Raw genomic sequence first — 144179 nt, forward strand, 5'->3', positions numbered from 1 at the left:
TGAGGGAAATAACTATAATAATTTGATGATGATAAAATATTATAATATTAGGTCAAAATTTTAAAGTAGTGTAAATAATTTATTTAGCTTGTGTGCAAGTTAAATTCAAATGAAAAAAAATAATACACAAGATCCAATGGTAATTTAGGCTCACAAGCATTTAACTCACTTATTTATGGCTAAGAGAATAGTTACTTATCATTAACCATAATAACACGCTCCCATCTAAACTAAAGCAAATGTAATTGAACTCAAAATTTTTTTTAATCCACGTGATTACTTTTAAAAGTAAACAAAAAATAGCTCTGATTAAAACTCAAATCAAGAAGAAAAAATAATTACTAAAATTAAGAAATAAAAGGAAAAGAGAAAAAAATTTGAGACTAGGACAAAATGCAAAGATCAAATTAAAAGGGTGATTCAAGAAACTATTTTTATCTTTGTGTTTTATTTGTAGCTTGTTAAAGATATTTTTCCTCCTTCATGCACTAAACAGAAAATTTGAAAAAAAATAGAGATTATGAAGTTTTGCTACAAATTAAGGGTTAAAAACAAAATTTGGAGCCAAAACATTAATGAATGGCTTAAATCTTTGAAGAAATTTGAAAAAGGAAGAAAGAGAAGCAGTTAGGTAAAAATGTATATTTGCTTTATTCACTGCTGCTGTCCCATCTCTTCTCTGTGCTCCTGCTGTGTTAGTTGGGGAAGAAGAAGTCAAAGCAGTTCAAGTTAAGTTCAAGTTTTGGAAGCTTTACTCCTCTGTTAAAGGAGTAAACGACCAAAAGTTAAAGTAAAGAGTGAGCACATAAGTTTCGGTTTTCATAGTTTTCAATCAAACTATCCCTTCTTCTCCTTCATGAGTTTATATTAAATTTTTTATTGTTAGTGTTTATCTTTCTTTATTTTTTTCGATGAAAAAAAAGCATTAAGTGAGAAAACTATAAAAGCCATGAAGAGAAAAGGTAGAAAGAGTTATTCAAAAAAAGTCATAAAATTATGTCAAACTCTTTTGTATATTTTTTTGTTTTGTACACATGATCCTAAGAGGATTCCTGATGAGCGGATATTTTATACGCTTTTTGGGGGTAATTTCATGTAAATTTTAGTATGTTTTAATTAGTTTTTAATAGAATTTTATTAGTTTTTAAGCAATTTTCGTATTTCTGGACTTTACTATGAGTGTGTGTATTTTTCTGTGATTTCAGGTATTTTCTGGCTAAAATTGAGGAAGCTGAGCAAAAATCTGACTTAGGCTGAAAAAGGACTGCTGATGCTGTTGGATCATGACCTCCCTGCACTCGAAATGGATTTTCTGGAGCTACAGGAGTCCAATTGGCGCGCTCTCAACGGCGTTGGAAAGTAGACATCCAGGGCTTTTCAACAATATATAATAGTCCATACTTTGCGCGAAGATAGACGACGTAACTTGGCGTTGAACGCCAAGTACATGCTGCTGTCTGGAGTTAAACGCCAGAAAAACGTCATGATCCGGAGTTGAACGCCCAAAACACGTCATAACTTGGAGTTTAACTCCAAGAAAAGCCTCTACTCGTGGATAGCTTTAGTCTCAGCCCCAGCACACACCAAGTGGGCCCCAGAAGTGGATTTCTGCACCAATTATCTTAGTTTATTCATATTCTGTAAACCTAGGTTACTAGTTTACTATTTAAACAACTTTTAGAGACTTATCTTGTACCTCATGACATTTTCAGATCTGAATTACATACTTTTTGACGGCATGAGTCTCTAAACTCCATTGTTGGGGGTGAGGAGCTCTGCAGTGTCTCGATGAATTAATACAATTCCTTTGTTTTCCATTCAAACACGCTTGTTCTTATCTAAGATGTTCATTCACGCTTAATTATTGAGAAGGTGATGATCCGTGACACTCATCACCTTCCCCAATCCATGAACGTGTGCCTGACAACCACCTCCGTTCTACATCAGACTGAATGAGTATCTCTTAGATTCATCACTCAGAATCTTCGTGGTATAAGCCGGATTAATGGCGGCATTCATGAGAATCCGGAAAGTCTAAACCTTGTCTGTGGTATTCCGAGTAGGATTCTGGGATTGAATGACTGTGACGAGCTTCAAACTCCTGAAGGCTGGGCGTTAGTGACAGACGCAAAAGAATCAATGGATTCTATTCCAACCTGATTGAGAACCGACAGATGATTAGCCGTGCTGTGACAGAGCATAGGAATGTTTTCACTGAGAGGATGGGAAGTAGCCATTGACAACGGTGACACCCTACATAGAGCTTGCCATGGAAGGGACCTTGCGTGTGGGAAGAGGATTTCAAGGAAGAGTTGAAGTTCAGTAGACAAAGCATCTACAAAACTCCAACATTTTTCTCATTACTGCACAACAAGTAACGCTATTATTCTCTCTTATTTTTCCAATCTAATAATTCCAACTGATAATTTTAATTAATATCCTGACTAAGAATAATAAAATAAACATCGCTTGCTTCAAACCAATAATCTCCGTGGGATCGACCCTTACTCACGTAAGGTATTACTTGGACGACCCAGTGCACTTGCTGGTTAGTTGTGCGAATTGCCAAAGAGTTAGATTGCAAATTCGTGCACCAATTCCCTTGCTAAGTTGGGTGAGCACTTAGTGGTTGAAAGTCTAGGGAGTGAGCCTAGTCAAATCTAACTTTGGTAGAAGTTGGGTTTGTCCCATATAGGATTAGGTTGAATCCTAGAAAAATTGATGTTTCTAATATTTGAGAAAGATAGTGAAATTCTTCCACTGTTGTGGGAGAGACTAGATGTAGGTTACATTACATATGGTGGCTAAACCAGGATACTTGACTGTGTGATTCTTTTTTTCTCTATTCTTCTTCTGTTTTCTTTCAATAAGACAATAAAAGTGTCTGCTGCTTTATCAATTTTTCAGAAGTCACAACTATTCAAAAAATAAAGAATTGTTTTGTTCTAGATTTTATAGTGAAAAGAGAAAATAAAATTATTTTTTATAATTTTTAATTTGACAGACTCAACAACAAAAAGAATTCTTAATCTAGATAGAAACAAAAGTCAACAAATTTTAAAAGAAGGTAATAAATTCAACTTTATTGTACTAACTGTATATTAAAATGAGCTATTAAAATAAATTATTAAAATTAGTTATTATGTATTTGTGTATAAATATATATGTTATTTAATTTATTGTTAATATATATTTTATACTAATGATTAATTTTAGTAATTGATTTGAATATGTAGTTAAGATAGTTGAACATTATCTTAAAAAGAGAAGAAAATCATGCATATCTTACAAGTAGAAACTTGTTTATTATTTTGGTAGGGGTGGTTCAATGCTCCTCTCTCAATATATTTAAGATTATGATACTTTTTGCGTAGAGTGAGAAGCCACGGATAGCTCGTCACATATGAAAGTTAGGTTATCGATCGGTATAAGGAAGAAAAGACAGAAAGCAAAATCAAATAAAAATGTAGATCAAACGTTTTTTCTCCGTGATGTTATACTATAGGTATTTTTATGGTTTAATTAACTTCCTAATGAAAAGGATTTCCATTGTTTTAACTTTTAACAAAACGAATTATATGTTGAACGTGTTTATTGATTAGACAGTACAATCAAGTTGTAACAATAGCTAAGTCCTAATTGGTTCATTAGTTGCGTTATTATTATTATTTACGGACTTTAAGTTTTGAATTTTTACTTTAGAAGATAAAGTGTCATTTTCTATTCTTAAATGGTTTTTCTTTTATATTTACTCTTGGCCCTATTTATAAAATAAATGGTAAAAAATCACACTTTATTCTCTAAAACTTTAAAGGATTCAAATTCACTATTCACTGCTGTTTGATTGAGTCGCTTCTTTCGCTTTAAAAGTTACGACTTGAGACTAGGTCTTGCTATAGTGTGAATAGAAAAAAAAAAGTTTGGAAAGTATATGAGGAATGGAGCCTTGCACGAATCACGATATCCTCTTATGTTCAACTACTAAAGAGACGCACCCCAAATTATATAAATAACAATATACCGTAAAATTTTGGTGCTTTCTTTCTGGTAGTGGAGGATGCATATTTTTAAGTAAAAGAAAGATAAAGAAACGATGGGAGATGGGATAGGATTACGATCTTCTTGGATGGTATAAATTGGAAATATTATCTGATTAGAGAGGGTGAGTAGTGTGGGGCTAACTGCATCTGCAAATGCTGAATGCTGACATAAAAAATCCTAACTTCTCGAGGTCCCCACTAACGGTAATCAAATTTTGGTTTCACCCTTTTCCGCAACACCTTCATTCTTCATTTATTTCATTCATACATCTAGATTCTAGAGTATGCCCTTACAGTAATTGTTGACTCCTTTCAGCCACCTAGACATCATTTTATTTAAATATATAAGAATTAGTTACCATCATCACAATATAAGATAAATAAAATTAGTCACTTATATATGTTTATACACTTTAAATTTGGTCCCAGTCATATTCAAACTCTACAAAATTTGGCGGGAAATGATAGTGGATTGCTGGATTTGGTAGACTTCCTGAGTTGGCTCTGTTAAAGATTGGAGCGACATAAGCAATCCACTCGTTTTTATTTAATTAAACTAAAAAAGAATTGGTCCTGAAAGTAAGTTTTTTAACGCGATAAATTGCAGAAAGCAAGGTGCTTGTTCAAGGTTACTATAGTAATTAGTAGTTACTACTTACTAGCAAGTTGCAAGAAAGGAAGAATAGAAGGAGCAGTAAGAATGTCCATCCGCAATTAACGTTTGAAGGCGGGGTGGGCCCATGGAGAAAAGGTATGATCGCGATCAACGGTGATTTCATGGGCGCAATTTGAGGGAACATGATATGTGTGGTCCCTATCATGAACAGCCAAGCCAAGTGCATGTGAGTGCTCGTGCGCTCCTGGGCCCCACCACGTGACGCTCAATAACTGTCTCGCCATGCACGTGCTCCCTCCTTCCTCCACGCGACACGTCCCTTCCATTCTACTTCTACAGTTCTACCTAAGCTACTAGCCTACTACCCCCTCTAACTATTCGCTCATTTCGTTCTCCTGCCCAAAAACTAGGGAGAAAATCGTACACTCCATGCAACCCGCGTTTTTCTTTGTCAAATCTATGTAAATATTAAATAAGTTTGTTACGTTACATTACACTACATGGGCAAAATGATATTGTTACCAACTTCTCCATAACGCAGTAAAGGAGGACCTTGTGTTGCTATCAAGTTGTGGATGGAAGTGTTATCCAAACTGTGTCCCCTGTCTTTGTTAAGGATCGGGTGGAAAGAAAACGTTGGGTATAAAATTAAACAAAAGTGATACAAATATATTATATTTATTATTTATCAGTTTATCATCTAATTATAATATTGTATTTACAAAACTTTTAATATACAAGAATAAAAAAATCAAACACTTTTGCTAAATGTGAAAGACATGATTTTTATGTTAAAAGAAATCAAAGGATAATATCTGTAAAAATCAAATTAGACATCCCTTATGGGACAATTAAATTAATTTCTTTTACGTCACTAAACATAAATTTAATGGGTAGATGACCAATATGAATTAGCACTCTTATGTTTTGTTTTTTTCTTTTAGGTACGTTTTAATTGAAAAAAAAAAGTAATATTAAGCAACTAACTATTTTCATTCAATATTAGTTAACCTTTTTAAAAATATTTGTTTATTTTTAAATGTAAATGGTAAATTATAAACTTTTAATCATTAATCTTAAATTATAAATTTAAACACTAAAGTTGGCTATTTTCTTATATTAAAAAAAATGGCACTCTTCTTTTGTATCGGTTAGACTAAGAGAAAATAAATTATAGAAGCCACACTCAACCATTTTTTTCAAAATACAGCTGAAGTCTAGAAAAAAAAAAGGCAGATTTAGTCCTCTTAAAAAGATGCTATATGTACATTAAAATTAGTAATTAAAGTCATTTATCGGTATAAAATATATGTTAGAATAGAAAAATATATTAAAAATAAATTAAATTATATATATATTTATACATAAATATATTGGTGATTGATTTTAGTAGTTAACTTTAGTGTACAAATAGTATTTTTGTAAAATGATGCACCGGATTGGCAGATTTAGTTTCCAGCTAAGACTGGGATCTGCTTTAAGAACTTTATAATGTGGAATTGTGGATGGATGCGTGTGTGTGTGAATATTAATGTAATGAAAAAAAGGTTATTAAATAAATAATTTATAATCAGCAAACAAAAAAGCAACGAAAGCTCATTTGTTTCTTACATATATTGGGCCGTAATGCTGCAATTGACTTTAAATACATAATTACCCAAATTGACTTAGCTTATCTAATTTTGGTGGATGCTAGTGATATATAGCCCAAACCATGCCACAAAAGTATACTTACAAAATGCACTGGGTCCTCTGATAGAATTCAGAGACTCAACCACCAACGTTGAAAAAGACAAAAAAACTTCAAAATATTTGCCCAAATAAGTTCAGTTACTTGTTTTAAAAGATTCAAACAATCATGAATCACTCTGACCAAAAACATGACTCAGCAACAAAGAACTAAAGATTCAAACATAAAGTCCAAAATAAAGAGAACTCCCCCCAAAAAAAAAAAAAAAATGAAAACATGAAGACCCAAAAGTTGAACATAAAAAAATACAAAATAATAATAATAATAATAATGACAAAAAAAAAAAACAAAAAATAAATAAAATAAAATATTCAAACATACATGGCTCCGGCATCCAAGGTGATAGTCTAATACTTGTCTCTTTAATTATATATAGACATGTTTTATTTTTTAATATATTTAATATATTTAATTTTTACATGATTATTTATTTATTTTGCTAGTTTTATCTTTTAAAATTATCAAAATTTTTAATAAGTTTTAGATTAGGTCAAGTTTTATAATAGACCAAACTTAATATTCATTAAACTAAAACTTGACCTAACCTTAATTGTTTTTAACTCTTATGTTACTAAAAGAGTAGGAAATAAAAAATACTTATTATTAGAGGTAGTAAATAAATTAATACGTTTTGAGTTTTCTTTTTATAATCTTATGAAAAAAGTAATTAACATTAACATGTTACTCATTTAAATTTGAAAATAGATTAAAAACATTTGTTCGGTAGTTCGTGTGCCAAATGGATCGGGTTGGTAAGGTGAGCGAGTTGGGTTGGAGCCTCGCCATCTCCCGAGTTGTTGTGGTGTAAAGGGGGAGCCACCTGCAAAAAAAAACTCCGACGTCCAAGTCAGAATCCGTACAGATGCCAGTAAAGGTGAGTGGATAGTGACGTTCTGTATGGGAGGGGCAGGGCCCTCCCCTGATATACTCTGTGTCCTAGGACGGGTCTCGCAGGATAACCGTACTTTTTAGGAAATTTCCCCCTCCCAGCTGTCATGAGCCCTGTTGGAGGAGAGGGAATGTCCGGGCGTTCCCCTCGGGTCGGTTGTCAGCAATTCGCCGGGTCGATTTCTCGGGCCGGGCAGGAACAGTGCCCTAACGCGCCAGCAAGGGTTGTGAGCACCGTGGGTAGCGCGTTTTGTTGCCTTCGGTTATCTCGTCGCTTGGTCGGATTGCCGCCAATCGTGGTAGGGGAGTGCCCCCTACGCGTGAGTGAGGCTCGTCGCTTCGAAGGAACGTCCTATGTCGCCTCGTTCTTCGCATCGAGCATTTAATGCTCTTAATGGTTGATTCAAATCCTGCGCGAAATGTCCATCTTGCCCCTGCCTTTCCCGCTTTTAGGCGTCAGTTACCATTTTAGTTTTCTCTCGCCTTTTGCGTTTCAGTTTCCAACTCCCCCACTATTACAACATTTTCCTCATTTCCTCCTCGCATTCTCTGAAGCTCTTCGCTCTGAGTCGCTGGTGCACGAAATTGTGATCATCAATAGCGCCATCAACATGGTACGCTCAATTGCAATCTCAACTCTTTATCACAACTTCGCACAACTAACCAGCAAGTGCACTGGGTCGTCCAAGTAATAAACCTTACGCGAGTAAGGGTCGATCCCACGGAGATTGTTGGTATGAAGCAAGCTATGGTCACCTTGTAAATCTCAGTCAGGCAGATTCAAATGGTTATGGATGATATATGAATAAAGCATAAAACAAAGATAGAGATACTTATGTAATTCATTGGTGAAAATTTCAGATAAGCGTATAGAGATGCTTTGTCCCTTCCGTCTCTCTGCTTTCCTACTGTCTTTATCCAATCCTTCTTACTCCTTTCCATGGCAAGCTGTATGTTGGGCATCACCGTTGTCAGTGGCTACAGTCCCGTCCTCTCCGTGAAAATGGTCCAAATGCTCTGTCACAGCATGGCTAATCATCTGTCGGTTCTCAATCAGGTTGGAATAGAATCCATTGATTCTTTTGCGTCTGTCACTAACGCCCAGCCTTCAGGAGTTTGAAGCTCATCACAGGTCATTCAATCATTGAATCCTACTCAGAATACCACAGACAAGGTTTAGACCTTCCGGATTCTCTTGAATGCCGCCATCAATTCTAGCTTATACCACGAAGATTCCGATTAAGGAATCCAAGAGATATCCACTCAATCTAAGGTAGAACGGAGGTGGTTGTCAGGCACACGTTCATAGGTGAGAATGATGATGAGTGTCACGAATCATCACATTCATCAAGTTGAAGAACAAGTGATATCTTAGAACAAGAACAAGCTGAATTGAATAGAAGAATAATAGTAATTGCATTAATACTCGAGGTACAGCAGAGCTCCACACCTTAATCTATGGTGTGTAGAAACTCCACCGTTGAAAATACATAAGAACAAGGTCTAGGCATGGCCGAATGGCCAGCCCCCATGATCTAAGAACTAGATGTCCAAAGATGAAAATACAATAGTAAAAGGTCCTATTTGTAGAGAACTAGTAGCCTAGGGTTTACAGAAATGAGTAAATGACATAAAAATCCACTTTTGGGTCCACTTGGTGTGTGCTTGGGCTGAGCATTGAAGCTTTCACGTGTAGAGACTTTTCTTGGAGTTAAACGCCAGCTTTTATGCCAGTTTGGGCGTTTAACTCCCATTCTTGTGCCAGTTCCGGCGTTTAACGTCGGGCAGTTTTGAGCTGATTTGGAATGCCGGTTTGGGCCATCAAATCTCGGGCAAAGTATGGACTATTATCTATTGTTGGAAAGCCCAGGATGTCTACTTTCCAACGCAATTGAGAGCGCGCCAATTGGGCTTCTGTAGCTCCAGAAAATCCACTTCGAGTGCAGGGAGGTCAGAATCCAACAGCATCTGCAGTCCTTTTCAGCCTCTGAATCAGATTTTTGCTCAAGTCCCTCAATTTCAGCCAGAAAATACCTGAGATCACAGAAAAAACACACAAACTCATAGTAAAGTCCAGAAAAGTGAATTTTAACTAAAAACTAATAAAAATATAATAAAAACTAACTAAAACATACTAAAAACATACTAAAAATAATGCCAAAAAGTGTATAAATTATCCGCTCATCACAACACCAAACTTAAATTGTTGCTTGTCCCCAAGCAACTGAAAATCAAATAAGATAAAGAGAATAGAATATGCAATGAATTCCAAAAACATCTATGAAGATCAGTATTAATTAGATGAGCAGGGCCTTTAGCTTTTTGCCTCTGAACAGTTTTGGCATCTCACTCTATCCTTTGAAATTCAGAATGATTGGCTTCTATAGAAACTCAGAATCCAGATAGTGTTATTGATTCTCCTAGTTAAGTATGATGATTCTTGAACACAGCTACTTTATGAGTCTTGGCCGTGGCCCGAAGCACTCTGTCTTCCAGTATTACCACCGGATACATACATGCCACAGACACATAATTGGGTGAACCTTTTCAGATTGTGACTCAGCTTTGCTAGAGTCCCCAATTAGAGGTGTCCAGGGTTTTTAAGCACACTCTTTTTACCTTGGATCACAACTTTATTATTATTATTTTTTTTCGTTTTTCTCTCTTTTCTCTTTTTTTTTTTGTATTCACTGCTTTTTCTTGCTTCAAAAATCATTTTTATGATTTTTCAGATCCTCAGTAACATGTCTCCTTTTTCATCATTCTTTCAAGAGCCAACATTCATGAACAACAAATTCAAAAGGCATATGCACTGTTCAAGCATACATTCAAAAACCAAAATATTGCCACCACATCAAAATAATTAATCTGTTATAAAATTCAAAATTCATGCAATTCTTCTCTTTTTCAATTAAGAACATTTTTTATTTAAGAAAGGTGATGGATTAATAGGACATTCATAACTTTAAGGCATAGACACTAAGACACTAATGATCATAAGACACAAACATAGATAAACATAAGCATGAAAATTCGAAAAATAGGAAAATAAAGAACAAGGAAATTAAAGAACGGGTCCACCTTAGTGATGGCGGCTTGTTCTTCCTCTTGAAGATCTTATGGAGTGCTTGAGCTCCTCAATGTCTCTTCCTTGCCTTTGTTTCTCATCTCTCATGATTCTTTGATCTTCTCTAATTTCATGGACGAGGATGGAATGTTCTTGGTGCTCCACCCTTAGTTGTCCCATGTTGGAACTCAATTCCCCTAGGGAGGTGTTGATTTGCTCCCGATAGTTTTGTGGAGGAAAGTGCATCCCTTGAGGCATCTCAGGGATTTCATGATGAGTGGGATCTCTTGTTTGCTCCATCCTTTTCTTAGTGATGGGCTTGTCCTCATCAATGGGGATGTCTCCCTCTACGTCAATTCCAACTGAATAACAGAGGTGACAAATGAGATGAGGAAAGGCTAACCTTGCCAAGGTAGAGGACTTGTCCGCCACCTTATAAAGTTCTTGGGCTATAACCTCATGAACTTCTACTTCCTCTCCAATCATGATGGCCCGGTCTATAGTGACTTCGGACCGGTTGCTAGTGGGAATGATTGAGCGTTGGATAAAGTCCAACCATCCCCTAGCCACGGGCTTGAGGTCATGCCTTCTTAGTTGAACCGGCTTCCCTCTTGAATCTCTCTTCCATTGGGCGCCCTCTTCACAAATGTCTATGAGGACTTGGTCCAACCTTTGATCAAAGTTGACCCTTCTAGTGTAAGGGTGTTCATCTCCTTGCATCATGGGCAAGTTGAAGGCCAACCTTACATTTTTCGGACTAAAATCTAAGCATTTCCCCCGAACCATTGTAAGCCAATTCTTTGGGTTTGGGTTCACACTTTGATCATGGCTCTTGGTGATCCATGCATTGGCATAGAACTCTTGAACCATTAAGATTTCGACTTGTTGAATGGGGTTGGTAAGAACTTCCCAACCTCTTCTTCGAATCTCATGTCGGATCTCCGGATATTCACTCTTTTTGAGTTTGAAAGGGACCTCAGGGATCACCTTCTTCAAGGCCACAACTTCATAGAAGTGGTCTTGATGCACTCTTGAGATGAATCTCTCCATCTCCCATGACTCGGAGGTGGAAGCTTTTGCCTTCCCTTTCCTCTTTCTAGAGGTTTCTCCAGCCTTAGGTGCCATAAATGGTTATGGAAAAACAAAAAGCAATGCTTTTACCACACCAAACTTAAAAGGTTTGCTCGTCCTCGAGCAAAAAAAGAAAGAAGAGAGTAGAAGAAGAAGAAATAGAGGAGATGGAGATGGCTTTGTGGTTCGGACAAAGGGGGAGAAGTGTTTAGGTTGTGTGAAAATGAAGGAGTGAAGATGGGTTTATATAGGCGTGGAGAGAGGGGTAGGGTTCGGTTTTGAATGGGTGGGTTTGGGAGGGAAAGTGGTTTGAATTTGAATGGTAGGGTAGGTGGGGTTTTATGAAGGATGGATGTGAGTGGTGAAGAGAAAGATGGGATTTGATAGGTGAGGGGTTTTTTGGGGAAGAGTGGTTGAGGTGATTGGTGAATGGGTGAAGAAGAAGAGAGAGGGTGGTGGGGTAGGTGGGGATCCTGTGGGGCCCACAGATCTTGAGGTGTCAAGAAAAATTCATCCCTGCACCAAGTGGCGAGCAAAAATGCTCTTTATGCCAATTCTGGCGTTAAACGCCGGGCTGGTGCCCATTTCTGGCGTTTAACACCAGCTTCTTGCCCTTTCCTGGCGTTTAATGCCAGTCTGGTGCCCCTTTCTGGCGTTAAACGCCCAGAATGGTGCCAGACTGGGCGTTAAACGCCCATTTGCTGCCCTTACTGGCGTTTAAACCCCAGCAGGATCTTCCTCTAGGGTGTGCTGTTTTTATTTCTGTTTTTCATTCTGTTTTTTCTTTTTCAACTGATTTTGTGACTTCCCATGATCATCAACCTACAGAAAACATGAAATAACAAAGGAAAATAGATAAATATAACATTGGGTTGCCTCCCAACAAGCGCTTCTTTAATGTTAGTAGCTTGACAGAGGGCTCTCATAGAGCCTCACAGATACTCAGAGCAATGTTGGAACCTCCCAACACCAAACTTAGAGTTTGAATGTGGGGGTTCAACACCAAACTTAGAAGTTGGTTGTGGCCTCCCAACACCAAACTTAGAGTTTGACTGTGGGGGCTCTGTTTGACTCTGTTTTGAGAGAAGCTCTTCATGCTTCCTCTCCATGGTGACAGAGGGATATCCTTGAGCCTTAAACACAAAGGATTCTTCATTCACTTGAATGATCAATTCTCCTCTGTCCACATCAATCACAGTCTTTGCTGTGGCTAGGAAGGGTCTGCCAAGGATGATGGATTCATCCATGCACTTCCCAGTCTCTAGGACTATAAAATCAGCAGGGATGTAATAGTCTTCAATCTTTACCAGAACATCCTCTACAAGCCCATAAGCTTGTTTTCTTGAATTCTCTGCCATCTCTAGTGAGATTCTTGCAGCTTGTACCTCAAAGATCCCTAGCTTCTCCATTACAGAGAGAGGCATGAGGTTTACACTTGACCCTAAGTCACACAGAGCCTTCTCAAAGGTCATGGTGCCTATGGTACAAGGTATTGAAAACTTCCCAGGATCTTGTCTCTTTTAAGGTAATTTCTGCCTAGACAAGTCATCCAGTTCTTTGGTGAGTAAAGGGGGTTCATCCTCCCAAGTCTCATTAACAAATAACTTATCATTTAGCTTCATGATTGCTCCAAAGTATTTAGTAACTTGCTCTTCAGTGACATATTCATCCTCTTCAGAGGAAGAATACTCATCAGAGCTCATGAATGGCAGAAGTAAATCCAATGGAATCTCTATGGTCTCAGTGTGAGCTTCAGATTCCCATGGTTCCTCATTAGGGAACTCATTAGTGGCCAGTGGACGTCCATTGAGGTCTTCCTCAGTGGCGTTCACTGCCTCTTCCTCCTCTCCTAGTTCGGCCATGTGGATCATGTTAATGGCCTTGCATTCTCCTTTTGGATTCTCTTCTGTATTGCTTGGAAGAGTACTATGAGGAAGTTCAGTAACTGTCTTACTCAGCTGTCCCACTTGTGCCTCCAAATTCCTATTGGAGGACCTTGTTTCAATCATAAAACTTTGAGTGGTTTTGATTAGATCAGAGACCATGGTTGCTAAGTCAGAGTGGTTCTGCTTAGAATTCTCTGTCTGTTGCTAAGAAGATGATGGAAAAGGCTTGCCATTGCTAAACCTGTTTCTTCCACCATTATTATTGTTGAAACCTTCTTGAGGTCTCTGTTGATCCTTCCATGAGAGATTTGGATGATTTCTCCATGAAAAATGATAGGTGTTTCCATAGGGTTCTCCCATGTAATTCACCTCTTCCATTGAAGGGTTCTTAGGATCATAAGCTTCTTCTTCAGATGAAGCGTCCTTAGTACTGCCTGGTGCAGCTTGCATTCCAGACAGACTTTTGAGAAATCAAATTGACTTGCTGAGTCAATATTTTGTGCTGAGCCAATATGGCATTCAGAGTATCAATCTCAAGAACTCCTTTCTTCTGATTCGTCCCATTGTTCACAGGATTCCTTTCAGAAGTGTACATGAATTGGTTATTTGCAACCATTTTAATGAGCTCTTGAGCTTTTGTAGGCGTCTTCTTCAGATGAAGAGATCCTATAGCAGAGCTGTCCAATGACATCTTGGACAATTCAGATAGACCATCATAGAAGATACCTATGATGCTCCATTCAGAAAGCATGTCAGAAGGACACTTTCTGATTAATTGTTTGTATCTTTCCCAAGCTTCATAGAGGGATTCTCCTTCCTTCTGTCTGAAGGTTTGGACTTCCACTCTAAGCTTACTCAATTTTTGAGGTGGAAAGAATTTTGCCAAGAAGGCATTGACTAGCTTTTCCCAAGAGTTCAGGCTTTCTTTAGGTTGTGAGTCCAACCAAATCCTAGCTCTGTCTCTTACAGCAAAATGGAATAGCATAAGTCTGTAGACCTCAGGGTCAACCCCATTAGTCTTGACAGTGTCACAGATTTGCAAGAATTCAGCTAAAAACTGATGAGGATCTTCCAATTGAAGTCCATGGAACTTGCAATTCTGTTGCATTAGAGAAACTAATTGAGGCTTAAGCTCAAAGTTGTTTGCTCCAATGGCAAGGATAGAGATGCTTCTCCCATAGAAGTTGGGAGTAGGTGCAGTAAAGTCACCCAGCACCTTCCTTGCATTGTTGGCATTGTTGTTGTTTTTGGCTGCCATGGGTTCTTCTTATTTGAAGATTTCTGTTAGGTCCTCTACAGAGAGTTGTGCCTTAGCTTCTCTTAGCTTTCGCTTCAAGGTCCTTTCAGGTTCAGGGTCAGCCTCAACAAGAATGCTTTTGTCTTTGTTCCTGCTCATATGAAAGAGAAGAAAACAAGAAAATATGGAATCCTCTATGTCACAATATAGAGATTCCTTGAGGTGTCAGAGGAAAAGAAAAATAGAAGGAGGAGGTAGAAGAATTCGAACTTATCAAGTATGATGGAGTTCGAATTGTGCATTGAGGAGGAGTATTAGTCCATAAATAGAAGGATGTGAGAAGAGGGGAAGAAATTTTCGAAAATTAAGTAAAAGATTTTAAAATCATTTTGAAAATTCCTAATTGATTTTTGAAAACTAAGAGTGGAAAAGAAAAAATCAAGTGATTTTTGAAAAAGATTTTGAAATTAGAAATTAAAAAGACATGATTGAAAACTATTTTGAAAAAGATGTGATTAAAAAGATATGATTGAAAAGTTATGGTTTTAAAAAGATGTGATTGAGAAGATATGATTTGAAAAACAATTTAAAAAGATTTAATTTTGAAAATCAACGACTTGACTAACAAGAAAAGATATGATTCAGACATTAAACCTTTCTCAACAGAAAAGGCAGCATACTTGAAATGTTGGATCAAATCATTAATTGTTAGCAAGTATTTTTGAAAAAGGAAAGAAATTGATTTTGAAAACATATTATTGAAAAGATATGATTTGAAAAAGATTTGATTTTGAAAAATTTTGAAAACTTGAAAAAAATTTGAGTTAAAAACAAAATCTTCCCTCTTGTGCCATCCTGGCGTTAAACGCCCAGAATGGTATCCATTCTGGCGTTTAACGCCCAAAACACTACCCTTTTGGGCGTTAAACGCCCAACCAGGCGCCCTGGCTGGCGTTTAAACGCCAGTTTTCCTTCTTCATTGGGCGTTTTGAATGCCCAGCTTTTTCTGTATAATTCCTCTGCTGTATGTTCTGAATCTTCAATTCTCTGTATTATTGACTTGAAAAGACAAATTAAAAATATTTTTTTTTGGATTTTTAATAATGAGGAATAATCAAAATGCAACTAAAATCAAATAACAATGCATGCAAGACACCAAACTTAGCAGTTTGTATACTACTGACACTAACAAGATGAGAATGCACATGAGAAACAACAAAACACTCAAGTCAAGAGAATTTAAGATCAGAGCAATGAAATCATGAAGAACATCTTGAAGATCACTTAAGACACATGAATGAATGCAAGAAGAACAGAAACATGCAATTGACACCAAACCTAAAATGAGACATTAGACTCAACAAGAAACATAAAATATTTTTGGTTTTTATGATTTTGTAATTTTTTTTTGGAATTTTCGAAAATTAAGTGGAAAAGAAAATAAAGATATCAAAATTCTTAATGAGAATTCCAGGAATCATGCAATGTTAGTCTAAAGCTTCAGTCTAAAGAAATTAGACATGGCTAGCCAAGCTTCAGCAGGACATTGCGTTCAAGAGCTAAATTGATGCGAATCAATCAGCTTTGGTGATGATAAGAACATCACCTTGAAACACTAGAATTCATTCTTAAGAACTCTGAAGAAAAATACCTAATCTAAGCAACAAGATGAACCGTCAGTTGTCCAAACTCAACAATCCCCAGCAACGGCGCCAAAAACTTGGTGCACGAAATTGTGATCATCAATGGCGCCATCAACATGGTACGCTCAATTGCAATCTCAACTCTTTATCACAACTTCGCACAACTAACCAGCAAGTGCACTGGGTCGTCCAAGTAATAAACCTTACGCGAGTAAGGGTCGATCCCACGGAGATTGTTGGTATGAAGCAAGCTATGGTCACCTTGTAAATCTCAGTCAGGCAGATTCAAATGGTTATAGATGATATATGAATAAAGCATAAAACAAGGATAGAGATACTTATGTAATTCATTGGTGAGAATTTCAGATAAGCGTATGGAGATGCTTTGTCCCTTCCGTCTCTCTGCTTTCCTACTGTCTTCATCCAATCCTTCTTACTCCTTTCCATGGCAAGCTGTATGTTGGGCATCACCGTTGTCAGTGGCTACAGTCCCGTCCTCTCAGTGAAAATGGTCCAAATGCTCTGTCACAGCATGGCTAATCATCTGTCGGTTCTCAATCAGGTTGAAATAGAATCCATTAATTCTTTTGCGTCTGTCACTAATGCCCAGCCTTTAGGAGTTTGAAGCTCGTCACAGTCATTCAATTATTGAATCCTACTCAGAATACCACAGACAAGGTTTAGACCTTCCGGATTCTCTTGAATGCCGCCATCAATTCTAGCTTATACCACGAAGATTCCGATTAAGGAATCCAAGAGATATCCACTCAATCTAAGGTAGAACGGTGGTGGTTGTCAGGCACACGTTCATAGGTGAGAATGATGATGAGTGTCACAGATCATCACATTCATCAAGTTGAAGAACAAGTGATATCTTAGAACAAGAACAAGCTGAATTGAATAGAAGAATAATAGTAATTGCATTAATACTCGAGGTACAGCAGAGTTCCACACCTTAATCTATGGTGTGTAGAAACTCCACCGTTGAAAATACATAAGAACAAGGTCTAGGCATGGCCGAATGGCCAGCCCCCATGATCTAAGAACTAGATGTCCAAAGATGAAAATACAATAGTAAAAGGTCCTATTTGTAGAGAACTAGTAGCCTAGGGTTTACAGAAATGAGTAAATGACATAAAAATCCACTTTCGGGCCCACTTGGTGTGTGCTTGGGCTGAGCATTGAAGCTTTCATGTGTAGAGACTTTTCTTGGAGTTAAACGCCAGCTTTTATGCCAGTTTGGGCGTTTAACTCCCATTCTTGTGCCAGTTCCGGCGTTTAACGCCGGGCAGTTTTGAGCTGATTTGGAACGCCGGTTTAGGCCATCAAATCTCGGGCAAAGTATAGACTATTATATATTGCTGGAAAGCCCAGGATGTCTACTTTCTAATGCAATTGAGAGCACGCCAATTGGGCTTCTGTAGCTCTAGAAAATCCACTTCGAGTGCAAGGAGGTCAGAATCCAACAGCATCTGCAGTCCTTTTCAGCCTCTGAATCAGATTTTTGCTCAAGTCCCTCAATTTCAGCCAGAAAATACCTGAAATCACAAAAAAACACACAATATCATAGTAAAGTCCAGAAAAGTAAATTTTAACTAAAAGATAATAAAAATATAATAAAAACTAACTAAAACATACTAAAAACATACTAAAAACAATGCCAAAAAGTGTATAAATTATCCGCTCATCAGTCGCTCTTGTATTGCCTACTTTTCTCGAGGTTTTCCCAGTTCCTTTCGATCATCACCCTTTTGGTAAGTTTCTTCTTTCCTTCTTACTTCTTAGTTTTATTTCACTTTTATATTGTTTTTCTGAGTTTTGCTTCATGCATGTACTGTGTATTTGGGCTGCATGTTTGGATTGTGCCAATGTTAGGTAGACATTAGGGGGGTAACCATTTCAGGTTTTTGGTTTTTTAGGCTTTTAGCCTTTGCTTGACTGTAGATTTAGCCTTTGTTTAGCTGTAAATAGGCAAACTGTAGCTTCTGATATTAGTCCTGATCTCCCGACTTCATAGACTGACTCTGAGTAGTACCCCTACTGTAGGTATGGCCCAACGTCCCGTTGTGAGGGTTCTTGTCGCGAGAGAACCTGTGGACCGATATGCCTGGGTGACCTCGGATGTGAAGGACACCCCTTCCCAAATAACCTTGGAGGAACTAACGGAGTTTCGTCAAGCAGAGTACCTATGCAAGGGGGGTCCCGAGGAGGAAAACTATGAGGTGTTTGTTCCTGCTAATCGGGAGCGCATATGCCATTTAAACCTGCACACCCCGCGAGTTGCCGACTGGATCTGGATGTACAAGGCGATGTTCACCAACTTGGGGATTTGCATTCCCTTTTCCCCTTTTAAATGGCGCTGCTTAACCGATGTGACGTGGTGCCGTCTCAACTGCATCCGAACACCTGGGCCTCTATCCGCTGTTTTGAGATGGTTTGTGAGTTTTTAAAGCTACCGGCCTCAGCGGAGATTTTCTTATTTCTTTTTGTCCTGACGAACCCTTCTAAAGAGGGGAGAGCCAAGAAGGGATTCATGTCGTTTTGTTCGGCCCAGGGTCGAAGGATCTTTGGTCTGTTCGAGGACTCCTACCATGGCTTTAAAGATAAGTATTTCAAGGTTCGCCCCGCCGTAGGTCGGCACCCCTTCTGGCTAACTCTGGAGGGGGAACGCCGCATCCCGACCTACTGGAGTTTTGGGGCGGGGGCTAACGCGTTCACGAAGGTGACGTACAAAGGATTGTCTCCAGAAAACAAAAATATTGCCGACATGTTGTTGGTCGTGTTCAGGAAGAACCACGTCAATCCCCAACTCTTGATGGGGGGATCCTGAGATGGGCAAAGCCTACATTTGTGAGTTACCGGGTGGTCGTCGACCCCCACCTTCTCTTGTTTATCTTTGTTTTATCATGATTTTAACTGGTATTTTTGTTTTGGCTTTGCAGTGTCCATGGTTGCTGACCAAGTTGGCCTTGACAATTTGATGTCTAAATTTCTCCTCGAAGACGACGAGGACAGCTCCACCACTCCGCCCGTCGATCCTTCTTTTGCTCTTGGTTCTGAGGTTCAATCCCGTCCTCCCCAGGGGGAAGTTACTGGGACTAGCTCTAACCTGGTTCCTCCGTCGGATGGGGCCTCGGGAGAAGGGATGGGCCCAGAGGTCGCCATCGTTGAAAACCCTCGAACGAGGAAGCCGACTTCTTCCCCAGAAGGAGCTCTTACTGTCATGGAGAAGAACTTTGATGCCGGCTTCTTCATTGATGCTCAACTTCTCCCGGGAACCGAGGAGTTTTTTGATGGTGGGGACCTTGCTTGTCAGGCCAAGTTGGTATACCGCACTTTGCTCCGGGCTACCGCGATTGGGAGGAACGCGAAGCTTGTTCTAGCAGTTCCCGGAACCTAGAAGTTAAGCTTCAAGGAGCTGTTAAGTCAGTGGAGAAGATGAAGGCAATAGTGACCACGTTGAAGGCCTAGCTGGCCACTTCGAAGGAGAAGCTGACGACTTCTGATGGGGCGGTTGCCCGGCTTTCTGAGCATGAGCTCTCCTTGGAAGGCCAGGTTTCTGCTACGCAGGCTCGGGTGGTTGAGTTGGAGAAGGAACTAGCTGCTTCGGTGGCCTCGGCTGACACAGCCAAGGCCGCGGTTGCTGCCCTAAAAAAGAAGAATAAGGAGACTGTGAAGGAGGCCAGGGATGCCATCATGGCCACCGACAAAGCGATTAAGGCCCAGGTGAAGCTCCTAGCTCGCGAGTTCGATGTGTCTGTCGTGGGTGCCTTCAAGACCATCAAGAATGGGAAGATTGTCAACCTCTCTAAGAAATGAGTTATTTGTACTTTAACTCTTTGTTTTTTGTTTGGTAGTTTGTAAGACAACTTTTGCCGTTCTACCGTTCTGACTTTTTGAAGCCGTCTTGGGGCTTTTATGTGTAACTATTTAACTTTGAAACAATGTTATGACAAAAATGAAGCCGAGTCGTGGCTTTTTCGCTTAAGCGTCTGAAATCTGGCCTTATTTAGTAGCCGTTTGTTGTAGCGTTCGCGACTTCGATGGTTCCCGGGGTGATTAGTCCCGGGATGCCGTGTTGTTATTGAATTGGTTAATTTACAAGGCAAAGTAATTTACACAATTTGAATAGTGGATTAAAATATGAAACGAGAAAGGAACAATTAGTGGAAATTGAACACAATTATATCATGCTAAATTGTAATTCATGTAAACAACCAATGGAAGATAATGTGGACATAAAATAAAATGGGCCTTACTAAACCAGGACACCGCCTGTCCACTGGGTGTGTTTTGACTTCTAGGAGTAGAATCTTCTTTGGTTTCTTATGTTCCATGTTCTGGGAACTTCCATGCTAATGAGCAGATATTTTATACGCTTTTTGACATCATTTTCATATAGTTTTTAGTAGTTTTTATTTAGTTTTTATTAAGTTTTTATAGGTTTTAGTATTAAAATCACATTTTTTGATTCCACTATGAGTTTTTATGTTTTTGTACAATTTCAGGTATTTTCTGGCTGGAATTGGGGAGCTGGAGTAGAAGTCTGATTCAGAGATAGAGAAAGCACTGCAGATGCTGTCCAAATCTGACCTGCATGAATTTGGAAGAGCTTTTCAGGAGCTACAGAAGTCCAAATGGAGCGCTCTTAGCCGCTATAGAAAGCTGACTTTCAGAGCTTTCCAGCAATATATAATAATTCATACTTTTTTTTTCAGATTTGAAGGCTCAAAACTGGCATCCAACGCCAGCTTCCTGCCCCCTTCCAGGCGTCCAGCGCCCAAAGAGCAGAGCCCAGCGTCCAAAGGCCAAGAGAGGACCCCCTAGCTGGCATTCCATGCCCAAGAGACCTCAATACACGTGGATCTCATCAAAGCTCAGCCCAAATACTCACCAAGTGGGCCCCAAAAGTAAATTTTAGCACTAACTAGACTGTTTTGCCCTTACTAGTCATCTGTTTAGTATTTAAGGGCTTATGTTTATGTAATTCGGATCATCTTCAGCCATATTTTCGTTTATTCCATTGTATTTTCTTATGATTATAAGTTTCTAAACCTCCTAAGTTGAGGAGAGGAGCCCTGCTGAGTCCTATGAATTAACAAAAGTATTACTGTTTCTCTTCGATCCGTGTTTGATTAACTCAAAGATGTATATTCGTTCTTCATCACTATGAATGCGTTGAACTGGCATAAGGTTATCACATTCTACATGAGTTTAGAGTACGTCTTTCATCGGACAATGATGAACTGCCAGCTTGAATATATGTCTCTCAGACGGCTAATCCGCGACTTCGTTTGGGGACTTCTCGAGACATCAGTTCAGCCAATTTCTGGGGAGATTTGGGTCTCTATGGTAGAGGATAGAATCAGTATGAGCTTCACCCTCAATCAGAATGGATCTACACTAAACCTGGGGTTCAGATCTGGAGGAGTATTGGCAGCTGCTCAAACCAGTGTCAATCACATACAACCTGCCATTGAAGAAATCACTCACAAGCAAAGAAAACACTACTACTAGATTTAATTCAGAAAGACCAAGAAACTCCAAGCCTTCAACATATCCCTATTGCTGATTCCAAAAGTCCTAATACAATTCCGTATCCAATAGTGCCTTCTACCCTTTTCTCATATTCCTATTGATGTTTTCAAGGTGTAAATTACTCTTACAACTCCAAACAATCTTATGATCTGCCTGACTAAGACCTGCAAGACAACACAAGCTTGCTTCAAGCCACAATCCTCGTGGGATCGACCCTGACTCGCTTAGGTATTACTTGAATGACCCAGTGCACTTGCTGGTTCAGTTGTACGAAGTGTGGGGATTCATGCACCAAGTTTTTGGCGCTGTTGCAGGGGATTGTTGAATTTGGACAAACTACCGGATTGTTTTGCTCCTTAGATCAGGTAAGTTTATTTTACATTATTTTAATTGAGTATTTTAATTTTTTGTTTTCTTCTAATTTTTCAAAAATCATTAAAAAGGTTTTCAAAAATAGTTTTCTTTTCTTTATTCAATTTATGTTCTTGTTGAATCTTTGATTTTTGCAAGATTATAACTTTGATTAAAGTGTTTTATTTTATTTTTATTTTCTTCTTCCTCAAACTTTTGAAAAATTCAAAAACCTTTTTCTAAAAATATTTTATTTTCTTTGTTTAATTTTTGTGTTCTTTGTTTGAGTCACAATGTTGTTGATGTTCTTGGTTTGAGTCATGCCTATTCACGCTCTTCAATTTTAAAATTTTTTAAAGCTTTTTCAAAAACCTTTTTATATAGTTTATTGTGGCATCCTCTGAATTGTCTTTGAGTCCTCCTTTCAAAAAAATTTTCAAAAATAATTTTTCTTTGCTTAAATGTTATGTCAAGTGTTTAAGTTTGGTGTTCTTATTATGTTTTTTGTGTTCTTGTGAGTCTTCAAGGTGTTCTTGAGTCTTGCATGTGTTTTGATCTTAAAATTTTTAAGTTTGGTGTCCCTTTGTGTTTCCCTCCAAATTTTCGAAAATAAAGGGGTGCTAGATATAAAAATTTTAAGTCTTGTGTTTTTTTTTGTGTTTTTCTCTTTCATCATAAAATTCAAAAAATAAAAAATATCTTTTCCAACTAATTTCCCCCCCATAATTTTCGAATTTTTCCAAAAAATTCAGATTTTCAATTTTAAAATTTCATCTTATCTTATCTTAGTTGTCAAGTTTTCAAAAAATTAAATTTTTCAAAAAATAAAAATCATATCTTTTTCAAAAAAAAATCTTATCTTTTTCAAAATCTTATCATATATTTTTCAAAATTTAAAAATCTTATCTTATCTTTTTCAAATTTCAAACTTTAAAATTAAATCTTTTTCAAAATCAAATTTTAAAATCTTATAATTTTAAAATATTTTTCAATTTTTTTAATTTCTTATCTTATCTTTTTCTAATTTCAAATTTTAGTTTTTAAATCTTGTGTTATCTTATCTTCTATCTTATTTTAAAATTCAAAATCTTTTTAATTAATTGCTTATCTTCTCTCTCATCTTTTTCAAAACCACCTAACTAACTCTCTTCTCCTCCTAATTTTTGAAAATTCTTTTCTTCTTCTCTCTCTTCAATTTTTGAATTTTAATTATAAAATTTTAAATTTCTTTTCATTAATTAATTGTAATTTTGATTTAATAAAATAAATAAAATAAAAACAAAAAATATTTAATTCTTATTCGATTCTTCTACTTCTCTTTCTTCTCCTACTCTTTCTATCTTCTCCCTTCTTCATCTTCTACCTTTCTTAATCATGAACCCAAGAGAGAATGAAGAGTTCAAGAGAACTCTGGGATCTTACACAAGTCCCAATGCTGACTTCTATGGCAGAAGTATCAGCATACCACAAATCAGAGCTAGTAGCTGTGAATTAAACCCTCAACGTATTATTCTGTTGCTGCAAAATTGCCAGTATTCTGGGCTTCCTCAGAAAAAGCCTATAGAATTCTTGGCAGATTTCTTAAGAATTACTAACATAGTACACAGTGAGGGAGTAGACCAAGTGGTCTACAGGTTATTACTCTTCCCTTTTGCTTTAAAGGATCAAGCAAAAAGGTGGTTGGATAACCAGCCTAAAGATAGGTTAAAAACTTGAAAATAGTTATTGGACAAGTTTTTAAACCAGTACTTCCCCCCAAAAAAGGTGACCCAGCTGAGACTGGACATCCAAGGCTTCAAACAAGGAGAAGGTAAATCTCTTTATGATGCCTGGGAGAGGCATAAGAGGATGCTAAGAAAATGTCCCACTGAAATGTTTCCAAAATGGATACAATTGGACATCTTCTACTATGGGATTTTAGACATGGACAGAATGTCTTTGCACCACTCTACTGGTGGTTCTATACACATGAGAAAGACCATAGGAGAGGCTCAAGAGCTTATTGAGACAGTTGCCACTAATCATCATCTGTACTCATCGCCTGAGACCTCAATAAAAGGAGAGGTTAAGGCAGTAGTTGCTGAACCTAACCCTCTAGAGCAGGATGGACCATTGACTCAGCAACTGCATGCCCTTGCCTAACAAATGCTGGAACTGCAAGAGGCTCTGAGAGAAACTCAGGCTTCCAACAAAAATGTAGAAGACCAGTTGAGTCAAACAAGGCAACAGTTATCTAAGCAGATAACAGATGAGTGCCAGGCTATCCAACTGAGGAGTGGAAAAACTTAAAAAAACCATCTTCAGTATAATAAAAACGAAAAGCCCATGGAGGACAACCAGAAAGGTATTGTTCCTGGCATTGAACATCAGAAACGGGCAGAGACTGGGCATTCAAACACCCAAGAAGGTAACTCTAATGGCATTGAACGCAAAGAAAAGGGAAAGATTGGGCGTCCAAACGCCCAAGGGGATAGCAGCATGGGTGTTGAATGCCCATGCAAGGGAGGTTAGTCATTCATTGATAACAACCCTCCTAAGCTAGCTAATAACCCCCCTTCCAACTCACATGGCACTCGGTCTTCATCAACCAAAGTTGATGAATATAAGGCTAAGATGCCATATCCTCAGAAACTCTGTCAAGAGGAAAGGGATAAACAGTTTGCCTACTTTGCGGAGTATCTCAGAACACTAGAGATAAAGATCCCTTTTGCAGAAGCTCTTGAACAGATACTTTCTTATGAAAAGTTCATGAAGGACATTTTAAGTCATAAGAAGGATCGGAGAGAGACACAAACCGTCATTCTCACTGAGGAATGTAGTGCAATCATTCAGAACAGCTTACCAGAGAAGCTTAAAGACCCTGGGAGCTTTATGATACCATGCACTCTAGGTGATGCCTGTACAAGGACAGCTCTATGTGACCTTGGAGCAAGCATCAACCTAATACATGCTTCTTTAATAAAGAAGCTCTGCTTGACCGAGGAAGTTAAACCAACCTGCATGTGCCTTCAACTTGCTGATGGGTCTATTAAGATACCATCAGGAGTAATAGAGGACATGATTGTCAAGGTTGGACCTTTTGCCTTTCCCACTGACTTTGTGGTATTGGACATAGAGGAACATAAGAGTGCATCTCTCATCCTAGGAAGACCTTTTCTAGTCACAGGACGAACCCTCATCGATGTTGAAAAAGGGAAAGCAACCCTAAGAGTCAATGAGAAAAAGTTCGTACTGAATGCTGTGAAGGCTATGCAGCATCCAGACATTCCTGAGGAATGCCTAAGTATTGACTTCATTGATTTCCTGGTGGAAGAAGTCAATATGGCCAAAAGCTCCAAGGACAGGCTTGATGATATCCTTGATGATACTCTGCCTAACTCAGAGGAACTTCTGGAAACCTATGAGAAAAAGGAGAAGCCTCCTAAGCTTGAGCTTAAGCCATTACCCCCTTCATTGAAATATGCATTTCTGGGAGAGGGAGACACCTATCATGTGATCATAAGCTTTACACTAGAGCCACAGAAAGAAAAAGCATTAATCAAAGTGCTTAAAACACATAGAACCGCCGTTGGGTGGACTATCAGTGACCTCAAGGGCATTAGTCCTGCCCGATGCATGCATAAAATCCTGCTGGAGGATAATGCCAAACCAGTGGTACAATCACAGAGGCGATTTAATCCAGCCATGAAGGAAGTAGTGCAGAAGGAGGTCACTAAACTCTATAAGGCTGGGATTATTTATCCCATTTTTGACAGCCAATGGGTGAGTCCTGTCCAGGTTGTTCCTAAGAAGGGAGGAATAACAATGGTTCACAATGAAAAAAATGAACTGATCCCGAAAAGGATAGTTATAGGGTGGCGTATGTGCATTGATTACAGAAAACTCAATGACGCCACCGTGAAAGATCACTTTCCCTTACCCTTCATTGACCAAATGTTAGAAAGACTAGCAGGTCACGCTTTTTATTGTTTCCTGGATGGATATTCTAGATACATTCAAATAGCAGTAGATCCACAAGATCAAGAAAAGACGGCATTCACATGTCCTTCAGGCGTATTCGACTATAGACGAATGCCATTTGGCCTGTGCAATGCACCTGCCACATTTCAGAGATGCATGTTATCCATCTTCTCTGACATGGTAGAGAAGTTCCTTGAAGTATTCATGGATGACTTCTTTGTCTATGGAGACTAATTTGACTTCTGTCTTGATAATCTGACCCTGGTCCTAAAAATATGCCAAGAAACAAACCTAGTTTTAAACTAGGAGAAATGCCACTTCATGGTAACGGAAGACATTATTCTTGGGCTTCAGATCTCAAACAAAGGAATAGAAGTGGATCAAGCTAAGGTAGAAGTGATCGAACGCTTACCTCCACCTACTTTAAGGCTATCAGAAGCTTCCTAGGACATGCAGGCTTCTACAGGCGGTTCATAAAAGATTTTTCTAAAATCGCCAAACTCTTGTGCAATCTCTTGGCCACTGATGTTCCATTCATCTTTGACCAAGAATGCCTGCATGCCTTTAAAACTCTGAAGGCCAATCTTGTCAACGCTCCTATTATCTCTGCACCCAACTTGGATTTGCCATTCGAGCTTATGTGTGATGCAAGTGATCATGCAATTGGCACAGTCCTAGGTCAGAGACATGACAAGATTCTGCATGTTATTTACTATGCTAGTCGTGTATTAAATGATGCGCAGAAAAATTACACTACTACAGAAAAGGAGCTACTTGCAGTGGTTTATGCCATTAACAAGTTTAGATCCTAACTAGTAGGATCTAAGGTCATTATTTATACTAACCATGCTGCTCTAAAATATCTACTCACTAAGCAGGATTCTAAACCCAGACTTAAAAGATGGATTTTACTCTTGAAAGAGTTTGATATAGAAATTAGAGACAGAAAAGGGGCAGAAAATCAGGTAGCTGATCACTTGTCCCGGATTGAGCCAGTAGCAAGGACTTATTCTTCCTCCACTGACATATCCAAATCTTTTCTAGATGAGCAACTCTATGCCATCCGAATAGTACCTTAGTTTGCAGACATTGCAAACTACAAGGCTATACGGTTCATTCCCAAAGAGTTTTCTAGGCAGCAAGCCCGGAAACTCATTCATGATGCAAAATATTACCTATGGGATGAGCCATATCTCTTTAAGAGATGCTCGGATGAAATAATCCGATGCTGCGTGTCTGAAGAAGAGGCACAAAAAATTCTATGGCATTGCCATAGCTCTGACTATGGAGGAGACTTCGGAGGTGAGTGGACAGCCACTAAGGTACTCCAAAGTGGCTTTTACTGGCCTACTCTCTTTAAAGATTCTAGAGAGTTCGTCCGTAACTGTGATAGTTGCCAGAGGGCTGGCAACCTTCCTCATGGTCACAGAATGCCTCAACAAAGAATTTTAGAGATTGAGTTGTTTGACGTATGGGGGATAGATTTTATGGGACCATTTTCGCCCTCATACTCAAAACCTACATCCTTGTGGCAGAGGCAGTAGATTACTTATGACCGGAATTTACTCCCTATATAAAACGAATCCGTTCTTTGGCAAACACACCAAATTATCGTCCAGTAATAACCCACAGTGGAGTGGGGTTGAATCCACAGAGATTGATTGATTGAGCAATTTTAGTTAATGAGTGAATTTAGTTAAGCTAATCAATGTAGAGAATATGAGTGCTGAAAATTAAATAGCAAAAATGTAAATGACTTGAAAGTAAAGAAAGGCAATAAAGTGTAGAAAAGTAAATAGTATGAATGTAAAGAACTGAATCATAAATGACTGAATTGTAAATGGGAAATGGGCAATAGTAGAAATTAAAGCAAAGCTATAAAGAATAGGAAAGATAAGAATAGGGAAAATTCATTGGGATTAAGAGATGTTGCTCTCTTTGAAGAATTCAGCTCATCTCATCTTCAATTATGCAACTCATTGACCTCTTGGCAATTATTGAACCCCAATTCCTTGGTGATTCAATCTCTCAAATCTTGATAATCAGCCAATTTCTTGGTCTAATTGCTCATGAAGAGAGATATGCTTGGTCCCTGATTATACCGCACATCCTCATAGATCCAAATAGTGGGTGGATTATATGTCACCATATCTAATCCCAAAATCCTGATCTACTCAAGTGTGAGAAGAGATTTCAAGCATGATTTTATGTTTCCTTTTCCAAGGTTCTCATAAAAACCATTTTGCATTCAACCTCTTTTCGAAGATGATTGAACACTAGCATGAAGAACGAAGTTCCTTCTAGCAAATCAAAAAGAAGATGAAGAGAATAAGAAATTCACTATCATTAATCGATCAAGTACAATAGAGCTCCCTCTCCCAATGAGAGGGAGTTTAGCTACTCATAGCTTAGAGAAAAGTACAAGAGATGGAAGAGATGAAGTGAAGTGTAAAAGTAAAACTAAAACTAACTTGCCAATCTAACCCTATTTTTAGTACTTTTAGGGATTGTTTATACTACTCCTATCACTAGAATTAAGAAAATAAAAAAGAGAAAAGAAAATTACAGTTGGAAGAAAAAGGAAAAACTCATAAAATGTGGCCCATATGCTTGGCGTGTGGCTGGTGCTTGAGTGGCGTGCCACGCCTAGCTTCTCAGCTTGGCTTGGCGTTCCACGCCTGGCTTGCAAGTGGCATGCCTTCTCCATCAACCACCCTAGCATGCCACGCCTTCGAACCCAAGTGGCACGCCCAGGGTTTTTTTCCTTTGCATAGTTAGCCTAGCGTGCCACGCCTTCGAGCTCAAGTGGCACGCCCATGCTCTTCCCTTTTGCTCTTGTTCTTTGGAACCTTGAACCAGCGTTGCACGCCCAGGTTTGGTGTGCCACGCCCAGGTTTGGCGTGCCACGCCCATAGTATACACTCCATCCATCCTCTCTGGAAAATAATACTGGCATGCCACGCCCAATAGGTGGCGTGCCACGCCCTTGATAATGCTTCAATCTTCCTTTCTGAAAAACAACACTGGCATGCCACGCCCTTTGATAGTGCATGAATGAGAAGTGATAGGCGTGCCATGCCCAGCATTCAAGTGGCACGCCCATAGTTATCTTGCCCTGGCGTGCCACGCCTTAAGTCTCAAGTGGCACGCTTAGTCTTCTTCTCCCTTGGGTGCTAGAGCTAGCGTGCTACGCCTTCGATATCAAGTGGCATGCCCAAGTCATGAGCAAGGCTTGGGACCCAAGTGGCACGCCCAAGTCATGAGTAGGGCTGGCGTACCATGCCTTCGATATCAAGTGGCACGCCCAATGCTGAGCTTTCAAGTCCCCCTTCTGGACCAATGAATTGGTGTGCCACGGCCCCTTTGTGGTCTTCAAACTTGATCTCTGGAAAGTATGGTTGGCGTGTCACGCCTGGCCCTAGCGTGCCACACCCATGTTAAAGCCCTTTTTGTCCCTTTGCTGGAGTTTATAACTGGCGTGCCATGCCTGGCCTTGGCGTGCCACGCCCTTTGTACTTCCTCTCCCTGGTGTGCCACGCCCATAGTGAGATCTATGGACTTCTTCTCTGGAAAAGGATGCTGGCGTGCCACGCCTTTGATATCAAGTGCCACACCCCCTTATAGTTTTTTCACTTTGCCTTTTGGAATTGTCAACTGGCGTGCCACGCCCCATTGCTGGCGTGCCACACCCATACTATTTGGTGGCGTTTGTACCAAGTGGCACGCCCAGCTTCACATGCCCAACTTCTTTTTCTTGATTCCTCTTTCCTTTGTCGCTATTTTCACCTGAAATTCAACACAAACCCATTTCAAAGCAATGTACCATAATATTCACTAATTACTTCATGAAATTGCATTGATTGAATTAGATTATGCTCTTTTTATGGTCTTTTTAGATAAGAGAAAGAGGTAGATGATGCATGTCATCACAACACCAAACTTAAGTTTTGCTTGTCCCCAAGAAAATCAATGTGAGTTATTCTTTAATGGATTGAGACTTGACCTTAAAGAAATGCATTTATAACCAAGGATAGAGGCTAAGTATTAACTCATGTATGAACTTTATTGTTTTCATATCATAATGAATTCCTAGACTCTTGAGGATTCTTTTAAGTGCTTGCTTTAGGAGCCCTTTCTATTGATTGTTACCTTGAAGTAGCAAGAATTGTTCTTTTTCTTTTGATTGTTCTTTTCTTTTCACTTTTCTTTTATTTCTATTTGATTGACCATGACTTTAGGTGTTTTGTCTCAAGACAACCTTTTAAATTAGGCTTTCAATTAGTGATGACATGTCATCATGTCATGTTTTTCTATGCTTTTTCATATAAGAAATTGATTATTTGTGCTTAAATATTGAATGCTTTTGTGCTTAATTGGTATATTTCTTTGATCTTTTGATTTCATAATTTTGTAAGAAATAAGAAAAAAAAAGAAACAAAAAAGCATAAAATAAACTAAAAAGAAGAAAAGAGGAATTTTGTGACACATTTTAAAGTTAAAGCACACTTTGAAACCTTAGGCCACGCTTTTAAAAACGTGACCCATGACCATGGAGCCGTGGCATTTAATGATGCCTCATTGATAATTAAAGCATGCATGCATGAAAGTTTCATTACTAATGCCCATTTGGCAAATCAAGTTACGTTAATGCATAAAGTAAACATATGCATGCATTTGATTATTAATTGGCCGAAATGAATGCATGCACGAAGATTATTAAAGCCAATGAATTAAATGAATGAATGCTTTAACGTTACTTGCATTAGCATTATTAAAACCATACATTTCTAATGCAATTGGCTTTATTAATTAAAATGTAATGAAAGCATGCATGAAGCTTTAATTAATTATGCCAATTGGCAATTGATAATGCATTACATGCTTGCATTAGTTTCTACGATTAATGCATTAGCACTTTCAATAAAAGCATGCAATATAAAGCAATGAAGCGCTACGCTAAGTTTTCAAATTGAGCGTGTAACGAGTATAATATAGGCCAAGGCCCAATTAGAATAGTTTTATTAGTATTTGAATTACTATAAATAGATAAAGAAATATGTAATGAAGAGCGTGAAGAGAGTAATGTATATAGTCTCTTTTCTGGAATTCCTTTCATGGAATTATCTCTCTCCCTCTTAATTCTCTCTAAATTCCCTCTGATTGATTAATTCTTCTCTATTCTTAGATTTTACACCTTACAATGGTGCTCTACAAGGATGCTAAATTCACATGGCATCAGCGCTCAATGCTGAGGAGCGCTAAGTTAACTAAGTTAGCTTTATCGAGCTCTCACCAAAACAAAAACAAGGCATGACACTCACAAATTGGCTTCAGCAAAGTTCGAATCCATGAAGAAAAGAGAAGCGCGCTACACCAAGGCAAACAACTAAAGGGCGCTGCGTTGGCTTTAATAACCGAGCGCTATTAGAGTGAACAAGGGAGCTCCCAAAATGGCCTCACTAAGGCTCGAAATAGAGGCATAAGGAAAGCAAAAAGGGCGCTGCGTTATAATTGTTCACTGAGCGCTATACTTGCAAGGAAATTGCACACAAAGAAGCCAGGGATGAGCTAAAATTGAGTGCTACGCTGCCTTAGTTAACTGAGCACTCTTTTGGAAGGTTTCCACACACTAAACCAATTGAACCAAGGCCATTTGGATCCACTTTTTCTCAAATTCAAAGCAAGTAAAGCCCATCAACATAACCCAATGGCACAAGAAATAGTTAGATTAGGAATTTTAGTTTGTAATTTATTTTTAATTTCATTTCATTTTTCATTTTGTAAAAAGCCTATAAAAAGGCATCTGTTTTATTTTGAAAAGGAGGTTGGCTTCACTAGGGAGCAGTAGGAGTAGAGAGCTCTCTCTTTTAGTTTTTCTTTTTGAATTTGAAGAATTGAAGATAAAATCTAAGTTTTGCTTTCTGTTTTATTTCCACTCTTCTGCAATTTCAACTTCTTCTTCTGCAATTTCTTCTTTTCTGTTTTGCTAAGAGAACAATTGAGATTTAAGCTTTCATTCCATTTTGGTTCTTCTGCAATTCTACTCTTCTGTTTTGGTATTAAATTGATCTGTTGCTGAATTTTCTCATCTGAGAGTTCTTTAATTCACTGCACTTCACATTTTCAATTCTGTTTTAATTCTCAGCATCCAATTTCCTTTATTCTTCCTGCAATTTAAATTTCCAGTTACTTGATATATTACTTTCTTTAATTTCCAGCACCCTCTCCTCTTTAAATTCATTGCAATTTACATTTCTTGTCATTTAAGTTTCTGCAATTTACATTTTTTGCTCTTTAAGTTTCTGTCCAATTTACTTTCTGCACTTTAAATTTTCTTGTCATTTACTTTCTGCTGCATCAATTATCACTCACCAATGTTAGCTTGACTAAACTAATCACCCACTAAAGTTGCTTGATCCATCAATCCCTGTGGGATTGACCTCACTCTAAGTGAGTTATTACTACTTGATGCGACCCGGTACACTTGCCGGTGAGTTTAGGTGTGGAATCTGATTTCCACCCATCAATTAACACTCCCAAACCAGTTGATTTTAGGGTACTAAGTGTTGAAACACCCTTAAGAATGTACTTGCCCAGGTCTCTCTTCTTGAAACATCTCCACCACAAGCATCTACTAGGATCTTGGCTCTTTGAGCTATTTGTTTCTTTCTTTTTGTCCTAGTAGTTGATGCTCAGAGCCTTGGATCTTTTGCTTACTACTTTTTGGTTCTATGGATATTCAAGGGTTATCCTTAGCTTCTACTTGTTATATCCTCTAAGTCCAATTATTTATTATGACGTATTTTCTTCCAAATTCATTCAAGGTTCTATACTTGGTTCCTCATCTCTTAGTCTTGAATATCTCACTTGGTCTTAGCCTCTTTACTCTTGTTTTTGCACAAACTCACTATTGATTCTTATGAAAACAAACTACTTTTATTGATGGTTATGAAACTTAAACAACATTTTCTTTCTCAAACATAAAGGACTCATAAAGAAATTTCTAAGACATAAGAAAACTAAACAATAACTAGATAACAATGCAAACTATTAAGAAGAAAATTTTAAAAGATCAGATGCAACCATGGACTCAACAACCTTTGAGCAGCTTCAATTCATTGGCCCTTTTCCTTTATCTTTCTTCTTTGAGGAGGACCATCACCATCCTTCTTTTCGGATGCCCTTTCTTGTGCAGAAGTGTCTTTTAGCTTCCAAAAGCCCAACCTCCTCATGTAAGTCCTCTCATCTTTCTTGTGTTTGGCCAATATTTCTTCTTACCTTGCACTCAACTCCTCCATACCTTGCATGAATTTTGGATATCCAGGGTTCAAGGCGGCCACAGCATTGCACAAATGATTCAGCTTCGCTTGTGTATATCATACTGCCTCCTTGAAGTAGTCTTGGCCTCATAAATATTCCTAAATTCTAAAAGGTTCCTCTGCTTCCATTGGTTTTGCTCCATGATTTTGTTGAGGCTGCCTTGCATCTCACTCTAGTGGAATTGGCCTTGTTGCTCCTTCATATACTCCATGCTTTCTTGGGGTTGCTGAATGCTTTTTTGCATTTGGTCCCATTGCTTTTGCTGCTCTCTTAGTTGGCTCACATCATCTCTTAAATGGTGTATGTTTCCTTGCATCTGATGAATATCTCCTTGTATTTGCTCTCAATTGAAACCTTCAAGAAATTGTTGCATTGGTGGTGGAAGTGGAAGATATGCCGTTTGGACAAAGGCCTCTTCATGTTGTGGTGGCCTTTGTGGCTCTTCAACATGAGCTCTATGCTCCCTTGCTCTTTGCAGTGGGTTGACTGCCACTACTTTAGCCATCTTCTTGGCAGTTATAGGCTTTTCTTTATCCACCAAAAATTCATCAATTATTTTTTCCACCCCAGCCTCATCACATAGCCTTTGAATAATGCTAGGAAATGCAAGTTTGGTGCATCTTTGGTGCTTTCCATCACCCTATTGATATTGTTGGTAATCATCTCCTCAATGTTGAGATTCTCCCCTCTCATGATGCTGTATATGAGCACAGCTCTTTCCAAAGCGACCTCCGAGATGTTGGAGGTGGGGTTGAGGGATCTTCTCACAAAATCTAACCACCCTCTAGCTTGGGGGCTCAAGTCTCTTCTCCTTAGTTGATTGGACCTTCCATCCTTGTCATTGATCCATTGCACATTAAGGACATAGATTTCATTCAAAATTTCTTTAAATCCAGGGTCTTGTTGCTTCACCCCCTCTTCATGGCTTTGGGTGAAATTTGTGTGCTTCACCATCAGCATTCTATCTATGTTGGAGGGGCTGTAGTCAATAGTCTTCCCCCTCATATAGCTTAGATAGCCATTGGGTTGCCCAGGCTGTGGCATAGCATTGGCATAAAATTCCCTATCTAAGCTTTCCACCACCTTCTTTGGTAGGTTGCACAAGAGTACCCATCCTCTGTTGTTGATCTCTCTATTGATCTCTATTCATTCCTTCCAAGTTGGAACCCTACCTCCGGAATAATTTGCCTCTCACTCACCCACCCATAGAATTGGTTTTGGTTGAATGATGAGAGGAACTTGTACTCGTTGAAGCTTGATGATCCAGAGCTAGTTTCCTTGGTCTTTCTTTTCTTTGATGAGGAGGCTCTTGGTGGTGCCATTGAGGTGAGAAAAGAGGGTTTGAAAGGTTGGTGAAAGGTTAAAGAAAGAAGCAAAGAAAGAGAGCAAATCAAAGATTTGCTACAACACCAAACTTACGACTTGATTATCCCAATCAAGATAATGAGAATGAGGAGATAAAGAAAGAAAGGAAGCAAGAATGACAAGGGGTTGGTTCGGTTGTGATGGATTAACTTGTAGTGGGGAAAGGGATGGAAGGTGGAGTGGGATTTATAGGGGTGGGAAGAGGGATCTGGAAGGTGAAAATAGTGAAAGAATTGAATGTTTTCCCACTTGGGAGTGGCGCCCAGCGTGGGAAGAGGTGCCAACCCCTGTCCCTTTAGCTTTCTTCAGATGTTTGAATTCCAAAGTGTTAGTACACTTTGACTCCTTGACTAAATGAGCTATCAATTATGTGGGCTCCACCTTTTCCTAAAAATTTAATCCGAAAAACCCCATCAGTAAAAAAATGCTTCATACTTTCCCAATTAAAAGACAATTAATGGGTGTCTCTTGGACACCAAACTTAAATTCACTACATATGGTAAATTGGGTTTCGTGATTAGACTTTATTATGTACATTATGATTGGAATAATTTTAATTTTTCCACACCCTTTTACTTCCAATTCACACGTACACAATAAAGTAGATATTTATGCACCCACCAATTTACTAATTGTTTTCAAACTTAAACCAAAATGGGCTTTTTGTGTGAATTTCCTATGGTGGTGGCCACACCAAACTTAATTTTTGGGCTTACTTCCAGGATTAATTCAATTGTTTTGATGTAAGCTCAAATTAAGTGGGTAAGTGGCTACACCAAACTTAGCTCTTTGGCTACTTTCTCAGCCCAATTAGTCAACCTCAATTGGTGTAACATGCATGTTGCACCTCCAACAAACTAGCAATAAATCAAAGAACTATGAACTAATTAACTAACACATAGGACTGAAAATCAAACTACCTAAGTTAGCAAACATAAACTACTTCTATAAAGCATGAAATTGAAAGGATATGAATGTTGGGGTGCCTCCCAACTAGCGCTTCTTTTATGTTGCTAGCTTGACGATTCTTCCTCCTTAGCTGAGGTTATAACTCATTCTTTGTTCATCCAATGAGTCTCCCAAGTAGTGCTTAAGTCTGTGGCCATTGACAGTGAAAGTTCTTTGTGTCTTGTCCTCTATAAGCTCTACATGACCATAGGGAGAAGCCTTAAGAATTGTGAAGGGTCCAGACCATCTTGACTTGAGCTTCCCTGGGAAGAACTTGAGCCTTGAGTTATATAGCAACACTTTTTGACCTTCCACAAACTCCCTTTTAACTAGATTTTGATCATGCCACTTCTTTGCTTTTTTCTTGTAAATTTTGGCATTTTCATAAGCTTGGGATCTGAATTCATCTAACTCATTGAGTTGTAACATTCTTCTTTCCCCAATAGCTTGATTATCAAAGTTCAACATCTTTAGAGCCCAAAATGCTCTATGTTCAAGCTCCATTGGTAGATGACAAGCCTTTCCAAACAATAATGGTATGGAGACATACCAGTAGGTGTCTTGAAGGCTGTTCTATAAGCCCATAGTGCATCATCTAGCTTCTTGGACCCATCTTTTCTTGAGTTTTCAACAGTCTTCTCAAGAATTCTCTTGAGCTCTCTATTTGAAATTTTAGCTTGACCGTTGGTTTGTGGATGGTATGGGGTTGCTACCTTGTGCTTGACACCATATTTTAGGAGAAGTGCCTCAAGCTGCTTGTTGCAAAAATGAGTTCCCCCATCACTTATAAAGGCTCTTGGAACTCCAAACCGGCTGAATATATTCTTTCTCAAGAAATTAATCACCACTTTATTATCATTTGTTGGAGTAGCTATAGTTTCTACCCATTTTGACACATAATCCACAGCCACCAATATGTAGTTGTTTGAGTATGAAGGTGGGAATGGTCCCATGAAATCAATCCCCCAAACATCAAACAACTCCAACTCCGTGATGAATCTCTGTGGCATCTCATTTTTCTTGGGTAGGTTGCCAGCTCTTTGACATTCATTGCACCTTGTCATAAACTCTTTTGCATCTTTGAATATTATTGGCCAAAAGAACCCACACTGTAGCACCTTTGCTGCAGTCATTTCTCCACTAAAGTGTCCTCCATATGTGGATTCATGGCAATGCCAAAGGACCTCTTGTTCTTCCTCATGAGAAATACACTTATACACCTTCTTAAAATCCCACCATCACACCTTTTGAACAGATAGGGCTCATCCCAGAAATAGTACTTGGCATCATTGATGAGCTTTCTTCTCATATGCTTGTTGATATTGGAAGGTAACTCCCCAATACCTTTGAAATTGGCTATATCAATAAACCAGATAGCTTCTTGGATCATCATCAACTGTTTGTCTGGAAAGCTCTCATTCACTGCAAGGTTGTGTGCTTCATCTTCCTCAGTTGGGATTCTAGATAGGTGGTTAGCCACTTTGTTCTCTGCTCTGCTTCTATCCTTAATTTCAATGTTAAACTCTTGAAGTAGTAAGATCCATCTTATCAGTCTAGGCTTAGATTCTTGCTTGGTCAGTAAATATTTAAGAGCTGCATGGTCAGTGAATACAATGACTTTAGAATCAATTAGATATGATCTAAACTTATCAAATGCAAAGACTATAGCAAGGAGTTCCTTCTCTGTAATGGTGTAGTTCCTTTGATTTTCATTAAGAATTTTGCTAGCATAGTATATGACATGCACTAGCTTATCTCTCCTCTTTCCTAAAACAGCACCAACAGCAAAATCTGATGTATCACACATCAATTCAAAAGGTAAATCCCAGCTAGGTGGTGCTATAATAGGTGCAGAGAAAAGTCTATTTTTAAGCTCATCAAAGGCTTGCATGCATTCTCTATCAAAGATAAAAGGTACATTAGAGACAAGCAAGTTACTTAGAGGTTTGGCAATCTTTGAAAAATCTCGAATAAACCTTCTATAAAACCCAGCATGCCCCAAGAAACTTCTAATTGCTTTGACATTGCAAGGTGGAAGTAATTTCTCAATCACTTCCACCTTAGCTTTGTCCACCTCTATGCCTCTTTTGGAGATCTTGTGACCAAGAACCACCCCTTTATTGACCATAAAATGGCATTTTGCCCAGTTTAAAACGAGGTTGGTTTCTTGACATCTCCTCAGCACCAAAGCCAGGTGGTGCAAGCACTTAGAAAATGAATCACCAAATACAGAAAAGTCATCCATAAACACTTTAATAAACCTTTCAATCATGTCAGAGAATATGGAGAGCATGCACATTTGGAATGTTGCAGGTGCATTGCACAATCCAAAGGGCATTCTCCTATAAGCAAAGACACCATAAGGACAAGTAAAGGAAGTCTTCTCTTGGTCTTTAGGGTCTACTACAATCTGATTGTAGCCTGAGTATCCATCCAAGAAACAGTAGTATTCATGTCCAACAAGCCTCTCCAACATTTGGTCCATGAAAGGTAGAGGGAAGTGGTCCTTCCTTGTGGCCTCATTGAGCTTCCTATAATATATGCACATGTGCCATCCAGTCACTGTTCTTGTTGGTATCAACTCATTTCTTTCATTTGGTACAACAGTGACTCCTCCCTTCTTAGGAATCACTTGAACAGGGCTCACCCAAGGGCTGCCTGAGATGGGGTAAATCACCCCTGCTTGCCACAACTTCAGCATTTCTTTTTGGACCACTTCATTCATTGTTGGGTTAGCCTTCTTGTGGCTGTCTTTAAGGCTTGGCACCCTCCTCAAGGAGGAATTTATGCATGCATATTAACTGGCTAATCCCCTTCAGATCTAAAAGTGTCCATCCTATAGCATCCTTGTGTTGTCTCAGCACATTGATAAGCTCCTCTTCTTGCTCTTTACTCAAGCTTGAATTGATGATTGCTGGGTATGTGTTGTCGTCACCCAAGTAAGCATACTTCAAGCTTGGAGTCAGAGTCTTCAACTCCAACTTTGGTGCCTCCACTTCCTTTTTGCTTGTCTTGTCCAACATGATTGAGTCGTGTATGATTTCTTGTGGTAGTTCACCACATGAATGTTGATCTTGCTCCAAAACTTCTTCACATTGTTCTTCTTCTAGGACTCCTTAGACTAACGTTTCCATTGTGTCCACCATCATGCACTCACCAATGGACTCCTTTGGGTAGCTCATTGCTTTGAAGACATTGAACACCATCTTCTCTTCATGCAGTCTCTAGACTAACTATCCCTTTTGTACATCAATTATAGCTCTAGCAGTGGCTAAGAATGGTCTTTCTAAGATAATTGATATGTTAGCCTCTTCCTCCATATCAAGCACTACAAAATCAGCTAGGAAGATAAACTCTCCCACTTTCACCAACAAATCTTCCACCACTCCATGAGGGAACTTGAATGTTCTATTAGCGAATTGAAGTGCCATTCTTGTTGGTTTGGCCTCTTCAATCCTCATTCTCTTTATCATGGCCAAGGACATGAGGTTGATGCTAGCTCCCAGATCACATAATGCCTTCTCAATGCTTATATCCCCTATGATGCAAGGAATTCGGAAGCTCCCAGGATCTTTCATTTTTTGGGGAATCTTCTTTTGTATGATGGCACTACATTCCTCAATGAGCAACACAGTTTCCTTTTCTCCCCAGTTTCTTTTCCTTGTCATGAGCTCCTTTAGAAACTTGGCATAGAGTGGCATTTGTTCTAGTGCCTCAGCAAAAGGTATGTTGATTTGAAGCTTCTTAAAGATCTCAAGAACCTAGAAAACTGGCTGTTCTTTCCATCCTTTCTCAACCTTTGTGGATAGGGTGCTTTTGGTACATATGACTTCAGGACTTGCTTTGGCGGGGGTGGTTCAGGTGTCTATTCCTTCTTCTTGGTTTCTGGGTCACTTGCAGCTTCTTCTTCGTGCTTGTTGTGACTTGAGGATGTCTCCTCCACAATCTTCCCACTCCTTAGTGTGATGGCCTTGCATTTCCCTCTGGGGTTGGTCATGGTATCATTAGGGAACATATATATAGGCATTGGTATCTGTTTAGACAAGCTCCCTAGTTGTGCTTCCAGTTTTGAAATTGCTATCCCTTGGTTCCTCATGTTGGATCTGGCCTCCTCTTGGATTGCATCTATCTTCTTTTCAGCTTGCACTTGTCTCTCTACAACAGTGATAATACTCCCTGTCAATTGTGCTATAGCAGTCTCCAATCTTGCAAAATTGTTGCTAATATCACATGGTTGTAAGGTTGAGGATGATGCATCTTGGGGGTGGTTATTGTATGGTTGTTGATTGGAGTGGTAGGGTGCATTTTATAAGTTGTGGTAGGGTTTATTGTTGCTTGATTGATGGTTGGGATTGTGGTTATTGTATTGGTTAGAGTGGTATGGTTTGTGATCTTAGTTGTGGTTTTGTTGGTTTCTCCACCCAAAATTTGGGTGGTTCTTCCAACCTGGGTTGTATGTTTTGGCATTGTGATCATATGGTGGTCTGGAAGAATTATTCACATAGTTGGCTTGCTCCCATTCACATTCAACTTCTGGAGTATCTTCTTCTTGTGGAGGTGCTTGAGCTTGAACAGCTGAGACTTGGTTATTCTCCATCTGCTTAGTTAGGGCCACTAATTGAGCTATCATCACCTTGTTTTGAGCCAGCAGAACATCCATGGAATTGAGCTCCATCATTCCTCTTTTTTTAGTTCTATCAGAGGCATAGAAATACTCGTTGTTGGCAACAGTTTCTATGATGTCTATGGCCTCCTCAATTGTCTTTTTCTTGTTGAGAGAGCCTCTAGAAGAGTGATCTAAGGCCTTCTTTGACTTATATGATAGCCCCTCATAGAAGATGTGCAGCTGTACCCATTCGTTGAACATATTTGGAGGGCACTTTCTTGTCAAGTCCTTGTATCTCTCCCATGCTTCATAGAGAGTCTCCCTATCTTGTTGTCTAAAGGTTTGAACCTCAGCTCTCAGCCTATTGTTTCTTTGTGGAGAGTAGAACCTTGCTAAGAACTTGTTAACAACATCCTCCCAAGTGGTAAGGCTTTCTTTAGGGAATGATTCCAGCCACTTTGATGCCTTGTCCCAAAGAGAGAAGGGAAATAAGAGAAGTTTGTAAGTGTCCGGATGAACCCCATTTGATTTCACAGTGTCACAAATCCTCAAGAATGTGGTTAGATGTTGAATGGGATCTTCTTGAGCATTTCTGTTGAAGGAACAATTATTCTGAACAAGAGTGATTAGTTGTGGCTTGAGCTTAAAATTGTTGGCATGTATGTTGAGTCTCAAAATGCTACTCCCATAATTCCCAGGATTAGGATTTATGTAAGATCCTAGTGATGAGCGGATAATTTATACGCTTTTTGGCACTGTTTTTAGTATGGTTTTAGTACATTTTAGTTAGTTTTTATTATATTTTTCTTAGTTTTTAATTAAAATTCACTTTTTTGGACTTTACTATGAGTTTGTGTGTTTTTATGTGATTTCAGGTATTTTCTGGCTGAAATTGAGGGACCTGAGCAAAAATCTGATTCAGAGGCTGAAAAAGGACTGCAGATTCTATTGGATTCTGACCTCCCTGCACTCGAAGTGGATTTTCTGGAGCTACAGAAGCCCAATTAGCACGCTCTCAATTGCGTTGGAAAGTAGACATCCTGGGCTTTTCAGCAATATATAATAGTCCATACTTTGCCCAAGAATTGATGGCCCAAACCAGCGTTCCAAATCAGCTTCTGAATTACCGGCGTTTAACGCCGGAACTGGCACAAAAGTTGGAGTTAAATGCCCAAACTGGCACAAAAGCTGGCGTTTAACTCCAGGAAAAGTCTCTACACATGAAAGCTTCAATGCTCAGCCCAAGCACACACCAAGTGGACCCCAGAAGTAGATTTTTACGTCATTTACTCATTCTTGTAAACCCTAGGTCACTAGTTCACTATAAATAGGACTTTTTGCTATTGTATCTTCATCTCATGACACATTACATGTTTCATATTGTATCTTCTATGGCATGAGTCTCTAAACCCCATGGTTGGGGGTGAGGAGCTCTGCTGTGTCTTGATGGATCAATGCAATTACTACTGTTTTTCATTCAATCACGCTTGCTTCTATTCTAAGATACCACTTGTTCTTCAACCTGATGAATGTGATGATCTGTGACACTCATCACCATTCTCACCTATGAACGTGTGTCTGACAACCACCTCAGTTCTACCTTCGTTTGAGTGTGTATCTCTTGGAGTTCTTAAGCAGAATCTTCATGGTATAAGCTAGAACCCATTGGCGGCCATTCTTGAGAATCTGGAAAGTCTAAACCTTGTCTGTGGTATTCCGAGTAGGATTCGAGGATTGAATGACTATGACGAGCTTCAAACTCGCGAGTGTTGGGCGTTAGTGGTGCACGAAATTGTGATCAATACTTTTCAAAACACAAACAATCCCTAGTAATGGCTCCAAAGACTTGGTGCTCAATACCATGGCATAAACACAACTTCGCACAACTAACCAGCAAGTGCACTGGGTCGTCCAAGTAATAAACCTTACGCGAGTAAGGGTCGATCCCACGGAGATTGGTGGTATGAAGCAAGCTATGGTCATCTTGTAAATCTCAGTCAGGCAGACTCAATTGGGTATAGTGATAAACGAAAATAACATAAAAGATAAAGATAGAGATACTTATGTATATCATTGGTGTAAGAGCTTCAGACAAGCGTATGAAGATGCCTTCCCTTCTGTCTCTCTGCTTTCCTACTATCTTCATCCAATCCTTCTTACTCCTTTCCATGGCAAGCTCGTGTAGGGTTTCACCGTTGTCAGTGGCTACCTCCCATCCTCTCAGTGAAAGCTAATGCTCACGCACTCTGTCACAGTACGGCCAATCACCGGTTGGTTCCCTCCCCTACTGGAATAGAATCCCTCTTTTGCGTCTGTCACTAACGCCCAGCAGGTTATAAGTTTGAAGCACGTCACAGTCATTCAATCATTGAATCCTACTCAGAATACCACAGACAAGGTTAGACCTTCTGGATTCTCTTGAATGCCGCCATCAGTTCTTGCCTATACCACGAAGACTCTGATCTCACGGAATGGCTGGCTCGTTTGTCAGGCGAGCACTCGGTTGTCAGGCGATCAACCATGCATCATGCAATCAGAAATCCAAGAGATATTCACTAAGCCTCAGATGCTTGTAGAACAAGAGTGGTTGTCAGTCACCTTGTTCATAGGTGAGAATGATGATGAGTGTCACGGATCATCACATTCATCAAGTTGAAGAACAAGTGATATCTTGGACAAAGAACAAGCGGAATTGAATAGAAGAACAATAGTAATTGCATTAATACTCGAGGTACAGCAGAGCTCCACACCTTAATCTATGGTGTGTAGAAACTCCACCGTTGAAAATACATAAGAACAAGGTCTAGGCATGGCCGAATGGCCAGCCTCCCAAATGATCTAAGATAGCATAAAATTAGAAGATAGCTACCCAGATTGTCAAATACAATAGTAAAAGGTCCTACTTATAGAAAACTAGTAGCCTAAGGTGTACAAAGATGAGTAAATGACATAAAAATCCACTTCCGGGCCCACTTGGTGTGTGCTTGGGCTGAGCAATGAAGCATTTTCGTGTAGAGACTTGTCTTGGAGTTAAACGCCAGCTTTTATGCCAGTTTGGGCGTTTAACTCCCATTTAGGTGCCAGTTCCGGCGTTTAACGCTGGAATTTCTTGAGGTGACTTTGAACGCCGATTTGGGCCATCAAATCTTGGGCAAAGTATGGACTATCATATATTGCTGGAAAGCCCAGGATGTCTACTTTCCAACGCCGTTGAGAGCGCGCCAATTGGGCTTCTGTAGCTCCATAAAATCCACTTCGAGTGTAGGGAGGTCAGAATCCAACAGCATCTGCAGTCCTTTTCAGTCTCTGGATCAGATTTTTGCTCAGGTCCTTCAATTTCAGCCAGAAAATACCTGAAATCACAGAAAAACACACAAACTCATAGTGAAATCCAGAAAAGTGAATTTTAATTAAAAACTAATAAAAATATACTAAAAACTATCTAGATCATACTAAAAACATACTAAAAACAATGCCAAAAAGTGTACAAATTATCCGCTCATCACAACACCAAACTTAAATTGTTGCTTGTCCCCAAGCAACTGAAGATCAAATAAGATAAAAAGAAGAGAATATGCAATGAACTCCAAAAACATCTATGAAGATCAGTTTTAATTAGATGAGCGGGGCTTTTAGCTTTTTGCCTCTGAATAGTTTTGGCATCTCACTTTATCCTTTGGAACTCAGAATGATTGGCTTCTTTAGGAACTCAGAATCCAGATAGTGTTATTGATTCTCCTAGTTAAGTATGATGATTCTTGAACACAGCTACTTTATTGAGTCTTGGCTGTGGCCCAAAGCACTCTGTCTTCCAGTATTACCACCGGATACATACATGTTACAGACACATAATTGGGTGAACCTTTTCAGATTGTGACTCAGCTTTGCTAAAGTCCCCAATTAGAGGTGTCCAGGGTTCTTAAGCACACTCTTATTGCCTTGGATCACAACTTTATTTCTTTCTTTTTCATCAATTTTTTCGTTTTCTCCCCTTTTTTTTTTTTCGTTTGCTTCTTTTTTTTTTTTTGTATTCACTGCTTTTTCTTGCTTCAAGAATCATTTTTATGATTTTTCAGATCCTCAGTAACATGTCTCCTTTTTCATCATTCTTTCAAGAGCCAACATTCATGAACCACAAATTCAAAAGACATATGCACTGTTCAAGCATACATTCAGAGAACAAAAGTGTTGCCACCACATCAAAATAATTAAACTGTTATAAAATTCAAAATTCATGCAATTCTTTTCCTTTTCAATTAAGCACGTTTTTATTTAAGAAAGGTGATGGATTCATAGGACATTCATAACTTTAAGGCATAGACACTAAGACACTAATGATCACAAGACACAAACATGGATAAACATAAGCATAAAAATTCGAAAAACAGAAGAATAAAGAACAAGGAAATCAAAGAACGGGTCCACCTTAGTGATGGCGGCTCTTCCTTCCTCTTGAAGGTCCTATGGAGTGCTTGAGCTCCTCAATGTCTCTTCCTTGCCTTTGTTGCTCCTCTCTCATGATTCTTTGATCTTCTCTAATTTCATGGAGGAGAATGGAGTGTTCTTGATGCTCCACCCTTAGTTGTCCCATGTTGGAACTTAATTCTCCTAGGGAGGTGTTTAGTTGCTCCCAATAGTTTTGTGGAGGAAAGTGCATCCCTTGAGGCATCTCAGGGATCTCATGATGAGAGGGGTCTCTTGTGTGCTCCATCCTTTTCTTGGTAATGGGCTTATCCTCATCAATGGTGATGTCTCCCTCTATGTCAACTCCAACTGAATAACAGAGGTGACAAATGAGGTGAGGAAAGGCTAACCATGCCAAGGTAGAGGACTTATCCGCCACCTTGTAGAGTTCTTGGGCTATGACCTCATGAACTTCCACTTCTTCTCTAATCATGATGCTATGGATCATGATGGCCCGGTCTAAAGTAACTTCGGACCGGTTGCTAGTGGGAATGATTGAGCGTTGGATAAACTCCAACCATCCTCTAGCCACGGGTTTGAGGTCATGCCTTCTCAATTGAACCGGCTTGCCTCTTGAATCTCTCTTCCATTGTGCGCCCTCTTCACATATGGTTGTGAGGACTTGGTCCAACCTTTGATCAAAGTTGACCCTTCTTGTGTAAGGATGTTCATCTCCTTGCATCATAGGCAAGTTGAACGCCACCCTCACACTTTCTGGACTAAAATCCAAGTATTTCCCCCGAACCATAGTAAGATAATTCTTTGGATCCGGGTTCACACTTTGATCATGGTTCTTGGTGATCCATGCATTGGCATAGAACTCTTGAACCATCAAGATTCCAACTTGTTGAATGGGGTTGGTAAGTACTTCCCAACCTCTTCTTTGGATCTCATGGCGGATCTACGGATATTCACCCTTTTTGAGTGAAAAGGGGACCTCGGGGATCACCTTCTTCAAGGCCACAACTTCATAAAAGTGGTCTTGATGCACCCTTGAGATGAACCTATCCATCTCCCATGACTCGGAGGTGGAAGCTTTTGTCTTCCCTTTCCTCTTTCTAGAGGTTTCTCCGGCCTTGGATGCCATAAATGGTTATGGAAAAATGAAAAAGCAACGCTTTTACCACACCAAACTTAAAGGTTTGCTCGTCCTCGAGCAAAAGAAGAAAGAAGAGAGGAGAAGAAGAAGAAATGAAGAAGGAGGGAATGGCTTAGTGTATTCGGCCAAGGAGGGGGAGAAGTGGTTTTTTGGTTGTGTGAAAATGAAGGAGTGAAGAAGGGTATTTATAGGAGAGAGGGGAGATGGGGTTCGGCCATATTGGGTGGGTTTGGGAGGGAAAGTGGTTTGAATTTGAAGGGTGAGGTTGGTGGGGTTTATGAAGGATGGATGTGAGTGGTGAAGAGAAAGATGGGATTTGATAGGTGAAGGGTTTTTGGGGAAGAGGTGTTGAGGTGATTGGTGAATGGGGGAAGAAGAGAGAGAGTGGTGGTGGGGTCCTGTGGGGTCCACAGATCCTGTGGTGTCAAGGAAAAGTCATCCATGCACCAAATGTTGCTCAAAATCACGTTTTGAGCCATTTCTGGCGTTAAACGCCGGGCTGGTGCCCATTCCTGGCGTTTAACGCCAGGTTCTTGCCCTTTTCTGGCGTTTAACGCCAGTCTGGTGCCCCTTTCTGGCGTTAAACGCCCAGAATGGTGCCAGACTGGGCGTTAAACGCCCAACTGCTAGGTTTACTGGCGTTTGAATGCCAGCAACATCTTCCTCCAGGGTGTGCTGTTTTTCTTCCTGTTTTTCATTTTGTTTTTGCTTTTTCAATGGATTTTGTGACTTCTTATGATCATCAACCTACAAAAAACATAAAATAATAAAAGAAACTATATAAATTATAATCATTGGGTTGCCTCCCAACAAGCGCTTCTTTAATGTCAGTAGCTTGACAGAGGGCTCTCATGGAGCCTCACAGATGCTCAGAGCAATGTTGGAACCTCCCAACACCAAACTTAGAGTTTGAATGTGGGGGTTCAACACCAAACTTAGAGTTTGGTTGTGGCCTCCCAACACCAAAATTAGAGTTTGACTGTGGGGGCTCTGTTTGACTCTGAATTGAGAGAAGCTCTTCATGCTTCCTCTCCATGGTGACAGAGGGATATCCTTGAGCCTTAAACACAAAGGATTCTTCATTCACTTGAATGATCAATTCACCTCTATCAACATCAATCACAGCCTTTGCTGTGGCTAGGAAGGGTCTGCCAAGGATGATGGATTCATCCATGCACTTCCCAGTCTCTAGGACTATAAAATCAGCAGGGATGTAATAGTCTTCAATCTTTACCAGAACATCCTCTACAAGCCCATAAGCTTGTTTTCTTGAATTCTCTGCCATCTCTAGTGAGATTCTTGCAGCTTGTACCTCAAAGATCCCTAGCTTCTCCATTACAGAGAGAGGCATGAGGTTTACACTTGACCCTAAGTCACACAGAGCCTTCTCAAAGGTCATGGTGCCTATGGTACAAGGTATTGAAAACTTCCCAGGATCTTGTCTCTTTTGAGGTAGTTTCTGCCTAGACAAGTCATCCAGTTCTTTGGTGAGCAAAGGGGGTTCATCCTCCCAAGTCTCATTTCCAAATAACTTGTCATTTAGCTTCATGATTGCCCCAAGGTATTTAGCAACTTGCTCTTCAGTGACATACTCATCCTCTTCAGAGGAAGAATACTCATCAGAGCTCATGAATGGCAGAAGTAAGTCCAATGGAATCTCTATGGTCTCATTTTGAGCCTCAGATTCCCATGGTTCCTCATTGGGGAACTCATTGGAAGTTGGTGCACGCCCATTGAGGCCTTCCTCAGTGGCGTCCACTTCCTTTCCATCCTCTCCAAATTCGGCCATGTTTATGGCTTTGCACTCTCCTTTTGGATTTTCTTCTGTGTTGCTTGGGAGAGTACTTGGAGGGAGTTCAGTAACTTTCTTGCTCAGCTGTCCCACTTGTGCCTCCAAATTTCTAATGGAGGACCTTGTTTCATTCATGAAACTTTGAGTGGTTTTAATTAGATCAGAGACCATGGTTGCTAAGTCAGAGGGGTTCTGCTTAGGATTCTCTGTCTGTTGCTGAGAAGATGATGGAAAAGGTTTGCCATTGTTAAACCTGTTTCTTCCACCATTATTATTGAAACCTTGTTGAGGTCTCTCTTGATTCTTCCATGAGAGATTTGGGTGATTTCTCCATGAAGAATTATAGGTGTTACCATAGGGTTCTCCTAGGTAATTCACCTCTTCCATTGAAGGGTTCTCAGGATCATAAGCTTCTTCCTCAGATGAAGCATCCTTAGTATTGCCAGGTGCATTTTGCATTCCAGACAGACTTTGAGAAATCAAATTGACTTGTTGAGTCAATATTTTATTCTGAGCCAAAATGGCGTTCAGAGTGTCAATCTCAAGAACTCCTTTCTTCTGACTTGTCCCATTGTTCACAGGATTTCTCTCAGAAGTGTACATGAATTGGTTATTTGCAACCATTTCAATGAGCTCTTGAGCTTCTGTAGGCGTCTTCTTCAGATGAAGAGATCCTCCAGCAGAGCTATCCAAGGACATCTTAGATAGTTCAGAGAGACCATCATAGAAAATACCTATGATGCTCCATTCAGAAAGCATGTCAGAAGGACATTTTCTGATTAATTGTTTATATCTTTCCCAAGCTTCATAGAGGGATTCTCCATCCTTCTGTCTGAAGGTTTGGACTTCCACTCTAAGCTTACTCTATCTTTGTGGTGGAAAGAACTTTGCCAAGAAGGCATTGACTAGCTTTTCCCAAGAGTCCAGGCTTTCTTTAGGTTGAGAGTCCAACCATATTCTAGCTCTATCTCTTACAGCAAAAGGGAATAGCATCAGTCTATAGACCTCAGGGTCAACCCCATTAGTCTTGACTGTGTCACAGATTTGCAAGAATTCAGCTAAGAACTGATGAGGATCTTCCATTGGAAGTCCATGGAACTTGCAATTCTGTTGCATTAGAGAAACTAATTGAGGCTTAAGCTCAAAGTTGTTTGCTCCAATGGCAGGGATAGAGATGCTTCTCCCATAGAAGTCGGGAGTAGGTGCAGTGAAGTCACCCAGCACCTTCCTTGCATTGTTTGCATTATTGTTGTTTTCGGCTGCCATGTTTTCTTCTTCTTTGAAGAATTCGGTCAGGTCCTCTAAAGAGAGTTGTGCTTTGGCTTCTCTTAGCTTTCTCTTCAAGGTCCTTTCGGGTTCAGGGTCAGCTTCAACAAGAATGCCTTTGTCTCTGCTCCTGCTCATATGAAAGAGAAGAGAACAAGAAAATGTGGAATCCTCTATGTCACAGTATAGAGATTCCTTGAGGTGTCAGAGGAAAAGAGAAATAGAAAGAAGAAGGAGAAGAAGAATTCGAACTTTAATTAGATAAGGTTCGAATTGTGCATTGAGAAGGAGTGGTACTCCATAAATAGAAGGATGTGAGAAGGAGGGAAGTAATTTTTCGAAAATTAATAAAAATATTTTGAAAACATTTTTGGAAAAACACTAATTGATTTTCGAAAATAAAAGTGGAAAAGAAATCAAGTGATTTTTGAAAAAGATTTTTGAATTAGAAATCAAAGAGATTTGATTGAAAACTATTTTGAAAAAGATGTGGTTAAGAAGATATGATTGGTTTTAAAAAGATGTGATTGAGAAGATATGATTTGAAAACAATTTTAAAAGATATGTTTTGAAAACAATTTTAAAAAGATTTGATTTTAAAAATAAGGACTTGCCTAACAAGAAAAGATATGATTCAAACATTAAACCTTTCTCAACAGAAAAGGCAACAAATTTGAGATGTCCAATCAAATCATTAATTGTTAGTAAGTATCTTTGAAAAAGGAAAGAAATTGATTTTGAAAGCATTTGATTGAAAAGATATGATTTGAAAAAGATTTGATTTTGAAAAACTTTGAAAACTTGAAAAAAATTTGATTTGAAAAACAAAATCTTCCCCCTAGCACCATCCTGGCGTTAAACGCCCAGAATGGTATCCATTCTGGCGTTTAACGCCCAAAATGCACCCTTTTTGGGCGTTAAACGCCCAACCAGGTACCCTGGCAGGCGTTTAAACGCCAGTCTACCTTCTTCACTGGGCATTTTTGAATGCCCAGCTTTTTCTGTATAATTCCTCTGCAGTATGTTCTGAGTCTTCAATTCTCTGTATTATTGACTTGAAAAGACACAAGTAAAAAAATATTTTTGGATTTTTAATAATCAAAATGCAACAAGAATCAAATAACAATGCATGCAAGACACCAAACTTAGCAGTTTGTATACTATTGACACTATATGAGACACATAAACACTCAAGTCAAAAGAATTCAAAGATCAGAGTAAGAAATCATCAAGAATTACTTGGCGTTCTTAAGCAGAATCTTCATGGTATAAGCTAGAACCCATTGGCGGCCATTCTTGAGAATCTGGAAAGTCTAAACCTTGTCTGTGGTATTCCGAGTAGGATTCGAGGATTGAATGACTATGACAAGCTTCAAACTCGCGAGTGTTGGGCGTTAGTGGTGCACGAAATTGTGATCAATACTTTTCAAAACACAAACAATCCCTAGTAATGGCTCCAAAGACTTGGTGCTCAATACCATGGCATAAACACAACTTCGCACAACTAACCAGCAAGTGCACTGGGTCGTCCAAGTAATAAACCTTACGCGAGTAAGGGTCGATCCCACGGAGATTGGTGGTATGAAGCAAGCTATGGTCATCTTGTAAATCTCAGTCAGGCAGACTCAATTGGGTATAGTGATAAACGAAAATAACATAAAAGATAAAGATAGAGATACTTATGTATATCATTGGTGTAAGAGCTTCAGACAAGCGTATGAAGATGCCTTCCCTTCTGTCTCTCTGCTTTCCTACTGTCTTCATCCAATCCTTCTTACTCCTTTCCATGGCAAGCTCGTGTAGGGTTTCACCGTTGTCAGTGGCTACCTCCCATCCTCTCAGTGAAAGCTAATGCTCACGCACTCTGTCACAGTACGGCCAATCACCGGTTGGTTCCCTCCCCTACTGGAATAGAATCCCTCTTTTGCGTCTGTCACTAACGCCCAGCAGGTTATAAGTTTGAAGCACGTCACAGTCATTCAATTATTGAATCCTACTCAGAATACCACAGACAAGGTTAGACCTTCTGGATTCTCTTGAATGCCGCCATCAGTTCTTGCCTATACCACGAAGACTCTGATCTCACGGAATGGCTGGCTCGTTTGTCAGGCGAGCACTCGGTTGTCAGGCGATCAACCATGCATCATGCAATCAGAAATCCAAGAGATATTCACTAAGCCTCAGATGCTTGTAGAACAAGAGTGGTTGTCAGTCACCTTGTTCATAGGTGAGAATGATGATGAGTGTCACGGATCATCACATTCATCAAGTTGAAGAACAAGTGATATCTTGGACAAAGAACAAGCGGAATTGAATAGAAGAACAATAGTAATTGCATTAATACTCGAGGTACAGCAGAACTCCACACCTTAATCTATGGTGTGTAGAAACTCCACCGTTGAAAATACATAAGAACAAGATCTAGGCATGGCCGAATGGCCAGCCTTCCAAATGATCTAAGATAGCATAAAATTAGAGGATAGCTACCCAGATTGTCAAATACAATAGTAAAAGGTCCTACTTATAGAAAACTAGTAGCCTAAGGTGTACAAAGATGAGTAAATGACATAAAAATCCACTTCCGGGCCCACTTGGTGTGTGCTTGGGCTGAGCAATGAAGCATTTTCGTGTAGAGACTTGTCTTGGAGTTAAATGCCAGCTCTTATGCCAGTTTGGGCGTTTAACTCCCATTTAGGTGCCAGTTCCGGCGTTTAACGCTGGAATTTCTTGAGGTGACTTTGAACGCCGGTTTGGGCCATCAAATCTTGGGCAAAGTATGGACTATCATATATTGCTGGAAAGCCCAGGATGTCTACTTTCCAACGCCGTTGAGAGCGCGCCAATTGGGCTTCTGTAGCTCCAGAAAATCCACTTCGAGTGCAGGGAGGTCAGAATCCAACAGCATCTGCAGTCCTTTTCAGTCTCTGGATCAGATTTTTGCTCAGGTCCCTCAATTTCAGCCAGAAAATACCTGAAATCACAGAAAAACACACAAACTCATAGTGAAATCCAGAAAAGTGAATTTTAATTAAAAACTAATAAAAATATACTAAAAACTATCTAGATCATACTAAAAACTATCTAGATCATACTAAAAACATACTAAAAACAATGCCAAAAAGTGTACAAATTATCCGCTCATCAGTTAGTGACAGATGCAAAAGAATCACTGGATTCTATTCCGACATGATCGAGAATCGACAGATGATTAGCCGTGCGGTGACAGCGTGCGTTGAACATTTTCACTGAAAGGATGGGAGGTAGCCATTGACAACGGCGAAACCCAACATACAGCTTGCCATGGAAGGAGCCTTGCGTGCATGAAGAAGAAGACAGTAGGAAAGTAGAGATTCAAAAGATATAACATCTCCAAAACCTCAATCTGTTCTCCCGTTCTCCATCATGGTCCTAAGTGGAATTGAGCAGTCCAGAAGGACTCTGGGGTCATATGATAACCCCATTACAACTGCATATGGGAGTAGCATCTGTATACCTCCCATTAAAGCAAGCAGCTTTGAGCTAAATCCTCAACTCATTATCATGGTGCAGCAAAATTGCCAGTATTCCGGTCTTCCACAGGAAGAACCTACTGAGTTTCTGGCACAGTTCTTACAAATTGCTGACACAGTACGTGATAAAGAAGTGGATCAGAATGTCTACAGATTGTTACTGTTTCTGTTCATACCCTGACCGGGCTCCTCCAACTCGGCAAATCCATGAAAAGGTCCGACCTCGCCCTAAGGCCCACGCCTAAAGGTCGGACCTCGGACAAATCAAGCAAAGGAAGGCCCATCAAAAGGAACGCAGCCCAAAATCTAAAGGCCGAAAGGGCCTAGAAGAGGCGGTTCCACAAAGATAGGGATAAAACTCCCAAAGATAAGATAAGATAAAGAATATCTTATCCAGGGAAGATCACGGCCAACTACTATAAATACACTGGAGCACCCAGGTATTTCATTCATCCCATATTCTACACTTATCTGCTTGGACCCATGCTAACTTAAGCATCGGAGTGTCATTGCAGGTACAACCACCAACCACCCACCATATCAAGCTCGGGTCCCTGACCCCCACCTCGGGCCTCTCCAGACGACCGAGCTACACGTTTCAGGTAACCCTCGGAACATTGGCGCCGTTGCCGGGGACCTGGAAGTCATCCCTCTACCATGGCGGACGACCCTCACAACAATGACCGCGCTGCATCTGAACAAGAGGAAGAAATTGACACCGGAGAACGTCCGGACAGCCCTCTATCACCACGCACTCCAGGAGGAAACAAACAGAATCACCCCAAGACATCACTCCCAAACAAAGATCCACAAAATCCCGAAAAGGAAAAGAGCTCGGAAATTCTAGAAGCAGTCCAGGCACAACAAAACCGACTGAAACGACTCGAAGAGGACATAAAGAAACAGAAAGAAACTGAAAAAGATCTGAGGAGGGAGACTCGAAAGCGCAGAGAATTAGAAGAAAAACTGCGGAAAATAGAGGCCAACCTGAAAAGCCGGACAGAACGCGGCACCACCCCCGAAGGCAACCATGATCCCTTCACGCAAGAGATCATGAAGGAGAAAGTACCGCGAAACTTCAAACCACCCGATATGGATCTCTACGACGGCACCACCGATCCAAGTCACCACCTCAGCAATTTCAGAAGTAGAATGTACCTAGTCGACGCCTCCGACGCGATCCGGTGCAAAGCCTTCCCCACCACCCTCACCAAGTCAGCCATGAAGTGGTTCGACAACCTGCCACCAAGATCAATCACCAGCTTCGAAGACCTGACCAAAAAATTCCTAACAAGGTTCTCTATTCAAAGGGACAAGACGAAACATGCCCCCAGTCTACTCGGGATCAAACAAGGTAACCAAGAAACCCTCCGAGAATACATGGAGCGATTCAACAAAGCCTGCCTGGACATACAACACTTACCCACTGAAGCAGCCATCATGGGACTAGCAAACGGCCTAAAAGAGGGACCGTTTAGCCAATCCCTATCCAAACGATACCCGACCTCCCTATACGAAGTGCAGGAGCGGGCAGAAAAATATATCAACATGGAGGAAACCTCCCAGCTGAGAGACTCTTCTAGGAAGGAATCAACCTACCCACTCCGAGATCGAGATCGAGAACAGAAGAAGAAAGAAGAACCCAACTCGGACAAGCCACGGAAGTACCACAACTACACCCCCCTCCGAGTCTCCCTGGTAGACGTCTACAGAGAAGTATGCCACACCGAAAAGATCCCCCCACCCCGACCTCTAAAACACAAGAGAGCGGGGGGAGATCGGTCCGAGTACTGTGAATATCACAAACTCTACGGTCATCCTACTAACGACTGCTACGACCTAAAAAATGTTATAGAAAAGCTAGCCAGAGAAGGAAAACTCGACAGATACATAGCAGAGAAAGGAGAAGAGACCAGGAAGAGAAGGCGGGGAGATAACGAAGGTCGGGCCGAACAAACCCTGCGAACCCCCGAAAGGCACGTACATATGATAAATGGAGGATTTGCAGGCGGAGGAACATCCAGATCCTCACGAAAAAGACACCTCAAAGAAGTCTATCATGTCCGAGAAGACAGTCCCCTGCCCGAATTACCTACTATCTCATTTACCCGAGAAGATGCCCAAGGGATAATACCCGGGCACGACGATCCAATGGTAATCACCATTATCCTAGCAAACGCCAACTTACATCGAACCCTGATTGACCAGGGAAGCTCAGCAGATATCCTGTTTAAAACAGCCTTCGACAAGCTCGGACTTGAAGAAAAAGAGCTAAAAGCCTATCCCACCGACCTATTTGGGCTAGGGGACACCCCGATCCGTCCCTTAGGATACATCTCGCTACACACTACCTTTGGAAGAGGCGAGCAATCTAAGACGTTGAGCATCGACTACATTGTAGTCGACGTCACTTCAGCATACAATGCCCTCATCGGGCGACCAACCCTAAACAGACTGGCAGCTATAGTCTCAACCCCACACCTCTGTATGAAATTCCCTACCACAAAAGGAATAGCTACCCTAAAAGGCGATCAAAAACTAGCACGGCGATGCTACAACGAAAGCCTGAGCCTAAAAGGGAAGGAGATCAACACAATAGAACTCAGACGAGTTCAAGCCCGAGAAGATCTTCGGCCGCAACCAGAGGGAGAAACCGAAAAAGTCCAGATTGGGAACACACCTGAAAAAATAACAAACATAGGAGCAAACCTCGAAGCAGGCCTAAAAGAGGGACTCATAACCCTCTTAAAGGAGAACTCCGACCTCTTCGCCTGGAAAGCCTCCGACATGCCAGGCATAAGCCCCGACCTGATGTGCCATAAGCTATCAGTATACCCGGGATCCAGACCGGTCCAACAAAGACGCCGGAAGCTCGGACCCGAGCGCATGCAAGCGATAGAAGAACAGGTACAAGCACTGCTAGATGCAGGGTTCATTAGGGAAGTGGAATACCCCCTATGGCTCGCAAACATGGTCCTGGTAAAAAAGCCTAACGGAAAATGGAGGATGTGCGTCGATTACACGGATCTCAACAAAGCCTGCCCCAAAGACCCATACCCACTACCAAACATCGACACCTTAGTAGACGCAGCCTCAGGCTACAGATATCTCTCCTTCATGGACGCATACTCGGGATACAATCAAATCCCGATGTACGAACCCGACCAAGAAAAGACCTCGTTCATAACCCCAAGAGCAAACTACTGCTATGTAGTAATGCCCTTTGGGCTGAAGAACGCAGGGGCAACCTACCAGAGGCTAATGAACAAAGTGTTCTCAGAGCACATCGGGCTACAGCTGGAGGTGTACGTCGACGACATGCTGGTAAAGACACAAGAAGACGGAAACTTGCTAACCGACCTCACCAGTATCTTCGGCACCCTCAGAAAACACAACATGAGACTTAACCCGACAAAGTGCACCTTCGCCGCAGAAGCCGGAAAGTTCTTAGGCTTCATGCTGACTCAAAGGGGCTTCGAAGCAAACCCGGACAAATGCCAAGCGATACTCAATATGAAGAGTCCGACGTGTGTCAAAGAAGTACAACAACTGAACGGAAGGCTAGCCGCCCTATCAAGATTCTTGGCAGGATCAGCAATAAAATCACTACCTCTCTACTCACTCCTGAAGAAAGGGAAACCCTTCTCATGGACCCCGGAGTGCGAAAAAGCCTTTCAAGAATTCAAGGAATTCCTCGGACAACCACCAATCCTAACCCGACCTCTAAAAGGAGAAGAACTCGTACTATACCTCTCGGTTGGAAATCGAGCAGTCGCTTCAGCGTTAATACGAGAAAATGACCAAGGACAACGCCCCATATACTTTGTAAGCAAAGCACTACAAGGGGCCGAATTAAACTATCAGAAGATAGAAAAATTCGCCTACGCCCTAGTGTTCACAGCTCGGAGGCTCCGTCCCTACTTTCAAGCCCACACCATCAAAATCCGGACAAACCAACCCATGAGACACATCCTGCAAAAAACAGACCTGGCAGGACGAATACTACAATGGGCGGTGGAACTGTCCGAGTTCGACCTCCACTATGAAGCCCGGACTGCCATAAAATCTCAGTATCTAGCCGACTTCATCGCAGAATACACTGAAACCCCTGGAACCCCACTCTCATGGAACCTGTATGTCGACGGGTCCTCAAACAAAACAGGAAGCGGAGCCGGGGTTATACTCGAAAGCGACCAAGGAACGCGGATAGAACTATCCCTAAAATTCGAGTTCCAAGCTTCAAACAACCAAGCCGAATACGAGGCCCTACTAGCAGGTCTAAAGCTAGCCGAAGAGGTCGGAGCCCAGAAAATCACGATCTTCAGTGACTCCCAGGTCGTCACATCACAAGTAAATGGAAGCTACCAGGCCAAAGACCCAACTATGAAGAAATACCTAGACCAAACACAGGCACAATTACGCCACTTTTCAGAAATACAGATCCAACACATACCTCGGGAACAAAACGCCCGGGCAGACGCCCTCTCAAAGCTCGCCAGCACCAAGCCCGGAGGTAACAACAGAAGTCTCCTCCAGGAAACCTTACAATCTCCCTCCGTGCTAAGAGGGGAAGAAACGCTAAATATATCCAGCCAACAGCAAGGATGGATGACCCCCATACTCAACTACCTGAAGTCAGGAACTCTTCCCGCCGAAAGAAAGGAAGCTAAAAGACTCACGAAAGACGCCCAGAATTATATGCTAATTCACGACGTATTATACAGAAGAGGATTCTCAAATCCCCTCCTTAGGTGCGTCCCGACCTCAGAAACAAAGAACGTCCTCGAAGAAGTCCACGGAGGCATGTGTGGGAACCATCTCGGAGCTCGGGCATTATCCAAAAAAGTAGTCCGAGCCGGGTTCTACTGGCCGACCTTGCAAAGAGACGCAACGGAATTTGTGAAAATATGCCCCCCTGCCAAAAACACGCCAATTTTCACAAGGCACCACCCGAAGACCTTATCAGCATCACCGCACCATGGCCCTTCGCAAAATGGGGACTTGACCTACTCGGCCCATTCCCCCAAGGACCGGGGCAAGTCAAATACCTCATAGTAGGGGTTGACTACTTCACAAAGTGGATCGAAGCTGAACCCTTAGCCACCATTACGGCTCAGAAAAGTCGCAAATTCCTATACAAAAACATTGTCACAAGGTTCGGAGTCCCCTACTCCATCACAACAGACAATGAAACACAGTTCACAGACACAAGTTTTCAGAACTTGGTGGCCGAACTAAACATCAAACAGCAATTCACCTCAGTCGAGCACCCACAAGCCAATGGACAAGCAGAGGCTGCAAATAAGGTTATCTTGGCCGGGTTAAAACGGAGACTCCAAGAAGCCAAAGGGGCATGGGCCGAAGAGCTTCCCCAGGTGCTATGGGCATATCGGACAACTCCACACTCTACAACGGGAGAATCACCATTCCGACTAGCCTACGGGATGGAGGCAATGATTCCTATCGAAATAGAGGAAGGGTCACCTAGAACCATCTTCTACAACGAAAAAGGTAACCCGCAGGCACAAAGGGAAGAACTCGACCTCCTTCCCGAGGTCCGAGAAAGAGCCCGAATCCAAGAAGAAGCCTTAAAGCGGCGAACGGCACTCAGATACAATCAGAAAGTAATAAAGCGAAGCTTCTCCATTCACGACCTAATTCTAATCCGAAATGACATCGGAACACAAAAGTCAGGAGAAGGAAAGCTAGCTGCAAATTGGAAAGGACCCTACAAAGTAACAGAAGTCTTAGGGACAGGCTACTACAAAATATCCGACCTAGAAGGCAATGAGCTGCCCAGGGCCTGGCACGCCTGCAATCTAAGACGGTACTACAGCTAGAAAAATTTAACCCGAGGTGTACTCTTTTTCCCTACAAGGGTTTTTTAATGAGACACCCGGTTAAATAAAGACACCCGACCTAGTCAAGGGTAAACACTCTGTAAATATTCCTTCTTTTTTAAATACTAATCAAATTTTTCTATTTTCTTTTCTCCTTCCTCATAAATGAAACAAGTCCTGGAAAGTACCCTGCCAAGGCGCATTAATTTATGCTCGGCAAAACGCAAAAAATCATTTGCCAAGAGACCACACGAGGTCGGCAAAGATAAAGCGACGAGGTTCAAATTAATGTGAGAAGTTATAAAGCAACTCTGAAAAGGCTCAAAAAAGCCAAATAAAAAGAGATTACAAAAATAACTTAAAAGGCCGACCAAACAAGGTCGGACCCAACAAAGGGAGGTACTCGAACGCCCGAGGTCCGAGAAAAAGCCCGGATCCAAGAAAGAAGCCTTAAAAACGGCAAAAGCCAAGATTTCGAAATCGCTTACTAAAAAGTTGTTATCCAAAAACAACTTAAAAAGTACAAGCGAAGAAACAAAATCGAAGGAAAGGATAAAACGAAGTTTCGAAAATGCTTACTAAAAAAGTTGTTATCCAAAAACAACTAAAAAAGTACAAGCGAAGAAACGAAATCGAAGGAAAGGATAAAACGAAGTTTCGAAAACGCTTACTAAAAAAGTTGTTATCCAAAAAACAACTAAAAAAGTACAAGCGAAGAAACAAAATCGAAGGAAAGGATAAGAACGAAGTTTCAAGCGCTAGCTAAAAAGTTGTTATCCAAAAAACAACTAAAAAGCATAAAAGCGGAACAAAAAGTCAAAGCAAAAACACCGCATAATAAGCTAAAAAGTTACTACAAGTAGCTAAATGGCAGAAAAGCGTCCAAAGCGTTCACAGAAACCATCCAAAAACAAAAGAGCCCACAGGTCGGGCAAAAAACCAAAAATAAAAAGATTACAGAGAATCAGGGTCCTTTCCGGATTCAACATCGGTAGAAGGCTGCGGAGGAAGAACCATAGAAATCGGGACAGCCTTGACAGCACCATCATCTCGGTTTGAAACCTCCACACCAGATCCATCCCCGGCCAAAGGTGAAGTCGGGTTCGCAACCGGAACATTAAGGTCGGACACCGGAACCTCATCCTCGTTGGGAGCAGGAACAATCTTTCCCTCCACAACAACGTTATCCGTGCTAAACAAACTCAGATCCAGGTCAGGAGCAAGAACCCGGACCTGATCCTTCAAATTTCCAAACATAGCATCCATACCCTTGGCCACATGACCCTCTAGCTCGTAAAAATCATCTCGAGCAGATTGCAACTTCTCCTTTGTCTCCACAAGCTCGGCGTATACCCGAGTATAATTCTCCGTCGCCGCCTTCGCCATCTCCTCAGATGCTTTCGCCGCCGCCACAGCCGCGGTAACTTTAGCTTTCTCTTTCTCCAGAGAGGCCTCCAGCTCAGTAATCCTAGCAGCCTTCAGCTCACTAATCCTCTCAAACTCAGACTGAGCCTTCTCAAGTCGGGAGCTGGTCGCACCAATGGGGGATTTCTTGAACTCCCGGGCAATAGCAGCATGAAGACTGGCCATCCGAACACAACTCCGCGCCATATATTGAAAATGGTGCTCCATAGACACGTCATCAGTAGAAATAAAAGTCTGAGGGAGAATATGCTGTTCAATCCAACCAAGAGCATCGAAATCCTTATCATTAAAACCCGCAAGCTCTTGAGAGGTCTTCTGCTTCTTGGGAGGAGGACCCGAGAACGGGGGAGGAGAAGAGGTAGCAGGCCCGGAGGTCGGAGGGTCTTGATTTATAGCTCTAAACTGGGGAGTCGGAATAGTCTTCGACCGAGTCTGAACACCCACGGTAGTCTTCTGCGGAGAAGATTGGGCAGAAGCCCCCCCAGCCTCGATATTTCGAGCAGCCACAGACTTCTTCGTCCGACGGAGGAACTTCATGGAATCCGCCTGAGAAGACATCTCTGCAGAAATAAAAAGAAAAGGATTACCACAACAGAAATTCCACCAAAAACAAGCAAAACCAAAATACTGAAAAAGAAGAATCTCGGAGAGGTCGGAAAACTACCTAACTCGGAACGGAGAAGGCTTGGATCTCCCAACATTTTCTTCGTATCCAAGTGAGGTGCCCGACCCCATAACTGCTCACCACACCCACAAAAGCCTGCTCAACCTCATCTAGACTCTCAAAAGTATACTTAGCAGACACTACATTCTCCTGCCAACAAAGAGGAAAAGAAGGCTCCCCACTCTCATCCAGAAAGAAAGATCGGACGTCACCAGTAGCCCGGACCTTGAAATAAAAGTTCTTGAAATCGTGAAAGGACTCATCATAAAGGGTACAAAATTTCCTTCCCTGGTTAGCCCTAAAAGAGACCCAAGACACCTTTCCTCCACCCGACCCCGGCTTCGTCAACACAAACAAGTAGGAAAAAAGAGAAATAGAGGGAGCGACGCCCAAAAACTGACACAAGAGTTGAAACAGCTTTAAAAACGCCCAAGAATTTGGATGGAGCTGCGTAGGGGCAAGGTTACAAGACCACAACACCTCGGACTCCAGGTCGGTAAAAGGAAGTCGGACACTCAGCTTAGAGAAAAAATAATCATAAGCATAAAAGAAGAGCTTCTCGGAACTATCTAAAGGCGGGAAACAAACTCTCTCCTCGGAATCCGGGGCTACTAGTTCATAATCCCTCTCAGACTCTCTATTCTCACATATACTACAGTGCCTATGGAACCTAGCCAAATATTCAGAATCTACCACAGAAGGGACTTTTAGAGGAAGAGGGTCTACCCAACCAAGACCACTTGGAATCTTGGTCGACATCGCCTGAAGAACCTTTCGAGACATAAAACTCTTACCTACAAAGAAGAAATACAACAGCAAGCAAAAATCACATAAAGCAGACAGCGAAAAACCCGTTCAGCCAAGCAAGAAACAAAAACCCAGCAAAGAAAATGCGGCAACCCGGAACAAAGTACCGGAAAAACAAAAGAGCCCCCCCATATACAAACAAAGCAAATGGCGGCGCCTCTTTTCGGGGCAACCCAGGCATAAAGAAAAAGAAACAAACAAAGAGCCACACGAAGAACAGAAGCACATGATCACAAGAAAATAGAAACAGGAGAACAAACCTGGAAGAAAGAAAACGAAGGCAAAGAGCTCCGAAGCAAGGAGAACGAAGCGGCGGCGCAGAGGAAACCCCGGAAAGACACACGGAAAGATTCGGGGAAGAAGAAACAAAGAATGAGAAGCGGTGCTCGAAAAAGGAGATGGCAAAACTTAGAAAAACAGGAAAGGAACAGAATAAACGAAGAAAAAGGAAGGGAGCAAATAAATAATGCCTTCACAGAGCACGAACGGAAATCGAGGAGAAACGGTAAAATGCAATAAATGCAGAAACGGCCATTTTTTGAATTTTGAAAAACTACTATGCCCGAGCTCGACCTCCCAAAAAGGACGAACTCGGGCAGGGGCACTGTTCATACCCTGACCGGGCTCCTCCAACTCGGCAAATCCATGAAAAGGTCCGACCTCGCCCTAAGGCCCACGCCTAAAGGTCGGACCTCGGACAAATCAAGCAAAGGAAGGCCCATCAAAAGGAACGCAGCCCAAAATCTAAAGGCCGAAAGGGCCTAGAAGAGGCGGTTCCACAAAGATAGGGATAAAACTCCCAAAGATAAGATAAGATAAAGAATATCTTATCCAGGGAAGATCACGGCCAACTACTATAAATACACTGGAGCACCCAGGTATTTCATTCATCCCACATTCTACACTTATCTGCTTGGACCCATGCTAACTTAAGCATCGGAGTGTCATTGCAGGTACAACCACCAACCACCCACCATATCAAGCTCGGGTCCCTGACCCCCACCTCGGGCCTCTCCAGACGACCGAGCTACACGTTTCAGGTAACCCTCGGAACAGTTTCCATTTGCTGTAAAAGATCAAGCTAAGAGGTGGTTGAATAACCAACCCACAGCAAGCATAAAAACATGGAGACAATTATCAGACAAATTCCTGAATCAATTTTACCCTCCAAAAAGGATGACACAGCTAAGGCTGGACATCCAAGGCTTTAAACAAAAGGATAATAAATCCCTTTATAATGCTTGGGAGAGGTATAGAGGTATGCTAAGGAAATGCCCCTCTGAAATGTTTTTAGATTGGGTATAGTTAGACATTTTCTACTATGGGCTTACAAAAAAAGCTCAGATGTCTTTAGACCACTCAGCTGGTGGATCTATACACATGAGGAAGACGATTGAAGAGGCTCAAGAGCTCATAGATACGGTTGCTAGAAATCAACATCTATACTCAAGCAGTGAGTCCTCTATAAAAGAAAAAGCTATGGCAGTAACTACTGATCATAATCCTCAAGAACAGATTGTTGAACTTAATCAACAATTACTCCTGATGACAAAACAATTAGCAGAGTTTAAAGAGATGCTCCAAGAAACTAAAAATGCTAACCAGAATATGGAAGCACAATTGAATCAGACAAGACAGCAGCTATCTAAACAGATAACAGAAGAATGCCAAGCTGTTAAATTAAGGAGTGGGAAGACATTGAATGTATCAACTCAAAGCAGCAGAAAGCCAAGAAAAGAACAACTGACAGAGGATAACCAAACCACTGCCCAAAATCCCTCTGAGGACAGTAAGAGCCCAGAGAGGAATACTTCTGGCATTCAAACGCCAGAAAAGGGGGAAAAGTTGGCGTTAAACGCCCATTCCTTGCCCAGTTCTGGCGTTCAAACGCCAGAAAAGGGTGGAAAGCTGGCGTTAAACGCCCATCCTGCACCCAGTCCTGGCGTTCAAACGCAAATGAGGAATCAGACACCTGAGAGTGCTGATAGTAACCCCTCTAAGAAGGCTTCTCCAACCACCTCTGTAGGGAATAAACCTGCAGCAACTAAGGTTGAAGAATATAAAGCCAAGATGCCTTATCCTCAGAAACTTCGCCAAGCGGAACATGATAAACAATTTGCCCGCTTTGTACACTATCTCAGGACTCTTGAAATAAAGATTCCATTTGCAGAGGCACTTGAGCAAATACCCTCTTATGCTAAGTTCATAAAAGAGATCTTAAGTCATAAGAAGGATTGGAGAGAAACTGAAAAGGTGTTTCTCACTGAAGATTGCAGTGTAGTCATTCTGAAAAGCTTACCAGAGAAGCTTCAAGATCCAGGAAGCTTTATGATACCATGCACATTAGAAGGTGCTTGTACCAAGATAGCCCTATGTGACCTTGGAGCAAGTATCAACCTGATACCTGCAACCACTATCAGAAAGCTTGGGTTGACTGAAGAAGTCAAACTAATGCATTTGCGTATTTGCTATATTAGCTAGTTAGTTTAGTTGGTTTTAGCTTAGTTTCACTCATTTTCTCTAAATAAACAAGTATTTTTATGAGTTTTGTCTTCATGCATGAGAATACTAAGGACCATGTCGATTGTAGCCAAATTCATGCAAATGATTTAAGGAATACATAAATGAATGAGTATGAATGAATCTTATGAAATTGATTGCATGGATTGGTAAGACTTTGAAGTAATTTTCCTTGTTAATGATAGGTGATGAAACAAGAAAGCATTGAAGCAAGAATGAAGCAAGCAAGTGGCTAACAACTCTTTCAAGAATAACAATATGCACGTTGCTAACTTGGGATTCAAGTTGGCAACGCCATTGAAACCTTACTTCAGGAAGAGAACAAACAACCTTGCAAGAAAGTGGTCTCCTGTGAGAACTATGCACGTTGCTAACTTGGAGCTACATTGGAGTGCTTGGCAGCAACGCCAAGAAGGAAACTGGGCAAGAAGAAGAGGAGTTGTTGGCGTTGCCAATGCCAGGAAAAAGAGCGTGCTTCTAGGCAACGCCAAGCAACCCTGGAGAGCACATTTGGGCGTTGTTCAAGCCAACGCTGAGCTAGAAGAACTTGGGCCAGGAAGGAGCTTCGAGGGCGTTGCCAATGTGGGAAGTATAGGCGTTGTTCAAGGCAACGCTGAGCTAGAAGAATTTGCCCAGGGAAGAAGCTCGAGCACGTTGCCAACGTGCTACTTCATTGGAGTGTTTAGAGGCAACGCCAGGGAGGAAAGCTTGGAAGGCACCAAGCTTTGGATCTCCACCCACGTTGCCAATGCAAGGAAACATAGGCGTGTTCAAGGACAACGCCAAGCAACAAGCATGGAGCCTTGAGGAAGGCTCGAGCACGTTGCCAACGCCAGCTTCCAAAGGCGTGTTTGGGGGCAACGTAGCAACCAAAGCCAAGCTAGGATGCAGCCCTGGAGAAGCTCACTCGAGCACGTTGCCAACTTGAGGATGTATTGGCGTGTCCAATGCCAATGCTAGGCAAGAAAGCTTGCCCTGGGGAAGAAGCATGCACGTTGCCAACGCCAGCCTCCAAAGGCGTGTCCCAAGGCAACGTGACAAGCTATTTTGAGAAGCAATCCATTCACTCGAGCACGTTGCCAACGCCAGCTTCTAGAGGCGTGTTCCAAGGCAACGTGACAAGCAAAGTTGAAGGCTAGAAAGCAGCCCTGGAGGGGAGCATGAGCACGTTGCCAACGTGCCAACAAGGGGGCGTGTTTGAGGACAACGCCAGCCCCATGTTTAAGCCTTGGGAGGCTTGGCACGTTGCCAACTTGAGAAGAAAGAGGCGTGTTCGGCAATAACTTGGCAGCCTGACCTTACCTTCTTGGAGGAAGCATAACTTGAGCTACAAAGCTTCAATTAAGATGATTCCAAGTGCATTAGAAAGAAGACACTCTGAGCTTTCCAATGATGTATGATAGTCTATATTGAAGCAGAGGATTGATACTCAAATTTTGGGCAACATTAAGCATGAATGTAGAGTCAAGAAGAAGGAAAACAAGTTGTTAGCAACAACTTGGGCTAGCAACGCCCAAGTCTCAAAGCTCACTCCCAGGAAAACACAATGCACGTTGCCAACGTGCATTAAGGCTAGCGTTATTGGCAAAAATGCCAAGCCATTGGGCCAGAAGCATCATTAATGAACTCCTCCTTCCATGTCTAGCAACACTTCTTCCATTGAGCCAAGAATTCAACAAAGAGGAAGCCCATATTGCTAGCCCAATTGAAGATCTTTGAAGGAGTTTTAGGATTAATATAAATAGAGAAGGAGTTTGTACTTTGAGGGGACTTTTTGACACTTAGATTTATAGACTTTTAGGGACTTTTACTTATTAGCACTTTTACTTGGAGAACTCTCTTGCATTTTCCGGGAGGATACCGGAAAGCTATTTTGGTTCTTCTTGGAACTTTTCATTTTTGAGTTTTTAAGCATTTTCTTCTTCTTCTTCATCCTTCTTGACACTTAGTTTAATTTTCATTTATGGAAATTGTTGTTGAAATTAGAGCTATGATTCACTAAACCCCACTTTCATTAGGGGGAAGAGCTCTGCTTGTTTGAATGCATTGATAAATCATCTTCTCCTTCTCAATTCAAGTGGTTAATCCAAGAGGAAACTCTTGTTCTTCAAAGATTCAATCACCATCAAGAGAGGGGTTAATCTATATGAATTGTGTGGTGAATTTGAGAAATGAACCACATAGTTCAGTTTAGAGTTCATCCTTTCATAATCTCCTTAATCAATACACTTTGGTTGGTATGTGAGATGTAACCTCCCTAAGTTGAGATTCTGGAAATTGTGTGGCTTGGATTAGAAATTGAGCTTCATCTCTTCTCATGAACAATTAGATCACGAGAGTGGCAATTGGTTATGTTGAGAGAAATTGGATCACCAAGAGATTGGGATTCAATTACCCACTTGCCATGGATCTATACCCATGATTGAGAAGGAATTGATCAACATCAATTCATGAGAATTTGCATCTCTGATCCCTAATGATTCTTTCCATCATTAATTCTCAGTTCTTTTGCTCTTAGTTGTTTGAACACCCATTACCCCATTTCCCTTCTACATTCTTGCAATTTATTATTCTTGTCATCTACATTCTGTCTCTTTATTTCTTGCTCTTTGCTCTTATGCTCTTTAAATTTCTGCAACCTTTAATTCCTTGCAATTTATCTTTGATGTCATTTAAGTTTCTTGCATTTTAAGTTTCAGTTATTTACTTTCATTTTATTTCTATATTCCAGTTCTTCAAATTCCTTGCCATTTAAATTCCTGCAATTGTGTTCAAAAATCATAATGCTCATAAAGTCAAAACCATGTTTGCTTGACTAAATCCATCATTAAACTAAAGTTGCTTAATCTACCAATCTCCGTGGGATCGACCTCACTCTTAGTGAGTTTTATTACTTGATACGACCCGGTATACTTACCGGTTATACGTGAAATCAAATTTTTACTTATCAAGTTTTTGGTGCCGTTGCCGGGGATTGGAAAAGATTGACAATGATTAAGTTAATGGTGGTTTAGATTAAGCATTTTTTTTAGTATTTTTGTTAAGCCCACTAACTGTTTGATACTTTGTTTCACTAACTCCAATTCCACTCTAGAACTTGAGTGTTTCACTGTGATTTTGGTTTTATTTGTGTATGTCAGGAGCTAATAGACTTAATACTGAGAACAAGAGAACCCTCCGAAGGATAAGGAGAGCAGAAAGAGGAAAGGGGATAGTTGGTGAAGAGGAATCAGAGGGAGAAGACCAAGTCATGGAGGACGGCATGCACAATCCTCCTGGAGGGGTCAACAACAATGATGGACCACCTAGAAGGGTGTTATCTTCTTATACCATCCCTGATTCAAGACATTGTGGGAGCAGTATTGCCACTCCAAATGTTCATGCCCACAATTTTGAGTTGAAACCTCAGCTCATCACCTTGGTACAAAACAACTGCTCCTATGAAGGGGGACCTCTTGAAGACCCAAATCAACATCGGTCTGTTTTTCTGAGGATATACAATACAGTGAAGACAAATGGAGTGCATCCAGATGTCTACAAACTGCTGTTATTCCCATTCTCTTTAAGGGACAAGGCCACTCAATGGCTAGAGTCATTCCCCAAGGAAAGCCTCAACAATTGGAATGACGTGATGGGCAGATTTCTAGCAAAGTTCTACCCACCTCAAAGAACCATCAAGTTGAAGACAGAGGTTCAAACTTTTAGGCAAATGGAAGGGGAATCATTGTATGAAGCCTGGGAAAGATATAAGGCACTAATGAGAAGATGTCCACCTGACATGTTTAGTGATTGGGTCAAACTCCAAAACTTCTATGAAGGCTTAAACTTAGAAGCAAGGAAGGGACTAGACTACTCATCAGGAGGATCACTCAACATGATGAAAACTACTGAGAAGGCTCAAGACTTCATTGAGATTGTGGCAAACAATCAGTATTATTACTCATCAGAGAGGCAATATAACCCGGCCCCAAAGAAAGGCGTAATGGAGCTTGAAGGTGTTGACGTTATCTTGGCACAAAATAAGTTAATGCACCAACAAATCCAACAACAAATGAAAATGATAACAAAGAGAATGGATGGTCTCCAACTAGCATCAGTGAACACAACAAATCAATCATCACTTGAATGGGGCCAAGGTAAAGGGACCACTGTTGAACAACCACAAGAACAAGTTCAGTACATGCAGAACACTTCAAATTCTCAGGATAAATTTCATGGTGATACATACAACCCATCCTGGAAAAATCATCCCAATCTTAAGTGGGGTGAAAACCATTGGCAAAAGAACAACAACCACAACCACACCCGTAACACAAATAACCAAAATCACCATGCCACCAACACTAACCAATATAGAAAAACACAAAACAATATCAACCACCTCATAATAATTCACAAACTCACCAAAACAACTTTCCTGCACCAACATCTAACTCACAAAATTACCACACTAATCCACCCAACAACTTCCAACAACAATCAACCCCCATCATATCCCCAATTGACCATCATGAGACTAGAATCTCAAATCTTGAAGCAACCATGCAAGCACTTGCTCAAACCACTCAAGCCTTAATCAAGGGACAAAAGGAACATGAAGCCACCATGAAGAGTATTGAGCGACAAGTGGGACAATTAGCCAAACAAGCTGAACGACCAACCAATGTTCTCCCAAGTGATACAATACCCAACCCGAGAGAGGAATGTAAAGCTCTACAGTTGAGGAGTGGCAAGGTAGTTGGAGAAAGTTCGAATAAAGAAGCAATAAAACCCAAAGAGCAAGACACAGTGGAAAAACAAGTGGAAAGGCAAGATGAAGAAAAGGCTTCAACATCTAAAAAAAGCAAAGAGGCTGTCAAACCACAAGGCAAACCACCCAATCAAGAAAGCAACCATGATAACAAGGAGAATGTGAAGCTATAACAAGAAAACAAAAATGAAGGAGTAAAAGCTTATGTACCCAAGCTTCCATACCCAACTAGGATACATAAAGGAGCAAAGGACCAACAATTCCCAAGGTTCTTAGAAATCTTCAAGAAACTCGAAATCAACATCCCATTGGCAGAAGCTCTGGAAAAAATGCCATTATATGCAAATTTCCTTAAGGAATTGATCACCAAGAAGAGAAGTTGGCAAGAAAAAGAAACAGTGATTCTCACTCAAGAGTGCAGTGCCATCATTCAAAAAGGGCTACCACCAAAACTCAAAGATCCTGGCAGCTTCCTCATACCCTGCACGATTGGGAGCATGGCCATTGACAAATCACTTTGTGACCTGGGAGCAAGCATTAACTTAATGCCCCTTACCATGATGAAGAAAATGATGATTGAAGAGCTTAAACCTACAAGGATGTCACTCCAACTTGCTGACAGATCCATCAAAATACCAAATGGAGTAATTGAGAACCTCTTGGTGAAAGTGGGAAACTTTATATTCCCAGCTGATTTTGTAGTCCTAGATATGGATGAAGAGGGGAACAACTCAGTCATTCTTGGTAGACCCTTTTTGGCTACAGCTAGAACAATCATTGATGTGGAGAAGGGAGAGATGATTTTCAGAGTACATGATGAGCAAATGACCATAAATGTCTTCAAGACAATGCAACACCCCGTTGAGAAAGAGAGTTGCATGAAGATTGATGTGGTGGATTCTTTGGTTGAAGAAGTACTTGAAACAAACCATCAAGTGAAACAGGAGGAAGTCCAGGACATCCAAGAACAAGAAGAGAACAAATTGGAAGCATCAGAGGAACCAAGTGAAGCTAAGAAAGAAAAGGCACCACAACAAGAGTTGAAACCACTACCCCCTCATCTTAAGTATGCATTCCTTGGTGAAAAGGACAGCTTCCCAGTGATCATTAATTCTACATTGAGTGCAGAGGAAGAAGAAAAGCTCCTTGTAGTATTGAAAGCTCACAAAGAGGCGTTGGGATGGACCATTGATTACTTGAAAAGCATAAGCCCTGCCATATGCATGCACAAGATACTCTTGGAGGATAATTTCAAACCAGTGGTACAACCTCAAAGAAGATTGAATCCCACAATGAAGGAGGTTGTTCAAAAGGAAGTCCTGAAGTTGTGTAAAGCTGGGATCATCTACCCTATATCTGACAGCCCATGGGTCAGTCCAGTGCAAGTAGTACCTAAGAAAGGGGGAATGACTGTCATTGTTAATGAGAAGAATGAGCTTATTCCAACACGAACGGTGACTGGGTGGAGGATGTGCATAGATTATAGGAGGCTGAATGATGCCACACGAAAGGATCACTTTCCTCTCCCTTTTATTGACCAGATGCTTGAAAGGTTGGCTGGCCATGCTTATTACTGTTTTCTTGATGGGTATTCTGGGTATAACCAGATAGTAGTTGACCCCATGGATCAAGAGAAGTCCTCCTTTACCTGTCCCTTTGGAGTCTTTGCATACAGGAAAATGCCATTTGGACTGTGTAATGCCCTAGCTACCTTTCAAAGATGCATGCTATCAATCTTCTCAGACATGGTAGAAAAATTTATTGAAGTCTTTATGGATGATTTCTCTGTCTTTGGTGATTCTTTCAATGCTTGCTTGCACCATCTTACCCTAGTCTTGAAAAGGTGCCAAGAAACCAATTTGGTTTTAAATTGGGAGAAATGCCATTTCATGGTACCCGAAGGCATTGTTCTTGGTCACAAAATTTCAAGAAAGGGTATAGAATTTGACAAGGCAAAAGTAGAAATTATAGAAAAACTTCCTTTGCCAACTAGTGTGAAAGCCGTTAGAAGCTTCTTAGGGCATGCTGGATTCTATAGGAGATTCATCAAAGATTTTTCCAAAATAGCAAAACCACTAAGCAATTTGCTAGTGGTAAACAATCCTTTTCTCTTTGATGATGAATGTAAACATGCTTTTGAAACTCTAAAGGCTAAACTCACCACAGCACCAATCATCACACCCCCAAGTTGGGGACTGCCTTTTGAACTCATGTGTGATGCAAGTAACCTTGCAATTGGTGCTGTGTTGGGGCAGAGGAAAGAAAAGAAGCTTCATGTTATCTACTATGCAAGTAAGGTATTGAATGAAGCTCAAAAAAGCTACACCACAACAGAAAAAGAGCTACTAGCTGTGGTATATGCTTTTGATAAGTTTAGACAATATTTGATTGGATCTAAAGTTTTAGTGTATACTGACCATGCTGCTCTTAAGTATCTTATGTCAAAACAGGATGCCAAACCAAGGCTAATCAGATGGGTACTACTCCTACAAGAGTTTGACATTGAGATAAAAGATAGGAAGGGCAATGAAAATCAAGTTGCTGACCACTTATCAAGGCTACCATAAGATGCATGCCAAGACAACCTTTAATCAATAAATGAAGAATTTCCAGATGAGAACCTCTTGCAAATTCAACACGTCCCTTGGTTTGCAGACATGGCCAACTACAAGGCAGGAAGGATCATTCCACAAGAGTACACAAAACAACAAGTTAAGAAGCTACTGCATGAGGCTAAGTTCTTCTTCTGGGATGAACCATTTCTGTTCAAAATATGCCCAGATGGAATGATAAGAAGATGTGCGTCAGAGGGTGAGATGAAGAACATACTATGGCATTGTCACAACTCAAGTTATGGTGGTCATTTTGGGGCTGAAAGAACGGCTACAAAGGTACTTCAAAGTGGTTTCTACTGGCCTTCAATCTTTAAGGATGCTAGAGATTTTGTGAGCCATTGCAATGAATGTCAAAGAACAGGGGGTTTGTCAAAGAAAAATGAGATGCCTCAGAAGTTCATTTTGGAAGTGAAACTCTTTGATCTGTGGGGAATAGACTTCATGGGACCTTTCTCTCCATCCTACACATTCAAATACATTTTGGTAGCAGTGGAGTATGTCTCAAAATGGGTAGAAGCAATAGCCACCACCACATATGATACCAACGTGGTCTTGCAATTCCTAAAGAAGAACATCTTCACTAGATTTGGAGTGCCCAAAGGACTTATAAGTGATGGGGGAAGCCACTTCTGCAACAAGCAACTGAATTCTCTACTCCACAAATATGGTGTTACTCACAAAGTGGCCACACCGTATCACCCATAAACCAATGGACAAGCTGAACTTGCCAACAGAGAGCTAAAGAGGATTTTGGAGAAAACTGTGGGGGCAACAAGAAAGGATTGGGTTAGGAAGCTGGATGATGCACTTTGGGCATACAGGACAGCCTTCAAGACACCCATAGGAAAATCTCCATTTCAGCTGGTGTATGGAAATGCATGCCACCTCCCTGTAGAGCTTGAACATAAGGCCTTTTGGGCTACCAAACTTCTGAATTTAGATGCTCAAGCAGCAGGAGAAAAGAGGTTGCTACAACTCAATGAATTGGAGGAGTTCAGATTGGAGGCATATGAAAATGCCAGAATATACAAAGAAAGAGCGAAAAAGTGGCATGACAAGAGGATCTCCCAAAAAACATTCGAACCAGGCCAAAAGGTGTTGCTATTCAACTCGAGATTGAAGATTTTTCCTGGGAAGCTGAGGTCTAGATGGACTGGTCCATACACCATCACCAAAGTATCCCCTCATGGCTATGTAGAATTATTTGATGAAGCCTCAAAACAAACCTTTACAGCCAATGGACATAGGGTGAAGCATTATCTTGGTGGCCCCTGGAGCAAGGAAGAGAGTGTGCAAATGCTAACATGAGCAAGGAAGTTACATTGTCAAGCTAAGGACAATAAACAAGCGCTTCATGGAAGGCAACCCATGCACAGGAGTTCTCTTTTATTTTTATGCTTTAGTAGTTAATAATAGGAGATTTCATTTTATACTTAAAAAAAAAAAAGAGAAAAAGAGATTGAAATAGCATACAATGTAGGTAAGACACTAAGTTTGGTGTGGCCATCTTTGGAGTAGATGAAAAATGTTAACTCCATAGAACACTTAGTCATAAACTAAGTTTGGTGTCTTCACATACATAAATAATGCTAGAAAAAGTAAGAGAGTGTAGTCGTTGGTGTAGAATAGGGAATCAATTCATAAATTTTAATTTTTGCCTAGTCAACTTTACATAAGAATATCATCATAAGTTGCTAGCTAGTAAGGTCACTTTAAGAATCTCAAGATTTTGGAATTTTGTTGCAGGGAAGTGAAATAAAGAAGTGATGGGGAATCTTAGAAGAGAAGTCACGGATACACAAGGAAGAGGAAGTCACATGAGTCTTGAACTTTGTGCATTGGAAAAAAGCAACTCAACATGCATTGGGCACGAAGAAGCATGCTCCCCATGCTATGACCGAACCATCACTTAACCATGCCCCCACCACAAACATCACTTTAAATACTTCAACCATATTCATCAAACCTCACTTTATCTTCACTCATATTTACACCTCTCCATCACCTCATTTCATCAGCCGAATCCACACTCAACTTCCAAATCATTCTTGCTTTACAAATTTTAGCTTTGGACCTATGTTTTGCTCAATAAAACTCATGATGCACTACTTCTCCCAACATACCCGAACCACCCCCTTCCCTCTCACCATCATTTTCTAGCTTGTATAATTTACCTTGTCATCATATCTCTCTACACCCCCTTCATAAACATTTTCTTTATGCTTGAGGACAAGCATTCATCTAAGTTTGGTGTGGGAGATTCGACCCTTGCAAGTGAATCTCAATGGCCTCATCATCAAGAGATAGGAGGGACAAGCAACCCATAGAAGATGAAGGACAAAACACCTTTGATCGAAGAAGATTCAAATCCAAACACAATGAGCGCATCTTTAGTTGGATGGGCAGGCAAAGATGTTGTTCCGGAGTTACCTTTCAAGCTAAGAAAAGAGGAATACTCTGAGATACAAAAAATAATCAGGAAGAGGGGATGGGAGCTTCTTTGTAACCAACCTCAAGAAGTGAGCATGCTTCTCATTCATGAGTTCTACACTGATGTGATAAGAGAATTTGAGGATGAAGAGCCGTACATGAGCTATGTAAGAGGGGTGACTGTTGACTTTAGTCTAAACGCCATCAACAGGGTGCTAAAGGTCAAACCAAAATGGTTCAAACAAGCTAGCTATGAGGAAAGGGTTGAAAATGATCTAAGATATATGGATGTGTTAAGTGACTTATGCAGAGTAGGCATGGATTGGGTGTTGGATTCACATGGACAACCACTCAAACTTCGGAGAGGTGATCTCATACCTCAAGCAAAAGGATGGCATGACATAGTGAGGAGATCATTGATCTCTACTTCAAATAATTCCGAAGTAACAGTGAATAGAGCAATAATGATCAACTACATAATGAAGGGAGGGGAGATCAATGTTGGAGAAATTATAGCCAAGAACATCATTGACATAGCTCAAAAGGTCAAACAGGACAGCTGGCTAGGATATCCTAGTACTATTCTGCGCTTATGTGAAGAAGCTAGAGTGCCTCTGGAAGAATTTGAAGAAACTGACGTGGTCTCTATTGGAAAACCTCTCACCAGGGAAAGGTTGGAATTTGTCACCACAACCCAATTGGAAAGGCAACCTTTAGCAAGAAGAAAGAAAAGGAAAGAAGCAAGAGGAACCAGCTCAGCAACAAAGGGACCTTTGGCAGTTGATGGATCAACAAAAAGGGGTTCAAGTTCAATGGATGAGCCAACAAAATGAATACCAAACACACATGATGGAACTACAACAAGAACAATATGCCAAGATGCATGAAGCCATCAACAATTCAACTGCTGAATATGAAAAAGCCATGGAGAAAGTAATACAAGAACAAGCTCAACTAAGGAAAGAGCAAGCTCAGCAAAGGGAGCTTCTCCATAGGTTGGATGCTAGACATGATATATTTCACAGAGAATTCAATGAAAGCAGAATGTTCAGGGAAGCCAGGCATAAGAACAGACTCGACTATGATATATGCACCCAAGAAAAGCTCAGTTACCTTTGTGGAGCACCCCCATTACTCAACCCACAAATCAAAAGTTTTAATGAAGCTCGCAAGATATTTGAAGAGCAGGAACTTGCAAGGGTGAGATTCAATGCTTAGAGGCTAAAGGAAACAATGATAAGCTCAGGAGTATGGCAAAGAGAAGAGGGGGACTCAACAACAAAACAACAAGGAGAACTGAGAAAGAAAAAGAAAGAAGATCCAAAGGGGGACTCAACAACAAAACAACAAGGAGAACTGAGAAAGAAAATGAAAGAAGATCCAAAGGGCAAAGGAAAGCAAGGAGAATCGAGCAAAGAAAAAGGGACATGAAGACTAAAGGTGGTGAAAAAGAAAGAAGATCCAAAGGGCAAAGGAAAGCAAGGAGAATCAAGCAAAGAAAAAGGGACATGAAGACTAAAGGTGGTGAAGTTCCTTTGTTTTTCTTTATGCTTTATTAAATAAAGAAGATGTATGTCTGAAATATGGTATACCTTCTAGGTCGCTCTCTTGTATGCATTTTCTTTTATGTTTCCTATTCCATGCATCACCACTCACAGGTTTGGAATAGTTGCTTGTCTTAAGTACTTTCACTTGTCAATGGAATAAAAGATGTAGTTTGAGCAAGAACAGAGAGAAATCTAGCTTAAAAAGAATCATGTTATCCCATAGAAAAGTACTAGTATATATACATTCATTGTGGACGAATTAGAGCTCAAGAAATTCAAAAGGATGCTTGCTTATACAAGACTAGTCGGTTAAGGGCTACAAGACTTTAGAAGTTAAAAGCACAAATAACCTTGACAGCAAAGAAAACAAAGAACAAAGAATGAAAGGCTAGGCATCAATGACAAAACTTGGATATGTGTCTGTGGTGATTGGTGTTAAGAGACATACTTGGGCTAGTAAATCCGAGGGGTGCTTCATCACCCGATAACTTGAGTTAACTAACTCGGGATTATCGATTGAAAACTCACAATCAAGAGTAGCTCTATAACAGAACATTTAGCAACCCAAAGAGGTGCTGGACACCACTATCCGAATAAAATTTCAATGTTATATGCCTGTGATTGAATGTGTTAAGGAGAGAGGCTTGAGTTAGTAAATCTTTAAGAGTGTCTCAACACTTAACAACTTAAACCAACTGGTTTGGGATTGTTGATTGAAAGCTTATGCTAAAGAGCCGCCTTAAGACAAGATTTCGAGCTCAATTGAAATAAAAGAAATATGAAAAAAAAGAGAAGCAAAGAAAAGAAAGGTTCAAGGATCATGTGCTAAGGTATAGAAAAAGAATTCTAGTGAAGTTAACCAATTTAGTATTGAAGCAAGCATTTTAATTGAAAAAGTTGATTAGCCGTGTTCGTTTGCAATAAATTGATGGCTATACAAATGAGGATGACATGTTCAATGAAAGAATTCTTCTCTGGTAAAACATTCAAGTCTTGCATCTTAGATTCTTGTGACAAAGTCTTTTATCTTTTGCTTGATGACAAGCAACACTTTAAGTTTGGTGTTGTGATGCATTTGTATATTTGCTATATTAGCTAGTTAGTTTAGTTGGTTTTAGCTTAGTTTCACTCATTTTCTCTAAATAAATAAGTATTTTTATGAGTTTTGTCTTCATGCATGAGAATACTAAGGACCATGTCGATTGTAGCCAAATTCATGCAAATGATTTAAGGAATACATAAATGAATGAGTATGAATGAATCTTATGAAATTGATTGCATGGATTGGTAAGACTTTGAAGCAATTTCCCTTGTTAATGATAGGTGATGAAACAAGAAAGCATTGAAGCAAGAATGAAGCAAGCAAGTGGCTAACAACTCTTTCAAGAATAACAATATGCACATTGCTAACTTGGGATTCAAGTTGGCAACGCCATTGAAACCTTACTTCAGGAAGAGAACAAACAACCTTGCAAGAAAGTGGTCTCCTGTGAGAACTATGCACGTTGCTAACTTGGAGCTACATTGGAGTGCTTGGCAGAAACGCCAAGAAGCAAACTGGGCAAGAAGAAGAGGAGTTGTTGGCGTTGCCAACACCAGGAACAAGAGCGTGCTTCTAGGCAACGCCAAGCAGCCCTGGAGAGAACATTTGGGTGTTGCCAACTTGGAGAAAGGGTGAGTGTTTGAAGGCAACGCCAAGCAACCCTGGAGTGCACATTTGGGCATTGCCAACTTGGGCTAGGAAGGACCTTAAGGCAACGCTGAGCTAGAAGAATTTGCCCAGGGAAGAAGCTCGAGCACGTTGCCAACGTGCTACTTCATTAGAGTGTTTAGAGGCAACGCCAGGGAGGAAAGCTTGGAAGGCACCAAGCCTTGGATCTCTACCCACGTTGCCAACGCCAGGAAACATAGGCGTGTTCAAGGACAACGCCAAGCAACAAGCATGGAGCCTTGAGGAAGGCTCGAGCACGTTGCCAACGCCAGCTTCCAAAGGCGTGTTTGGGGGCAACGTAGCAACCAAAGCCAAGCTAGGATGCAGCCCTGGAGAAGCTCACTCGAGCACGTTGCCAACTTGAGGATGTATTGGCGTGTCTAATGCCAACGCTAGGCAAGAAAGCTTGCCCAGGGGAAGAAGCATGCACGTTGCCAATGCCAGCCTCCAAAGGCGTGTCCCAAGGCAACGTGACAAGCTATTTTGAGAAGCAATCCATTCACTCGAGCACGTTGCCAACGCCAGCTTCTAGAGGCGTGTTCCAAGGCAACGTGACAAGCAAAGTTGAAGGCTAGAAAGCAGCCCTGGAGGGGAGCATGAGCATGTGGCCAACGTGCCAACAAGGGGGCGTGTTTGAGGACAACGCCAGCCATATGTTTCAGCCTTGGGAGGCTTGGCACGTTGCCAACTTGAGAAGAAAGAGGCGCGTTTGGCAACAACTTGGCAGCCTGACCTTACCTTCTTGGAGGAAGCATAACTTGAGCTACAAAGCTCCAATTAAGATGATTCCAAGTGCATTAGAAAGAAGACACTCTGAGCTTTCCAATGATGTATGATAGTCTATATTGAAGCAGAGGATTGATACTCAAATTTTGGGCAACATTAAGCATGAATGTAGAGTCAAGAAGAAGGAAAACAAGTTGTTAGCAACAACTTGGGCTAGCAACGCCCAAGCCTCAAAGCTCACTCCCAGGAAAACACAATGCACATTGCCAACATGCATTAAGGCTAGTGTTATTGGCAAAAATGCCAAGCCATTGGGCCAGAAGCATTATGAATGAACTCCTCCTTCCATTTCTAGCAACACTTCTTCCATTGAGCCAAGAATTCAACAAAGAGGAAGCCCACATTGCTAGCCCAATTGAAGATCTTTGAAGGAGTTTTAGGACTAATATAAATAGAGAAGGAGTTTGTACTTTGAGGGGACTTTTTGACACTTAGATTTATAGACTTTTAGGGACTTTTACTTATTAGCACTTTTACTTGGAGAACTCTCTTGCATTTTCCGGGAGGATACCAGAAAGCTATTTTGGTTCTTCTTGGAACTTTTTATTTTTGAGTTTTTAAGAATTTTCTTCTTGTTCTTCATCCTTCTTGACACTTATTTTAATTTTCATTTATGGCAATTGTTGTTGAAATTGGAGCTATGATTCACTAAACCCCACTTTCATTAGGGGGAAGAGCTCTGCTTGTTTGAATGCATTGATAAATCATCTTCTCCTTCTCAATTCAAGTGGTTAATCCAAGAGGAAACTCTTGTTCTTCAAAGATTCAATCACCATCGAGAGAGGGGTTAATCTATATGAATTGTGTAGTAAATTTGAGAAATGAACCACATAGTTCAGTTTAGAGTTCATCCTTTCATAATCTCCATAATCAATACACTTTGGTTGGTATGTGAGATGTAACCTCCCTAAGTTGAGATTCTGGAAATTGTGTGGCTTGGATTAGAAATTGAGCTTCATCTCTTCTCATGAACAATTAGATCACGAGAGTGGAAATTGGTTATGTTGAGAGAAATTGGATCACCAAGAGATTGGGATTCAATTACCCACTTGCCATGGATCTATACCCATGATTGAGAAGGAATTGATCAACATCAATTCATGAGAATTTGCATCTCTGATCCCTAATGATTCTTTCCATCATTAATTCTCAGTTCTTTTGCTCTTAGTTGTTTGAACACCCATTACCCCATTTTCCTTCTACATTCTTGCAATTTATTATTCTTGTCATCTACATTCTGTCTCTTTATTTCTTGCTCTTTGCTCTTATGCTCTTTAAATTTCTGCAACCTTTAATTCCTTGCAATTTATCTTTGATGTCATTTAAGTTTCTTGCATTTTAAGTTTCAGTTATTTACTTTCATTTTATTTCTATATTCCAGTTCTTTAAATTCCTTGCCATTTAAATTCCTGCAATTGTGTTCAAAAATCACAATGCTCATAAAGTCAAAACCATGTTTGCTTGACTAAATCCATCATTAAAATAAAGTTGCTTAATCTACCAATCTCCGTGGGATCGACCTCACTCTTAGTGAGTTTTATTACTTGATACGACCCGGTATACTTGCCGGTTATACGTGAAATCAAATTTTTACTTATCACAAACCAACCCGGATATGTCTCCAACTTGCTGATGGCTCCATTAAATATCCATCAGGCATAATTGAAGACATGATTGTCAAGGTTGGGCTATTTGCCTTTCCCACTGACTTTGTAGTGCTGGAAATGGAGGAGCACAAGAGTGCAACTTTCATCCTAGGAAGACCTTTCCTAGCAACTGGACGCACTCTTATTGATGTACAAAATGGGGAAGTGACCCTAAGAGTCAATGAGGATGAGTTCAAGTTGAATGCTGTCAAAGCTATGCAGCATCCAGACACATCAAATGACTGTATGAGCGCTGATATTATTGACTCTTGGGTGGAAGAGATCAATATGACTGAGAGTCTCGAATCAGAGCTAGAGGACATCTTTAAAGATGTTCAGCCTGATCAGGAGGAACCAAAGGAAATAAAAGAAGCTCTGAAAATTCCTCAGGAAGGGGATAAGCCTCCCAAACCTGAGCTCAAACCACTACCACCATCCTTGAAGTATGTATTTCTGGGAGAAGGTGACACTTTTCCAGTGATCATAAGCTCTGCTTTAAATTCACAGGAAGAGGAAGCACTAATTCAAGTGCTAAGGACACACAAGACAGCTCTTGGATAGTCCATAAGTGATCTTAAGGGCATTAGCCCAGCAAGATGCATGCACAAGATCCTATTGGAGGATAATGCCAAGCCAGTGGTTCAACCATAAAGGCGGCTAAATCCAGCCATGAAGGAGGTGGTGCAGAAAGAGGTCACTAAGTTACTAGAGGCTGGGATTATTTATCCTATTTCTGATAGCCCCTGGGTGAGCCCTGTTCAAGTTATCCCCAAGAAGGGAGGCATGACAGTGGTTCATAATGAAAAGAATGAATTGGTTTCTACAAGAACAGTTACAGGGTGGCGTATGTGTATTGATTACAGAAGGCTCAATACAGCCACCAGAAAGGATCATTTTCCTTTACCATTCATAGACCAGATGCTAGAAAGACTAGCGGGTCATGATTATTACTGCTTTTTGGATGGCTACTCAGGCTACAATCAAATTGCAATGGACCCTCAAGATCAAGAGAAAACAGCATTCACCTGTCCTTCTGGCGTATTTGCTTACAGAAGAATACCTTTTGGTCTATACAATGCACCTGCAACTTTTCAGAGGTGCATGCTGTCAATCTTCTCTGATATGGTAGAGAAGTTACTGGAAGTCTTTATGGATGACTTCTCAGTATTTGGAGACTCATTCAGCTCCTGTCTTGATCATCTAGCACTTGTCTTGAAAAGGTGCCAAGAGACTAACCTGGTTTTAAACTGGGAGAAATGTCACTTTATGGTGACTGAAGGAATTGTCCTTGGGCACAAAATTTCAAGCAAGGGAATAGAGGTGGATCAAGCAAAGGTAGAAGTAATTGAAAAATTACCACCACCTGCCAATGTTAAGGCAATCAGAAGCTTTCTGGGGCATGCAGGATTCTACAGAAGGTTTATAAAGGATTTTTCAAAAATTACAAAACCTCTAAGCAACCTGCTAGCTGCTGACACACCATTTGTGTTTGACACAGAGTGTCTGTAGGCATTTGAGACCCTGAAAGCCAAGCTGGTCACAACACCAGTCATCTCTGCACCAGACTGGACATTACCATTCGAACTAATGTGTGATGCCAGTGACCATGCTATTGGTGCAGTGTTGGGACAGAGGCACAACAAACCTCTGCATGTCATTTATTATGCTAGCCGTGTTCTAAATGACGCACAGAAGAATTACACAACCACAGAAAAAGAGTTACTTGTAATGGTTTATGCCATTGACAAGTTTAGATCCTATTTAGTAGGATCAAAAGTGATTGTGTACACTGACCATGCTGCTCTTAAATACTTACTCACAAAGCAAGATTCAAAACCCAAGCTCATAAGATGGGTGTTGCTTCTGCAAGAGTTTGATATAGAAATAAGAGACAGAAAAGGGACAGAGAATCAGGTAGCTAATCACTTGTCCCGAATAGAACCAGTAGCTGGGGCGTCCCTCCCCTCTATTGAGATCTTTGAGACCTTTCCAGATGAGTAACTCTTTGCCATTCAGGAAGCACCATGGTTTGCAGACATTGCAAACTATAAAGCTGTGAGGTTCATACCCCAGGAGTACAGCAGGGTGCAAAGAAAAAAATTAATTTAAGATGCCAAGTACTACCTATGGGATGAGCCATATCTCTTTAAGAGATGTGCAGACGGAAAGATCCACAGATGTGTACCTAGAGAGGAAGCACAAAGGATCCTATGGCATTACCATGGATCACAGTATGGGAGACATTTCGGAAGTGAGCGAACAGCCACTAAGGTCCTCCAATGTGACTTATACTTGCCTCATGGTTACGCCATGCCTCAACAAGGGATCTTAGAGATTGAATTGTTTGATGTATGGGGTATTGACTTCATGGGTCCCTTCCCACCATCATACTCAAACACTTATATTCTGGTGGCAGTAGGCTATGTATCTAAATGGGTAGAAGCAATTGCCACACCCAATAATGATACCAAGACCGTACTGAAATTCCTCCAGAAACACATCTTCAGCAGGTTTGGTGTTCCCAGAGTACTAATCAGTGATGGGGGCACTCATTTCTGCAATAAACAGCTGTACTCTGCTATGGTCCGATATGGAATTAGCCACAAAGTAGCAACTCCGTATCATTCACAGACAAATGGGCAAGCTGAAGTCTCTAATAGAGAGCTAGAAAGAATCCTAGAACGGACTGTAATTACCTGTAGAAAGGATTGGGCAAAGAGCTTGGATGATGCTCTGTGGGCATACAGAACAGCATTCAAGACTCCTATAGGAACCTCTCCATACTCACTTGTGTATGGCAAGGCCTGTCATCTACCCGTGGAACTGGAACATAAAGCCTACTAGGCAACCAGATTCCTAAACCTGGATGCTAAGTTAGCTGGTGAAAAAAGATTACTCCAGCTAAATGAGCTAGAGGAATTCAGACTCAGTGCCTTTGAAAATACAAAAATTTATAAGGAAAAGGCAAAAAAGTGGCATGACAAGAAGTTGTCATCCAGAGTCTTTGATCCAGGACAAAAAGTTCTGCTCTTCAACTCTAGGCTCAGACTATTCCCAGGAAAACTGAAATCCCGATGGAGGGGCCCGTATGTGATTACAGGAGTGTCACCATATGGATATGTTGAGCTTCAGGATATTGATTCTGACAAAAAGTTCATTGTTAATGGACAGAGGATCAAACATTATCTTGAAAGCAATTTTGAGCAGGAATGCTCAAAACTGAGGCTTGAATAAGTCTCAGTAAAGGTCCAGCTAAAGACAATAAAGAAGCGCTTGCTGGGAGGCAACCCAGTCATTAGCAGGTTATTTGTTTTACTTAATAAAAGTTTGATATATATTCTTCAAGGTTGATCATCGAAATTGAAGGAATTCACAGAGTTACAGAAAAATTTAGTGAAAAAAGCAGAGAAAAGGAGCTTGCTGGCAAGAAAACGCCAGTAAAGGGCACTCTGGGTGTTAAACGCCAGAATAGATACCATTCTGGGCGTTTAGTGCCAGTAAAGGCCCCATTTTGGGCATTAAACGCCAGAATGGACACCATTCTGGGCGTTTAACGCCAGAATTGCAGCATCCTGGGCATTCAGCAAAACGCCCAATGATAAAGGGGTTTCTGGCATTTAACACCAGCCAGGGTGCCTGGCTGTGCGTTAAATGCCCATAATGGCCAACAATTGGGCGTTAAACGCCAGAATGGATACCATTCTGGGCGTTTAAAGCCAGAAAGGCAGGGGAAGGAGATTTTGCTTTCCACTTCAAATTTTTTCACACTTTCATGTTTTGACCCATAATTTTCTACATAAACATGTTACAAATTTTCATCATTCACCCTCACATTTCAAAAATCCAACAATTTTCGAAATTATTTCTCAAATATCTTTCAAATCCTTTCCAAATCTTCTTCAAAAACTCAAGTATTTTCTCAAATTCTTTCCATATCTTCTCAAATCTCTTTCAAAACTTTCGAAATCCCTCCCCCTCCCTTATAAATACACATTCGGCCATCCCCCTCTCTTCACCATTCGAATTTGCTTCTCATCCTTTCTCTCCCCTTTCCTTTCTTTTGCTTGAGGGCTAGCAAACCTCTAAGTTTGGTGTGCTTTTCCGTGATCACTAAGCTAAGGCTCATCAAGACCATGGCTCCCAAAGGAAAACAAACCAATTCAAGAGGCAAGAAAGAGAATACTCCAAAGAATCTTTGGAGTCAAAAGAGGTTCTTAACCAAAGAACATGCAGACCATTACCACAAAATAATGGGTCTAAGGTCAGTGATCCCGAAAGTTAAATTCGATCTGAAAGAAGACGAATATCCGTAGGTCCAAGAGCAAATTCGAAATAGAGGATGGGAAATTCTAGCCAATCCTGAGACAAAGGTTGGAAGAAACATGGTTCAGGAATTCTACTCAAATCTGTGGCTGACAGATAAGCAGAGAATGACTGGAACTGCTTTCCATACCTACAGAACCATGGTCAGAGGGAGAACTATTTACTTCCATCTGGACAAAATAAGAGAGGTCTTCAAACTGCCTCAACTACAAGATGATCCTGAATCCTTTAATAGGAGAATGGTGAGAGCAGATAAGGGGTTGGATCAAGTTCTAGAGGACATATGCCTCCCTGGAACTAAGTGGATAACCAATTCAAAAGGTGTCCCAATCCAACTCAAGAGGGGAAATCTCAAACCAGTTGCAAGAGGTTGGCTAGACTTCGTTGGGCGTTCTATATTGCCCACTAGTAACCGTTCTGAGGTCACTGTCAAGAAAGCAGTGATGATTCATTGCATTATGCTGGGAAAAGAAGTGGAGATTCATCATCTGATTTTTTGTGAGATTTACACAATTGCAAACAAGAACTCCACTGAAGCCAAACTGGCTTACCCAAGCTTAATCTTTTTGCTATGTAAAGATGCTGGGGTGAGGATGGGAGTAGATGAATTCATCCCAATTGAACATCCAATCACCAAGAAGTCAATGGAAGGACAAATGCAAGATAACTCTATCAAAAGGAGGGCACAGGAATTCCTCTCTGAACTTCCTGAATTTGACTACTGGGCCCGCCTAAAAGCATCTGTTGCCAAGCTGCAAGAAGCTATGGAACAAATTAAGGAAGAACAGCAGAATCAAAACTGCATGCTCTGCAAATTGCTGAAGGAACAAGAGAAGCAGGGGCGTGAGCTACAGAAGCTGAAGCGCCAGAAGCTCTCCCTTGAAGGGTCAAACACCCCACAAGTTGAGGGAGCATCCACTTCTCAAAATCAAGGTTGTTGAGTCCTAACTCTGTGATAACCTTTATCATTAGGAATCTATTTTAGAGTCATTTAAATTTCTGTTTTTAATTTTCTATTTTCTATTACTATTGGTCTTATCTTATATTTATTTTTGAGTCTTGTTCTTATTCCATGATTAATAAAATTTAAAGTTCATGTCTTAAAGCTATGAATGTCCTATGAATCCATCACCTCTCTTAAATGAAAAATGCTTTAATCACAAAAGAACAAGAAGTACAGGATTTCGAATTCATCTTTGAAACTAGTTGAATTAGTTTGATGTGGTGACAATACTTTTTGTTTTCTGAATGAATGCTTGAACAGTGCATATGTCTTTTGAATTTGTTGTTTAAAGAATGTTAAATTTGTTGGCTCTTGAAAGAACGATGGAAAATGAGAAATGTTATTGAGGATCTGAAAAATCATCAAATTGATTCTTGAAGCAAGAAAAAGCAGTGAATACAAAAAAAAGAGAGAAAGAAAAAAAAAGAGAGCAAGCAGAAAAAGCCAATAGCCCTTAAAACCAAAAGGCAATGATACTAAAAAGGATCCAAGGCTTTGGGCATCAGTGGATAGGAGGGCCTAAAGGAATTAAATCCTGGCCTAAGCGGCTAAATCAAGCTGTCCCTAACCATTCGGCCATGCCTGAACCTTTTACTTATGTATTTTCAACGGTGGAGTTTCTGCACACCATAGATTAAGGGTGTGGAGCTCTGCTGTACCTCAAGTATTAATGCAATTCTATTTTCTTCCATTCAATTCAACTTGTTCTTATTCCAAGATATACGTTGCACTTAACTTTGATGAATGTGATGATCTGTGACACTCATCATCATTCTCACTTATGAACGCGCGTGACTGACAATCACTTCTGTTCTACCTTAGGCCGGGCGCATATCTCTTAGATTCCCCAACAGAATCTTCGTGGTATAAGCTAGATAGATGGCGGCATTCATGAGGATCCGGAAAGTCTCACCTTGTCTGTGGTATTCCGAGTAGGATCCTGGGAATTCGGAAAGTCTCACCTTGTCTGTGGTATTCCGAGTAGGATTCCAGTAATGAATGACTGTGACGTGCTTCAAACTTGCAAGTGCTGGGCGTTAGTGACAGACGCAAAAGAATCAAGGGATTCTATTCCAGTAGGAGCGAGAACCAACCAGTGATTAGCCGTGCTGTGACAGAGCGCGTGAGCGTAGTTTTCACTGCGAGGATGGGATGTAGCCTTCGGCCAGTGTGATGCCTCCAGACGATTAGCCATGCGAGTGACAGCTGATGAGCGGATAATTTGTACGCTTTTTGGCATTATTTTTAGTATGTTTTCAGTGTGATCTAGTTAGTTTTTAGTATATTTTTATTAGTTTTTAATTAAAATTCACTTTTCTGGACTTTACTATGAGTTTGTGTGTTTTTCTGTGATTTCAGGTATTTTCTGGCTGAAATTAAGGGACCTGAGCAAAAATCTGATCCAGAGACTCAAAAGGACTGCAGATGCTGTTGGATTCTGACCTCCCTGCACTCAAAGTGGATTTTTTGGAGCTACAAAAGCCCAATTGGCGCGCTCTCAACGGCGTTGGAAAGTAGACATCCTGGGCTTTCCAGCAATATATGATAGTCCATACTTTGCCCAAGATTTGATGGCCCAAACCGGCGTTCAAAGTCACCTCAAGAAATTCCAGCGTTAAACGCCGGAACTGGCACCTAAATGGGAGTTAAACGCCCAAACTGGCATAAAAGCTGGCGTTTAACTCCAAGAGGAGTCTCTACACGAAAAAGCTTCATTTGCTCAGCCCAAGCACACACCAAGTGGTCCCGGAAGTGGATTTTTATGTCATTTACTCATCTCTGTACACCCTAGGCCACTAGTTTTCTATAAGTAGGACCTTTTACTATTGTATTTGTACAGATCTTGGTAGCCATCTTTGAGTTTTATGCTATCTTAGATCACTGGGAGGCTGGCCATTCGGCCATGCCTAGACCTTGTTCTTATGTATTTTCAACGGTGGAGTTTCTACACACCATAGATTAAGGTGTGGAGCTCTGCTGTACCTCGAGTATTAATGCAATTACTATTGTTCTTCTATTCAATTCCGCTTGTTCTTTGTCCAAGATATCACTTGTTCTTCAACTTGATGAAGGTGATGATCCGTGACACTCATCATCATTCTCACTTATGAACAAAGTGACTGACAACCACTCTTGTTCTACAAGCATTCGAGGCTTAGTGAATATCTCTTGGATTCCTGATAACATGATGCATGGTTGATCGCCTGACAACCGAGTGCTCGCCTGACAAACGAGCCAGCCATTCCGTGAGATCAGAGTCTTCGTGGTATAGGCAAGAACTGATGGCGGCATTCAAGAGAATCCGGAAGGTCTAACCTTGTCTGTGGTATTCTGAGTAGGATTCAATGATTGAATGACTGTGACGTGTTTCAAACTCCTGAGGGCGGGGCGTTAGTGACAGACGCAAAAGAATCACTGGATTCTATTCCGGCCTGATTGAGAACCGACAGATGAATTCCGCTATGACCGTGACAGGGCATATGCAACCACTTTCAATGAGAGGATGGGAGGTAGCCACTGACAACGATGAAACCCTACACGAGCTTGCCATGGAAAGGAGTAAGAAGGATTGGATGAAGACTGTAGGAAAGCAGAGAGACGGAAGGGAAGGCATCTTCATACGCTTATCTGAAGCTCTCACCAATGATATACATAAGTATCTCTATCTTTATCTTTATGTTTTATTCATCATCTATACCCATTTGAGTCTGCCTGACTAAGATTTACAAGGTGACCATAGCTTGCTTCATAGCAACAATCTCCGTGGGATCGACCCTTACTCACGTAAGGTATTACTTGGACGACCCAGTGCACTTGCTGGTTAGTTGTGCGAAGTTGTGTTTATGCCATGGTATTGAGCACCAAGTCTTTGGAGCCATTACTAGGGATTATTCGAATATGGACAAAGTAGTGATCACAATTTCGTGCACCAACAGCCGCAGAGGACCATTTTCTAGAGAGGATATAAAGTAGCCATCGTCAAAAGGTGAACCCCTATACACAGCTTGCCATGGAAAGGAGTAAGAAGGATTGAGTTGAAGCAACAGGAAAGTAGGCGTTCTTGAGCCATATAGTATCTCCATTCGCTTATCTAAAATTCCCACCAATGAATCTGCATAAGTATTCTATCCCTTTTATTATTTCTACTTTCTTATTTCTATTTTCGAAACTATAAACAAATTTAATCTGTCTAACTGAGATTTACAAGGTGACCATAGCTTGCTTCATACCAACAATCTCTGTGGGATCGACCCTTACTCGCGTAAGGTTTATTACTTGGACGACCCAGTACACTTGCTGGTTAGTTGAACGGAGTTGTGAATTCAACCAGTGCCATAATAATGATTTCATACAAATGCAAAAGAATATGGATCACAATTTCGTCCACCAAGTTTTTGGCGCCGTTGCCGGGGATTGTTCGAGTATGGACAACTGACGGTTCATCTTGTTGCTCAGATTAGGTAATTTTCTTTTCAAAAATCTTTTTCAAAATTTTTTCTTTTATTTCTCGTTTTTCTAAACTTTATTTTCGAAAAAAATTAATAAAAATCCAAAAAAATTAGAAAATCATAAAAATCAAAAATATTTTGTGTTTCTTGTTTGAGTCTTGAGTCAATTTTTAAGTTTGGTGTCAATTGCATGCTTTAAAAAATTGTTCTTGCATTTTTCGAAAATTCATACATTCATGCTGTTCTTCATGATCTTCAAGTTGTTCTTGGTAAGTCTTCTTGTTTGATCTTGATGTTTTCTTGTTTTGTGTTGTTTGTTGTTTTTCATGTGCATCTTTGCATTCATATTTTTCATGCATTAAAGATTTCTAAGTTTGGTGTCTTGCATGTTTTCTTTGCATCAAAGATTTTTCAAAAATATATTCTTGATGTTCATCATGATCTTCAAAGTGTTCTTGGTGTTCATCTTGACATTCATAGCATTCTTGCATGCATTCATTGTTTTGATCTAAAAATTTCATGCATTGAGTATTTTTGTTGTTTTTCTCTCTCATAATTAAAAATTCAAAAATAAAAAAAATATCTTTTCCTTATTTCCCTCCAAATTTTTGAAATTTTGGGTTGACTTGGTCAAAAATTTTCAAAATTAGTTGTTTCTTACAAGTCAAAGTCAAAATTTCAATTTTAAAAATCTTATCTTTTCAAAGTCTTTTTCAAAAATCATGTCTTTTTCATTTTTTTTTATTTTTCAAAAATTTCAAAAATATTTTTTTCAATTTATTTTCAAAATCTTTTCCTTATCTTTACATCATATTTTCAAAAATTCACTAATAATTAATGTGATTGGTTCAAAAATTTGAAGTTTGTTACTTTCTTGTTAAGAAAGGTTCAATCTTTAAGTTCTAGAATCTTATCTTGTAGTTTCTTGTTAGTGAAGTAAATAATTTCAAAATTTTTGAATTAAATCTTTTTATCTTTTATTTGATCTTTTTCAAAAATTTGATCTTTTTCAAAATTTGATTTCAAAATATCTTATCTAACTTCTTATCTTCTTATCTTTTTAAATTTTGATTTCAAATCTTTTTCAATTAACTAACTAACTTTTTGTTTGTCTCTTATCTTTTTCAAAACCACCTAACTACTTTTCCCTCTCTAATTTTCGAAAATATCTCATCCCTTTTTTTTCAAAAATTCTTTTTAATTAACTAATTGTTTCATGTTTTAATTTTTATTACATTTTATCTCTAATTTTCGAAAATCACTAACCCCTTTTTAAAATTATTTTCGAAATTCCCTTTCTCTTTTCTTCTTCTATTTAATTATTTGTTTACTAACACTTCTCTTCACCTCTCTTCATCCATAAATCCGAATCTCCTTCTTCATTCTTCTACCCCTTTCTTCTTCTACTAACATAAAGGAATCTCTATACTGTGACATAGAGGATTCCTCTTCTTTTCTTGTTTTCTTCTCTTTCATATGAGCAGGAACAAGAATAAAGGCACTCTTGTTGAAATTGATCCAGAACCTAAAAGGACTCTGAAGAGAAAATTAAGAGAAGCTAAATTACAACAATCCAGAAACAACCTTTCAGAAATTTTCGAACAAGAGAAGGAGATGGCAGCCGAAAATAATAATAATGCAAGGAGAATGCTTGGTGACTTCACAAAGCCAATGTTCAAGTTTGATGGAAGAAGCATCTCCATTCCTGCCATTGGAGCCAATAACTTTGAGTTGAAACCTCAGCTAGTTGCCTTAATGCAACAAAACTGCAAGTTTTATGGACTTCCATCTGAAGATCCTTATCAGTTTTTAACTGAGTTCTTGCAGATCTGTGAGACTGTAAAGACAAATGGAGTTGATCCTGAAGTCTACAGACTCATGATTTTCCCTTTTGCTGTAAGAGACAGAGCTAGAGTATGGTTGGATTCACAACCCAAGGATAACCTGGACTCATGGGATAAGCTGGTCACTGCCTTCTTGGATAAATTCTTTCCTCCTCAAAAGCTGAGCAAGCTGAGAGTGGATGTTCAAACCTTCAAACAAAAAGATGGTGAATCCCTCTATGAAGCTTAGGAAAGATACAAGCAGCTGACCAAAAGATGTCCATCTGACATGTTTTCAGAATGGACCATATTAGATATATTCTATTATGGTCTCTCTGAATTTTCGAAAATGTCATTGGACCATTCTGCAGGTGGATCTATTCACCTGAAGAAAATGCCTGAAGAGGCTCAAGAACTCATTGACATGGTTGCAAACAACCAATTCATGTACACTTCTGAGAGGAATTCCGTGAATAATGGGATATCTCAAAAGAAAGGAGTTCTTGAAATTGATACTCTGAATGCCATATTGGCTCAGAATAAAGTGTTGACTCAACAGGTCAACATGATCTCTCAAAATCTGAATGGATGGCAACATGCATCCAACAGTACTAGAGAGGCAGCTTCTGAAGAAGCTTATGATCCTGAGAACCCTGCCATGGCAGAGGTTAATTACATGGGTGAACCTTATGGAAACACCTATAACTCATCATGGAGAAATCATCCAAATTTCTCATGGAATGATCAACAAAAGCCTCAACAAGGCTTTAACAATGGTGGACGCAATAGGCTGAGCAATAGTAAGCCATATCCATCATCTTCTCAGCAACAGACAGAGAATTCTGAACAAAACACTTCTAATTTAGCCAATATAGTCTCTGATCTATCAAAGGCCACTTTCAGTTTCATGAATGAAACAAGATCCTCCATTAGAAATTTGGAGGCACAAGTGGGCCAGCTGAGTAAGAAAGTCATTGAAACTCCTCCCAGTATTCTCCCAAGCAATACAGAAGAGAACCCAAAAGGAGAGTGCAAGGCCATTGATATACTCAACATGGCCGAATGCACAAGGGAGGAGGAGGACGAAAATCCTAGTGAGAAAGACCTCCTGGGACGTCCCTCAAGCAAGAAGGAGTTTCCTATTAAGGATCCAAAGGAATCTGAGGCTCATATAGAGACCATAGAGATTCCATTAAACCTTCTTCTGCCATTCATGAGCTCTGAAGACTATTCTTCCTCTGAAGAGGATGAAGATGTGACTGGAGAGCAAGTTGCTCAATACTTAGGAGCTATCATGAAGCTGAATGCCAAGTTGTTTGGTAATGAAACTTGGGAAAGTGAACCTCCCTTGCTTATTAGTGAACTGGATTCTTGGATTCAGAAAACTCTACCTCAAAAGAAATAAGATCCTGGCAAGTTCCTAATACCTTGTACCATAGGCACCATAAACTTTGCAAAAGCTCTGTGTGATCTGGGGTCAGGGATAAATCTTATGCCACTCTCTGTAATGGAGAAGCTGGGAATCATTGAGGTACAACCTGCCTTGTTCTCATTACAATTGGCAGACAAGTCATTGAGACAAGCTTATGGATTAGTAGAGGACGTGCTAGTAAAGGTTGAAGGCCTTTACATCCCTGCTGATTTCATAATCTTAAACACTAGGAAGGAAGAGGATGATTGCATCATCCTTGGAAGACCCTTCCTAGCCACAGCAGGAGCTGTGATAGATGTCAACAGAGGCGAATTAGTCCTTCAATTGAATGGGGACTACCTTGTGTTTAAGGTACATGGTCACCCCTCTGTGACAAAAGAGAGTAAGCATGAAGAGCTTCTCTCAGTTCAGAGTCAAGAAGAGCCCACACAGTCAAACTCTAAGTTTGGTGTTGTGAAGCCACAACCAAACTCTAAGTTTGGTGTTAAGATCCCATATCCAAACTCTAAGTTTGGTGTTGGGACTATACAATATTGACTTGATCACCTTGTGGCTCCATGAGAGTCACTGTCAAGCTATTGACATTAAAGAAGCGCTTGTTGGGAGGCAACCCAATTTTATTTATCTAATTTTTATTTTATTGTTATTTTATGTTTTATTAGGTACATGATCATGAGGAGTCACGAAAAAATCAAAAAAATTAAAAACAGAATCAAAAACAGCAGAAGAAAAAAATTTCACCCTGGAGGACGCACAGGCTGGCGTTCAACGCCAGTAAGGTGCATCTGGCCGGCGTTCAACGCCAGAACAGAGCACCATTCTGGCGCTGAACGCCAGAAACAAGCAACCTTCTGGCGCTGAACGCCAGGAATGTGCCCAGAGAAGAAAAACTGGCGCTGAACGCCAGTAACAAGCATGAAACTGGCGTTTAACGCCAGAAACATGCTTTACATGGGCGTTGAACGCCCAGAATGTGCACCAATGGGCGTCTAAACGCCAGAATGGTGCACCAAGGCATTTTACATGCCTATTTGGTGCAAGGATGGAATTCCTTGACACCTCAGGACCTGTGGACCCCACAGGATCACCTCAGGATCTGTGGACCCCACAGGATCCCCACCTAACATATTCCCACCCTACCTTTTAATCCTAATCACACTCTCCTATTCCCCATGTCACACTTCCCAACAACTTTCACCAATCACCTCAATTCCTCTTCCCAATTACCCCATTCACCACTCACATCCATCCACTCTTCCCCATAAACCCCACCTACCTTCAAAAATTCAAAACCAATTTCCCACCCATTCCCACCCTAAATGGCCGAATACACACTACCCCCTCTCCCTATAAATACCCTTCCATTCTACTTCATTTTCACACAACACAACCCCTTCTTCTCACCCTTGGCCGAACCATCACTCCCCCTTCTCCACCATATTTTCTTCTTCTTCTTCTTCTCTTCTTTTTTCTCTTGCTCGAGGACGAGCAATATTTTAAGTTTGGTGTGGTAAAAGCATAAGCTTTTTGTTTTTCCATTACCATCAATGGCACCTAAGGCCGGAGTATCCTCTAGGAAAGGAAAAGGGAAGACAAAAGCTTCCACCTCCGAGTCATGGGAGATGAAAAGATTCATCTCCAAGAGCCATCAAGACCACTTCTATGATGTTGTGGCAAAGAAGAAGGTGATCCCTGAGGTCCCTTTCAAGCTCAAGAAAAATAAGTATCCGGAGATCCGACATGAAGTCCGAAGAAGAGGTTGGGAAGTCTTAACCAACCCCATGCAACAAGTCAGAATCTTAATGGTTCAAGAGTTCTATGCCAATGCATGGATCACTAGGAACCATGACCAAGGTATGAACCCGAGTCCAAAGAATTATCTCACAATGGTTCGGGGGAAATACTTGGATTTCAGTCCGGAAAATGTAAGGTTGGCATTCCACTTGCCCATGATGCAAGGTGATGAACGCCCCTACACTAGAAGGGTCAACTTTGATCAAAGGCTGGACCAAGTCCTTATGGACATTTGTGTGGAAGGAGCTCAATGGAAGAGAGACTCCAAAGGCAAGCCAGTCCAACTAAGAAGACTGGACCTCAAGCCTGTGGCTAGAGGATGGTTGGAGTTCATTCAACGCTCCATCATTCCTACTAGCAACCGATCTGAAGTTACTGTGGATCGGGCCATCATGATTCATGGCATCATGATTGGAGAGGAAGTAGAAGTTCATGAGGTCATCTCCAATGAAATCTACAAAATAGCCGACAAGCCTTCACCCATGGCACGGCTAGCTTTTCCTCACCTTATTTCCCATCTATGTTACTCAGCTAGAGTCATCATAGAAGGAGACATCCTCATTGAAGAGGATAAGCCCATCACCAAGAAGATGATGGAGCAAGCAAGAGAAGCCCTTCACGGCTCTCAAGAGATGCATGAGGAAGCTCATCATCAAGAAATCCCTGAGATGCCTCAAGGGATGCACTTTCCTCCCAACAACTATTGGGAGCAACTCAACACCTCCTTAGAAGATTTGAGCCACAATGTGGAACAATTAAGGGTGGAACATCATGAGCACTCCATCATTCTTCAAGAAATAAGAGAAGATCAAAGAGCAATGAGGGAGGAGCAACAAAGGCAAGGAAGGGATATAGAAGAGCTTAAGAACATCATTGGTCCTTCAAGAAGAAGACGCCACTAAGGTGGACTCATTCCTTGTTCTTATTTCTTTCTGCTTTTTGGTTTTTAATGTTGTGTTTATCTATGTTTTGTGTCTTTACTTCATGATCATTAGTATGTAGTAACTATGCCTTAAAGCTATGAATAATTCCATGAATCCTTCACCTCTCTTAAATGAAAAAATGTTTTAATTCAAAAGAACAAGAAGTACATGAATTTCGAATTTATCCTTGAATCTAATTTAATTATATTGATGTGGTGACAACACTTCTTGTTTCTGAATGAATGCTTGAACAGTGCATATATCTTTTGATCTTGTTGTTTATGAATGTTAAAATTGTTGGCTCTTGAAAGAATGATGAACAAAGAGAAATGTTATTGATGATCTGAAAAATCATGAAATTGATTCTTGAAGCAAGAAAAAGCAGTGAAAAAGAAGAAGCTTACGGGAAAAAAAAAAAGAAAAAAGTGGCAAAAAAAAATAGAAAGAAAAAAAAAAGAAGGAGCAGTAGAAAAAGCCAATAGCCCTTAAAACCAAAAGGCAAGGGTAAAAAGGATCCAAGGCTTTGAGCATCAATGGATAGGAGGGCCCAAGGAAATTAAATCCAGGCCTAAGCGGCTAAATCAAGCTGTCCCTAACCATGTGCTTGTGTCATGAAGGTCCAAGTGAAAAGCTTGAGATTGAGTGGTTAAAGTCGTGATCCAAAGCAAAAAGAGTGTGCTTAAGAGCTCTGGACACCTCTAACTGGGGACTCTAGCAAAGCTGAGTCACAATCTGAAAAGGTTCACCCAGTTATGTGTCTGTGGCATTTATGTATCCGGTGGTAATACTAGAAAACAAAGTGCTTAGGGCCACGGTCAAGACTCATAAGTAGCTGTGTTCAAGAATCAACATGCTTAACTAGGAAAGTCAATAACACTAACCGAAATTCTAAGTTCCTAGAGAAGCCAATCATTCAAAACTTCAAAGGAAAAAGTGAGATGCCAAAACTATTCAGAAGCAAAAAGCTACAAGTCCCGCTCATCTAATTAGAATTAATATTCATTGATATTCTGGAATTTATAGTATATTCTCTTCTTTTTATCCTAATTAATTTTCAGTTGCTTGGGGACAAGCAACAATTTAAGTTTGGTGTTGTGATGAGCGGATAATTTATACGCTTTTTGGCATTGTTTTTAAGTAGTTTTTAGTAAGTTCAAGCTACTTTTAGGGATGTTTTCATTAGTTTTTATGTTAAATTCACATTTCTGGACTTTACTATGAGTTTGTATGTTTTTCTGTGATTTCAGGTAATTTCTGGCTGAAATTGAGGGACTTGAGCAAAACTCTGAAAAAGGCTGACAAAAGGACTGCTGATGCTGTTGGAATCTGACCTCTCTGCACTCAAAATGGATTTTCTGGAGCTACAGAACTCCAATTGGCGTGCTCTTAACGGAGTTGGAAAGTAGACATCCAGGGCTTTCCAGCAATATATAATAGTCCATACTTTATTCGGAAATTGACGACGTAACTTGGCGTTGAACGCCAAGTACATGCTGCTGTCTGGAGTTAAACGCCAGAAAAACGTCATGATCCGGAGTTGAACGCCCAAAACACGTCATAACTCGGAGTTCAACTCCAAGAGAAGCCTCAGCTCGTGGATTGATCAAGCTCAGCCCAAACATACACCAAGTGGGCCCCGAAAGTGGATTTATGCATCAATTACTTACTCATGTAAACCCTAGGAGCTAGTTGATTATAAATAGAACATTTAACTAATGTATTTGACATCTCTTGACCATTCGATCTTTTGATCACTTTGGGGGGCTGGCCATTCGGCCATGCCTGAACCTTTTACTTATGTATTTTCAACGGTGGAGTTTCTGCACACCATAGATTAAGGGTGTGGAGCTCTGCTGTACCTCAAGTATTAATGCAATTCTATTTTCTTCCATTCAATTCAACTTGTTCTTATTCCAAGATATACGTTGCACTTAACTTTGATGAATGTGATGATCCGTGACACTCATCATCATTCTCACTTATGAACGCGCGTGACTGACAATCACTTCCGTTCTACCTTAGGCCGGGCGCATATCTCTTAGATTTCCCAACAGAATCTTCGTGGTATAAGCTAGATAGATGGCGGCATTCATGAGGATCCGGAAAGTCTCACCTTGTCTGTGGTATTCCGAGTAGGATCCTAGGAATCCGGAAAGTCTCACCTTGTCTGTGGTATTCCGAGTAGGATTCCGGTAATGAATGACTGTGACGTGCTTCAAACTTGCAAGTGCTGGGCGTTAGTGACAGACGCAAAAGAATCAAGGGATTCTATTCCAGTAGGAGCGGGAACCAACCAGTGATTAGCCGTGCTGTGACAGAGCGCGTGAGCGTAGTTTTCACTGTGAGGATGGGATGTAGCCTTCGGCCAGTGTGATGCCTCCAGACGATTAGCCATGCGAGTGACAGCCACAGAGGACCATTTTCCAGAGAGGATACAAAGTAGCCATCGTCGAAAGGTGAACCCCTATACACAGCTTGCCATGGAAAGGAGTAAGAAGGATTAAGTTGAAGCAACAAGAAAGTAGGCGTTCTTGAGCCATACAGTATCTCCATTCGCTTATCTGAAATTCCCACCAATGAATCTGCATAAGTATTCTATCCCTTTTATTATTTCTACTTTCTTATTTCTATTTTCGAAACTATAAACAAATTTAATCTGTCTAACTGAGATTTACAAGGTGACCATAGCTTGCTTCATACCAACAATCTCTGTGGGATCGACCCTTACTCGCGTAAGGTTTATTACTTGGACGACCCAGTACACTTGCTGGTTAGTTGAACGGAGTTGTGAATTCAACCAGTGCCATAATAATGATTTCATACAAATGCAAAAGAATATGGATCACAATTTCGTCCACCACAGTGGCTGTGGATTTCGAAATAAAGTCTTCACTACTCAACCTGATGTCGAAGTTTCATGGCTTACCTGCTCAAGAGCCTATCAAGCACCTTAGGGATTTTCAGACTACTTGTTCTACTGTTAAGCGTGATGGCACTGATGAAACTTCCATTTTGTTAAAAGCCTTCCCATTCTCTCTTGAGGGAAAGGCAAGAGAGTGGTACTACACTCAACCTGGAACAACTGTTTCCAACTGGGATACACTTAGAAGAGAATTTTTGGAGAAATTCTTTCCAGCTGAGGTTACCGATAAACTGAGAAAGACATGTCCATGATCGTTCAGGATGAATCTGAGACTCTCTATGAATACTTGGAACGCAGCATCAATATAGTCATATAATGAAACTCAGCAAGGCAGCACATGAGAACCAGAAGCTTAATCAAGAATCCAAAAACAACAGCATCAACTACCATTCAACCAAGCATGCAACAATTAAGTAGTAAACAGGAACAGAGCACTTATCAGGCCTAGAATCTTCTAACCACATCCTAACTACCTAACCGCATTTATTTCTATCTAGCCTACTATGCATAATTAATCAACTAACTAACTAAAAATTAATAGACTGAATTACTTGAAGGAAAAGCAAAAACAGGGGTATGGCAGGGGAACCTAGGAAGTAAGCAGAACAGAAGAAAGCGAGACTAGGGAATCAGAAGGGGAAACAGTGGCGCGGCGCTGCCCAGAATCGGTGGTGGGAGAAGAAGAGGTTTGATGGTGGTTGTTGGTTCTCCGGCGATAATGGAGGTGGCCGCGGCGGCGAACAGAGGAAGAGCAGTGAGAGAGGGGTGGCGAAGAAGGAAAAGGAAGAAGAGGGAAGAGGAGAGAGAGAGAGAAGGAGAAGGGACGGCGGCACTGCGAGAGTTGCCGGACGGTAGCAGAGATGGGTGGTTGAGAGTTTGAAGGTGGTGGTTATGAAGGGAGGGGAAGACGGAACGTTGAGAAAGGGAATTGGTTGGGGAAAGTAGGGGACGCGGCTGTGCTAGGTCTCGCATCCCTGGAGTAAGTGGATTTTTGAATCCACGAGTGCACGTACCGTGGGTGAGCGGAATGTCGAGTGGACGCGGAAGCGCCAAGCGCGCCTACGCGTAGGTGTGGGTATGCGGGTGGGCACGGACGCGCGATGTACGCGTCTGCGTGGGTGAGATCTGGGCCAGGGGCACAAAACTAGCCCAGAGTTGGTGCAACTCTCGGGTCCTTGGCATGGGTACAACTCTCTTGAGTGTTGTAATGAGCGATGGCGACTTAGGAAGGGTTACCTCCCCACACTTAGCCAATGCGAGATCCGTTCCCTTGTGCTCTTCCTTTACAACCTTCACCTCTTCTTTAGTCTCCACATCAACCTCCATGGAAAAAGATTCAATTGTAGAGAGGAAGTTATCAATGATTAATTCCCTCTCTTGGTCGATCCTCCCAAAATCTTCAACCATGAATTGCTTCGGATGTTGCATACCCTTCTCAACATTGATATGAAGGGGATTGGTCAAGGTGGACAACAAATCGATAACGATGGAATCCACTTCTTGATCAATTTTTCCCAACTTGTTATCCACTTCCTTAATATTGATAACCTCGACTTCCTCCTCTTTATGCAAACCTTGCTTCAACTCCTCCCTTTCACCTTGGAGCTTTGAATTCACTCCCTCACTAAGCTCTTTGATTGCTTCTCCACATTCAACAATGGGAGTGCTTTGATTGCATATGCTTTGAATCCAACCATATCCTAGCTCTGTCTCTTACAGCAAAAGGGAATAGCATAAGTCTGTAGACCTCAGGGTTAACCCCATTGGTCTTGACAGTGTCACAGATTTGCAAGAATTCAGCTAAAAACTGATGAGGATCTTCCAATGGAAGTCCATGGAACTTGCAATTCTGTTGCATTAGAGAAACTAATTGAGGCTTAAGCTCAAAGTTGTTTGCTCCAATGGCAGGGATAGAGATGCTTCTCCCATAGAAGTCGGGAGTAGGTGCAGTAAAGTCACCCAGCACCTTCCTTGCATTGTTGGCATTGTTGTTATTTTCGGCTGCCATAGGTTCTTCTTGTTTGAAGATTTCTGTTAGGTCCTCTATAGAGAATTGTGCTTTAACTTCTCTTAGCTTTCGCTTCAAGGTCCTTTCAGGTTCAGGGTCAGCTTCAACAAGAATGCCTTTGTCTTTGCTCCTGCTCATATGAAAGAGAAGAGAACAAGAAAATATGGAATCCTCTATGTCACAGTATAGAGATTCCTTGAGGTGTCAGAGGAAAAGAAAAATAGAAGGAAGAAGTAGAAGAATTCGAACTTAGTGAGATAGAGTTCGAATTGTGCATTGAGGAGGAGTGGTACTCCATAAATAGAAGGATGTGAGAAGAGAGGAAGAGATTTTCGAAAATTAAGTGTGGAAAAGAAATCAAGTGATTTTTGAAAAAGATTTTGAAATTGGAAATAAAAAAGATATGATTGAAAACTATTTTTGAAAAAGATGTGATTAAGAAGATATGATTGAAAAGATTTGATTTGAAAACAATTTAAAAAGATTTGATTTTAAAAATTAATGACTTGCCTAACAAGAAAAGATATGATTCAAACATTAAACCTTTCTCAACAGAAAAGGCAACATACTTGAAATGTTGAATCAAATCATTAATTGTTAGCAAGTATCTTTGAAAAAGGAAAGAAATTGATTTTGAAAAAGATTTGATTGAAAATATATGATTTGAAAAAGATTTGATTTTGAAAAAATTTTGAAAACCTGAAAAAAATTTGCATTAAAAACAAAATCTTCCCTCTTATGCCATCCTGGCGTTAAACGCCCAGAATGGTGCACATTCTGGCGTTTAACGCCCAAAATGCTACCCTTTTGGGCGTTAAACACCCAACCAGGTATCCTGGCTGGCGTTTAAACGCCAGTTTTCCTTCTTCACTGGGCGTTTTGAACGCCCAGCTTTTTCTGTATAATTCCTCTGCTGCATGTACTGAATCTTCAGTTCTCTTTATTATTGTCTTGAAAATAGAACCAAGATCAAATAAACAATGCATGCAAGACACCAAACTTAAAATAAGACACTAGACTTAAACAAGAAACATAAAATATTTTTTTGGTTTTTATGATTTTGTAATTTTTTTGTGCTTTTTCGAAAATTATATAAAAAAAGAAAATAAAGGTTTCAGAATTCTTAATGAGAATTCCAGGAATCATTGCAATGCTAGTCTAAGACTCCGGTCCAGGAATTAGACATGGCTTCACAGCCAGCCAAGCTTTCAAAGAAAGCTCCGGTCCAAAACACTAGACATGGCCAATGGCCAGCCAAGCCTCAGCAGATCATTGCTTCAACAGCAAGATTGATAGAAATCAACAAGCTTTTGTGATGATAAGTTGAAACCTCGGTCCAATAAGATTAGACATGGCTTCACAGCCAGCCAGATTTCAACAGATCATCATGAAACTCTAGAATTCATTCTTAAAGAAATTCTGAAAAAAAAATACCTAATCTAAGCAACAAGATGAACCGTCAGTTGTCCATACTCGAAACAATCCCCGGCAACGGCGCCAAAAACTTGGTGTTGTTGCTGGATCGAAAATTTGGCACTGATGTTACCGGACCAAAAGCTTGCCGAAAACTCGAACAATCCCCGGCAATGGCGCCAAAAACTTGGTGCACGAAATTGTGATCACTACTTTTCACAGCTCAATTAATCCCTAGTAATGGCCCCAAAGACTTGGTGCTCAATACCATGGTATAAACACAACTTCGCACAACTAACCAGCAAGTGCACTGGGTCGTCCAAGTAATAAACCTTATGCGAGTAAGGGTCAATCCCACGGAGATTGTTGGTGTTCATACCCTGACCGGGCTCCCCAAACTCGGTCAATCCGTGAAAGGTCCGACCTCGTCCTAAGAGGTCGGACCTCGGACAAATAAGCTAAGAAGGCCCATCAAAAGGAACGAAGCCCAAGACCTAAAGGCCGAAAAGGCCTGGGAAAAGGCGGTTCCACAAAGATAGGGATAAAACTTCCAAAAGATAAGATAAGATAAGAATATCTTATCCAGGGAAGATCACGGCCAACTACTATAAATACACTGGAGCACCCAGGTATAACACACATTCTATATTCTACACATATCTGCTTGGACCCATGCTAACTTAAGCATCGGAGTGTCATTGCAGGTACAACCCCCAGCCGCTCAGTACATCAAGCTCGGGCCACGGAACCCCCACCTCGGGTCTTGCCAGACGACCGAGCTACACGTTTCAGGTAACCCTCGGAACATTGGCGCCGTTGCCGGGGACCTGGAAGTCATTCCTTTACCATGGCGGACGACCCTCCCAACAATAACCACGCTACATCAGAACGAGAGGAGGAAGTTGACACCGGAGAACGACCGGACAGCCCTCTATCACCGCGCACTCCAGGAGGAAACAAACAGAATCGCCCAAAGACATCACTCCCAAACAAAGACCCACAAAATCCCGAAAAAGAAAAGAGCTCGGAAATTCTAGAAGCAGTGCGAGCACAGCAAAACCGGCTGAAACAACTCGAAGAGGACATAAAGAAGCAGAAAGAAACTGAACAAGATCTGAGAAGGGAAGCTCGCAAGCGCAGAGAATTAGAAGAAAAACTGCGGAAAATAGAGGCCAACCTGAAGGACCGGACGGAACGCGGCACCACCCCCGAAAGCAATCATGATCCCTTCACGCAAGAGATCATGAAGGAGAAGGTACCACGAAACTTCAAACCACCCGATATGGATCTCTACGACGGCACCACCGATCCAAGTCACCACCTCAGCAACTTCAGAAGTAGAATGTACCTAGTCGACGCCTCCGACACAATTCGATGCAAAGCCTTCCCTACCACTCTCACCAAGTCGGCCATGAAGTGGTTCGACAACCTGCCGCCAGGATCAATCTCCAGCTTCGAGGACCTAACCAAAAAATTCCTAACAAGGTTCTCTATTCAAAAGGACAAGGCAAAACATGCCCCCAGTCTACTCGGGATCAAACAGGGTAACCAGGAAACTCTCCGAGAATACATGGAGCGATTCAACAAAGCCTGCCTGGACATACAACACCTGCCCACCGAAGCAGCCATCATGGGACTGGCAAATGGCCTAAAAGAGGGACCGTTTAGCCAATCCCTATCCAAACGATACCCGACCTCCCTATACGAGGTGCAGGAGCGGGCAGAAAAATACATCAACATGGAGGAAACCTCCCAGCTTAGAGACCCTCCTAGGAGGGAATCAACCTACCCACTCCGAGATCTAGATCGGGAACAGAAGAAGAAAGAAGAACCCAACTCGGACAAGCCGCGGAAGTACCACAACTACACCCCCCTCCGAGTCTCCCTGGTAGACGTCTACAGAGAAGTATGCCACACCGAAAAGATCCCACCGCCCCGACCTCTAAAACACAAGAGAGCGGGGAGAGATCGGTCCGAATACTGTGAATATCACAAGCTCTATGGTCATCCTACCAACGACTGCCACGACCTAAAGAATGTTATAGAAAAGCTAGCCAGAGAAGGAAAACTCGACAGGTACATAGCAGAAAAAGGAGAAGAGACCAAGAAGAGAAGGAGGGGAGATAACGAAGATCGGACCGAACGAACCCCGCGAACCCCTGAAAGGCACGTACACATGATAAACGGAGGTTTTGCAGGCGGAGGAACGTCCAGATCCTCGCGAAAAAGACACCTCAAAGAAGTCTATCATGTCCGAGAAGACAGTCCCCTGCCCGAGTTACCCACTATCTCATTTACCCGAGAAGATGCTCAAGGGATAATACCCGGGCACGACGATCCAATGGTGATCACCATTATTCTAGCAAACGCCAACTTACATCGAACCCTGATTGACCAGGGAAGCTCAGCAGATATCCTGTTCAAAACGGCCTTCGACAAGCTCGGACTTGAAGAAAAAGAGCTAAAAGCCTATCCCACCGACCTATTTGGGCTAGGGGACACCCCGATCCATCCCTTAGGATACATCTCGCTACACACTACCTTTGGAAGAGGCGAGCAATCTAAAACGTTAAGCATCGACTACATCGTAGTCGACGTCACTTCAGCATACAATGCCCTCATCGGACGACCAACCTTGAACAGACTGGCAGCTATAGTCTCGACCCCACACCTCTGTATGAAGTTCCCTACCACAAAAGGAATCGCTACCCTAAAGGGCGACCAAAAACTAGCACGGCAATGCTACAACGAAAGCCTAAGCCTAAAAGGGAAAGAGATCAACACGATAGAACTCGGACGAGTTCAAGCCCGAGAAGATCTTCGGCCACAACCAGAGGGAGAAACCGAAAAAGTCCAGATTGGGAGCACACCTGAAAAATAACAAACATAGGGGCAAACCTCGAGGCAGGCCTAAAAGAGGAACTCATAAACCTCTTAAGGGAGAATTCCGACCTCTTCGCCTGGAAAGCCTCCGACATGCCAGGCATAAGCCCCGACCTGATGTGCCATAAGCTATCAGTATACCCGGGATCCCGACCTGTCCAACAAAGACGCAGGAAGCTCGGGCCCGAACGCATGCAGGCAATAGAAGAACAAATACAAGCACTACTAGACGCAGGGTTCATTAGGGAAGTAAAATACCCCCTATGGCTCGCAAACGTGGTCCTGGTAAAAAAGCCCAATGGAAAATGGAGGATGTGCGTCGACTACACAGATCTCAACAAAGCCTGCCCCAAAGATCCATATCCGCTACCAAACATCGACGCCTTAGTAGACGCAGCCTCAGGCTATAGATATCTCTCCTTCATGGACGCATACTCGGGATACAACCAAATCCCGATGTATGGACCTGACCAAGAAAAGACCTCGTTCATAACCCCAAGGGCAAACTACTGCTACGTAGTAATGCCCTTCGGGCTGAAGAACGCAGGGGCAACCTACCAGAGGCTAATGAACAAAGTGTTCTCAGAGCACATCGGACTACAGCTGGAGGTGTACGTCGACGACATGCTGGTAAAAACACAAGAAGACAGAGACTTGCTGACCGACCTCACCAGTGTCTTCGGCACCCTCAAACAACACAACATGAGACTTAACCCGACGAAGTGCACCTTCGCCGCAGAAGCCGGAAAGTTCCTAGGCTTCATGCTGACTCAAAGGGGCATCGAAGCAAACCCGGACAAATGCCAAGCAATACTCAATATGAAAAGCCCGACGTGTGTCAAAGAAGTACAACAACTGAACGGAAGACTGGCCGCCCTATCAAGATTCTTGGCAGGATCAGCAATAAAATCACTACCTCTCTACTCACTCCTAAAGAAAGGGAAACCCTTCTCGTGGACCCCGGAGTGCGAAAAAGCCTTTCAAGAATTCAAGGAATTCCTCGGGCAGCCACCAGTCCTAACCCGACCTCTAAAAGGGGAAGAACTCGTACTATACCTCTCGGTTGGAAATCGAGCAGTCGCTTCAGCGTTAATACGAGAAAATGACCAAGGACAACACCCCATATACTTTGTAAGCAAAGCACTACAAGGGGCCGAATTAAACTATCAAAAGATAGAAAGATTCGCCTACGCCCTAGTGTTCATAGCTCGGAGGCTCCGTCCCTACTTTCAAGCCCACACCATCAAAGTCCGGACAAACCAACCCATGAGACACATCCTGCAAAAAATAGACCTGGCAGGACGGATACTACAATGGGCGGTGGAACTGTCCGAGTTCGACCTCCACTATGAAGCCCGGACTGCCATAAAATCCCAGTATCTAGCCGACTTCATCGCAGAATACACTGAGACCCCTGGAACCCCACTCTCATGGAACCTGTATGTCGACGGGTCCTCAAACAAAACAGGAAGCGGAGCCGGGGTTATACTTGAAAGCGACCAAGGAACGCGGATAGAACTATCCCTAAAATTCGAGTTCCAGGCTTCGAACAACCAGGCCGAATACGAGGCCCTACTAGCAGGTCTAAAGCTAGCCGAAGAGGTCGGAGCCCAGAGAATCACAATCTTCAGTGACTCCCAGGTCGTCACATCACAAGTAAATGGAAACTACCAGGCCAAAGACCCAACTATGAAGAAATACCTGGACCAAACACAGGCACAATTACGCCACTTTCCAGAAATACAGATCCAGCACATACCCCGGGAACAAAACGCCCGGGCAGATGCCCTCTCAAAGCTCGCCAGCACCAAGCCCGGAGGCAACAACAGAAGTCTCCTCCAGGAAACCTTACAATCGCCCTCCGTGCTAAGGGAGGAAGAAGCACTAAATATATCCAGCCAAAGCAAGGATGGATGACCCCCATACTCAACTACCTGAAGTCGGGAACTCTCCCCGCCGAAAGAAAAGAAGCTAAGAGGCTCACAAGGGACGCCCAGAATTATACACTAATTCACGACGTATTATACAAGAGAGGATTCTCAAACCCCCTCCTTAGGTGCGTTCCGACCTCAGAAACAAAAGGCGTCCTCGAAGAAGTCCACGAAGGCATGTGTGGGAACCATCTCGGAGCCCGGGCACTATCCAAAAAAGTAGTCAGGGCCGGGTTCTACTGGCCGACCTTACAAAGAGACGCAACAGAGTTTGTGAAAATATGCCCCCTGCCAAAAACACGCCAATTTTCACAAGGCGCCACCCGAAGACCTTATCAGCATCACTGCACCATGGCCCTTCGCAAAATGGGGACTCGACCTACTCGGCCCGTTCCCACAAGGACCGGGGCAAGTCAAATACCTCATAGTAGGGGTCGACTACTTCACAAAGTGGATCGAAGCTGAACCCTTAGCCACCATTACGGCTCAGAAAAGCCGCAAATTCCTATACAAAAACATTGTCACAAGGTTCGGAGTCCACTACTCCATCACAACAGACAATGGAACACAATTCACGGACACAAGTTTCCAGAAATTGGTGGCCGATCTAAAAATCAAACAGCAATTCACATCAGTCGAACACCCACAAGCCAATGGGCAAGCAGAAGCTGCAAATAAAGTCATCTTGGCCGGGTTAAAACGAAGACTCCAAGAGGCCAAAGGAGCATGGGCCGAAGAGCTCCCCCAGGTGCTATGGGCATATCGGACAACCCCACACTCTACAACGGGAGAATCACCATTCCGACTAGCTTATGGGATGGAGGAAATGATTCCTATTGAAATAGAGGAAGGGTCACCTAGAACCATCTTCTACAACGAAAAAGATAACCCGCAGGCACAAAGGGAAGAACTCGACCTCCTCCCCGAGGTCCGAGAAAGAGCTCGGATTCGAGAAGAAGCCTTAAAACGGCGAACGGCCCTCAGATACAATCAAAAAGTAATAAAGCGAAGCTTCTCCATCCACGACCTAATTCTAATCCGAAATGACATTGGAACACAAAAGTCGGGAGAAGGAAAGCTAGCCGCAAATTGGAAAGGGCCCTACAAGGTAACAGAAGTCTTAGGAACAGGCTATTACAAAGTATCCGACCTAGAAGGCAATGAGCTGCCCAGGGCCTGGCACGCCTGTAATCTAAGACGGTACTACAGCTAGAAAAACTTAACCCGAGGTGTACTCTTTTTCCCTACAAGGGTTTTTTAATGAGACACCCGGTTAAGTAAGACACCCGACCTAGTCAAGGGTAAACACTCTGTAAATATTCTTTCTTTTTTAATACTAATCAAATTTTTTCTATATTTTCCTCATGATGAAACAAATCCTAGAAAGTACCCCGCCAAGGCGCATTAATTTATGCTCGACAAAACGCAAAAAATCATTTGCCAAAAGGCCACACAAGGTCGGCAAAGATAAAGCGACGAGGTTCAAATTAATGTGAGAAGTTATAAAGTAACTCTGAAAAGGCTCAAAAAGCCAAAAAGAGATTACAAAAATAACTTAAAAAGGGCCGACCAAACGACAAAGTCGGACCCGACAAAGAGGAGGTACTCAAGCGCCCGAGGTCCGAGAAAAACTCGGATCCAAGAAAGAAGCCTTGAAACAGCGAGAACCAAGATTTCGAAAAACGCTTACTAAAAGTTGCTTTACAAAAACAACTAAAAAGTTCAAGCGAAAGAACGAAATCAAAGGAAGTTTCGAAAACGCTTGCTAAAAAGTTGTTATCCAAAAACAACTAAAAAGCATAAAAGCGGAACAAAAAGTCAAAACGCGAACAAAGGCAAAAAGTTTCCAGCGCTAGCTAAAAAGTTGTTATCCAAAAACAACTAAAAAGCATAAAAGCGGAACAAAAAGTCAAAACGCGAATAAAGGCAAAAAGTTTCCAGCGCTAGCTAAAAAGTTGTTATCCAAAACAACTAAAAAGCATAAAAGCGGAACAAAAAGTCAAAACGCGAATAAAGGCAAAAAGTTTCCAGCGCTAGCTAAAAAGTTGTTATCCAAAAAACAACTAAAAAGCATAAAAGCGGAACAAAAGGCCAAAAGCGCAAAACACCGCATAAATAAGCTAAAAAAGTTACTACAAGTAGCTAAATAGCAGAAAAGGCATCCAAAGTGTTCACAGAAAGCATCCAAAAACAAAAGAGCCCACAGGTCGGGCAAGGAACCAAAAATAAAAGATTACAGAGGATCAAGGCCCTTTCCGGACTCCACGTCAACAGAAGGCTGCGGAGGAAAAATGGAAACAGGGACTGCATCAACAACACCGTCATCCCGGTTTAAAACCTCCACGCCAGATCCATCCCCTGCCAAAGGTGAAGTCGGGTCCACATCTGGAACCTTGAGGTCGGACACCGGAGCCTGGGGATCGGACACCGGGACCTCATCCTCGGTAGGAGCAGGAACAATCTTTCCCTCCACAACAATGTTATCCGTACTGAATAAACTCAGATCCAGGTCGGGAGCAAGAACCCGGACCTGATCCCTCAAATTCACAAACATGGCATCCATACCCTTGGCCACATGACCTTCCAGCTCGTAAAAATCATCCCGAGCAGATTGCAACTTCTCCTTTGTCTCCACAAGCTCGGCATACAGCTTAGTATAATTCTCCGTCGCCACCTTCGCCATCTCCTCAGATGTCTTCGCTGCCGCCACAGCCGCGGTAGCTTTGGTTTTCTCTTTCTCCAAAGAGGCCTCCAGCTCAGTAATCCTGGCAGCCTTCAGTTGACTAATCTTATCAAGCTCAGACTGAACCTTCTCAAGTCGGGAGCTGGTCGCACCAATGGGGGACTTCTTGAACTCCCGGGCAATAGCGGCATGAAGACTAGCCATCCGGACACAGCTCCGCGCCATATACTGAAAATGATGCTCCATAGACACATCATCAGTAGAAATAAAAGTCTGAGGAAGAATATGCTGTTCAATCCAACCAAGGGCATCAAAATCCTTGTCATTAAAACCCGCAAGCTCCTGAGAGGTCTTCTGTTTCTTGGGGGGAGGACCCGAGGTCGAAGGCGGGGAAAGGTGACCGGGCCCAGAGGTCGGAGGATCTTGAGTTATAGCTCGGAACTGAGGAGTCGGAATGGTCTTCGACCGAGTCTGAACACCCACGGTAGTCTTCTGCGGAGAAGATCGGGCAGAAGCCTCAGCCTCGATATTCCGAGCAGCCGCAGACTTCTTCGACCGACGAAGGAACTTCATGGAATCCGCCTGAGAAGACATCTCTGCAGAAACAAAAGAAAGGGATTATCACAACAGAAATTCCACCAAAACAAGCAAAGCCAAAATACTAAAAAGATGAAGCTCGGAGAGGTCGGGAACTACCTAACTCGGAACGGAGAAGGCTTGGATCTCCCAACATTTTCTTCGTGTCCAAGTGAGGTGCCCGACCCCATAAACCGCTCACCACACCCACAAAAGCCTGCTCCACCTCATCTAAACTCTCAAAAGTATACTTGGCAGACACTACATTTTCCTGCCAACAAAGAGGAAAAGAAGGCTCCCCACTCTCATCTAGAAAGAAAGGTCGGACATCTCCAGCAGCCCGGACCTTGAAATAATAGTTCTTAAAATCATGAAAGGACTCATCATACAAGGTACAAAACTTCTTTCCCTGGTTAGCCCTAAAAGAGACCCAAGACACCTTACCTCCACCCGACCCCGGCTTCGTCAACACAAACAGATAGGAAAAAAGAGAAATAGAGGGGGACGCCCAAAAACTGACACAAAAGTTGAAACAGCTTTAAAAATGCCCAAGAATTCGGATGGAGCTGCGTAGGGGCAAGGTTACAAGACCACAAAACCTCAGACTCCAGGTCGGTAAAAGGAAGTCGGACATTCAGCTTAGAGAAAAAACAATCATAAGCGTAAAAGAAGAGCTTCTCGGAACTATCTAAAGGCGGGAAGCAAACTCTCTCCTCGGAATCCGGGGCTACTAGTTCATAATCCCTCTCAGACTCTCTATCTTCACATATGCTACATTGCCTACGAAATCTAGCTAAATACTCAGAATCTACCACAGAAGGGACTTTTAGAGGAACAGGATCTACCCAACCAAGACCACTTGGAATCTTGGTCGACATCGCTTGAAGTACCTTTCGAGACATAAAATTCTTGCCTACAATGAAGAATACAACAGCAAACAAAAATCACATAAAGGCAGACCGCAAAAAACCCATTCAGCAAAGAAAGAAACAAAGATCTTTTAGAAGAAAATACAGCAAACCCGGAGCAAAATACCAGAGAACCAGAAAAAGAGCCCCCCCCATGTACAAACAACAAAGCAATGGCGGCGCCTCTTCTCGGGGCAACCCAGGCATAAAGAAACAGAAAGCCACGCAAAAAACAGAAAGGCATATGTGCACAAGAAAAAGAGAGGCATGGAAACAAACCTGGAAAAGAAAGAAACGAAGACGGCGAGCTCCGAAGCAAAGAGAACGAAACGACGGCACAAAGAAAAACCCAGAGAAACACACGGAGAGATTCAGGGAAGAAGAGCAAAGAGAAAAGAAGAAGCAATGCTCGAAAAAGGATAAACGAAAAAACGAAGAAAGGGGCAAATAAATAAAGCCCTCACAGAGCCCGAACGGAAATCGAGGAAAAACGGTAAAATGCAATAAATGCAGGAAACGGCCACTTTTGAAATTTGAAAAACTACTATGCCCGAGCTCGACCTCCCAGAAAGGACGAACTCGGGCAGGGGCACTGTTCATACCCTGACCGGGCTCCCCAAACTCGGTCAATCCGTGAAAGGTCCGACCTCGTCCTAAGAGGTCGGACCTCGGACAAATAAGCTAAGAAGGCCCATCAAAAGGAACGAAGCCCAAGACCTAAAGGCCGAAAAGGCCTGGGAAAAGGCGGTTCCACAAAGATAGGGATAAAACTCCCAAAAGATAAGATAAGATAAGAATATCTTATCCAGGGAAGATCACGGCCAACTACTATAAATACACTGGAGCACCCAGGTATAACACACATTCTATATTCTACACATATCTGCTTGGACCCATGCTAACTTAAGCATCGGAGTGTCATTGCAGGTACAACCCCCAGCCGCTCAGTACATCAAGCTCGGGCCACGGAACCCCCACCTCGGGTCTTGCCAGACGACCGAGCTACACGTTTCAGGTAACCCTCGGAACAGTTGGTATGAAGCAAGCTATGGTCACCTTGTAAATCTTAGTCAGGCAGACTCAAATGGTTATGGATGATGTATGAATAAAACATAAAGATAAGGATAGAGATACTTATGCAATTCATTGGTGAGAACTTCAGATAAGCGAATGGAGATGCTTTGTCCCTTCCGTCTCTCTACTTTCCTACTGTCTTCATCCAATCCTTCTTACTCCTTTCCATGGCAAGCTGTATGTAGGGTTTCACCGTTGTCAGTGGCTACCTCCCATCCTCTCAGTGGAAATGTTCAACGCACCCTGTCACGGCACGGCTAACCAGCTGTCGGTTCTCGATCATGTCGGAATAGAATCCAGTGATTTTTTTGCGTCTGTCACTAACGCCCCACAATCGCGAGTTTGAAGCACGTCACAGTCATTCAATCATTGAATCCTACTCAGAATACCACAGACAAGGTTTAGACCTTCCGGATTCTCTTGAATGCCGCCATCAATTCTAGCTTATACCACGAAGATTCCGATTAAGGGATCCAAGAGATAAACATTCAAGCCTTGTTTGCTTGTAGAACGGGAGTGGTTGTCAGGCACGCGTTCATAAGTGAGAATGATGATGAGCATCACATAATCATCACATTCATCAAGTTCTTGGGTGCAAATGAATATCTTAGAACAAGAACAAGCTGAATTGAATAGAAGAACAATAGTAATTGCATTAATACTCGAGGTACAGCAGAGCTCCACACCTTAATCTATGGTGTGTAGAAACTCCACTGTTGAAAATACATAAGAACAAGAGTGATCATTGGCCTCGGCCCCAGAGAGGGAACCAGAAGAACCAAGATCTGATCTAAGAACTAGATGTCCGAAGATGAAAAATACAATAGTAAAAGGTCCTACTTATAGGGAACTAGTAGCTTAAGAATTACAAAGATGAGTAAAAGACATAAAAATCCACTTCTGGGCCCACTTGGTGTGTGCTTGGGCTGAGCATTGAAGCATTTTCGTGTAGAGACTCTTCTTGGAGTTAAACGCCAGCTTTTATGCCAGTTTGGGCGTTTAACTCCCACTTTGGTGCCAATTCCGTCGTTTAACGCCGGGCATTCTTGAGCTGATTTAGAACGCCGGTTTGGGCCATCAAATCTTAGGCAAAGTATGGACTATCATATATTGCTGGAAAGCCCAGGATGTCTATTTTCCAACGACGTTGAGAGCGCGCCAATTTGGCTTCTGTAGCTCCAGAAAATCGACTTCAAGTGCAGGGAGGTCAGAATCCAACAGCATCTGCAGTCCTTTTCAGTCTCTGAATCAGATTTTTGCTCAGGTCCCTCAATTTCAGCCAGAAAATACCTGAAATCACAGAAAAACACACAAACTCATAGTAAAGTCCAGAAAGGTGAATTTTAACTAAAAACTAATAAAAATATACTAAAAACTTAACTAAATCTACTAAAAACATACTAAAAACAATGCCAAAAAGCGTACAAATTATCCGCTCATCACAACACCAAACTTAAATTGTTGCTTGTCCTCAAGCAACTGAAAATCAAATAAGATAAAAAGAAGAGAATATGCAATGAATTTCAAAAACATCTATGAAGATCAGCATTAATTAGATGAGCGGAACTTTTAGCTTTTTGCCTCTGAACTGTTTTGGCATCTCACTCTATCCTTTGAAATTCAGAATGATTGGCTTCTATAGGAACTCAGAATCCAGATAGTGTTATTGATTCTCCTAGTTAAGTATGATGATTCTTGAACACAGCTACTTTATGAGTCTTGGCCGTGGCCCAAAGCACTCTGTCTTCCAGTATTACCACCGGATACATACATGCCACAGACACATAATTGGGTGAACCTTTTCAGATTGTGACTCAGCTTTGCTAGAGTCCCCAATTAGAGGTGTCCAGGGTTCTTAAGTACACTCTTTTTGCCTTGGATCACAACTTTATTTCTTTCTTTTTCTTTTTCTCCCTTTTTTTTTCCTTTTTTTTTGTATTCACTGCTTTTTCTTGCTTCAAGAATCATTTTTATGATTTTTCAGATCCTCAGTAACATGTCTCCTTTTTCATCATTCTTTCAAGAGCCAACAATTTTAACATTCATGAACAAAAAATTCAAAAGACATATGCACTATTCAAGCATACATTCAGAAAACAAAAGTATTGCCACCACATCAAAATAATTAATCTGTTATAAAATTCAAAATTTATGCAATTCTTCTCTTTTTCAATTAAGAACAATTTTTTTAAGAAAGGTGATAGATTCATAGGACATTCATAACTTTAAGGCATAGACACTAAGACACTAGTGATCAAAAGACACAAACATGGATAAACATAAGCATGAAAATTCGAATAAAAGGAAAATAAAGAACAAGGAGATTAAAGAACGGGTCCACCTTAGTGATGGCGGCTTGTTCTTCCTCTTGAAGATCTTATGGAGTGCTTGAGCTCCTCAATGTCTCTTCCTTGTCTTTGTTGCTCCTCTCTCATGATTCTTTGATCTTCTCTAATTTCATGGAGGAGGATGGAATGTTCTTGGTGCTCCACCCTTAGTTGTCCCATATTGGAACTCAATTCTCCTAGGGAGGTGTTGATTTGCTCCCAATAGTTTTGTGGAGGAAAATGCATCCCTTGAGGTATCTCAGGGATTTCATGATGAGTAGGATCTCTTGTTTGCTCCATCCTTTTCTTAGTGATGGGCTTGTCCTCATCAATGAGGATGTCTCCTTCTATGTTAACTCCAACTGAATAACTGAGGTGACAAATGAGGACTTGAGGTCATGCCTTCTCAGTTGAACCGGCTTCCCTCTTGAATCTCTCTTCCATTGAGCGCCCTCTTCACAAATTTCTATGAGGACTTGGTCCAACCTTTGATCAAAGTTGACCCTTTTTGAGTTTGAAAGGGACCTCAGGGATCACCTTCTTCATGGCCACAACTTTATAGAAGTGGTCTTGATGCACCCTTGAGATGAATATCTCCATCTCCCATGACTCGGAGGTGGAAGCTTTTGCCTTCCCTTTCCTCTTTCTAGAGGTTTCTCCGGCCTTAGGTGCCATAAATGGTTATGGAAAAACAAAAAGCAATGCTTTTACCACACCGAACTTAAAAGGTTTGCTCGTCCTCGAGCAAAAGAAGAAAGAAGAGAGTAGAAGAAGAAGAAATAGAGGAGATGGAGATGGCTTTGTGGTTCGGCCAAAGGGGTGAAGTAGTGTTTAGGTTGTGTGAAAATGAAGGAGTGAAGATGGCTTTATATAGGAGTGGAAAGAGGGGTAGGTTTCGGTTATGGGAGGGTGGGTTTGGGAGGAAAAGTGGTTTAAATTTGAATGGTGAGGTGGGTGAGGTTTTATGAAGGATGGATGTGAGTGGTGAAGAGAAAGATGGGATTTGATAGGTGAAGGGTTTTTGGGAAAGAGTGGTTGAGGTGATTGGTGAATGGGTGAAGAAGAGAGAGAGTGGTGGTGGGGTAGGTGGGGATCCTGTGGGGTCCACAGATCCTGAGGTGTCAAGGAAAAGTCATCCCTGCACCAAGTGGCGAGCAAAATTGCTCTTCATGCCAATTCTGGCGTTAAACGCCGGGCTGGTGCCCATTTCTGGCGTTTAACGCCAGTCTGGTGCCCCTTTCTGGCGTTAAACGCCCAGAATGGTGCCAGACTGGGCGTTAAACGCCCATTTGCTAGCTTCACTGGCGTTTAAACACCAGCAAATTCTCCTCCAGGGTGTGCTATTTTTCTTTCTGTTTTTCATTCTGTTTTTGCTTTTTCAATTGATTTTGTGACTTCTCATGATCATCAACCTACAGAAAACCTAAAATAACAAAAGAAAATAGATAAAATATAACATTGGGTTGCCTCCCAACAAACGCTTCTTTAATGTCAGTAGCTTGACAGTGGGCTCTCATGGAGCCTCACAAATGCTCAGAGCAATGTTGGAACCTCCCAACACCAAACTTAGAGTTTGAATGTGGGGGTTCAACACCAAACATAGAATTTGGTTGTGGCCTCCCAACACCAAATTTAGAGTTTGACTGTGGGGGCTCTGTCTGGCTCTGTTTTGAGAGAAGCTCTTCATGCTTCCTCTCCATGGTGACAGAGGGGTATCCTTGAGCCTTAAACACAAAGGATTCTTCATTCACTTGAATGATCAATTCTCCTCTGTCCACATCAATCACAGCCTTTGCTGTGGCTAGGAAGGGTCTGCCAAGGATGATGGATTCATCCATGCACTTCCCAGTCTCTAGGACTATGAAATCAGTAGGGATGTAATGGTCTTCAACCTTTACCAGAACACCCTCTACAAGTCCATAAGCTTGTTTCTTTGAATTGTCTGCCATCTCTAGTGAGATTCTTGCAGCTTGTACCTCAAAGATCCCTAGCTTCTCCATTACAGAGAGAGGCATGAGGTTTACACTTGATCCTAAGTCACACAGAGCCTTCTTGAAGGTCATGGTGCCTATGGTACAAGGTATTGAAAACTTTCTAGGATCTTGTCTCTTTTGAGGTAATCTCTGCCTAGACAAGTCATCCAGTTTTTTGGTGAGCAAAGGCGGTTCGTTCTCCCAAGTCTCATTACCAAATAACTTGTCATTTAGCTTCATGATTGCTCCAAGGTATTTAGCAACTTGCTCTTCAGTGACATATTCATCCTCTTCAGAGGAAGAATACTCATCAGAGCTCATGAATGGCAGAAGTAAGTCCAATGGAATCTCTATGGTCTCAGTGTGAGCCTCAGATTCCCATGGTTCCTCATTAGGGAATGGTGGACGAAATTGTGATCCATATTCTTTTGTACTTGTATGAAATCATTATTATGGCACCGGTTGAATTCACAACTCCGTTCAACTAACCAGCAAGTGTACTGGGTCGTCCAAGTAATAAACCTTACGCGAGTAAGGGTCGATCCCACAGAGATTGTTGGTATGAAGCAAGCTATGGTCACCTTGTAAATCTCAGTTAGGCAGATTAAATAGTTTTGGTTTTCGAAAATCAATAATAAATGGAAAATAAAAAGGGATAGAAATACTTATGTAAATCAAGAGTGGGAATTTCAGATAAGTGTATGGAGATGCTGTGCTCCTCTTGAAACTCTGCTTCACTACTCTCTCTTCCAATCCTTCTTACTCCTTTCCATGGCAAGCTGTATGTAGGGCATCACTATCATCAATGGCTACTTTCAATCCTCTCGGGAAAATGGTCCTATGCGCTGTCACTGCACGGCTAATCGTCTGGAGGCATCACCCTTGGTTGATAGCTACATCCCATCCTCTCAGCGAAAATGGTCCAAATGCTCTGTCACAGCACGGCAAATCATCTGTCGGTTCTCAATCAGGTTGGAATAGAATCCATTGATTCTTTTGCGTTTGTCACTAACGCCCAGCCTTCAGGAGTTTGAAGCTCGTCACAGTCATTCAATACCGGAATCCTACTCGGAATACCACAGACAAGGTTAGACTTTCCGGATTCCCAGGATCCTACTCGGAATACCACAGACAAGGTTAGACTTTCCGGATCCTCATGAATGCCGCCATCTATCTAGCTTATACCACGAAGATTCTGTTGGGGAATCTAAGAGATATGCGCCCGGCCTAAGGTAGAACGGAAGTGGTTGTCAATCATGCGCGTTCATAGGTGAGAATGATGATGAGTGTCACGGATCATCACATTCATCAAGGTGTTGTGCAACGTATCTCTTGGAATAAGAATAAAAGAGAATTGAATAGAAAGTAATAGTAATTGTATTGAAACTTGAGGTACAGCAGAGCTCTACACCCTTAATCTATGGTGTGCAGAAACTCCACCGTTGAAAATACATAAGTGAAAGATTCAGGCATGGCCAAATGGCCAGCCCCCCAAAGTGATCAAAAGACCGAATGGCCAAAAGATGTCTAATACATTAGTTAAATGTTCTATTTATAATAAACTAGCTCCTAGGGTTTACATGAGTAAGTAATTGATGCATAAATCCACTTCTGGGGCCCACTTGGGGTATGTTTGGGCTGAGCTTGATCTATCCACGAGCTGAGGCTTTTATTGGAGTTGAACTCCAAGTTATGACGTGTTTTGGGCGTTCAACTCCGGATCATGATGTTTTTCTGGCGTTTAACTCCAGACAGCAGCATGTACTTGGCGTTCAACGCCAAGTTACGTCGTCAATTTCCGAATAAAGTATAGACTATTATATATTGCTGGAAAGCCCTGGATGTCTACTTTCCAACGCCGTTGAGAGCGCACCAATTGGAGTTCTGTAGCTCCAGAAACTCTATTTCGAGTGCAGGGAGGTCAGATTCCAACAGCATCAGCAGTCCTTTTGTCAGCCTTTTTCAAAGTTTTGCTTAAGTCCCTCAATTTCAGCCAGAAATTACCTGAAATTGCAGAAAAACACACAAACTCATAGTAAAGTCCAAAAATGTGAATTTAACATAAAAACTAGTGAAAACATCCCTAAAAGTAGCTTGAACTTACTAAAAACTACCTAAAAACAATGCCAAAAAGCGTATAAATTATCCGCTCATCACAACACCAAACTTAAATTGTTGCTTGTCCCCAAGCAACTGAAAATCAAATAGGATAAAAAGAAGAGAATATACTATAAATTCCAAAATATCAATGAATATTAATTATAATTAGATGAGCGGGACTTGTAGCTTTTCGCTTCTGAACAGTTTTGGCATCTCACTTTTTCCTTTGAAGTTTAGAATGATTGGCTTCTCTAGGAACTTAGAATTTTGGATAGTGTTATTGACTTTCCTAGTTAAGCATGTTGATTCTTGAACACAGCTACTTATGAGTCTTGGCCGTGGCCCTAAGCACTTTGTTTTCCAGTATTACCACCGGATACATAAATGCCACAGACACATAACTGGGTGAACCTTTTCAGATTGTGACTCAGCTTTGCTAGAGTCCCCAGTTAGTGGTGTCCAGAGCTCTTAAGCACACTCTTTTTGCTTTGGATCACGACTTTAACCACTCAGTCTCAAGCTTTTCACTTGGACCTTCATGACACAAGCACATGGTAAGGGACAGCTTGATTTAGCCGCTTAGGCCTGGATTTAATTTCCTTGGGCCCTCCTATCCATTGATGCTCAAAGCCTTGGATCCTTTTTACCCTTGCCTTTTGTTTTTAAGGGCTATTGGCTTTTTCTGCTTGCTTTTTCTTTTTCTTTCTATTTTTTCGCCACTTTTTTTCTTTTTTTTTTCCACAAGCTTCTTCTTTTTCACTGCTTTTTCTTGCTTCAAGAATCAATTTCATGATTTTTCAGATCATCAATAACATTTCTCTTTGTTCATCATTCTTTCAAGAGCCAACAATTTTAACATTCATAAACAACAAGATCAAAAATATGCACTGTTCAAGCATTCATTCAGAAAACAAAAGTATTGTCACCACATCAATATAATTAAACTAAATTCAAGGATGAATTCGAAATTCATGTACTTCTTGTTCTTTTGAATTAAAACATTTTTCATTTAAGAGAGGTGAAGGATTAATGGAATTTATTCATAGCTTTAAGGCATAGTTACTACATACTAATGATCATGAAGTAAAGACACAAAACATAAATAAACACAGCATTAAAAACTGAAAAGCAGAAAGAAATAAGAACAAGGAATGAATCCACCTGAGTGAGGGTGGCGCCTTCTTGAAGGTCTAATGGTGCTCTTTGAGCTCCTCTATGTCCCTTTCTTGCCTTTGTTGCTCCTCCCTCATTGCTCTTTGATCTTCTCTTATTTCATGGAGAATGATGGAGTGCTCATGATGTTCCACCCTTAATTGTTCCACATTGTGGCTCAAATCTTCTAAGGAGGTGTTGAGTTGTTCCCAATAGTTGTTGGGAGGAAAGTGCATCCCTTGAGGCATCTCAGGGATTTCTTGATGATAAGCTTCCTCATGCATCTCTTGAGAACTGTGAGGGGTCTCTCTTGCTTGCTCCATCCTTTTCTTAGTGATGGGCTTATCCTCTTCAATGAGGATGTCTCCTTCTATGATGACTCCAGCTGAGTAACATAGATGGCAAATAAGGTGAGGAAAAGCTAGCCTTGCCATGGGTGAGGGCTTGTCGGCTATTTTGTAGATTTCATTGGAGATGACCTCATGAACTTCTACTTCCTCTCCAATCATGATGCCATGAATCATGATGGCCCGATCCACAGTAACTTCAGATCGGTTGCTAGTAGGAATGATGGAGCGTTGAATGAACTCCAACCATCCTCTAGCCACAGGCTTGAGGTCCAGTCTTCTTAGTTGGACTGGCTTGCCTTTGGAGTCTCTCTTCCATTGAGCTCCTTCCACACATATGTCCATAAGGACTTGGTCCAACCTTTGATTAAAGTTGACCCTTCTAGTGTAGGGGCGTTCATCTCCTTGCATCATGGGCAAGTGAAACGCCAACCTCACATTTTCCGGGCTAAAATCTAAGTATTTCCCCCGAACCATTGTGAGATAATTCTTTGGATTCGGGTTCATACTTTGATCATGGTTCCTAGTGATCCATGCATTGGCATAGAACTCTTGAACCATTAAGATTTTGACTTATTGCATGGGGTTGGTTAGGACTTCCCAACCTCTTCTTTGGATTTCATGTCGGATCTCCGGATACTCATTCTTTTTGAGCTTGAAAGGGACCTCAGGGATCACCTTCTTCTTTGCCACAACATCATAGAAGTGGTCTTGATGGCTCTTGGAGATGAATCTTTCCATCTCCCATGACTCGGAGGTGGAAGCTTTTGTCTTCCCTTTTCCTTTTCTAGAGGATACTCCGGCCTTAGGTGCCATTGGTAATGGAAAGACAAAAAAAAGCTTATGCTTTTACCACACCAAACTTAAAATTTTGCTCGTCCTCAATCAATAAAAGAAATAAGAGAAGAAGAAGAAGAAGAAAATATGGAGGAGAGGGAGAGAAGTAGGTTCGGTTAAGTGGGAGAAGAGGGGGTTGTGTTGTGTGAAAATGAAGTAGAATGGAAGGGTATTTATAGGGAGAGGGGGTAGTGTGGTTTCGGTCATTTAGGGTGGGAATGGGTGGGAAAATGGTTTTGAATTTTGAAGGTAGGTGGGGTGTATGGGGAAGAGTGGATGGATGTGAGTGGTGAAAGTTGTTGGGAAGTGTGACATGGGGAAGAGTAATCACAAAAACTAGGATTAGGAGGTAAGGTGGGAATATGGTAGGTGGGGATCCTGTGGGGTCCACAGATCCTGAGGTGATCCTGTGGGGCCCACAGGTCCTGAGGTGTCAAGGAATTCCATCCTCGCACCAAATAGGCATGTAAATTGCCTTTGCACACCATTCTGGCGTTTAAACGCCCATTGGTTCACGTTCTGGGCGTTCAACGCCCATGTAAAGCATGTTTCTGGCGTTGAAGGCCAGTTTCATGCTTGTTACTAGCGTTCAGCGCCAGCTTTTCTTCTCTGGGCATATTCCTGGCGTTCAGCGCCAGAATGTTGCTTGTTTCTGGCGTTCAGCGCCAGAATGGTGCTCTGTTCTGGCGTTGAACGCCAGCCAGATGCATCTTACTGGCGTTGAACGCCAGTCTGTGCGTCCTCCAGGGTGTGAATTTTTTCTTCTGCTGTTTTTGATTCTGTTTTTAATTTTTATGATTTTTTTGTGACTCCTCATGATCATGTACCTAATAAAACACAAAATAACAATAAAATAAAAATTAGATAAATAAAATTGGGTTGCCTCCCAACAAGCGCTTCTTTAATGTCAATAGCTTGACAGTGGCTCTCATGGAGCCACAAGGTGATCAGGTCAATGTTGTATAGTTGCCAACACCAAACTTAGAGTTTGGATATGGGATCTTAACACCAAACTTAGAGTTTGGTTGTGGCCTCACAACACCAAACTTAGAGTTTGACTGTGGGGGCTTTTCTTGACTCTGAACTGAGAGAAGCTCTTCATGCTTACTCTCTTTTGTCACAGAGGAGTGGCCATGTGCCTTAAACACAAGGTAGTCCCCATTCAATTGAAGGACTAATTCACCTCTGTTGACATCTATCACAGCTCCTGCTGTGGCTAGGAAAGGTCTTCCAAGGATGATGCATTCATCATCTTCCTTCCTAGTGTCTAGGATTATGAAATCAGCAGGGATGTAAAGGCCTTCAACCTTTACTAGCACGTCCTCTACTAACCCATAAGCTTGTCTCAATGACTTGTCTGCCAATTGCAATGATAACAAGGCAGGTTGTACCTCAATGGTCCCCAGCTTCTCCATTACAGAGAGTGGCATAAGATTTATCCCTGACCCCAGATCACATAGAGCTTTTTCAAAGCTCATGGTGCCTATGGTGCAAGGTATTAAGAACTTGCCAGGATCTTGTTTCTTTTGAGGTAGAGTTTTCTGAATCCAAGTATCTAGTTCACTAATGAGCAAGGGAAGTTCACTTTCCAAAGTCTCATTACCAAACAACTTGGTATCCAGCTTCATGATAGCTCCCAAGTATTGAGCAACTTGCTCTCTAGTCACATCTTCATCCTCTTCAGAGGAAGAATAGTCTTCAGAGCTCATGAATGGCAGAAGGAGATTTAATGGAATCTCTATGGTCTCTATATGAGCCTCAGATTCCTTTGGATCCTTAATGGGAAACTCCTTCTTGCTTGAGGGACGTCCCAGGAGGTCTTCCTCACTAGGATTTTCGTCCTTTTCCTCCCTTGTGCATTCGGCCACATTGATCACATCAATGGACTTGCACTCTCCTTTTGGATTCTCTTCTGTATTACTTGGGAGAATACTGGGAGGAGTTTCAATGACTTTCTTACTCAGCTGGCCCACTTGTGCCTCCAAATTTCTAATGGAGGATCTTGTTTCATTCATGAAATTGAAAGTGGCCTTTGACAGATCAGAGACTATATTGGCTAAATTAGAAGTGTTTTGTTCAGAACTCTTTGTCTGTTGCTGAGAAGATGATGGATATGGCTTACTATTGCTTAGCCTATTGCGTCCACCATTGTTAAAGCCTTGTTGAGGCTTTTGTTGATCCTTCCATGAGAAATTTGGATGATTTTTCCATGATGGGTTATAGGTGTTTCCATAAGGTTCACCCATGTAATTAACCTCTGCCATGGCAGGGTTCTCAGGATCATAAGCTTCTTCAGAAACTGCCTCTCTAGTACTGTTGGATGCATGTTGCCATCCATTCAGATTTTGAGAGATCATGTTGACCTGTTGAGTCAACACTTTGTTCTGAGCCAATATGGCATTCAGAGTATCAATTTCAAGAACTCCTTTCTTCTGAGGTATCCCATTATTCACGGAATTCCTCTCAGAAGTGTACATGAATTGGTTGTTTGCAACCATGTCAATGAGTTCTTGAGCCTCTTCAGGCGTTTTCTTCAGGTGAATAGATCCACCTGCAGAATGGTCCAATGACATTTTCGAAAATTCAGATAGACCATAATAGAATATATCTAATATGGTCCATTCTGAAAACATGTCAGATGGACATCTTTTGGTCAGCTGCTTGTATCTTTCCCAAGCTTCATAGAGGGATTCACCATCTTTTTGTTTAAAGGTTTGAACATCCACTCTCAGCTTGCTCAGCTTTTGAGGAGGAAAGAATTTATCCAAGAAGGCAGTGACCAGCTTATCCCAGGAGTCCAGGCTATCCTTAGGTTGTGAATCCAACCATATTCTAGCTCTGTCTCTTACAGCAAAAGGGAAAAGCATGAGTCTGTAGACTTCAGGATCAACTCCATTCGTCTTTACAGTCTCACAGATCTGCAAGAATTCAGTTAGAAACTGATAAGGATCTTCAGATGGAAGTCCATAAAACTTGCAGTTTTGTTGCATTAAGGCAACTAGCTGAGGTTTCAGCTCAAAGTTGTTGGCTCCAATGGCAGGAATGGAGATGCTTCTTCCATCAAATTTGGACGTTGGCTTTGTGAAGTCACCAAGCATTCTCCTTGCATTATTATTATTATTTTCGGCTGCCATCTCCTTCTCTTGTTCTAATATTTCTGAAAGGTTGTTTCTGGATTGTTGTAACTTAGCTTCTCTAAATTTTCTCTTCAGAGTCCTTTCAGGTTCTGGATCAATTTCAACAAGAGTACCTTTATCCTTGTTCCTGCTCATATGAAAGAGAAGAAAACAAGAAAAGAAAGAGGAATCCTCTATGTCACAGTATAGAGATTCCTTTATGTTAGTAGAAGAAGAAAGGGGTAGAAGAATGAAGAAGGAGATTCGGATTTTTGGATGAAGAGAGGTGAAGAGAAATGTTAGTAATTAAATAATTAAATAGAAGAAGAAAAGAGAAGGGAAATTTCGAAAACAATTTTGAAAAAGGAGGTTAGTAATTTTCGAAAATTAGAGATAAAAAAGTAGTTAGGTGGTTTTGAAAAAGATAAGAAACAAACAAAAAGTTAGTTAGTTGATTGAAAAAGATTTGAAATCAAATTTGAAAAAGATAAGAAGATAAGAAGATAGATAAGATATTTTTTGAAATCAAATTTTTGAAAAAGATAAAATTTTGAAAGAGATAAGATAAAAAGATAAGATTTTTAAGAAAAAGATATTTTGAAAAAGATTAAATTTTTAAAATGACTTGACTAACAAGAAACTACAAGATAAGATTCTAGAACTTAAAGATTGAACCTTTCTTAACAAGAAAGTAACAAACTTCAAATTTTTGAACCAATCACATTAATTGTTAGCTAATTTTCGAAAATTAGATGTAAAGATAAGAAAAAGATTTTGAAAATATTTTGAAAAAGATTTTTGAAATTTTCAAAAAATAAAAAAAATGAAAAAGATATGATTTTTTTTGAATGGCAGAAGTAAGTCCAATGGAATCTCTATGGTCTCAGTGTGAGCCTCAGATTCCCATGGTTCCTCATTAGGGAATGGTGGACGAAATTGTGATCCATATTCTTTTGTACTTGTATGAAATCATTATTATGGCACCGGTTGAATTCACAACTCCGTTCAACTAACCAGCAAGTGTACTGGGTCGTCCAAGTAATAAACCTTACGCGAGTAAGGGTCGATCCCACAGAGATTGTTGGTATGAAGCAAGCTATGGTCACCTTGTAAATCTCAGTTAGGCAGATTAAATAGTTTTGGTTTTTGAAAATCAATAATAAATGGAAAATAAAAAGGGATAGAAATACTTATGTAAATCAAGAGTGGGAATTTCAGATAAGTGTATGGAGATGCTGTGCTCCTCTTGAAACTCTGCTTCACTACTCTCTCTTCCAATCCTTCTTACTCCTTTCCATGGCAAGCTGTATGTAGGGCATCACTATCATCAATGGCTACTTTCAATCCTCTCGGGAAAATGGTCCTATGCGCTGTCACTGCACGGCTAATCGTTTGGAGGCATCACCCTTGGTTGATAGCTACATCCCATCCTCTCAGTGAAAATGGTCCAAATGCTCTGTCACAACACGGCTAATCATCTGTCGGTTCTCAATCAGGTTGGAATAGAATCCATTGATTCTTTTGCGTTTGTCACTAACGCCCAGCCTTCAGGAGTTTGAAGCTCGTCACAGTCATTCAATACCAGAATCCTACTCGGAATACCACAGACAAGGTTAGACTTTCCGGATTCTCATGAATGCCGCCATCTATTTAGCTTATACCACGAAGATTCTGTTGGGGAATCTAAGAGATATGCGCCCGGCCTAAGGTAGAACGGAAGTGGTTGTCAATCACGCGCATTCATAGGTGAGAATGATGATGAGTGTCACGGATCATCACATTCATCAAGGTGTTGTGCAACGTATATCTTGGAATAAGAATAAAAGAGAATTGAATAGAAAGTAATAGTAATTGTATTGAAACTTGAGGTACAGCAGAGCTCCACACCCTTAATCTATGGTGTGCAGAAACTCACCGTTGAAAATACATAAGTGAAAGGTTCAGGCATGGCCGAATGGCCAGCCCCCCCAAAGTGATCAAAAGACCGAATGGCCAAAAGATGTCTAATACATTAGTTAAATGTTCTATTTATAATAAACTAGCTCCTAGGATTTACATGAGTAAGTAATTGATGCATAAATCCACTTCCGGGGCCCACTTGGTGTATGTTTGGGCTGAGCTTGATCTATCCACGAGCTGAGGCTTTTATTGGAGTTGAACTCCAAGTTATGACGTGTTTTGGGCGTTCAACTCCGGATCATGACGTTTTTCTGGCGTTTAACTCCAGACAGCAGCATGTACTTGGCGTTCAACGCCAAGTTACGTCGTCAATTTCCGAATAAAGTATAGACTATTATATATTGCTGGAAAGCCCTGGATGTCTAATTTCCAACGCCGTTGAGAGAGCACCAATTGGAGTTCTGTAGCTCCAGAAAATCTATTTCGAGTGCAGGGAGGTCAGATTCCAACAGCATCAGCAGTCCTTTTGTCAGCCTCTTTCAGAGTTTTGCTCAAGTCCCTCAATTTCAGCCAGAAATTACCTGAAATTGCAGAAAAACACACAAACTCATAGTAAAGTCCAGAAATGTGAATTTAACATAAATTCACTGGGCATTTTGAACGCCCAGCTTTTTCTGTATAATTCCTCTGCTGCATGTACTGAATCTTCAGTTCTCTTTATTATTGTCTTGAAAATAGAACCAAGATCAAATAAACAATGCATGCAAGACACCAAACTTAAAATAAGACACTAGACTTAAACAAGAAACATAAAATATTTTTTTGGTTTTTATGATTTTGTATTTTTTTGTGCTTTTTCGAAAATTATGTGAAAAAAGAAAATAAAGGTTTCAGAATTCTTAATGAGAATTCCAGGAATCATTGCAATGCTAGTCTAAGACTCCGGTCCAGGAATTAGACATGGCTTCACAGCCAGCCAAGCTTTCAAAGAAAGCTCCGGTCCAAAACACTAGACATGGCCAATGGCCAGCCAAGCCTCAGCAGATCATTGCTTCAACAGCAAGATTGATAGAAATCAACAAGCTCTTGTGATGATAAGTTGAAACCTCGGTCCAATAAGATTAGACATGGCTTCACAGCCAGCCAGATTTCAACAGATCATCATGAAACTCTAGAATTCATTCTTAAAGAAATTCTGAAAAAAAAAATACCTAATCTAAGCAACAAGATGAACCGTCAGTTGTCCATACTCGAAACAATCCCCGGCAACGGCGCCAAAAACTTGGTGTTGTTGCCGGATCGAAAATTTGGCACTGATGTTACCGGACCAAAAGCTTGCCGAAAACTCGAACAATCCCCGGCAATGGCGCCAAAAACTTGGTGCACGAAATTATGATCACTACTTTTCACAACTCAATTAATCCCTAGTAATTGCCCCAAAGACTTGGTGCTCAATACCATGGTATAAACACAACTTCGCACAACTAACCAGCAAGTGCACTGGGTCGTCCAAGTAATAAACCTTACGCGAGTAAGGGTCGATCCCACGGAGATTGTTGGTATGAAGCAAGCTATGGTCACCTTGTAAATCTTAGTCAGGCAGACTCAAATGGTTATGGATGATGTATGAATAAAACATAAAGATAAGGATAGAGATACTTATGCAATTCATTGGTGAGAACTTCAGATAAGCGAATGGAGATGCTTTGTCCCTTCCGTCTCTCTGCTTTCCTACTGTCTTCATCCAATCCTTCTTACTCCTTTCCATGGCAAGCTGTATGTAGGGTTTCACCGTTGTCAGTGGCTACCTCCCATCCTCTCAGTGGAAATGTTCAACGCACCCTGTCACGGCACGGCTAACCAGCTGTCGGTTCTCGATCATGTCGGAATAGAATCCAGTGATTCTTTTGTGTCTGTCACTAACGCCCCACAATCGCGAGTTTGAAGCACGTCACAGTCATTCAATCATTGAATCCTACTCAGAATACCACAGACAAGGTTTAGACCTTCCGGATTCTCTTGAATGCCGCCATCAATTCTAGCTTATACCACGAAGATTCCGATTAAGGGATCCAAGAGATAAACATTCAAGCCTTGTTTGCTTGTAGAACGGGAGTGGTTGTTAGGCACGCGTTCATAAGTGAGAATGATGATGAGCATCACATAATCATCACATTCATCAAGTTCTTGGGTGCAAATGAATATCTTAGAACAAGAACAAGCTGAATTGAATAGAAGAACAATAGTAATTGCATTAATACTCGAGGTACAGCAGAACTCCACACCTTAATCTATGGTGTGTAGAAACTCCACCGTTGAAAATACATAAGAACAAGAGTGATCATTGGCCTCGGCCCCAGAGAGGGAACCAGAAGAACCAAGATCTGATCTAAGAACTAGATGTCCGAAGATGAAAAATAGTAAAAGGTCCTACTTATAGGGAACTAGTAGCTTAAGAATTACAAAGATGAGTAAAAGACATAAAAATCCACTTCTGGGACCACTTGGTGTGTGCTTGGACTGAGCATTGAAGCATTTTCGTGTAGAGACTCTTCTTGGAGTTAAACGCCAGCTTTTATGCCAGTTTGGGCGTTTAACTCCCACTTTGGTGCCAGTTCCGGCGTTTAACGCCGGGCATTCTTGAGCTGATTTGGAACGCCGGTTTGGGCCATCAAATCTTGGGCAAAGTATGGACTATCATATATTGCTGGAAAGCCCAGGATGTCTACTTTCCAAAGCCGTTGAGAGCGCGCCAATTGGGCATCTCTAGCTCCAGAAAATCTACTTCGAGTGCAGGGAGGTCAGAATCCAACAGCATCTGCAGTCCTTTTTAGTCTCTGAATCAGATTTTTGCTCAGGTCCCTCAATTTCAGCCAGAAAATACCTGAAATCACAGAAAAACACACAAACTCATAGTAAAGTCCAGAAAGGTGAATTTTAACTAAAAACTAATAAAAATATACTAAAAACTTAACTAAATCTACTAAAAACATATTAAAAACAATGCCAAAAAGCGTACAAATTATCCGCTCATCAGTGGTTATCTTGGCTTCTAGCTCCTTGAACTCCTTTTGGTTCTCTTCTTGCCTTTGGATGCAAAATCGAATATATCCTTGGGGAGAATCATCCATAGAAGGTGGTGGGGGAAAAGAAGGTTCATTGTGTGGGATGGAAGTTTCATAATTGGAAGTTGGTTCATCTTGGTAAGGGTATGGAGGTGTTGTATATTGAGGTGGTTCTTGAGAATAATTGTGTTGGAATGGTAGTGGTTCTATGTATGGTTCATATGGCTCATAAGGTGGTTGGTATGGTGGACAAGGATTAGGGTCATCATAAGGTATTTGGTGGTAGGGGCTTGTGAGTAAGGTGGTTCAAAATTATGTTGAGGGGGTGGTTCATATGTATGTGGTGGTGGTTGTTGACAACTACAATAAGGGTCATCACATCCATTGGATTGATATGCATTAGGATTGGAATTATACCCATAAGAAACCGGAGAGTAGTCATGTTGGGGTGGCGCTTGAATGGCCTGGATAGAAAAAAATGCCTTTTGGTCCTTGCGCATCTCCGTGAGGAGAGTAGTCATATCTCCGAGCACTTTTGTCAAATTTGATTCGGAAGGGGGTTGTTACCAAGAAGGTTGATCAATCCCTTGAGGCTCCTCCCATCTTTGATTGTTCCATTCCCTACAACATAATTTGAGCCAAACTCATAGCCCAAGTGAGGATGAGAATTAATAATGGCAAATAAAAACAAAAGCTACAAAGAATAAGCAACAAAGTCCTAGGTTTAGAAGAAGCAACATAATTTGTGACATCTACCACTCTTAAGTATAGAAAAAGAGGATAAAGTAAACTAGAGAGCATGCACATGAGCTTGTGCAGCCGCCTCAACAAAAATAAAGGAGTGACATAGAAGAGACCAAGCATCACGTTGGAGCCTCAAGGAAGAGCATTAGCCACCATCATTCAGGTGGATTCGTTCTCTTTTACACCCCTTTCTATTTTATTTTTTCTGTTTTCTATCTATTTTATTATTTGTTCTCTTGTTCTAGTTGCATGATCATTTGCATTGATGTTTTTAAGTTTTAAAATGTTTCATATATCCGTCACCTTACTTAAATGAAAATTTTTATTGAAAAGAATTGAGAGATGCATGGATTTCAAGTTTAACATCAGATTAGTTTAATTAGTTTGATGTTGTGTCATGTGCTTTTGTTTTCTGAATGAATGAAATAAATAGTGCATATTTGAAGTTGAAATTTATGAATGTTGGCTCTTGAAAGAATAAGTAAAAAGGAAAAGTATTATTGGTGATCTAACAAATAAAAAAATTGATTCTTGAAGCAAGAAAAAGCAGCAAAAAGAAAAAGAAAAAGCTTGCATGGAAAAAAAAAACAAAAGGCAAGAGCAAAAAGTCAGTAACCCTTTAAACCAAAAGGCAAGGGTAAAAAGGGCCCAAGGCTTTGAGCATCAATGGATAGGAGGCCCTACAGGAATATAATCCTGGCCTAAGCGGCTAAACTGAGCTGTCCCTAACCATGTGCTTGTGGCGTGAAGGTGTCAAGTGAAAAGCTTGAAACTGAGCGGTTAAAGTCGTGGTCCAAAGCAAAAAGAGTGTGCTTAAGAACTCTGGACACCTCTATCTGGGGACTCTAGCAAAGCTGAGTCACAATCTGAAAAGGTTCACCCAGTTAAAGTGTCTGTGGCATTATTGTATCCGGTGGTAATACTGAAAAACAAGGTGCTTAGGGTCACGGCCAAGACTCAAAAAGCTGTGTTCAATAATCAAAATAAGCTTAACTAGGAGAGTCAATGATATCATCTGGATTCTAAGTTCCCAAAGATGCCAACATCTTTGAGTTTCAATGGATAGTGAGATGCCAAAACTATTCAGAAGCAAAAAGCTACTAAGACCCGCTCATCTGATTTTAACTAAGTTTCATTTGAAACTTAGAAATTTATTGTATCTTAATTTTCTTTTTATCCTACTGTGTCTTTAGTTGCTTGGGGACAAGCAATAGTTTAAGTTTGGTGTTGTGATGAGCGGATATTTTATACACTTTTTGACATCATATTCATATAGTTTTTAGTAGTTTTTATTTAGATTTCATTAAGTTTTTATAGGTTTTAGTGTTAAAATCACATTTTTGGATTCTATTATGAGTTTTTGTATTTTTGTACAATTTCAGGTATTTTCTGGCTAGAATTAGGGAGCTGGAGCAGAAGTCTGATTCAGAGACAGAGAAAGCACTGCAGATGCTGTCCAGATCTAACCTGCATGCATTCGGAAGAGCTTTTCTAGAGCTACAAAAGTTCAAATGGAGCGCTCTTAAAGGCTATGAAAAGCTGACTTCCAGAGCTTTCCAGCAATAAATAATAATCCATACTTTACTTCGGATTAGAAGGCCTAAAACTGGCATCCAATGCCATCTTCTTGTCTCCTTCCAGGCGTCCAGCACCCAAGAGCAGAGCCCAGCGTCCAAAGGCCCAGAGAGGACCCCCTAACTGGCATTCCACGCCAAAGAGACCTCAATGCACGTGGATCTCATCAAAGCTCAGCCTAAGCACTCACCAAGTGGGCCCTAGAAGTGGATTTTAGCACTAAATAGACTGTTTTGCGCTTACTAGTCATATGTTTAGTATTTAAGGGCTTATGTTTATGTAATTTAGATCATCTTCAGCCATATTTTTGCTTATTTCATTGTATTTTCTTATCAGTATGAGTTTCTAAACCTCCTAGGTTGAGGGGAGGAGCCCTGTTGAGTCCTATGAATTAATAAAAGTATTATTGTTTCTCTTCGATCAGTGTTTGATTAACTCAAAGATGTATATTCGTTATTCATCACGATGAATGCGTTGAACTAGCATAAGGTTATCACATTCTACATGGGTTTAGAGTGCGTCTTTCATCGAACAATGATGAACCACCAGCTTGAATATACGTCTCTCAGACAGCTAATTCGCGACTTTGTTGGGGACTTCTCGAGACATCAGTTCAGCCGATTTCCGGGGAGATTACGGTCTCTGTGGTAGAAGCTAGAATCAGTACAAGCTTTACCCTCAATCAGAATGGATCCACACTAAACCTAGGGTTCAGATCTGGAGGAGTATTGCCAACTGCTCAAACCAGTGTCAAACACATACAGCCTGCCATTGAAGAAATCACTCACAATCAAAGGAAACAGTACTACGGTACTACTGATGAGCGGATAATTTATACGCTTTTTGGCATTGTTTTTAGGTAGTTTTTAGTAAGTTCAAGCTACTTTTAGGGATGTTTTCATTAGTTTTTATGTTAAATTCACATTTCTGGACTTTACTATGAGTTTGTGTGTTTTTCTGTAATTTCAGGTAATTTCTGGCTGAAATTGAGGGACTTGAGCAAAACTCTGAAAAAGGCTGATAAAAGGACTGCTGATGCTGTTGGATTCTGACCTCCCTGCGCTCGAAATGGATTTTCTGGAGCTACAGAACTCCAAATGGCGCGCTCTCAAAGGCGTTGAAAAGTAGACATCCAGAGCTTTCCAGCAATATATAATAGTTCATACTTTATTCGGAAATTGAGGACGTAAATTGGCGTTGAACGCCAAGTACATGCCTTTGTCTGGAGTTAAATGCCAGAAACACGTCATAACCCGGAGTTGAACGCCAGAAACACGCTATAACTCGGCGTTCAACTCCAAGAAAAGCCTCAGCTCGTGGATAGATCAAGCTCAGCCCAAGCATACACCAAGTGGGCCCCGGAAGTGGATTTATGCATCAATTACCTACTCATGTAAACCCTAGTAGCTAGTCTAGTATATATAGAACATTTAACTATTGTATTAGAGGTTTCTTTTGACCACGTTTCATCTTTGGTCTCAGTTTTGTTTCATTCTTCACCTTAAGAGGCTATTGATCACGTTTTAGGGGGCTGGCCATTCGGCCATGCCTGAACCTTTCACTTATGTATTTTCAACGGTGGAGTTTCTGCACACCATAGATTAAGGGTGTGGAACTCTGCTGTACCTCAAATTTCAATACAATTACTATTACTTTTTTATTCAATTCTCTTTTATTCTTATTCCAAGATATATGTTGCACTTCAACTTGATGAATGTGATGATCCGTGACACTCATCATTATTCTCACCTATGAATGCGCGTGACTGACAACCACTTCCGTTCTACTTTAGGCCGGGCACATATCTGTTAGATTCCCCAACAGAATCTTCGTGGTATAAGCTAGATAGATGGCGGCATTCATGGGGATCCGGAAAGTCTAACTTTGTCTGTGGTATTCCGAGTAGGATCCCGGGAATTCGGAAAGTCTAACCTTGTCTGTGGTATTCCGAGTAGGATTCCAGTATTGAATGACTGTGACGAGCTTCAAACTCCTGAAGGCTGGGCGTGATGACAAACGCAAAAGAATCAAGGGATTCTACTCCAACCTGATTGAGAACCGACAGATGATTAGCCGTGCTGTGACAGAGCATTTGGACCATTTTCACTGAGAGGATGGGATGTAGCTATCAATAAGGGTGATGCCTCCAGACGATTAGCCATGCAGTGACAGCACATAAGACCATTTTCCCGAGAGGATTAAAAGTAGCCATTGATGATGGTGATGCCCTACATACAGCTTGCCATGGAAAGGAGTAAGAAGGATTGGATGAAAGCAATAAGAAAGTAGAGATTCAAAAGGATTCTAGCATCTCCACACGCCTATCTGAAATTCCTACTATTGATTTACATAAGTATTTCTATCCCTTTTTATTTTCTATTTATTATTAATTTTCGAAACCCATAACCATTTAATCTGCCTAACTGAGATTTACAAGGTGACCATAGCTTGCTTCATACCAACAATCTCTGTGGGATCGACCCTTACTCACGTAAGGTATTACTTGGATGACCCAGTACACCTGCTGGTTAAGTTGAACGGAGTTGTGTCCACACATAGCCCAGAGCCATAATAATGATTGCATACAATAACAAAGAGTACTACATTGATGTGATCACAATTTCGTCCACCAAGTTTTTGGCGCCGTTGCCGGGGATTGTTCGAGTATGGACAACTGACGGTTCATCTTGTTGCTCAGATTAGGTAATTTTCTTTTCAAAAATCTTTTTCAAAATTTTTCTTTTCTTTTTCGTTTTTCCTAACTTTATTTTCGAAAAAAATAATAAAAATCCAAAAAAATTAGAAAATCATAAAAATCAAAAATATTTTGTGTTTCTTGTTTGAGTCTTGAGTCAATTTTTAAGTTTGGTGTCAATTGCATGCTTTAAAAATTTTTTTTTGCATTTTTCGAAAATTCCATGCATTCATAGTGTTCTTCATGATCTTCAAGTTGTTCTTGATAAGTCCTCTTGTTTGATCTTGATGTTTTCTTGTTTTGTGTTGTTTGTTGTTTTTCATATGCATTTTTCGTTTGTTAGAGTCCATGCATTAAAGATTTCTAAGTTTGGTGTCTTGCATCTTTTCTTTGCATAAAAAATTTTTCAAAATTATGTTCTTGATGTTCATCATGATCTTCAAAGTGTTCTTGGTGTTCATCTTGACATTCATAGTGTTCTTGCATGCATTAAGTGTTTTGATCCAAAATTTTTATGTTTTGGGTCTTATTTGTGTTTTTCTCTCTCATCTTTAAAATTTCAAAAATAAAAAAAAATATCTTTTCCTTATTTTTCTCATAATTTTCGAAAATTTTAGTTGACTTAGTCAAAAATTTTCAAAATTAGTTATTTCTTACAAGTTAAGTCAAATTTTCAATTTTATCTTTTCAAAATCTTTTTCAAAAATCATTTCTTTTTCATTTTTTTCTATTTTTCGAAAATTTCAAAAATCTTTTTCAAAATAATTTCAAAATCTTTTTTTATCTTTATATCAAATTTTCGAAAATTAGCTAACAATTAATGTGATTGATTCAAAAATTTGAAGTTTGTTACTTGCTTGTTAAGAAAGGTTCAAACTTTAAGTTCTAGAATCTTATCTTTTAGTTTCTTGTTAGTAATTAATTTTAATTTAAAAATTAAATCTTTTTCAAACATATCTTATCTTACCTTTTATATCTTATCTTTTTCAAAATTTTATCTTTTTCAAAATTTGATTTTAAAATATCTTATCTAACTTCTTATCTTCTTATCTTTTTAAAATTTGATTTTAAAATCTTTTTCAACTAACTAATTAACTTTTTATTTGTTTCTTATCTTTTTCAAAACCACCTAACTACTCTTTTATCTCTAATTTTCGAAAATCACTAACCCCTTTTTAAAATTATTTTCGAATTCTCTTCCTCTTCTCTTCTTCTATTTAATTATTTAATTACTAACACTTCTCTTCACCTCTCTTCATCTAAAAATCCGAACCCATTCTTCTTCACCCTTCTCCTCTTTCTTCTTCTACTAACATAAAGAAATCTCTATACTGTGACATAGAGGATTCCTTTTTTTTTCTTGTTTTCTTCTCTTTCATATGAGCAGGAACAAGGAAAAAGGCACTCTTGTTGAAATTGATCCTGAACCTGAAAGGACTCTGAAGAGAAAATTAAGAGAAGCTAATTTACAACAATCTAAAGGTAACCTTTCAGAAATTTTCGAACAAGAGAAGGAGATGGCAGCCGAAAACAATAATAATGCAAGGAGAATACTTGGTGACTTCACAAAGCCAACATCCAAATTTGATGGAAGAAGCATCTCCATTCCTGCCATTGGAGCCAACAACTTTGAGCTGAAACCTCAGCTAGTTGCCTTAATGCAACAAAACTGCAAGTTTTATGGACTTCCATCTGAAGATCCTTATCAGTTTTTAACTGAGTTCTTGCAGATCTGTGAGACTGTAAAGACGAATGGAGTTGATCCTGAAGTCTACAGACTGATGCTTTTCCCTTTTGCTGTAAGAGACAGAGCTAGAATATGGTTGGATTCACAACCCAAGGATAGCCTGGACTCCTGGGATAAGCTGGTCACTGCCTTCTTGGATAAATTCTTTCCTCCTCAAAAGTTGAGCAAGCTGAGAGTGGATGTTCAAACCTTCAAACAAAAAGATGGTGAATCCCTCTATGAAGCTTGGGAAAGATATAAGCAGCTGACCAAAAGATGTCCATCTGACATGTTTTCAGAATGGACCATATTAGATATATTCTATTATGGTCTATTTGAATTTTCGAAAATGTCATTGGACCATTCTGCAGGTGGATCTATTCACCTAAAGAAAATGCCTGAAAAGGCTCAAGAACTCATTGATATGGTTGCAAACAACCAATTCATGTACACTTCTGAGAGGAATTCTATGAATAATGGGATACCTCAGAAGAAAGGAGTTCTTGAAATTGATGCTCTGAATGCCATATTGGCTCAGAACAAAGTGTTGACTCAACAGGTCAACATGATCTCTCAAAATCTGAATGGATGGCAACATGCATCCAACAGTACTAAAGAGGCAGCTTCTGAAGAAGCTTATGATCCTGAGAACCCTGCCATGGCAGAGGTTAATTACATGGGTGAACCTTATGGAAACACCTATAACTCATCATGGAGAAATCATCCAAATTTCTCATGGAAGGATCAACAAAAGCCTCAACAAGGCTTTAACAATGGTGGACGCAATAGGCTGAGCAATAGCAAGCCTTTCCCATCATCTTCTCAGCAACAGACAGAGAATTCTGAACAAAACACTTCTAATTTAGCCAATCTAGTCTCTGATCTGTCAAAGGCCACTTTCAATTTCATGAGTGAAACAAGATCCTCCATCAGAAATCTGGAGGCACAAGTGGGTCAGCTGAGTAAGAAAGTCATTGAAACTCCTCCCAGTATTCTCCCAAGCAATACAGAAGAGAATCCAAAAGGAGAGTGCAAAGCCATTGATATAATCAATATGGCCGAATGCACAAGGGAGGAGAAGGACGAAAATCCTAGTGAGGAAGACCTCCTGGGACGTCTCTCAAGCAAGAGGGAGTTTCCTATTAAGGATCCAAAGGAATCTGAGGCTCATATAGAGACCATAGAGATTCCATTAAATCTCCTTCTGCCATTCATGAGCTCTGAAGACTATTCTTCCTCTGAAGAGGATGAAGATGTGACTGGAGAGCAAGTTGCTCAATATTTAGGAGCTATCATGAAGCTGAATGCCAAGTTGTTTGGTAATGAGACTTGGGAAAGTGAACCTCCCTTGCTCATTAGTGAACTAGATACCTGGATTCAGCAAATTTTACCTCAAAAGCTCTATGTGATCTAGGGTCAGGGATAAATCTTATGCCACTCTCTGTAATGGAGAAGCTGGGGATCATTGAGGTACAACCTGCCTTGTTCTCATTACAATTGGCAGACAAGTCATTGAGACAAGCTTATGGAATAGTAGAGGACGTGTTAGTAAAGGTTGAAGGCCTTTACATCCCTTCTGATTTCATAATCTTAGACACTGGGAAGGAAGAGGATGAATGCATCATCCTTGGAAGACCTTTCCTAGCTACAACAGGAGCTGTGATAGACGTCAATAGAGGTGAATTAGTCCTTCAATGAATGGGGACTACCTTGTGTTTAAGGCACATGGCCATCCCTCTATGACAAAAGAGAGTAAGCATGAAGAGCTTCTCTCAGTTCAGAGTCAAGAAGAGCCCCCACAGTCAAACTCTAAGTTTGGTGTTGGGAGGCCACAACCAAACTCTAAGTTTGGTATTAAGACCCCATATCCAAACTCTAAGTTTGGTGTTGGGACTATACAACATTGACCTGATCACCTTGTGGCTCCATAAGAGCCCACTGTCAAGCTATTGACATTAAAGAAGCGCTTGTTGGGAGGCAACCCAATTTTATTTATCTAATTTTTATTTTATTTTATTCTATTGTTATTTTGTGTTTTATTAGGTACATGATCATGTGGAGTCACGAAAAAAAATATAAAAATTAAAAATAGAATCAAAAACAGCAGAAGAAAAATCACACCCTGGAGGAAGTACAGACTGGCGTTCAACGCCAGAACAGAGCATGAATCTGGCGCTGAATGCCAGAAACAAGCAACATCCTGGCGTTTGAACGCCAGGAATGTGCCTAGAGGAAAAGCTGGCGCTGAACGCCAGTAACAAGCATGAAACTGGCGTTCAACGCCAGAAACATGTTACATATGGGCGTTGAACGCCCAGAATGTGCATCACTCGGCGTTTAAACGCCAGAATGGTGTGCAATGGCATTTTACATGCCTATTTGGTGCATGGATGGAATTCCTTGACACCTCCGGATCTGTGGACCCCATAGGATCACCTCAGGATCTGTGGATCCCACAGGATCCCCACCTAACATATTCCCACCTTACCTCCTAATCCTATTTTACTCTTCCCAATAAACACTCCTTCCCAAAACCCTTCACCAATCACCTCAATCTCTCTTCCCAATTACCATCTTCACCATTCACATCCATCCACTCTTCCCCATAAACCCCACCTACCTTCCAAATTCAAATTTTCTTTCCCACCCAATCCAACCCTATATGGCCGAAACTTCACTCTCCCCTTTCCCTATATAAACCCCTCCATCCCACTTCATTTTCACACAACACAACCCTCTCTTCTCCCCCTTGGCCGAATACACATTCACCCTTCTCCTCCATATTTTCTTCTTCTTCTTCTTCTTCTCTTCTTTCTTCTCTTGCTCGAGAGCGAGCAATATTCTAAGTTTGGTGTGGTAAAAGCATAAGCTTTTTGTTTTTCCATTACCATCAATGGCACCTAAGGCCGGAGAATCCTCTAGAAAAGGAAAAGGGAAGACAAAAGCTTCCACCTCCGAGTCATGGGAGATGGAAAGATTCATCTCCAAAAGCCATCAAGACCACTTCTATGATGTTGTGGCAAAGAAGAAGGTGATCCCTGAGGTCCCTTTCAAGCTCAAGAAAAATGAGTATCCGGAGATCCGACATGAGATCCGAAGAAGAGGTTGGGAAGTCCTAACCAACCCCATGCAACAAGTCAGAATCTTAATGGTTCAAGAGTTCTATGCCAATGCATGGATCACTAGGAACCATGATCAAAGTATGAACCCGAGTCCAAAGAATTATCTCACAATGGTTCGGGGGAAATACTTAGATTTTAGTCCGGAAAATGTGAGGTTGGCATTCCACTTGCCCATGATGCAAGGAGATGAACGCCCCTACACTAGAAGGGTCAACTTTAATCAAGGGTTGGACCAAGTCCTTACGGACATATGTGTGGAAGGAGCTCAATGGAAGAGAGACTCCAAAAGCAAGCCAGTTCAACTAAGAAGACTGGACCTCAAGCCTGTGGCTAGAGGATGGTTGGAGTTCATTCAACGCTCCATCATTCCCACTAGCAACCGATCTGAAGTTACTGTGGATCGGGCCATCATGATTCATAGCATCATGATTGGAGAGGAAGTAGAAGTTCATGAAGTCATCTCCAATGAATTCTACAAAATAGCCAAAAAGCCCTCCACCATGGCAAGGCTAGCTTTTCCTCACCTTATTTGCCATCTATGTTACTCAGCTAGAGTTATCATAGAAGGAGACATCTCCATTGAAGAGGATAAGCCCATCACCAAGAAGAGGATGGAGCAAGCAAGAGAGACCCTCCACGGTTCTCGAGAGATGCATGAGGAAGCTCATCATCAAGAAATCCCTGAGATGCCTCAAGGGATGCACTTTCCTCCCAACAACTATTGGGAACAACTCAACACTTCCTTAGAAGATTTGAGCCACAATGTGGAACAATTAAGGGTGGAACATCATGAGCACTCCATCATTCTCCATGAAATAAGAGAAGATTAGAGAGCAATGAGGGAGGAGCAACAAAGGCAAGGAAGGGACATAGAAGAGCTTAAGGACATTGTTGGTCCTTCAAGAAGAAGACGCCACTAAGGTGGATTCATTCCTTGTTCTTAATTCTTTCTGTTTTTTTGGTTTCTATGTTATGTTTATCTATATTTTGTGTCTCTACTTCATGATCATTAGTATGTAGTAACCATGTCCTAAAGCTATGAATAAAATCCATTAATCCTTCACCTCTCTTAAATGAAAAATGTTTTAATTCAAAAGAACAAGAAGTACATGAATTTCGAATTTATCCTTGAATTTTGTTTAATTATATTGATGCGGTGACAATACTTTTTGTTTTCTGAATGAATGATTGAACAGTGCATATTTTTTATGTTGTTGTTTATGAATGTTAAAATTGTTGGCTCTTGAAAGAATGATGAACAAAGAGAAATGTTATTGATGATCTAAAAAATCATGAAATTGATTCTTCAAGCAAGAAAAAGCAGTGAAAAAGAAGAAGCTTGCGAAAAAAAAGAGAGAGAAAAAAAGCAAGCAGAAAAAGCCAATAGCCCTTAAAACCAAAAGGCAAGGGTAAAAAGGATCCAAAGCAAAAGAGTGTGCCTAAGAGCTCTGGACACCACTAACTGGGGACTCTAGCAAAGCTGAGTCACAATCTGAAAAGGTTCACCCAGTTATGTATCTGTGGCATTTATGTATCCGGTGGTAATACTGGAAAACAAAGTGCTTAGGACCACGGCCAAGACTCATAAGTAGCTATGTTCAAGAATCAACATGCTTAACTAGGAAAGTCAATAACACTATCCAAAATTCTAAGTTCCTAGAGAAGCCAATCATTCTAAACTTCAAAGGAAAAAGAGAGATGCCAAAACTGTTCAGAAGCAAAAAGCTACAAGTCCCGCTCATCTAAATAGAATTAATATTCGTTGATATTTTGGAATTTATAGTATATTCTCTTCTTTTTATCCTAATTTATTTTCATTTGCTTGGGGACAAGCAACAATTTTCGTTTGGTGTTGTGATGAGCGGATAATTTATACGCTTTTTGGCATTATTTTTAGGTAGTTTTTAGTAAGTTCAAGCTACTTTTAGGGATGTTTTCATTAGTTTTTATGTTAAATTCACATTTCTGGACTTTACTATGAGTTTGTGTGCTTTTCTGTAATTTCAGGTAATTTCTGGCTGAAATTGAGGGACTTGAGCAAAACTCTGAAAAAGGCTGACAAAAGGACTGCTGATGCTGTTGGATTCTGACCTCGCTGCACTCGAAATGGATTTTCTGGAGCTACAGAAATCCAAATGGCGCGATCTCAACGGCGTTAGAAAGTAGACATCCAGAGCTTTCCAGCAATATATAATAGTCCATATTTTATTCGGGAATTGACGACGTAAAGTGGCGCTCAACGCCAAGTACATGCTGCTGTCTGGAGTTAAACGCCAGAAACACGTCATAACCCGGAGTTGAACGCCAGAAACACACTATAACTCGGCGTTCAACTCCAAGAAAAGCCTCAGCTCGTGGATAGATCAAGCTCAGCCCAAGCATACACCAAGTGGGCCCCGGAAGTGGATTTATGCATCAATTACCTACTCATGTAAACCCTAGTAGCTAGTCTAGTATATATAGAACATTTAACTATTGTATTAGAGGTGTCTTTTGACCACGTTTCATCTTTGGTCTCAGTTTTGTTTCATTCTTCACCTTAAGAGGCTATTGATCACGTTTTAGGGGGCTAGCCATTCGGCCATGCTTGAACCTTTCACTTATGTATTTTCAACGGTGGAGTTTCTGCACACCATAGATTAAGGGTGTGGAGCTCTACTGTACCTCAAGTTTCAATACAATTACTATTACTTTTTATTCAATTCTCTTTTATTCTTATTCCAAGATATATGTTGCACTTCAACTTGATGAATGTGATGATCCGTGACACTCATCATTATTCTCAGCTATGAACGCGCGTGACTGACAACCACTTCCGTTCTACTTTAGGCCGGGCACATATCTCTTAGATGTGATCACAATTTCGTCCACCAACTACCATATTTAATTCAGAAAGCCCAAGAAACTCCAAGCGCTCAACATATCCCTATTGCTGATTCCAAAAGTCCCAATACAATTCCGTATCCAACAGTGCCTTCTACCCTTTTCTCATATTCCTATTGATGTTTTTAAGGTGTAAATTACTCTTACAACTCCAAACAACCTTCTAATCTGCCTGACTAAGATCTGCAAGACAACACAAGCTTGCTTCAAGCCAGATTCCTCGTGGGATCGATCCTGACTCGCTCAGGTATTACTTGGATGACCCAGTTCACTTGCTGGTTCAGTTGTACGAAGCGTGGGGATTCGTGCACCACTTGTCGTCCAGTCGTTCCAGCTTATAGGCTCCATTGCCGACCAATTCTTTTATCCTGTATAAACCTTCCCAATTTGCTGCTAACTTTCCTTCCCTTGGTGTCGGGAGCCCCACGTCGTTGCGTCGTAAGACTAGGTCGTTTGGCTCGAAATATCTTTTTAGCACTTTGGCATTATAGCGCAGGGCCATTCTTTGCTTTAACGCCGTCTCTAACAAGTGGGCCATCTCTCTAGTATCATCTACTAAGTCCTTCTCCACAGCTTCCTCGACTCCTCCCAACAGTAGTCGTGGGCTCGGTTCCCCAATCTCCACGGGTATTATCGCGTCAACCCCATAGGTGAGCCGGAAGGGCGTCTCCCCGGTGGAGGACTAATGCGTTGTGCGATATGACCACAGGATCGACTCTAGCTCGTATACTCAGGCTCCCTTCTTTTGGTCAAGTCGCTTTTTAAGACCTCGTAAGATGACCTTGTTCGCTGCTTCTACTTGGCCATTACTTTGGGGGTGCTCGACAGACGAGAACCTCTGCTTTATCCCTAGACCGGTGAGAAATTTCCCGAATTTTTTGTCGGTAAACTGTATACCGTTGTCCGAGATGACTGATGAGCGGATAATTTGTATGCTTTTTGGCATTGTTTTTAGTATGTTTTTAGTATCTTTTAGTTAGTTTTTAGTATATTTTTATTAGTTTTTAGTTAAAATTCACTTTTCTGGACTTTACTATGAGTTTGTGTGTTTTTCTGTGATTTCAGGTATTTTCTGGCTGAAATTGAGGGATCTGAGCAAAAATCTGATCCAGAGACTCAAAAGGACTGCAGATGCTGTTGGATTCTGACCTCCCTGCTCTCAAAGTAGATTTTCTGGAGCTACAGAAGCCCAATTGGCGCGCTCTCAACGGCGTTGGAAAGTAGACATCCTGGGCTTTCCAGCAATATATGATAGTCCATGCTTTGCCCAAGATTTGATGGCCCAAACCGGCGTTCAAAGTCACCTCAAGAAATTCCAGCGTTAAACGCCGGAACTGGCACCTAAATGGGAGTTAAACGCCCAAACTGGCATAAAAGCTGGCGTTTAACTCCAAGAAGAGTCTCTACACGAAAATGCTTCATTGCTCAGCCCAAGCACACACCAAGTGGGCCCGGAAGTGGATTTTTATGTCATTTACTCATCTCTGTACACCTTAGGCTACTAGTTTTCTATAAGTAGGACCTTTTACTATTGTATTTTCATCTGGAGATCTTTGAATCTTTTGATCACTTTGGGAGGCTGGCCTCACGACCATGCCTAGACCTTGTTCTTATGTATTTTCAACGGTGGAGTTTCTACACACCATAGATTAAGGTGTGGAGCTCTGCTGTACCTCGAGTATTAATGCAATTACTATTGTTCTTCTATTCAATTCCGCTTGTTCTTGTTCCAAGATATCACTTGTTCTTCAACTTGATGAATGTGATGATCCGTGACACTCATCATCATTCTCACTTATGAACAAAGTGACTGACAACCACTCTTGTTCTACAAGCATACGAGGCTTAGTGAATATCTCTTGGATTCCTGATACACGATGCATGGTTGATCGCCTGACAACCGAGTGCTCGCCTGACAAACGAGCCAGCCATTCCGTGAGATCAGAGTCTTCGTGGTATAGGCGAGAACTGATGGCGGCATTCAAGAGAATCCGGAAGGTCTAACCTTGTCTGTGGTATTCTGAGTAGGATTCAATGATTGAATGACTGTGACGTGCTTCAAACTCCTAGCAGGCGGGGCGTTAGTGACAGACGCAAAAGGATCGATGGATTTTATTCCAGCCAGACCGAGAACCGACAATTGATTAGCCATATGCTGTGACAGAGCATAGGAACATTTTCACTGAGAGGATGGGAGGTAGCCACTGACAACGGTGAAACCCTACATGAGCTTGCCATGGAAAGGAGTAAGAAGGATTGGATGAAGACAGTAGGAAAGCAGAGAGACGGAAGGGAAGGCATCTTCAAACGCTTATCTGAAGCTCTCACCAATGATATACATAAGTATCTCTATCTTTATCTTTATGTTTTATTCATCATCTATACCCATTTGAGTCTGCCTGACTGAGATTTACAAGGTGACCATAGCTTGCTTCATACCAACAATCTCCGTGGGATCGACCCTTACTCACGTAAGGTATTACTTGGACGACCCAGTGCACTTGCTGGTTAGTTGTGCAAAGTTGTGTAGTGAATCACAATTTCGCGCACCAAGTTTTTGGCGCCATTGCCGGGGATTGTTCTTGAGTATGGACAACTGACGGTTCATCTTGTTGCTTAGATTAGGTATTTTTCTTCAGTGTTCTTAAGAATAAATTCTAGTGTTTCATGGTGATTTGTTGAAATCTGGATGGCTGTGAAGCCATGTCTAATCTTATTGGACCGAGGTTTCAACTAATCATCACAATAGCTTGTTGATTCCTATCAATCTTGCTATTGGAGCAATGATCTGCTAAGGCTTGGCTGGCCATTGGCCATGTCTAGTGTTTTGGACCGAAGCTTTCTTTGAAAGCTTGGCTGGCTGTGAAGCCATGTCTAATTCCTGGACCGGAGTCTTAGACTAGCATTGCAATGATTCCTGGAATCCAAATTGAGAATTCTGAAACTTTATTTTCTATTTCCATATAATTTTCGAAAAAAGCAAAAAAAAAATTTATAAAAACCATAAAAACCACAAAAAAAATTTTATGTTTCTTGTTTGAGTCTAGTGTTTAATTTTAAGTTTGGTGTCTTGCATGCCTTGTTTATTTGATCTTGGTTCTATTTTCAAGTCAATAGTACAGGGAACTGAAGATTCAGAACATGCAGCAGAGGAATTACACAGAAAAAAACTGGGCGTTCAAAACGCCCAGTGAAAAAGGACAGACTGCCGTTTAAACGCCAGCCAGGGTACCTGGTTGGGCGTTTAACGCCCAAAAAGGTAGCATTTTGGGCGTTAAACGCCAGAATGGATACCATTCTGGGCGTTTAACGCCAGGATGGCACAAGGGGGAAGATTTTGTTTTTCAAATCAATTTTTTTTCAAGTTTTCAAAGTTTTTCAAAATCAAATCTTTTTCAAATCATATCTTTTCAATCAAATGTTTTCAAAATCAATTTCTTTCCTTTTTCAAAGATACTTACTAACAATTAATGATTTGATTGAACATTTCAAGTATGTTGCCTTTTCTGTTGAGAAAGGTTTAATGTTTGAATCATATCTTTTCTTGTTAGGCAAGTCATTAATTTTTAAAAATCAAATCTTTTTTTAAAAATTGTTTTCAATCATATCTTTTTAATCACATCTTTTAAAAACCAATCATATCTTCTCAACCACATCTTTTTCAAAATAGTTTTCAATCAAATCTTTTTAATTTCTAATTTCAAAATCTTTTTCAAAAATCACTTTACTTCTTTCCCACTTTTGTTTTCGAAAATCAATTAGTGTTTTTCAAAATGTTTTCAAAATCTTTTACTTAATTTTCGAAAATTACTTCCCCTCTTCTCACATCCTTCTATCTATGGAGTATCACTCCTTCTTAATGCACAATTCGAACTCTATCTAATCAAGTTCGAATTCTTCTTCTTCTTTCTTCTATTTTTCTTTTCCTCTGACACCTCAAGGACTCTCTATACTGTGACATAGAGGATTCCACGTTTTCTTGTTCTCTTCTCTTTTCATATGAGTAGGAGCAGAGACAAAGGCATTCTTGTTGAAGCTAACCCTGAACCTGAAAGGACCTTGAAGCGAAAGCTAAGAGAAGCTAAGGCACAACTCTCTATTGAGGACCTGACCGAATTCTTCAATGAAGAAGAACCCATGGCAGCCGAAAACAACAACAATGCCAACAATGCAAGGAAGGTGTTGGGTGACTTTACTGCACCTACTCCCGACTTCTATGGGAGAAGCATCTCTATCCCTGCCATTGGAGCAAACAACTTTGAGCTTAAGCCTCAATTAGTTTCTCTAATACAACAGAATTGCAAGTTCCATGGAC

General features: G+C 40.9%; 2 protein-coding genes and 4 non-coding genes across 6 annotated transcripts; 4 read left to right on the top strand and 2 right to left on the bottom strand.

Annotated features, from left to right (window-relative positions):
- The first annotated feature begins 14063 nt into the window (after positions 1–14063).
- LOC130972267 (small nucleolar RNA R71) lies at positions 14064–14171 on the top strand. Its single transcript, XR_009083457.1, has one exon. It is a non-coding gene; the product is annotated as a small nucleolar RNA R71 (small nucleolar RNA).
- A 24742-nt stretch (positions 14172–38913) lies between these two features.
- LOC130966620 (uncharacterized) lies at positions 38914–39381 on the bottom strand. The gene has a single exon (XM_057891438.1). The coding sequence runs from the start codon at positions 39379–39381 to the stop codon at positions 38914–38916; it is 468 nt and encodes a 155-aa protein (XP_057747421.1).
- A 164-nt stretch (positions 39382–39545) lies between these two features.
- On the bottom strand, positions 39546–97310 carry LOC130966621 (uncharacterized). Its single transcript, XM_057891439.1, has 4 exons — positions 97301–97310; positions 97114–97210; positions 40127–40878; positions 39546–39856 (listed from the first exon to the last, which is right to left on the bottom strand). The coding sequence occupies exons 1-4, from the start codon at positions 97308–97310 to the stop codon at positions 39546–39548; spliced, it is 1170 nt and encodes a 389-aa protein (XP_057747422.1).
- On the top strand, positions 40543–40649 carry LOC130971127 (small nucleolar RNA R71). Its single transcript, XR_009082358.1, has one exon. It is a non-coding gene; the product is annotated as a small nucleolar RNA R71 (small nucleolar RNA).
- LOC130970951 (small nucleolar RNA R71) lies at positions 48395–48502 on the top strand. Its single transcript, XR_009082193.1, has one exon. It is a non-coding gene; the product is annotated as a small nucleolar RNA R71 (small nucleolar RNA).
- A 24360-nt stretch (positions 97311–121670) lies between the features above and the next one.
- On the top strand, positions 121671–121774 carry LOC130972046 (small nucleolar RNA R71). Its single transcript, XR_009083248.1, has one exon. It is a non-coding gene; the product is annotated as a small nucleolar RNA R71 (small nucleolar RNA).
- Positions 121775–144179: the final 22405 nt, after the last annotated feature.

This window comes from Arachis stenosperma, chromosome 3 (genome assembly GCF_014773155.1).
Source record: "Arachis stenosperma cultivar V10309 chromosome 3, arast.V10309.gnm1.PFL2, whole genome shotgun sequence".
NCBI classification, from domain to species: Eukaryota; Viridiplantae; Streptophyta; class Magnoliopsida; order Fabales; family Fabaceae; genus Arachis; species Arachis stenosperma.

Bases quoted from the DNA above. Each gene is read 5' to 3' on its own strand.
- LOC130966620 (XM_057891438.1), bottom strand. From the start codon at position 39,381: ATGCCACTCTATGCCAAGTTTCTAAAGGAGCTCATGACAAGGAAAAGA.
- LOC130966621 (XM_057891439.1), bottom strand. The intron at 40,879-97,113 runs GTATTCATAGAG...TTCCTTCAACAG, and splicing joins ATATTGATGCTGCGTTCCAA to AAATGCTCAAGAAGATCCCA. The intron at 39,857-40,126 runs GTTGGAAGAACC...CACAATTGACAG, and splicing joins TGCCAAAACATACAACCCAG to GGAGTATTATCACTGTTGTA.